This window comes from Equus caballus, chromosome 22 (genome assembly GCF_041296265.1).
Source record: "Equus caballus isolate H_3958 breed thoroughbred chromosome 22, TB-T2T, whole genome shotgun sequence".
Lineage (NCBI taxonomy): Eukaryota > Metazoa > Chordata > Mammalia > Perissodactyla > Equidae > Equus > Equus caballus.
The window spans coordinates 43,113,883-43,258,061 of record NC_091705.1 but is presented as its reverse complement, the minus strand read 5'-3'; the positions used below and the strand labels follow the sequence as shown (position 1 = coordinate 43,258,061).

General features: G+C 37.7%; 1 long non-coding RNA gene across 1 annotated transcript; it reads right to left on the bottom strand.

Moving 5' to 3' along the window:
- Positions 1-43,169: 43,169 nt before the first annotated feature.
- On the bottom strand, positions 43,170-122,675 carry LOC138920111 (uncharacterized). Its single transcript, XR_011430790.1, has 3 exons — positions 122,377-122,675; positions 47,080-47,384; positions 43,170-46,218 (listed from the first exon to the last, which is right to left on the bottom strand). It is a non-coding gene; the product is annotated as an uncharacterized lncRNA (long non-coding RNA).
- Positions 122,676-144,179: the final 21,504 nt, after the last annotated feature.

The following is a 144,179-nucleotide window of genomic DNA, read 5'->3' as shown; positions in this document are numbered from 1 at the left end:
TTGTCACAACACAACATAACAGCATCTAAAAGCAGTATTATAGGAAGGTGAAAAAAGAATAGATTATACCATGTCCCTTCTTTAAGACAATCTGGTCTGCTCTTGGAGGAGAAGGAAAGTATAACCATAAAAAGCACTAGAATTTTATCTTCAGGATGGTGTTTCTAAAGTAAAATTTCTCATGTTATATTAAAATAGTACAGCTTTTAGTTTACGAATCTGTTTTGAACACAAAGAATTCAATTCCTTGATGCAATAATTCATTTTAATACTAATTTTAAATTTGATTATTCATTTTGCTTATAATTAGCCTAATGGGCTAAAATGGTTACCAAATAAGTATTTAGGCCAACACCGCTAGGATTTTTATTCAAACTCAGTATCAAGTAATTAACTTCCCATGTAAATTCTTCCTTTGTTTTTAGCCTGACTATACAGGGACAAAAAGAAATGTAATTCTCTTTGATAGTTGAAATAAATTTGCTTAGCTTGGGTCCTGACAAAGCCTTCATTAAGATCTGCGATTTTAAAGATGCCACAAGCCTCTTGACAAGTGTTAGCTGAATTTATAGCATCCTATCAGATTATACTGAAACTTAAGGTGCATTATTATCATTTTAGAGGAAACACTGAGATACTCAGATACAATTGATAATTTATTTCCTTGGGAGTCATCTATAATTAACATCCTCATAGGTAACACCTGGCACATAGTGCTGTTGCTTTGAGATTTCCAGGATAAAAAAACAATGCATTGAAAAGCCTGGTCTGCAAAGATTCCTTTTTGACATCATAAGCCCTGGAGTCAGTGGTTCAGTTACTCAACATGAGCTAGGAAGAAACAAACTTGGGCTAAATTCAGAAACTGCAATGTGGCATCCTTAAACAATTATGTTCTGAATTTCCCTGATTCCAGGAAATTTTGATCCTTTTTCTTTATAATATGTAGATTCAACAATAAGAGTATAAATATACTCCCTATTGGACACTGTCTGCACAAAAACATAAATGAAGTCAAAAGCATTTAACTGGAAATACATTTTAAATGACAATATATACTAATGAGAAATTTTCCATGTGCTGCACTCAAGAAAACAGTTTTTACTCAATGAATTGACTGAAGGCTTCTATTGTTTGGGTGCTGCTTAATCAACACTATCATCAGGAGCTTCTTCCAACTGTCCAAACTGCAATATTCTCAATGCCATGTAGGCCTGTCTCTCATCATCAGTGTCAATGGAGAAATAAATGCATTCTTAGATATATCACATATTTAAATCAATAACATTTTGGAGAATATAGTTGGACTCTATTTAAAATAGAAAAAAAATACAACAATTTCCTAGGAATAACTATAACAAGTAATTGCCATATTTCTCTGAAGAAATAATAAAACTTTGCTGAAGGTCATAAAAGAAAATTTCAATAAATGGAGGAATACATCATAGTCCTGACTATGAAGACTAAATGTTGCAAAAATAATGCTTCTTTCTAAATCAATGTGTGGGGTTAATGTGATCCAATTAAAAATAGAACAGAATATTCTTTTAACTTGTTAAGGTAACTCATAAGTTTATCAGGATAAATGAACAAGAACATTCAAGGAATTGTGCAAAAGAATGATACTCGGTGATTACTGATATATGAGGCCCATTTTATCTCTTGTTTTCTGAATGTTCTATGTTTTCATTGTTTCACTTCCTTTGTATTTCTGACTGCTATTTCATTGTGGTGGTTTTCTCAGTTTTCTCTCTTTTCTGTGAATTGTGGCTCTGCCCTGATTTTTTGTTTAGTGCTTACCACAAGGTTTGTATAAAAGATCTCACAGATGAAACAGTCCATTTACTCATAGCCTCTTTTCTCCATTAACCTAAGCAGGTTCCATCCCTTTCCTCTTCCCTTTCTAAGTTATTGCTGTTACAAATTATTCTGTTTTTAATGTTGTGAATTTGTGACTCAGTTGACGTGTTTGCAGTTAGTGTTGATGCTTTCTTTCCCTTTGTCTAAGTTATAATTGAGTATTTGCCTCCCTGTTCTGATAGAGAGCCGCAGTTTTCTGATTATTTCTGTCTGTTTATCTCCTTGCTCAAAGCTTTGTAGACCTTTGCCTTATTTTTCTGGTGTGAGAGTATCTTTATTTCTTATAGGAGAGGTCTTGTGGCCATGAACTCCCTCAGCTTTTGTTTATCTGGGAAAGCTTTTATTTCTCCATCGTATCTGAGGGAAAGTTTCTCTGGATAGCCCACTACTGGGTATTTATCCAGAGGACTTGAAATCAATGATCCAAAGAGCTTTATGCACCCCTATGTTCGTTGCATTATTCACAATAGCCAAGAAGTGGAAGCAAGCCAAGCGCCCATCTACAGATGAATGGATAAAGAAGATGTGGTATATATACGCGTTGGCATACTACTCAGCCAGAAAAAGGGAGAAAATATCTAATTTGCAGCAACCTGGATGGACTTTGGGGGTATGATGTTAAGTGAAATAAGCCAGACAGAGAAAGACAAATACTGCATGATATGGGGAAGTTGAATACATGGATAAAGAGAACAGATTAGTGGTTACCAGACGGGGAGGAGGTTTGGGGGTGGGCAAAAGGGGTAAAGGGCACATATGTACAATGATGGACGAAACTTAGACTAGTGGCTGTGAGCATGATGAAGTCTATTCAGAAATTGATAAATAACAATGTGCACCCCAAATTACACAATGTTATAAACCATTATGATATCAACAAAATTAATGGAAAAAAATGGCATGTTAGCCAATATGGTAATTACACATGTTCACAATTTTAAAAAGAAGAATGATACTCAGATCAGGCAAAGTTCTCTAAGTTAGTAACGTGTTATAAAGTATAATAATGACAACAGTGTGGTATGAATAAAATACTAACAGCTCATAGGAACTTACACCCAGAAACAGATGCAAGAGTTTAATAAATAATAAATTTAGCATCACAGATTAGTTAGTAATAAAAGCTTATTCCATATATTGCAGAGAAGTTAAATAAATTTTGGAAAAAATGCTGAAATAGAGTTTCATGTCAATTCTTAACCAAATGAAGACAAAATGGATATTTGAAACAGATATATTAAATATCAAAGTAAGTGGTCTTACTATTTTAGAAACTATAAAGCAAAATTATTCTGATTTTCACAGAAACAACATGAAGAATCACAAGGAAAGATCAGTATAATCTATTGCACCAAAAATAAAATCTCTAATCAAAAAATATCATGTACAATTTGAAAGACAGTGAGCAGCTTTCTGCCTTCTGATAGTCTTGGGCCAGCAGCCTATCAGCCAGGTTCTCCCAATTTCCCCTTACACAACCTTCGAAGCCACAGAAAATAACACCAAAAAGCAAGACAGGTAACATAGTACCAGAATCCTGGAGAAATTTTATTAGTTTATTTAAATTGTGGAGCTGAAATGACAAAAGAGCTGGCAGCTGACCCTGAAACAACCTTTGTTCTTTGAAAAGGAACAGATTTGTCAGTCCAAATGATAGTAAGCAGATGCTTTTCACCTCCCCTGTACCTGCCGTTTACTCGGAAATCCAAAGTTGGCACCAATCAGGACTCCAGGCATTGCCCTCCACCCTGGTCCCCTGGGCCCCCCACCAAGCCCACTCCAATGACACCACCTTCTAGAGAACCACAGGAGATTAAAGAGATACAACTGTCCACGGCCTCTGTATTCCAGGAAATTCTGAAGTAGTGCTACTGAGGACTTATTATATTTCTATGTAAGGAGTTCCTCATTACCCTATGGTAATTGTTATCAGAAAAAGTCACCGTTGAAAATAAGTCTGGGGATAATAATAACCTAATTTTATCGTGTATAATAATAGAACAATTTGATATGGACTTTACATTGTGAAATATGACTAAAATTTATCAAGATATTGCATAAATAATTATTATAATAGAAAAAATAGAATGTTTTGGTAATAGTTTAATTTTCAGACAAAATTATATGGTAATTACAGCTTTAAGTTTACATTTGAAATTCACAGTAGGATCTTACGGTAGGGCTATTTCTTTAATTAAATTTCTAATTTTGAGATAACTATCAATTCACATATAGTTGTGGAAATGATACAGAGAGATCCCATGTAATCTTTACCACCAGTTTCCTCAAAGGTAATGTCTTACAAAACTATATCACCACCAGGATGTTGGCTTAGATGCAATCCACTTATTCAGATGTCCCCAGTTTTACCTACATCCATTTGTGCGTGTGTATTTAGTTCTATACAATCGTATCTCATGTGTAACATGCATGTGCCCACCACCACAGTCAAGATAAAGAGCAGTTCTGTGATCATGGAGTCTCCTTAGATGTCACCCTTTGATAACCTCACCCATCTTTCCCCACCCATTCTCAATCCACTTGATCCCTGGCAACCACTAATATCTTCTCTATTAATTATCTTTTTTTGTTTCGAGAATTTTATATAAATGTAACCATACAGTTATTTGTATTACTGGTTTCTCCTTTTCATTTCTGAGTAGTTTTCCGATATAAACGTACCACAGTTTGTTGAAGGAGATCTGGGTTGTTTCTACTTTTTGGCTATTTCAGATAAACCTGCTATGGACATTTGTATACAGTATTTGTGTGATTGTGAGTTTTCCTTTCTATGGGACAAACGTCCAAATGTACAACTGCTGGTTCGTATGATAATTACATATTTAGTTTTATAAGAAACTACCAAATTGTTTACAGAGTAGCTGTCGCATTTTACATCCCACCCTCAATGTGTGAGTGATCTGGTTTCTGTGCATTCTCACCAACACTTGTGGTCATTATTTACTTATTTTTAGCCATTCTGATAGGCATAGTAATATCGAGGAGACAGATTCTTCCCACTTTATTCTCTTCTTTTCAAAATTGTTTTATTCTAGCACCTGAAACTTTACATGTAAACTCTAGAATAAACTTGTCTCTGTGTACAAAAAAAAACGTACTGGGATTTTGATAGGAAATACATAAACCTACAGGATAATTTGAGGGGAATCGACATCTTTCCTTTGTTTAGTCTTCCAATCCATGAATCATGGGACTCATTTTTGCCAACAGAGTTATTTTATCAGTTTTCCAAAAATCCTCTCTCAATTTTTTGTATTTAAACACTTCTATTTTCTATCTTGTTAACCATGTTTGTGATTTTTCTTCTTTTTAAATTAACTTGGCTAATACGCCAGTTCCTAATTTTCTATAATTTCTTTTATGCAATAGCTGTTCTATAGCATGATTTTTACCCACTTTATAAAATTCTGCATCTTTAACAAGATTTTAAATGTCATTTTCCAAACAGTTTGGTCCCCATGTGTATTACATTTTGGGAATTTCCACATCCAAAAGCCCCAAAAAACCAAAAAAATTATGACATGACCCAACAAAGGAATACCTGCAGCAGGGATACACAATGAGTGGGGATCAACTTTAAGGATCATGTGTGTTGGTTTGTTGAGTAGAGACCTCGGGTCTAGAAGAAGTCAGTTTTAGTGGAGTGCTTCTTAAGCTCTTTCAGGTGAAGGCCTAGTTTTTCTTTCCCGAGTCCATTGAGACTTAACACTTTGGTAGAATATAATAACGTGGTTGCAAATTCAAATAGTTATAAAAGTTTCTAAATGCTGCTTCTTAATTTCTGTGCTTTACTCGTCTCAGGCTGGTGACAAACATTTCATGGACTAATATAGACTTATGGCCCACTTTTGAGAAGCAGTGCATTAGGAAACATTTTCATTCCGTCATGACTTTTCATCTTCCTCTGCAACTGCTATGGTGACTGGAATTATGAATTCTTGTGTGATAGGGACCCAGTTGCACTGCTTTAAAATGTTAAGAGAGTTGATGGAATTTGGTGTAAATTTTACATCAATCCAACAGAATGGCTCTAGATGCACCTTTGGAAGATGTTATCAGTTATTTCCCAAGTGGGCACATCACCATGATTGCAGAGACAAAGAAATCCCATGCCACTTTTTGAATGTTGTTGCTTAGCAGCTTCTCAGACAGCCTAATATTTGAAATTTTTGATAAGAAGAGAAGAGTAAGACCTGAAACAATACTGCTATTACTCACGGTGGATAAGTACTAGTTGCTACTCTGCCCATCTGTTGCTTGGATACTGCAGCAGAAATTATACTGCCGAAAAGTTCTTTGAAACTGTTTTGTAATCTTGTACAGTAGAGAGTGAATGGAGTCAAGGGCAATCCAGCCACCTCATCTGTTGATAAACATTGAGTCTGGACAAAGTTTTCCTCTTCCATAGGTGAGTAGACAAAAGGAAAAGGTAAAATATAGTCAATAAATATCACTCTGACCACTCTGGGAAGAAAACCTTTATATATTAAAAGAAACAAAATCCAAGATTTTCAGAAATATTTAAGCATGGATTCTCCACTGATAAAAGTAGTTTAGGACATGATTAGGTCAATCAACAAAAACCAGAAATGGTTTCTAAAGTTCAAAAGAGGTCGAATCTCATTTGTAATCAAACAAATGAATGTAAGCACAATAACATATTTTGTCTTTCAGACTGTCAATTTATTTTTGGACTTAAATGCAGTGTTTCCAACAGTACACATAAGTGTTTCATTAATGGAGAAAGTTGAAAAGAATCCTAGCTAGTAGGAAATTATCTAACATACACAGAGAGGCTTATAAATGATTGTACCTTTGGCCAGTACTATCATTTTCTTTTTTTGGTGAGGAAGATTGCCACTGAGCTAACATCTGTGGCAATCTTCCTCTATTTTGTATGTGGGACACCGCCACAGCATGGCTTGATGAACAGTGTGTAGGTCTGTGCCCAGAGTCCCAACCTGTGAACCACAGGCCTCCAAAGCAGAGTGCGAACTCAACCACCACACCACCAGGCCAACCACAGTAACATCCATTTTTGAACTCTGTCCTAAGAGAATAATCAAAGAATTATGCAAATGTTCATGTAGAATATTTCCATGTTTGACTTATTCATGTTATTAATAAATTAGAAATAATATAAAAATTTAAATATATGAAGATTCAATGTAACTTTTGCACATACATATGATGAAATATTTTGTGGTCAGTAAATGCCAACTTTTAAATAATATTTTTTGACTTGGTATAATGAATATAATATCATGCATTCAGATAAAAATCAAGACAAAAAACTTTACTATGATCTCAGTTTCAAAATGAATCCACATGTAAAGAAATTTCATGTCCAACTGTAATTATACTGCTATTTGTAATGATAAAAAGTGAAAAAAAAACCTTCTAGATTTCCAAAGAAAGTATTACACTATAACACGGCCACAGTATGTAACATTACGTATTCGCTAAAAATCATTTTAAAAGAAAATTTAATGAATTGACAAACTGATAATAATATACTAAGTGGAAAAAGGCAGGATTATAAATTGTATTAGAGAATAGTTTTCATAAGACAAAATATACATGTGCATACATACATATACATATGTATTTTACTGCAAAAATAAGCACATAGAACAAATATTCAGGAAATATAACAAGTGGCCAACAATATTTTTTGCCCAGTAGTTAGATTAATTTCTTGTGTTACGTGCTTTTTTGTATTATCTTTTGTATTGTATTCCCTTGTACTTTAAAATTTTGACAATGAGCATGTATTAGCTTAACGGCCAGGAAAATAAACTGTTTATGTTGTGTGTGTGTGTGCTTATGGGATAAGTGTGTGTTATCCAGAATATTTATTTGTATATACATATATTTTATTTATGCTCATCATCTATCCATACCTACTATCTCTCTCTCTCTCTCTCTCTCTCTCTCTATCTATCTGTTAGTTGCAGAAGATGAACACACGAACACGTATACACATTTGTTTGTTATTCTAGAAACCATATTCAGGGCCATTTTTCTCCTTGGTTACCAAATTGGTATGTATTTATTTATGATCCTCTCTAAGTAAAATCTCTTGACTTTTTTTTTCATGTTCTTTGAAAGGAAACCAGTTTGTGTTCCAAGAACGTTAAAAAAATTCAATTATTTCTAAAACACAAACAGTTGTGGAAGTGCTACTGGGTAATTAATAATAACATGTACACAGGCAAGCGCTGGACTCTAACTAATTTATTCTGTAACGTGACTTGAAATTGGTAGCTAATTTTAACTACATCAATGTACCTTATGTCAAATTTTCTTTCTGTATTTGCAATTTTAACCAGAAAACTTTGTTGGGAGACATTGAATTTTCATTAATTCAAGAATAAAAGCTTTGCATTTCCTTCCTACCGGTTGAAATGACTAACTAAAGACACTAGAAGACTAATTAATGAAGGGCACATATTAAATGAGTCCAAAGGAAAGGAACAGTGTGAGCTAAACTGAAGAGACTTTCCAGGCTTACACGGCCAATGCAACAGATTTAAATGCAAAGTCTATGTGAAATGCACACTTCTTTTTCTGAGTAACTGGTTAGAATTTGAACCAGTATTTGGCTGTAAAAAATGAATGTAGATAGCATTACTTGCGTATCTATTAAAATAAGACACCATAGTCGTGTTCAATAAATACTGGTGTCCTCAATTCTAATACATTAGACAATGTTGATAGAAAGGATTTCTGCAAATACTGCCACTGTTTCTCCTCTGCTTTGGTTTACTTGAAATAATATGAAGACTTCTATGATGCTGAATATTCCAAAATTTCAAAATCATGGAATCGCACTGAGTTTTTTTTCTTAAAGAATAAATGAAAAGTTAAGAACAAAACAAAGTAAGACAAATTGTATTCTTGAGTTTTGTGTGTTAAAGCTACGTTTCACATTTTTCCTTATGACATAAAAACACATTAGATTTATGATCAAAGTGTGAAGAACATTCATTCATTCAGTTAGCCCAAGGTTTCTCAGCCTTCACACTATTGCTATTTTGTTGGGGGCTGTTCTGTGCATTGTAAGTTATCTAGCATCATCTCTGGCATCTATCCACTAGATGCCGGTAGCCTCCCAGTTCTAACAACCAAAGAGCTCTTTGGATGTTACCAAATGCCCCCTGGGGGGTAAAATCACTACCAGTTAAGAACCCCTGAATTAATCCGTCAGTCAGTTCCTAAATATTTTGAGATCTTGCTTTGTGTCTGGCATTGTGCTGAGTGCAGAAGATAGAACCAAATAGAATGCAGCCTTGCCTTCCAGTTGTTCAACTTCTAGACATGAACAGACCATCAAAGAATGAGCAAAGTGTTAGTATACACTGTGTTTACTTCACCTAAAGAATCAGAGGAAGTTTCCTAGAGGGAAAATGCAAATGAATTGAGTTCTGAAGAATAAGTAATATTTAGCCAGGTTGGGAAATTGTATAAAACCATTTTAGGAGCTAGTGGGTGGGTGGGTGGTGAGAGGTCCAGACATTAGATTGTGCTCATGGAGTGTAATGAAAACATTGTCCAGTTCCCGTCATCCCGATAATCTCAACACTGTCTCTTAGGCAGAAGGGATGTGTGAGAATGTTTTATAATTTGGGGCTTGAATCATATCTTCATCACAATAGAGCTGAGGTTGTCACATAACAGAATATAATACAATAATACAAACAATTAAACTAAACATGTGCCTTAAACATAAAGTCAGAAAAAAAATTGACCTTAGGATATATCAGTTGTAAAGTTGAGTTGACAGAAGCCAATAGGTAAAGCAAAATCCCTTGAATTTTGGTCCTAGCAATAAGGAACAAAAGGATTCTCACGAAATAATCCTTGGGAGTGGGGAGAACCAAGCGTCTAGAGTTGAGGTGTGATCTTTCTCAACACTTTGCTTTCTCATTAATCTCACACCAACAGATAAAACTATTTATTCTCCTTTATAAATTAGAAAAAATTTCACAGGTGGTCCATAAGAAGTGGCATGAAATCTCGGGTGGATTGATGATGAAGCTAGTGAAGCTTAAGCTTCAGGACCTCTTACTTTCATGGGCTCCTTCCAAGAATCTGGGAGGGGTCCTAGAAAAGCATTTGCATGGTCATTTGCTTTTGTAAAATTTGTGGAAGTGAGCTCTTTTAACTAAAATCTATGAAGATTCCCACTGTTTTACATTCTGACTTCTCTCCCTCGCCTTTCTACTTGCATAGGGTAGATTTGAAGTTCCTTATCTTTGGGACCCTTGCTTAAGTGGAAGTGTAGTTGGGGGTGCACTTAGTTTGGTTTTAGGGGGATATATTTATTTGGTTTGTAGCCACTTCCACATGTGGTTAAAGCATTGCTAAGTCATCTAAGTATATGAGTGGCTTTGAGGAACATCCTCCTCTGCAACTGCGCCATCTTATCTGCTACGGAGATGAAAACATTTTTGCAATACAATGATACCCGACAAAAAACATTTGGGTAATGGAAGAGAAATGAAGCTTATGATATAGAGAATCAAGTAGCATATCATGACAACTTTCCCCCTGATCTCTTCAGACCCCATTTGACCATTTTGTGCACTGCTTCCATTTAGTGTTCAGAGCTAGAAGTGCCTGGGCTGGAAATTCACTGGCCTGGTTGTGGAAACCCAGTTCCCTCTGTGCGAGGCCGAGATACCTCTGAGAGCAGAGCAGCTATCCTCTGGGGACTTTGGCTGAAATCCCACACATCCTTGGTTTTCTCCTCTTCCCTAGGGGAATTCCTTATTTAAATCACTTATAGGAAAAACCTCATCTTGAGGGCTATTTCTGGGGAACCCGATCTAATACAACCCAAAGCTATTTGGGATGTTTGTAGTATTTATCAACTTTTTACAACCACAAATAAATGTTTACTCTTGTGCCTGTTTATACTTTTGTACTCTTTTTCTTAAAGAGGGATACCAAAATTCTACAAGGTTCAGGTCCCACAAAGCCCGCCTGCCCTGCGTCAAGTAGAATGGGACTGGGGTGTTATCCATGCAGGTTTTAGCTGAAGGGCACTGAACCAAGAGCCAAGGAGAAGGTGAAAAATCAGTCCTTTCAGAGCCACTGATACAAAGGGACAAGTTTTCTCTCCCCATTAGCAGAGCCAGGCAAACCGTTCTTGGAAGTTGCTGATCAAAATCAATATTATTGATGTCTCTTAATTTACTAAGTGGAGTCGCACGTATTTTTTTTAAGGCATTAAGTTGCCTGAATGATTATTTGGCTAATTACTTAACTAACCATGCTCAAGAAGAAAGCAAGGAACTCTTGGATTATAGAAAGTCAAATCCAGAAATGAGCCGGGGTAACAGCAGTTCGATACCAGAGGAATAGAGGTAACTGGGTATCACCACTCTCTTCAATTTATTCATTTCACACAATATATGTAGCCAGTTTTGCTAAAAGTCACAAAGTTTTGCTAATGATCTTACTATTTCAAATTCCGTAGCATCTTGTAAACCCTACCTTGCAAATTTGTTACTGAAAAATTTTAATGTTTTATTTATTATATTTTATTTGGGACTTTAAATTTGAGTGACTTAACTTGATTAATCCCACAAAAATATTTCTTCTTTTATCTATGTTTTAGAGAATTTTATGTGAATTATGTGATCTTGAAAGATTTTAAAATGCAACTATAAAATCATCTGGTCCTGGAGAATAATTGAAGTTTGATAATTTAAATATCATCCATAAATGTCCATTAAGTTTTTCAATATCTTGAGTTATTTCTTTTAGTTCCAGGAATAAGTCATTTAAGAAAAATAACCTTTTCACGGATATTTTTACATTTCTTTATAGAAAGATTTACAGATATTTAACCATAACTTTATACGGAACTAAATTGCTTTATCACATATTTTAAAAATATCGTATTCATCTTAGTATACCTAACCATTTTTTTCACTTTTATATCTTTTTCTGATGTATTGAATTTTTTTTTTTGAGGAAGATTAAGCCTGAGCTAACATGTGCCAGCAATCTTCCTCTTTTTGCTAAGGAAGACTGGCCCTGAGCTAACATCCGTGTCCATCTTCCTCTACTTCATATGTGGGACGCCTGCCACAGCATGGCTTGATAAGTAGTGCATAGGTTCACACCTGGGATCTGAACCAGTGAACCCTGGGCCTCCAAAGCAGAGTGCATGAACTTAACCGCTGTGCCACCGGGCTGGCATCTTGAATATTTTTGTAACATATGTACCTCATCATTACTTTCTAATTTCAAATTTCATCATTATTTCTTTCTGCTTTTCTTGACATTTTTATTGCTAGTCTATTTATTGTAATTGTTACTTGTATACCAATACAAGTGTATAAGATTATAAATTTTCCTAAGACTACAAGTTTTATTGCACTCAACATTTTAATATATATATTGTTCTCATTATCGTTGTTTTCCTAATAGCTGATTATTACGTTAGTGATTTACTCATGAACCCAAAGATTGCAGAAAAGAATGGGATTTTTTTCTTTATGGTTGGATAGTTTATTTCCATATTCATTCTTTACTTAAGTTACATTGCATTATGATTAGTAAAGGTGGCCTATAGAATGCTTCTTTTTTTACATCTATTGATGTTTCTTTGAATCTATAATATGAATTTTTTTTTAATACCCAAGAATTCTTGAAAAGAATGGGGTAGACATTTGGTATTATTTAACAAAAATATCTTTATTATCTTTTTTTCAAATTACTTACAGACTCATTTGTTGTCTACTAAGTCTTTCAAATGGTTTAAGAAAGCCTTTCTTTCTCCCCTTCTTTTATTCTATAATTCCTCTCCATCAGCTCTGATTTTGATCAGAAATTTCAACGTAGTCTGTAACTCTCACTTTTCCTTTCATTAAGCGTTTATTTTTTATTTTGTCTTTTGGCTTCTTAAGTTTATTTTCCACTTCATTGATTTGATGTTTTATAACACATAACCTAGAATTTCGTGTGTTCATTGCTAGTTTAAGTTTACCAATCTTGAGTTTCATCTTCACCCAGTGCAATGTCCTTGTTAATCCTTACAAATGTAGATTAGAATTTATGAATAATTTTCTCCTGCAATCCCAATAAAAATTCCAGCAAGTCTTTTTTGGAGAAAGTTACAATCTGATTGTACCATTTATAGAGAATTTCAAAGGGTCAAAACTATTCAATGTAATCTTGGAAAGGTACAGCAAAGATAGAGAGAATTTATGCTACCACATGAATGGACTTACCTTAAAGCCACAGTTATTAAGAAAGTGTGGTATCAGCTTAAGAATGGACAAATAGAACAATGGAGTAGAGAGTAGAAAGAGACACATGCATATATGGATAAAAGTAGCAATTCAGAGTAATATGAAGAAGACTGGGGTTTTTTTTCCCCAATAACTCAATATGGGAAAGTTGGGTATTTACATGGAAATAAAAGTGTATCTTGCATCCTTTTCTCATTCCAGCATATATTATTCCAAGAGGATTATAGATACAAATATGAAAGATAAAATCAAGAAGTTTGCTAGAAAATAGCCAGGGGCAAATGTCTTCATGAAGTTAAATAGAACATAAAAAGTAGTAGCCATGAAGGAAAAGTTCAATAAACTGGATTACATTAAAATTAGCAACATCTGTTTATCAAAGACATAAAGAAAAGAATGAAAAGTTAAACCACAGTTTCAGCTCTGTCATGTTAAGAGCTTGGAAATCATCACTCCTATCCTCATTACAAGAAAAAGAGCTGAAAAAAGTGGAATCAACAACTTTTCTTAGATCCATCATATAATTGAGGTCACAGGACAAACTGCCAACCAAAAACTTGATGAGATGGGCAAATACAGAGAACCACAGTTTATGAGGAGCAGAAGCCACAGATGCAGGAATTGCCAGGAACATTTAAAAGGTAATTGAGAAATTACTGGAGGCCAAATGTGGACTGGCTTGAGAATTAATAACTCCTGGGGGCCCAGTCTTAGGAAGGTTCCCACTTTTCACATGTCTTAGCTCCAGGAGTCCCTTTAACAATGGCAAAGTTCACAGAAAATCCCCTCATACTTTATTCAGGCAAGAGGAGGGGAAAAGTAACTTTATTGAACACTCTCAGAGCTCCATAATTTAAGGCCTGCTGTCAAGGGAAACTACTTTACTAGAGCCTTAACAGAGTTAGAAGAAGGACAATTAAGCAAATCCAGGCCCCTCTAGCCTCTCCATCCCATGGAAGGGGAGATTTTTTAAAAAGGTTAAGAAATGCATCAGAAGGTCACAGCTCAAGGATTCAGGCCCAGTAAAAATATCTGAGGTTTAATCATAAGATTACAGAACACCTCCCTTCCCAATACTTTACAACCACGATGACAGGGTTCCAGTACAATAAAAGTGGGTTACAAGTGAGAGAGTTAGAAGACACAGACTCAACTTAAGAAAGAGTTCTTAGAGAAATCCAGCAACAAGAAGATAGGAAAAAAATTAGAAACTGGGAGACATTATCTATGTAGAAAGTCCCAAATAATCCACCCAAATAGTTCATGGAATTAAAGAGCAATTACAGGAAGGCTGCAGTATACAAGGTTAATATACAAAAGTCAATTGCTTTCCTATGTAACACCAATGAATAATTAGAATTTGAAATTAATACACAACACAATACCATTTATATTAGCACCCAAAAAACCCTTATGTATAAATCTAACAAAAATATGCATAGGATATACATGAGGAAAACTACACAATCTGATGAAAGAAATCAAAGATCTAAACAAATGGAGAAATATTCCATGATTTTGGACAGGAAAATTCAATATTGCTAAGATGTCAATTCTTCCAAAGTTGATAAATAATTCAAAGCACACCCAAGCAAAATAACAGCTAGTTACTTTGTGGATATTGACAATCTGATTCTAATGTTTACATGAAAAGGCAAAAAACTCAGAATAGCCAATATAACTCTGAAGAAGAATGCTACCCAGTTTCAAGACTTACCATAAAGCTACAGTAATAAGGCAATATGACACTGGCAAAAGAATAGAAAAATAGATCAAAGGAACAGAACAGAAACCCCAAAAATATACTCACACAAATATAGTCAACTGATTTTTGACAAAGGAGCAAAAGCAATTCAATGGAGAATATAGTCTTATCAATAAAGGTGCTAGAACAATTGGACATCCACATGCAAAAATAATAATAAATAATAATCTAGTCTCAGATCTTTCACAAAAAATAACTCAAAGTGGATCATAGATCTAAATGCAAGACACAGAACTATAAAATTTCTACCAGATAGCATAGGAGAAAATCCAAGTTATTTTGGGTTTAGTGATAAGTTTTTAGAAACAACACTAAAAGTATGATCCCTGAAAGAAAAAACTAAATTGAACTCCATTAAAATTAAGAAGGTTTTCTTTACAAAAGACACTGTTAAGAAAATGAAAAGACAAGAAACAGCATGGGAGAAAATATTTTCAAAACATATGTCTGATAAAGGACTTGTATCTAAAATATATAAAGAACTCTTAAAACTCAACAATAAGAAAATAGATACCACAATTAAAAAATGGGGAAAATATCTGGACTCCATAAAGATATTCAAAGGGCAAACAAATACATAAAAAGATGCTCAACATAATAGGTCATTATGGAATTGCAAATTAAGACAACAATGAGATATCATGACCCACCTCTTAGAATGTCTAAAATCCAAAAACAAAAACAACCTGACAATCCCAAATGCTGATGAAGATCCAGCCCAACAAGAACTCCCATTCATTATTGGTTGGAGCGCCAGTGGTCCAGTCATTTTGGAAGCCAGTTTTGGAGTCACTTACAAAGCTAAACACAGCCTCATCATATCATCCAGCAATCATGCCCCTAGGTATTTATTCAATCAAGTTAAAAACTTATGTCCACACAAATATCTCCATGCAAATTTTTACGGGAACTTTATTCATTATTATCAAAAACTCAAAGCGACCAAGATGTCCATCAATAGGTGAATGAATAAACAAGCTGTCATACATCCATACAATGGACTATTATTCAGCGATTAAGAAGAAATAAGCCATCAGGTCATGAATAGACATGAAGGACACTTAAATGTATATTACTAATTGAAGAAGTCAAGCTAAAAGGCTACATACTGTATGATTTCAACTATATAATGTTCTAGGAAAGACAAAACTATAGAAACATTAGGTGGAGAACAAAGAATATTTAAACCAATGAAACCTTCTGTGTGGTACTGTAATGGTGGATGCCTGACACTGTGTGCACATCAAAACTCACAGCAATGCTTAACACAAAGAGTGAATGCTAATGTACACTATGGACTTTAGTAAATAAAATATATCAATATTTGTTCACTAATTGTAACAATTGCACCATGCTTATACAAGATATTAATAATAGGGGAAATTGTGTGTGAGAAAGGGGGTTATATGGGAACTCTCTGCATTATCTTTTCAATATTTCTGGGGATCTAAAACTGTTCTAAAAAATAAAATCAATTAATTTTTTTAAAAAGAGATTCCACAGAGTGAGAAACAATATTTGTAATGCATTAGCTGACAAAATAGTCGTGTGTAGAACATGTGTGTATACATGTTTATACAAACAATCTAAAAGAACATAAGCAAAAAGCTTGAATAGGAAGTTCACAAAAGAGTGAAGAGATGAGCAAATAGACAATAAACTGTCAACACTTCAAGGAAATGCAAGTTAAAATAACAATGATAATCAAATATTTCCATCAAAATAGTTAAAATCTTCAAAAGATTAAACATAGCCAAGTAATGATGAGGCTATGGATCAATTAGAACACATATATTGGCAGTGAAAAGATAAATTAGGAGAAAATTTGAGAAAACTGCTGGACAGTATCCACCCAGCTGAACACATGCAAACCCGTGATAGACAACCTCTGAGACTGTGCTCAATGATTCTCACATTCTGGAATTCTTGTCCTTGTATAATTGTGTGAAACTACCCCTTGAGTATGAGCTGTAAATTATGACTTGCTTCTAAGTAATAATATAGGACAAAAGGGATCGAATATCACTTCCAATATTAGATGACAAAAAAAGTCTGAGACTTCTCCTTCTGGGAAGATGGAACAGACGTACTTTTTCCATATTTGTCCCACTAAGTGTGATTAAAAATCCAGGAAACTATTTGTAAAATAAACACCAGAAGATTCTGAAAGATGAAGAAAATAAGGCAGACCTGCTAGGGACCTTAGGACCTAAGGAGGAACATGGTCATGAATTCCCTGGGTTTTCTTTTTGCCTCACATATGTCAGACTTGAAGCTGAAGAGCCAGCAACCAAGAAATGCCACAGGCACAGACAAAGACGCCCAATCTTTCCAGCCAGAAGACAAGAATAAGGGCAGCCCAGCAAGACAGGAAACTTTTAGATAACAACTGCTCTGCTGCAGCCAAATACCACAGGAAAATGGTGGCCTTACCCCCACCAGCAAATACTGAGTATGGAGGCTAGACTCCTACCTTTGGCATGCTCTAATAAGTCACCCATCCTCCCCATTAGGGGTGTGGCAGAGAAGGCCAGGACTTTCATTCCCACTGGGTGGCAACAAAGCCCCATCCTGCAGTGTCAGAGGAGACCATGTTGGGGAGTGTGGACTTCCTTTCCCACCAGGAGTAATGAGGCACCTGTCCTCTCCCCAGCAGGGGGGGTGTCAGACTAAGCCTAGAAGAGAGTCAGGGTTTTCACCATGGACCAGAGGTGATGAGGCCACACTGCCCTCTGTGGTGTCAGTGGAGGCCATGTGGGGAGTAATAATGAGCATCTTCTATATCTCCTAGCCAAGGAAGTATCAGTGGAGGCCTCATTGGGAGCCCTCGCTGCCCAGTAGTAATGAAGAGCTCTCCTTTAGATGTCAGTGGAGGCCAAGTTGGGAACCTGGACTTCTGCCCCAATATAGCAGTAAGAAAGCACCCCTTCCCCCGGTGGAGCAGTATCAGAAGTTACCAGATAAAACAGAAGGTTTAAATAAGATCCAGAGTCTCACAACAGAATACACAAAACATCCAGCTTTCCATCCAAAATCACTCCTCAGACCAAAAGCCAGGAAGATCTCAAGGTGAATAATAATAATAATAATAAAGACAATCAATAGACGCCAACATCAAGACGACTGTGACGTTTGAATTATCTAACAAAGACTTCAAAGCAGCCATCATAAAAATGCTTCAAAAGGCAGTAACAAATATGACTTAAACAAATAAAAAATGATAAATTCCAGGAAAGAAATAGAAGATATAAAGAAGAATCTAATGGACATTTTTAAATGGAGAAATACAATAATGAATTTTTTAAAAATCAGCAAATAGAACAATAGAATTTACCTAGCCTGACAAAAGAAAGAACATACATTGAGGGGAAAAAAATTGAACAAAGCAGCATGAGCTGCAACAAAAGTTCTTATATTTGTGTTAGCAGAGTAACAGAAGGAGAAGAGAAAGAGCAGGGCTGAAAAAAGGACTCAAAGAAGTGAGGGTTTTCAGCCTGAAAATTTCCCAAATTGGGCAAAAGATAATAACCTAGAAATCTGAGAAGCTGAGCAAACCCAAAACAGGATAAATATAAAGAAATCCACATGAAGATACATTCTAAGCAAACTTCAGAAAACTTGAGAAAAGGAAAAACATCTTGAAAGCAATAAGAGAGAGAAGATTCTTTACTTGTTTCAATGTGTACATAAAAAGAACTCTCAAAACACAATAGCAAAAAGAAGAAAAAACTCAATTCAAAAAGAAAAGGAGGAAAAGATACAAAAAGACATTTCATTATAGATGCTATGCAGATAACAAACACTTGAAAAAATGTTCAATATCATTATCCATCAGAGAAATGCAGATTAAAACCACAATCAGATATCATGACACACCTATCAGAATAGCTAAAATAAAAAATAGTAAGCACCAAGTACTGGGAAATATGCTGAGAAACTGAACCACTCATATACCACTGGGGGGTGTAAAACAGTACTGCCACTCTGGAAAAGAGTCAAGCGGTTTCTTAAAAAGACTACACATGAAACTACCATACAAACTAGCAATTGCACCTCTGGGCATTCATCCCAGAGAAATAAAAAAATCATGTTCACACAAAAACCTGAATATGAATATAGCAGCTTCATTTGCAATAGCCCCAAACTGGAAGAGAACAGCATCAGTTCCTTATTGCTGCTGTAACTAATTATCTCACATATAGTGGCTTAAAACAACACAAATTTATCATCTTACAGTTCTGGAGGTCAGCAGTCCTAAAATCAAGGTATCAGCAGGTCAGGGTTCTTTCTGGAAACTTTAGGGAAGAATCCTTACTTTTTCCAGTTTTTGTTGCTGCCCCCATTTCTTACTTTTGGCCACATAGCTCCAACCTCTGCTTCCATCATCATACCTCCTTCTTGTTCTCTGCTTTCTTTGTTCCATCTCCTCTTTTGCTGATTCTGACCTTCCTGCTGCTCTCTTACAAAGATCCTTGTGATTTCGTTTGTCCCAATAAAAAAATCCAGGATAATCTCCGCACCTCCCAATCCTTAATTTAGTAACATCTGCAAAGTCCCTTTTGCCATGGAAGGCGAGGTATTTACAGATTCCAGAGATTAGCACACAGATTTCATTGAGTGACCATTCTTCAGCCTACCCAAAGCCAAACACCCTTCAATAGATGAATAGTAGAATAAAGTGTGATACATTCGTACCATGGAATGCTACTCAGCAATAAAAAGCGACAAATGTAATACATGCAACAACAAGAATGAATATCTAGAGAATTAAGCTGAATGAAAAAAGCCAATACCAAAATACTATATACTATACAATTCTATATACTATATACTGTATACTGTATACTGTACAATCCTATTTATATAACTTTCTTGAAATGAAAAAGTCATAGAAATAGAAAAGAGAACAGTAGCTGCCAGGGATTAAGGAGGGGAGGTGGGTGTGAAGAAAGTGAATGTGCCTACATCAAGGGCAACTTGAAGGATCTTTGTGGTGATGCAAATGTTCTGTATCTTGGCTGTATCGGCGTCAATATTCTGGTTTGATATTGTACTATATAGTCTTGCAAGATGTCCAGTGGGAGGAACTGGGTAAAAGTTGCAGGAGATATCTCTTACGACCGCATGTGAATTTACAATTATGTCAAAGTTAAAAGTTTAATCTTTTTTAGAGACTCTGGCTCTCGTCTTTCTTATTCTCTCTTGCCTCTTCTCCCTTGTTCACTTTGGTGGAAGCCAGGGCTGTTCTTCGAGTTGCCTTAAAGGGAGGCCAATATGTCAAGAAACCGGGAGAGATCTCCAACCTGCGTCCAGTGAAGAACTGAGGATCTCAGTCCAACAACCTGCCAATCACCAAGTGAGCAAGCTTGGAAGCAGATGCTTCTCCCATCCAGACTTCAGATGAGACCACACCTCCAGCCAAAACCTTGACTGCAATCTTGGGAGTAACCTGAGCCAGAACTACCCAGCTAAGGTGCACACAGACTCCCGACCCAAAGAAACAGCAACAATCAATTTTTGTTGTTTTAACCCACTAACTTCTGTGGGCATTTTAATGAAGGAATAAAAAACTAATGCAGTGCCCAAGTAATTATACTCATGGGTATATATCTAGTCTACATATGTGGACCAACATTTGGTGCACATATTTGTGAAGGCATTGTTTATAATTTAATGTTCATGTTAGCATATTTGTAATAGCCAAGAGCTAGAAACAACCCATATAGTTATGAAGAGAAGAGTAGAATGGATAACCTCACTCTTTTCTGTGACAAGGCATCACTAAAACACTGACCTTTTCAATGGGTGCCATTTACCTATTCAATGAGTAAGCCCTTATATTGCTAGGCCTAGCTCATTCCCAGGCTTTGTTTGTGTCCCATGTTGGGTGCTCCTTTTGGTTTATACCCCAAAGCCCAGCCATTGCTCCTCAGTACACAACTACTGCTTTATAGTTAGCTTTTTTCAGAACTAGTCACATGCTGTGCTCAAGCCAGTCATTCCCCTCAAAACATGAAGTTCTTATGTTTAGCCCACTCCACTGGCATAGACATTTCCCCTTCCTTAAGGTAAGTTTATCTGAGCAATCTCATTATCTTTCACTACACTTGGGGCTTGGTCAAAGCCACCTGGCACAACCAGATTGGAAGCAGCATCATTTAGGTATAAACCCCTTCCCCTCCAGAAGGTCTGTGGGATCCTTACGGTACAGCTCTGAATATCAATAGGAGAGATAACTTTTGGCAATCCTCATTAGACTAAAAGCCTTATAAAACATTTGCCATAGGAAGAAAGGTTTATCTGTGTAAGGTATGTATAATTAAAAGAGACTGTACCGGATCCATCTCTCCGATGTCACCACTTATATATGACCGTGTAGGAAGGAGTTAGCCCATTTTCTTACCAAAAGCAAGGTAGGTAGGTAGATTGATAAGTAGGCAAGAGTTAACAGTCTCTGATAGGATATGCCATTACATCATCATTCAATGGCAATCAACTGAAAAAAAAAAAGCTGTCTTGATTGTTACTGTATTTTTCAATAACAAAAGTCATTTAATGTCCCTAGTCTCGTAAATTCAAATATACTAATGAGAGCATTAAAAAAACTTCTCCTTTTATAGTTGTAGCCAGGTCCTGGCAAGGAAACGTGCCTAATTTTTATTTTTATAGCATATGTATTGTACGGTGTACACACTATATGTTTATACATGTATATGCATATACACATTTATATACATACATACAGTGTATATGTTTTCAAATACAAACAGAAACAAACTGCTCGTCTTAAAAATGTTCAACTAAATTTATTAAAAAATCTGGAATCCCAGGAGCCTACTGAGTTTAAATTTTCAGGAATCCCACCCTTGAAATCTATTTCCATCTGTGGTTAGTAATTCAAGCAAAACACAGAGGGCCCTTGAAAACATAGCCATAAAATGAAGTTCTGCTGTTGTATAGCAAGTTACTTCTGGAACTCTCTCCCTTAAAGCACTAATCCGTCCTCCTTTGCACCAGTTTTGGTCATACGCTTTTGTCCCTTTCTGAAGTCTCCACTCATGCCTTGGTACCTAACACACCCTTAAGGGTACCACTTGCCAGAGTCTTCCTTTCTCTGGCTGATCCCACTTTCTCTGAAGCTTCTTCCTGGGACGTATCCGCTATCTTTCCTTGTGGCAGTCCTCTACATTTCCCCTGAATTTAAAATGTAAGTAGTGAAATCGCGTTGAATGTTCTTAAACTCAGGAAACAAATGACCGTGTAAGACGTATTTTATAAAGATACCAAGCACAAGAGTCAGCATGCTGGATAGGATAAGAATGCAGACAGTGAACTCAAGTTGCCTAGCTGCTCTTTGAGCAACTTCCTTAACTTCTCCAAGCCTCAGTTTCCCCATTGGAAACATGGGCCCATCAACAAGATCTATCACTGAAGGCTGTTGCGAGTCATAGTGAGAGATTGTCCATGAAAACACTTTAGCACAGTGCCTGGCAGAGAGAAATCATTCAATAAGTGTCGGCTGCCGTATTAACTATTGTATATTATCACTGCTATTGTCATTCTTATTTTGCATGCACATAAAATTGGATATCTAATAGGTAGTAGAAGTGCTGCTTCTTTTGTTCGTTCACTCATTGAATTTTTAAATACATATTTTTTTAGCAGCTTCCTAATTTCTGGCACTATGCTCGGTTCTGAAAATATAGTGGTGAATGAGACAGATACGGTCTCTGCCGGGATGAGAGCTTTGTGCTGTTGTTAGTCTCTTTACAATGAGACAGCACAGTCACATAAAGTGATCAGCATGTTGTTTGTTTCCTTTTCCCAGAGAGAATAAACGAGAGTCGAACATGCTAGAAAAAGGAAATGGATTTTGTATCACAGGCTAACACAGCTCAGTTGCTGCTGCCTGGAGCTTGGTGTTGAGAAGGATGCAGTGTTCATGGTCAGACTCACCGAGAGAAGGCAGCACTCATGATGCCCACCACAGGTGCAGGGGGAGAAAGTGTCCATATCTTTGATACATATTTGCTATCTATTTAGTGACTGAACACGTGAATTCAAAAATAAATTAAAGACTGCTAATTGTATAATTCCAGATTAGCTCTTAGTGGGATTTGTCATTCCATGAAGTTTAAAGAAAACAAAATTAGTAGCGTGAACCCCAGCTGTTGACATTTTCCCGTACTTCTTGGCGTCCTATTATCTCAGCTGGTCGAGGCATATCTCAGCAATTACCATAGTTCTGCAGGCGGCTCTCAGGCCACTTACGCTGACACTTTGAAATATTAGTGGGGAAATGCTGCAGGTGCGGTGGGCTGGCGGAGGCCCAGCAGCAAGTTTGCATGAGCCCAGAATTTTAAAAAGTTTTGTGCACTATCCCTTATGTTATTAAGCTGTTTCAATTAGAGGCAAAAATCCTATTTTCTTTGGCAGCCACTTTATTTCATCTATAAAGCACCATCACTCTCACAATGAAAAAGGAGCCATCATTTTCTAGGATTCTGTGCTGGGTGCGATCATCGCTGCTCCCACTGGCAGGGAGCGCAGCAAGAGCTGTGTGTGACAGGTTGACAGGACAGAGGACACTTCTGTTTCCACCAAGACAGCCCACTCAGATTTCTCACTTCTCTGAATGCTTCAAATGCTTCTAGTCTCTACCACACAGCCTAACATGTAACTGTCTACGGTCATATTATTTTCTTATCTAGTGCTTTCATCCATATTTCTCTTTACCATATTATTTCCTTACTGAATTTTGATCATCTCATATACACCTGGGTGTTAGGTAAGATGATTAGTTAAGATGAGATAAAAGTCATGTATAATCAAAATCACTTTTTAAACCCTCTTAATATTAGATGATACTAAGGATTTATTATAAATGTTAGATGAGATACGGGAATGGTGGCTATGCAGGGAGAAAAAAAAATCCCTTTATCAGTTAGAAATGCATCCTGGAAGGCTTATGCACAAAAGGACATGAGGCCTGGGATTTGATTTAAAGTAATATAGCAAAAATTAAAAGTGTAGTGGGTAAACCAAGATTGTAAAAATATTGATAGTGATTGAAGCTGGGTAATGGATATAAAGGTATTTATTATACTATTCTCTCTACCTTTGTGTATATTTGAAATTTTATATACTCAGAATGTAAAAAGTAAGTGGCCTATTAAGGACAGTATACACACACACACACACACACATAATTTTATTCAGTATTCTTATGCTCACTAACACTTGAGAAGAGTAAACAGCAACAATAAAACTTTATGCAGGTAGCAGATGTTCGGTTGTTCAAACTATTTAGACTTTTAGGAACTCTCAAAGTCCATAGCGGTGAATCCAGTATAGTGGCTGATTTTAATGTGCCTGTCTGCCATTACATTTTACTTCATGTGATGGTTAATTTTATGTGTCAACTTGACGGGGCCACAGGGTGCCCAGATATTTAGTCAAATACTATTCTAGGCGTGTCTGTGAGGGTGTTTCTGGGTGAGATTACCATTTCAATCAGTAGACTAAGTCACGCAGACCACCCAGTCAACTGACATCTGCTGCATCCGCAGGAGAGATCGTTCCTAAGCCCACCCGAGCTCAGTCAACCCTCCGGATTCGAGAGCAAAGTAAATGATTATTAAAGCCATTGTTTCGTGGTGGCTTGTTTTGCAGAAAGAGATATCCAGAACACAAGAGAAGACAAACAACACGTTCAAGGTCACATTAATGAGGCAGAGGCCGAACTGAAAAGAAAAGCTGCACTTATGCACCTGATCCCTCTTGGTTGGGATTACGGTGAAGCACAGCGTCCCGGTTAGCTGGTCTTCCCTAATGCCTGTAAGTCAATTAGGGACAACTCTGATTAAGATGCTACAAGTTCAGTCTCTTGCTCATAATTAAAATATTGAACTCATTAATGCTCTTAGGTAACGCTCATTGTTTATTCTTTTCCTCTATTCTTTATGAGAAAATAGAAAGAGCCCTGGACCAGGCCTCGGACGACCTGTTATCTATTTAAATTAAAAAAAAAAAAAAAAAAAGATAGTCCTGTCTCAGGCTACTGAAAATTCCAGGAAGTCCATCCAGGATCTCAACAATGTGACCAAAAATGAGCGTTTCTTAATTTCTCCACTCTGTTGATTGCTGTGTTGGCTTCATTAGCAGGTGGCTTCTACCTTTTTGTTAGCCAATAGTCTCTGGCAGTTCCAGGACAGTAGCCCCAAGGGGAAAGACAGCTTGCCTTTTCTAATAGCTCTAGGTCAACTCCAGGAACTACAAGTCATCAGCCTGGCTGGGGTCACTGGCACATGTCTGGTTCAATGAGTAATTGGCCAAACCTGGGTTCTATGCCAACCATTGGACCTTGCAGTGTGTTGGCAGGGCCAGGGATGTTCTGGTCAGCCTTACCTGAAAAGTACATACTGAGAATTGGGAAGACTATTTCCTAAAAGGAAAACTGAGATGCTATTATTATATTAGGAAGGAGATGGAAACAGTATATGTCAACAGGGCTCTGTGGCTTTATAAATCCCACCTAGCCTTTCTGGGCTTCTGTTTCTTCACCAGGAAAATGAGAGGATAGACTATTTGATTGCCAAGTCCCTATCCATCTTGAAAGTTTAATGATTTACAATGATGCAGGCAAAACCTGTTATTGTGATAGCACTAGGAAAACCACTTACTTTTGATACCATCATTGTGATGAATTCTGCTACGGCAGACTGTCAAAAACAGGGACGGGGTGGTTTGAATTTGTAAAATAAAATCAAGAAAAGAGAATCTGAAGCTTTTTTTCTCCCTTCTCCCTTTTTCTCTCACTCCTCCAACAATCATACAAAATAAAACACTTGCCAGGATTGTAAATCATGCAAACCGTTCAAGGATCTGTGGTGACTTCAGTCATCATCTGACTGTTAAGGAGTAAAGCTTGGGAAGGATTCTCTTGTTTTCTGTATCGCCTCACCTTCCATTTGCTAATGAAGCCTATTTTAAAGGACAGCCCCAAGCATTTCAGTGTCTCTGTGAATCTACCATGATTCAAAGCATCCGAATTCTGCCGGGCTGATTTAACAAGGCACTGTGTTGGAAATGATTACAGGGCTGATACAAGTGCCACGTGATGCTGGGTGACTCAGAGTGCTGCCCACCACCAGGAGCCTCTGGGGTGCACGTGAAGCAGCTTGATGCTATCAGTGCGGACAAGCAGAAAGAGGGTGGTCGGAACTCGACTCCCCTAGAAATGCAATTAGCCTTCCATTGCTCCTGCCGCCCCTGAATTAATCGGTCCCTTGTTTCATTCGCACTTCTGCTCACCCCTAGGAGCTGGCACCTAGCTGTGGAACAAGTTCACACCCTGTGCTTTCCAGGTGCTGAGCAAACCATTTGCACTTGTCACTCGCACTTTTACCTGTGACTCACCGAAGCACAGAACGGAATGTTACCTCTCACCTTTGTCTAAGAGGCCCAGATACAGCTTTTTCCCTTTCCTCCGACATTTCCCTTTCCTTCCTCCTTGGACACTCATCCAGACCTCTGAATTGTAATTATCCACCACAATGTACTGTTATGCCAAGTTCTAATGGAATGCTCATGTTCCTTCTTATTTTGCTTTTGCTTCGGGTGGCATCCTTGTGACAATGATGACAACAACAATAGCGAAATAATGAATTTTAAGTGCTCAATATGTGCTAGGCACTGTTCTGGAAGCTTTCCATGCCTGATCTAATTTAACTCTCGTAACAACTATTTTCCACGTTTCACAGATGAGGAAACCAAGAATTCGATGGTAAGGAAATGAACCCAATATCATGCAAAGGACTCAAATACAAATCTATTTGATGCCGGAACACATTTTACTCAGCACATTATACTTGTCACACTGCATTAGTGTAGAACAGAGGAGGAAAATGCTCTGGCTGGTAGGAAAAACTTAAAACAGTAGACTCAGCATTGGTACCTCTAAGCTCAACAACCATGAGGCTAGTGAGGTTGGCAAATGTAGGGCTTCTGTAACCTTGGGAAGTTGGGACTGGACCATTTTGCCCTTGACACTGAGAACCCAGAGAACCTGCTGTCTGGGAGATCTGGGAGGTGGTGTGCCCATCTCGTGGCATATATGGAGCTGGTTATAATCAGTGTGGTCCTTGGACCTCCCAATGTTTATGTTGCTGCCTGCCTCTCCCTCTGGGAACATCAGTAACCAGAAAGGAGAGAAAGGGGCCGTGGCTCAGTGAGTGCAATCAATTGCGAGGCTGGAAGTGGTACCAAGGGATTCTCTCAGAATCTCTCCAGTGTTAATTAGACCCTGGGGGATCTCCAGGGATGTGGTTCTTACTGAGCTTCACCTTGCTACTTTCAGGCCACTTCAGGAGTTTAAAAAATCAACACAATTCTGGTGAACACTAGGTCTCAGTTCAGCAGCTTTGCTAAAAGTTGCTGTGCCCCTAACTTATGGCGACACTGCTTTGCATGTCGATCTACCTCCATTCTCAAGTTTCTATATCACTTATTGTCTGCACCATAGTCTAACACTGTTGCATCCTGCCCTGATCTATATTCTCTGGGTGCTTCATTTCTGAGTCATCACCTCCTAATTAAACTTGTGATGCCCTACACGTGTAACTTCAGTGCATTTCTTCAGTGGCCTCAAGCTGAAAGCATGCCAGGCCTTGAGCAGGTGGTGCAGGATGGGCAAATACTGTGGCCACCTGGAGGTGGCTGCTACTCAGCCCCAGGCAGTTATTTCCAGGCCAAAATATGGGACCAGGGGGCCACTTCCTATTCATTTCATTTTTTTCAAAAGAAGTCATAAATTCAGACTGTGTGTGTATGTGCGTTATGAATTCTCCCATTTAAAATGACGTCCTCTAATTTACGTTAAAAAACAAGGTTTTGAAGGCCAAATAAAACGTCCATAGAACAATTCTGGCTGCAGGGCTACCATTTTGTCTAGAAGACTAGATAATAAAGTATAAACTTTAAAGTTAGTCAGTCAATGGGCAAATGTTTATTGAACACCTTGAACGTTCCAGGGACTGGACTATTTGCCTTAACCCCTGGGACGAGATATTCAATTTTGTCTGCCAGAATTTTCTCGTCTACAAGAAGGGATGTTAATATAACCAAAGTCACAGAGTACAAGTGAGAACTAAATGCATATAAAAGCCTGGGTGCAATGGATGTCATATAGAAAATACTAAATAAGTAGTAGCAATAATTAGTAAAATAAATGTAGCAGTACTCGTCATTACTATCATGGTCATAGTAGAAATACAATTGTTACTATTTATTGAACACTCGTTAATCCTTAGGAAAATTTGATGAGAAGGGGAATGTGAGTAATTGTGGTGGTGATAATGGTAGTAGTTATTGAGGAAGCTGCAGCTGTGGTAGTAGTAAGAGCAGAAATAACAGAAAGAGCCAAACAGACATCTATTTAGCGATATTAGAAATAGTACTAATAGTCAGATAAGAGGAGAGCTCGTTCCTTATATTTTTCATGCATTCCTCTGACCACTGTCAAGAGTCCATATAGCATTGCTAGGCACATAGCCTGTCAATGAATACTTGCTCGCTTGGTTGGTCGTTCCTAGAAACCCGGGAAGACTACTTCTCTTCTATTCCATTTGTTTAGATCCAGGAAGGATGTACGGTGTGTGGCTATTTTTATATGCCCTCTGATAAGCCATCCAGTTATACCATTGAAATCTTCACCCAGGAAGCAATTCTCTCAGCTCTCAAGAACAGAGAGGTGAAGTTTCTCTTCACTTTTACAGCTGGGGATTGGTGTCCTATTGGGGAAAACTAAGAATGCCAACAACTGAAATGTTTTTTTAAAACAGCTGAGTATAGCAAACTGTGTCTTTTCATGCCAGGAGCTGTCAGAGAGATGCACCAGTGAAATCTTTCACACATTCTGTCCACGCAGCAAGATCATTTGCTTGGCTGTCTCATTGCCCCAGCTGTGAGATCCCTCATTTCTAACCTGCTGAGGCCCAGCCAGATGGTGGGGGCAACTCACACACCCCCTTGACCTCCCTGGCACAGAAGTCACCAGCTATGTCCTACCCTTCTTGATGCCTCGTGGTGGGGTTCCTGACCTTGTCTTGGTGGTCACAGGGTTCGAGGCAAGGCATGCTTCTTTTAATGTAGGTCTCTTGGGGAAGTCACCTCGAGACTTAAGGATTAAATGGATGCCTACCTTACTGGAACCAGAAACCATGAAAAAGGCAGACATCCAAAAGACTTTCCAAAACCGGGGAGAAAAAGAGTCACATTTCAGTATTGCAAAGACTTTGGTGTCATTGACAAATCAAATTTTATTAGTTAGGCTTGGAGACTAATCTTGGTAAGGAAACTCGAAGAGATGTCTTTGTAAACCTGATTATTTGTGTCAACAGAATATCTTCTCATTTAGACTTCTCTCCATTTCTTCTCAAACTTAACAGTATCTAAGAGAAAATATTCATCTTTCACCTTCACACCTATTTTTATTCTTCATTCACAGCCTTCTTATATCCCAACCGTCAAGGAAGAATTCTGAGAACCATTATCGTCTTCAATTTATGCCCTACATCCGATCAATCACTCAAGTCCAACTGCAATCGACCACCTACATTTCTCTCAATACTTTCCATTTCTCTCCATTCCAAACTATCAGAATTGCCTATGGTTTTTAGTCCATTCCTTACTTAGCAGTCAGAGTGCAAGTCTGAAGCCTTTATAGAAAGCAAATTTAATCCTTATCCTCCAGCTAAAGACTCCTAAATGTTCTCCCATTGCCCTTAGCCTGAGGCGGAACTCCTTGACATAACTCACAAGATTCTCAGGGATGTGGCCCGTGTCTACCTCTCCAGCCTCATCCCTGCTTTCTTCACATTCTGTGCTCTAACCAAACTGAATTGATTATTTTTAGTTCATACAAAAAATATATTATTACAGTAGTCAAGACTTTGCAGGTAGTCAGTCTCCAAGATGACTGCCAAAGATGCTTGCCTCCTGGTATTCGTGTCCTTGTGGAGTCCCCTCTCACATTGTATTAACTTTGGTCTGTCTGACCATGTGATGGAAGTAATGGTGTGATTCTGAGGCAAGGTCATAAATGGCACTGTCACTTCTTTCTTGCATCCTTCATTCTGAAGGAGTCCATCTGCCATTATGTAAGGGCGCTTAAGCAGCCCTGGGGAGAAAGCCATCTAATGGGGCACTGAGGCCTCCTGCCAATAGCCAGCACCACTTGCCATCCCCATTTATGACCCATATTGAAAGTGGATCTTTCAGATCCAGTCGATCCTTCAGATGACGGCAGCCCCAGCTAGCATCTTGACTGCAACCTCTTGAGAGATCCTGAGCTAAAAATCCTGAATTTAAACTCCTGAACTTTAGGTACTGTGAGATCAAAAAACATATATATCATTATTTCAAGACACTGAGTTTTGAGTAATTTGTTAAGAGCAATAGATAATTCAATTTAGTGAACTTTGGGAAAATCACTTATGATATTTCCGTGCCTCCATTTCTTCACCTCACAACAGCTCTCTAAAATAGATACTATTATTGTTATCATTTTACAGATGAAGAAATGGAGGCACGGAAATATCATAAGTGATTTTCCCAAAGTTGTAAAGATATTAAATTTTAGAGCCATAATTTAAAACCAGTGTTATACAGCAACTTATGAAATCTGCCTTTCTCATCTTTGATGATTCAAACTTGGGCCTTTCCAAATGTTATTATGCAGACCTATCTTCATTAGAGGAACTGCCCATCATCTTTATACTCTTGCTGTTCAGGAAGAACCTGTTTTATCTGTTTCCCTTGCCCTGGGTCGCTTGTAAGGGGCTGTAAGCAACTCCAGCATTCCAGCAGACGACTAACGAATTGCCGTCCTGCTTAGCACATTATGAAGTACAGATTGGGCTCTAATGGAGAGCTTATTTGCACCATATCCCACCACCCCACTCATCCTTGTCAATTAAAAACCACTTCTAAAAGTGCAACTCAAGACATTAACAAGCCAACCTGCAGTTAAGGTCAAAACCAAACAGGAAAAAAAAAAAGAAAAAGAAAAAAGAAACACTCTGTGTGTCATCTGACAGATTCAGTAATGGCTTGTACTATTAACAATCCTTCCAGATGATTCCCAATTAACAAAATCACCTGGCATAATGACCCAATCAGCTCCCAGGACTTTGAAAAAGACCTAGAGTCATTAAGAGACCATTATCAACCTTGGAACAAGGTCATCTATAGTGAAGATTCAACCTCCCACAAACTTTCTGGAGCAAAGCTGCTTGCCTGGGTCACCAATTGCAACTAATGAATTGCTTAAATGCTTGAGAAATCTGCACATGTGTATGGAGGTTCATCTTGCTGCTGCTATTACCAATATCTGAGTATTTTTCATTGAAAGTTTTTTTTCTTTCCTTGAAAGTCACAATAGATTTTTAAATTGAAGTTCTGCTTTATTCTTTTTCAAAAAGCCACATTTGACTGATATATAGACATTATTTCAGCTTCCAAGTTATAGAATATAATTTAATAATCTGCTAAAAAATAGAAATAGAAAATTTAAATAGAAAAATATAGAAATTTATGTCTATATAAATATCCTCACATTTAGACACTATAATGTAGTTACTTTCATGTACTAAATATGATCTGTAGTCAGGTCAGAATGTTTTGAAGGGCTTTGAGAGCCTAGGAGGAAGTGAGAACTATGGTAGGTGCCTGACATGATTTGTCTCCCTCCTACCCCAAGTGTCATGGCATACTGAATAAATCTCATTCATTCATTCCATCAAATACTTTATTCACTTAACAAATGGAATTAGATTCCTATTTTCCAACAGGTCCTGTTTTGACTGATTGGGAATAACGTAGTAAAAAAGACAAACAAGCCCTTGCCGTCATGGAACACATTATCTTGTCCTAAGGGAAACAAAAATAAGCAACAACGACAATAGCAAAGGTGAGTGAAAGAAAACAAATCCACATATAAATTTGGATGTGAATAAATCCTATAGGGAAAACTAAGACAGAGTGATTGTCAAAGAGAGGCTGGACAGGAGGGCTATTGTGTAGGGGCTGGCCAGGGAGACGCCTTCAGGTAGGTAGCATCTAAGCAAAGACCTAACTGAAGCACCTAAAAAATGCAGAGTTTAGGGGGAAAGGATGCCAGACAGACACAAAAAACAGCAATTCAATTATGGGAATGACATTTGTAATAAATAACACAAAGAGTAGTGTGATTTGAGAGAAATGAATGGGATGGGAGTGGTTAGGAAGGAGCCAATAGCCCTCAAGATTGACCTTGCCTTGCTGTGTGTGAATAGCAAAGTCACCTGGCTAACATTTGTCCCAGTTTCATTATCTGTTGCATGGAGCATCAGTTAAAATTTACCGACCATCTGCCACGTAGCAGGTATCTTCATGTGCTACCTTGTTGTGTAGGTGTCCTTATCCACGTTTTACAGATGAAAACACTTGGGCTCAAAAAGCTTTTGTAACTTGATCAAGATTATATAGCTAATCAGCAATCAATCCAGGATTCAAATCCATATCTCTCTGATATCAAAGTCCATGACATGTAAGGGGAGAAAATGTACACTATAAGGAACTAAAGAACATCAACAAAATCTGGAAGCTCTGCCTTAAAGTTCCTACTAAGCCTTTATAAGTCCAGGACTCTGGTTCAAAGGAAAACAGATGGTGGTCTTGCCTTGAAAGTTTAACCTAAGCAGATTTCTTTGACAAGATTCCAGTGGATCACTAGACATGGAGGACCAACTGAAATGACTTACGAAAAATATCCTATGAAATGGACAGTCTCTAGTTTCCATTATCTACCTATGTATCTATCTATCTATCTTACATATATATAGAGAGAGAGAGAAAGAGAGACTACAGAGAAAATGCAGCCAGCAGTGCAGCAGAACAGCTTCACAGGCCTTCCCTTGACAAGAGTGCACGCACCAACAGAGAGAGGGAGTTGCAGAAATGTCTAGCCATTCCTAAAAACCTCACATTAAGACCATCACTATCTGTGATGACCAATGAAGGCTTTGAAACAAGACCCAGTTAAGCATACAGGAAATAAAGAACATAATGCACTCAGAAGAGAAGACAAATTTGCACAGCCTGAAATGCTTCCACTAGCCACAGGGCCACGCATCTCAAACTCAGGTTACTCTGAGAGTAACCAGAGGTGGGCCAAGAGGTCTTCAAAGCTAGAGGAATAACATGGCATTTCTTTCTGGAACTTTCATTTTACTTACTAATTTGAAATAGAAAATCTTTCTTTTTCATTTTTAAGATAATCTTAGAATTATTTTTATATTAAAAAAAGATGCAAAATAATTTCTCCACGGAATTTTAAAGCAAACTTTATGCTTCATAAAACTCCTTTGTGGTATGTCCTAGCATTCCTGGTTAATTTCTGTCATTCATATAATCCTTTCATTCATATACACATTACTTAAGTCATCTAACATTTGTTAAATATATGACAGGCCCAATGCTAAGATTATATTATATACTACCATAGTAGCAAAGGTTCTCAAACTTTCCCATGAATCACCTTGAGGTCTTGTTAAGACACTGATTACTGAGCTCCACCCCCCGTGTCTTGATGTGTTAAGTCTGTGACGGGACCTGAGAATTTGCATTTCTAACAAGTTGCTAGGTAACGCTGCTGCTTCTGGTCTAGAAATCACACTTTGAGGACCATTACTCTAAGGAAAAATTTAAAAAGCACTAGATTTCTAGGTAATTAACGAAGTTACATCATTTTACGGATGTAAAAAGTAAATCGCAGAGAGGATAAATAATTTGCCTATCACGCACAGCTAGTCAATGACCAAAAGTTATTATTTTGATCCTATGCACCTTGCTTGCTTTAAGATTCCCAGAACACCAAATTGAGACTAGATTATTTATAGTGAGGGAAATTATAGACCCCAATTTTCTCCTCTCTTTGTGGTAGCAATCTAGTTACTGAACTTCCTTCCTTCCATAAAACTTTTTAAGCAACCTTTGGTTCAAGAAAACCAAAGCGGTGTTACCTCGAGGGGCAAGCATTTCTTGACCCTTTATTCTGGCACCTCTGTGTAATAACTGACAAGACCAGAAACAGATCCCAAAGACATACTTGTCAGAAATGGACAATTCATGGTTCGAATGAACGAAGAAAGTGCAATTATTGAGAAACAAATGTAAAACTTAAAGCCACTGTGTTGAATGAGCAGGATGTAAGATTGAATTTCAGGAGACGGGAATTTCACAAACAAGCAACACATCTCAGTCAACTCTCATCGCCTAAAACCGTTCCAACGACATTTAATAGCGGCCCTCAGTCTGCAAATAATTAACACCATTGCAAAAATAGTTTCAAAAAATGGACAGCTGACAGAAGGTTAAACCAGGCAGTTACACCTAATAATTAGTGTGGGAAATGGGAACTCGCTAGCTCAAAAACACTTTAAAAAACAAAGCATCAATTACAATAAAGAAGAATAAACATGACTGAAATATGGTAAAGATATAAAGTTTATCTAGGTAAGGCGATGACTTCAACAGCATATCTGAATTAGTTTTCCTTTGCTGTGTAAAAAAATCACTATCGATTTTATGTCTTGGAACAACATCCACTTATTATCTCACATCGCTGTAGATCCGAAGTCCAGGTGGCCTTGATGGGTCTCACGAAGCCAAAATCAAGGTACTGGCATAGTTGTATGCTTTTCTGGAGGCTCCGGGGAAGCAGCTTCTTCCAAGGTCGTTCAGGGTGTTGGCAGAATTCAGTTCCTTTGGTTACAGGAATAAGGTTCCCATTTTCTTGCTGGTTGTTGGCTGGGGACCCTTCTCAGCTCTCAGAGGCTACTCTCAGGTCCTTATCCCCTGACCTCCTCCGTCTCAACAGTGGAGAAATCTCCTTCCCATGTTGAATCTATCTCATGTTATGAATCTCTCTGACTTTCTCTTCTGCTGCCAGTTGGAGAAAATACTCTGCTTTTATAGGGTTTATGTGATTAGATGGAGCCTGCCTTGATAATCTCCTTAACTTAAACTCAACTGATTAGTCATGGCATTTGCAAAATCCCTTCCATCATATAACATAAGATAATCACAGGACTAACACCAGGGAGCAAAGGTCACTTGGGCCATCTAGAGTTCTGCCCACCACAGTATCTAATATCTACATGCATAAGCGTGAGCACACATACATTCAGACACACGTATATTGATGCTTCCAGGTTTCCATTATATAGAACAACAAATATAAAAATAGGGAAAAACCTATATCCTCAGTGGGCGCCATTGAAGCGTCAGTTCACATATGAGAAGACTTAATCTACTGGATCTCCAGCCATAGCTGGATTGAGAAATGACCCAGAAAAGCAAATTAAGAGAATGAAGACCCTACTAACGCCCCCTAACTCAAAGGGTAAAACCTGGAGTGAGAGGGGTCATGGTTATGGGTGCTATTATGGTCATCGCCACACCTCTGGAGATGTCGGGTAAATCAGGTGAAGTCACCTAAATTGAGTAAGAAGCTTATGGCAGTGCTGACTCTCAGTGTGTATTGATGAGGAAAATCCAATTAGACATAGCGAGGCAACTGAGCTGTGACTGTGTGCCCGTGAGGTGATCAGCCCCAAGCAAACAGCTGTTCAATCAACAAATGTTTATTGGATGCCAAACACGGTTATAGGCACCAGGAATGATATCAAGAGTGAGATACATGAGGTCCCTTCTTTCCTAGAGATGACAATGTGCAGGTTAAGAATAACAATAAATAAAAAATGGATAAACTAAGTGATTAATGATTGTGATGAGTGCTATGGAGAAATTAAAAAATGGAGATGCAGTTAACAGTGATGGGGACAAACACGGCCAAAGGAAGACACTTGAGTTGAGAAGTGTACACTGAAAAGGGGCAAGAGTATCTGAAAGAAGGGTGTTTTAGGCAGAGGGCGTTTCTAGAATAAGGAGGCAAGAACAAGCCTGGTAAGAAAGAAAGCCACTCTGGCCTAAGTAAAGGAAAAAAAAGAGATTAATAGTAATGAGGCTACTAAAATAACTAAGGGCCACACCATGAAGAGCCTTAAAGCAGTGGCAAGGAATCTGGATTTTATGTCAAATACACTGGGATGCCACTAGGCTATTTCAAGCTAGTGAGTAAAATCATTTGTGTTTTTAAGAGATCTGTCCACCTATTGTGTGAATAAAGACAGGGAGCCAGGCAGGAGACTTTTGCAATGGTCTAGGCAAAAGATGATGTTGGCTTGAACCACTATGACAGATGGAGAGAAGTGGTTAGACTCAGACGTGTTTTGTAAAGAGGGTAGAGAGGATAGCCTACCACATTAAATGTTAAAAGAAACTTTTCTGAATGGCAGTAAAAGCTTCAAAGGCCACAGCTGGCTGCGCCCTCACCTTTTCCCTAACTCTTCCTAGGCTATTTGAAATTCTAAAATAATATAAAATAAAATAAGGCAAAAATAAAAATAAATAAAAACTTTCCCATTTTCCTCTACCAAAACCTAAAAGAAAAATAAGATAAAGCTCACATAATTGCTGAGAGACTTCATCTCAACAGCAAATGCTGGGAATGCATAAACCTCCACCACGGAAAAATGAAGAAACAGAAAAACCATCACACAAAAACTTACATATGAATATTCATTGTGGCATTATTCATAATATTCCTAAAGTGGAAACAATCCAAATGTCTACGAATGGATGAATGGATAAACAAAATGTGGTATATCCATACAGCAGAAAACTATTGCTGATAATAGAATACCATTATATGAAATGACCAAGAAAGGCAAATCTATGGACACAATGTACATCTGTGGCTGAGTGGAGCTGGAGTTTTGGTATGCGTGGCAGGAATGATTGCAAACAAGTCTGAAGGATCTTTTTGGGGTGATGGAAATCTTCTAAATTTCAATTGTGAAGACAGCTGTCCTAGTTTCTAAAAATTTTTGAATTACGTACTTAAAACATTGTTAGGTAAATGAAAACTTACTGGTAGTTCAAAAGAAACTTCAAAGAAAAGGTCATTCACGTAAGAGTTACTTTATAAGCAAGAGAAATTTTAGATAATTATTAATTCATATTTGAAACAAGTTTCAAGAACACACTGTACTGATGAAACTAAAGACAGAACTTATAAGATGGAAACAGGAGTCAGGAAACATTCTATGAAAGAAAAAACAAATTGTCCAAAAAAAAATAAATAAGGCAAAGATCATTCTCTAGGTGAATGGACAAACAGACTGTGGTATATCACACTATATACTACTATTTTGCAATAAAAACCACACAAACATATGCATTAAACTTAAATGCATATTGATAAATGAAAGACGCCAGTCTCAAAAGGCTACATAACTGTATGATTCCATTTATGCGACATTCTGTAAAAGGAATACTATAGTGACAGTAAAAAGGCTAAATGAGATCAGAAATAGGAGATAAAATGTCAAAAGTAATTCAATTCCATAACAGAGGAAGTAAGCTCAAAAAGGTATTCTATGATACAGAGAAGAATAAAGATATTGAAATGAGGAAAGTGATGATAGTAAAGGTTAGAAGCAACACTTTCGAAAAACATATATTAGGAATTCAACATGGAGAGAGTAGAGCACACAAAAAGAAAAACAACAATTAAAGAAGTCTTAGAAGAAAACAATAAAAACAAAAAATCTAGAGTAGAGTGCACAGGTATGGTCTGTTTGAGCTGCACTATTTTAAAGATATAGAAATTTTACATAATATATGTTTTCATTTTGTTCTCAAAATTCTGAAGATTTGGCAAACCTGAGGTTTGTAACCTCTGTTTTCTGTTTATAAGATAGAAAGAAGCTGGAGGAGAGGAGAGGAGTTAGGACAAAATAGAAGAGTTAAAGCAAGAAGGAATCAACGATAAGAAAGTGTTCAGGAGCATTGCCCTTTTTAGGGGGGAAAGAAATGGTTTAAAATTTTTAACACTGTCTCGTGATAAATACAAAAAATATTTCTTATTTCTCTGAGAATCAGCAGTAAAGATTTGCATCACTGCTTAATGTATTTGAAGTCAGGTGCATTTGTATGTATTTGTGTGCGGTTATGTGTCTGTGTTTACGAGCTTGTGCACAGTTGTGTGGCAGATGCAATAACATGTTAAATCTAGTTTAAAGATAAGCAGAAGATGGTTTGTCTGCACTCAGGTAACATAGTAAAGTTAATAAAGCAGGTTTTAGAGTAGTAGTTATATCAGAAGCCTGAAAATAATAATAATAATACTAATAATAGCTGAAAAAGGACAATCGAAGGATAGGTATTTTACAGTTAGCTATATATCAGAGATGGGAATACAGGTGACATTTGCTTTTCTCCATTTCAAATTTGATTCAGAAAATATTTATCACATTTGTAATCAGAAAATGCTTGTAGAATTGTTGAGCTCAGAATATTTCCTCCATGCCAGGACAATAAAGGACTCCCACTGAGATATTTCAAGAGACATATTTGTTAGAAAGAAAATCAACCTCCAGACAAGCTGATGAGAGCTGCGAAGATGCAACTCACTCTCTTAAAACAGTTGTAGACTCTTCAGTCTGGTGTGGTGCTCTGTGCCTCATGGAGAATTGGGGACCTGATAAGCCATTCCTCCCTGAGGAGCGATATTTGGTGGTAATTCTTGCTTCATAGGACTCTGAAGGTTTTCATATCTAATGCTTGTAAAGGAGCTTCGCGATCTCTGTCTGTGCCTCTTGGTGTCATATCACAGTCCCTTTATGACAATCATGCACTTCCCACTCCACTGAGAGTAAGAGTCCGTCTTTTTTTATGGTTTTAGAGGATCCGGAGTCTCACCCACGACCTTCTCCATCACTCTCCAAGGTCCTGCCACGTTTGGTTTTCTCTCTGTTCTCTGTTCTTCAAACACTGCTTCTTTCCTTTTTCAAAAAACTACTTTCTCTGCCTGAATCGCTTAGCCTTGCTGACTGCCTTTCTTCTCTCAACTCTCAACTCAAATGTCACTTTCTCAAAAATTCTTACCCCAAGGAGCTTAAAGCTTGTACCTCAACCTGCTATTCTTTATCTCACCCATTTTTTAGTCTTTCACAAATGAGGGCAATGGCATATATTTCCATTCACTATTGTGTACAAGGTCTGGTAGAGTGCCCAGGAGGAAATATTAGTGCCCAATAGGAAAGCACCCAACAGGAGTGCTCGAGAAGGAAAGAGCACTGTAACATGCGGATGAAAACAAACGGGACCAGAGAGACTGGACCTGGCACAGCAGCCTCACGAGCATAGCGGTGCTTTAACAAATCCAATTTAAAACTGCCTCCTGAAGAAGGCTGGATTTCTCAAGCATGTATTATTATCAGATGCTGACCACGTAGACAAATGAACTCCCAAACTCTAAGAAATTCACATAGGTCATTTTAAGAACAACGTTTCCCAGTCTTTTTCAAATATGTTGAGGAAAAATTGGAAAATACATTGAAAAGATGTCCTGTCAAATCCTGCCAACTAAGGACACTCACTGTCAGTCCTCGGTAAATTTTCTTCAGACGATCAGGCACCCTGGCTATATGGAAAGCTGGGTAGCCATCTTTCTGTTCATCTTTCTATTTACTTGACCATTCACCTATCCAGCCATCCATATTCTCTCTCTATATAATACATACCCACAAATGCACACACACGTATATGTGTATTTATATTAAAGATAGCATACTATTCATACAGTTTTATAAACTTTTTAAACTTAGTATACTTTTTCATCCATTTATTAATGTAACTAACATTTTTGTGAGCATAGTGTATGTCAGGCATTATTCCAGATACTGAAAAGCAATAGATAAATGACTTCCTACCCTCAAGGCGATTATATTCTGACAAGGGAAGAGAAATCATGTGACACAAATAGGGAAGATTAATATGCAATAAAACAGGGTTATGGGATAGACAGTGACTGGGTGCTGAGGTTGTGGCTTAGGTGATAAGGGATAGTGTCTCAAGGAGGTGACATTTGAGTTGAAAGCTGAATAATAAAGAGGAGACAGTCATTGAAAGAGCAGAGAGAAAAGAATGCCAGCTAGCAAGAGAGCAGGATGGCATTAACCTTTCAACAACATGCCAATCAATATTCGTGTATAAACAGTATACTAACTGCATACTATTCCATTACATGGATATCATAATACACATTAGTAAACATTTAGGTTGTTCTAATTTTCTTATTTACAATTATTGATATACAAAGATGTTCATGCTTTATAAGCTAAAGAATATTTATATCTTTATGCAAATATTAAAATGACATAAAAACCATTTATTGGTGGAGAAAGGTGCTTATAACAGAATGGTAAGTGAAAAAAATTATCAAGTAGCATGTAAATCTGACTGCATATTTGTGAAAACAGAAATGGAAAAATGTGCATTTACAAGAAAAATATAACTTATGGATGGAATAAAGAGCAAAATAAACTAAAATTTTAACATTCCTTATCTCTAACTAGTGGCCATACAATGAATTATATCTTCTTCTTTTTTATATTCTCAAATGGACATGTAAAACTTGTAGCAAAGCATAACTATTTTTAAGAAAAAAGGAAGATTACAAAACAATACCTAAGTTGTTATTCCATTTTTTAAAGAAAAATGTATTTGTTTATTCCTTTCTAGGCACTAGGTGTGTATATTTGGGTGCATGTTGAAATTGTTACCTTTAAGTTTGTGAGACTATGAATGACTTCTTTTTTCTTGTTGTAATCTCTGTATTTTCCATAATTTAATACTGTAACAATTTTGTGATAATTTGTCATATTTTTATCACTATAAAAAGACAATATCATATTTGTAGAAATGTCTTTAAATGCTGCAAATATAAAGCAATTAAAATTATCTCTAATCTCTGAGGATAGCCAAAATTAGTATTAAAATATATATAAACACATACAAAGTTATTCACATATATAATTGCAACTAGTTGCAAAATACTTTCCAATTTATTATACAAAGTTGCTTATATGATGCAAACAGCATGAACGTCTGACTTGTAATATATAGCAGGGGTCGAGCTTTTTCTGTAAAGGGTCAGGTGGTAAATATTTTATGATTTATGGGTCATATGATCCCTCTTGCAACTGCTCAACTCTGCTGTCGTAACAAAAAGCAGCCGTCGACTGCTCATGCTATAGTAAACTTTATTTATGGACCCTGAAATTTGAACATCATATGATTTTCACATCATTAATATCATTTTTTTAACTTTCAATCTTTGAACGGAGAAACCTATTCTTAGCTTATGAGCTGTACAAAAACAGGTAGTAAGCTGGGTTTGGGCCCTAGGTCACAGTTCAGGGGTTCATCTATTTTTCCTGCTTCTTTCAAATATGGCGTGATTCACGCACAAACGTTCAGTCCCTGTTAACTTTGGGTGGCCACACCATGCCTCTTCTCCAGCTGATCTGAAAATAAACTGCAGATTCTCTTAGAGACTTGTCCCTTGAATTTTCCACAGGCATTCAACTGAAATGTCCTTTTCAGTATCAAACCAGATTTCGATTTCATCTTGAAGAAATATTGCTCTAGCAGAGAACAGAGTCTCTAAATTTCCCACGCAGTACCTAAGGGGCAGCTTTGAAACTAACACTAATGTCAATGAGAACTGCCCAGAACAATCTGTGTTCTCAGGTGAAAAACTGTTGGCAGCAGGTTGACTGAAACAACTCAGGGTATAAAAAAGAGACAAGCTACATGAAGCGCTTTCACCAAATCTGAAGATCATTATGAAAGAACTGGGGATTTTTCACACTTTCCATTTCGGAAACTGTTTTTGATGAGGTAATTTAAGTAAATGGTATGTGGTAGTAATATCTAGTAAAGCAAAAAGGATCAGCTGACATTTTTTAGACTGCTTTTAAATGCTCAGTTTCACATACATCTGTACTTAATATAGTGTAGGCAGTGTCCAATAATTGAAGTTTAGCAAATGCCATATAAATGTTACCCTGATTTACAAAAATGTGCATTCAAATTTACAAGGTAAAATATAGCAGACAGATAGCCACAGATCTCCAGGAAAAATACCTTTATGGCCAGTGAAGACAGTTATAATTCAGGACATTTAATTAAGTTTCAAGGCCCTAACAGATAGTTATTCATTGCAATGAAAATGCTTTATACACCATGAACATTTTAAGAGCCACTACCGATTTTGTCCCAAAGTTTTCTCCAAAAGAAGTTAGTGATTGCTAAGATTGCACTAGTTTGCCCTTTTCCCATTTAATAAAAAACCATGAACATGTCTTAGTATACAAGAACCCTGGGAACAAAGAATTTCAATATAAATTCCCACTCTTGCTTTCAGAATTTTTCTGAAATAATTTAGTACACAAAACACTGAGTTCTGGAGTGATTAAGGAATTGAGTATTTTTTTCTAATTATATTCAGTACACATTAAGTAGCAGAGACTATAATGTTTTCTATTTCAATCATTCATAAATGATCTGAATGCGCATGCCCAGGTACCATGTAATTTTACAAAGATGCAAAGGTTGTGTGTTGGTGAAGATGGGCGTGGTGGGAAGGATCCTACTACTTAAATAGATGCACACACTCCCTCCCAGTGTCAGTATCACATTGAAGCTTTGTTGGTCTTTTATTCTGCTCAACAAGTTTTTAAAGTGGTAATTACAATAATTGTAAAATTTGTTTCCTTGTGAAAAATGATCTTCTAGTGAGATGTAAAATTATAATAAAAGTTTTAAAAATGATTAACTTGTGAAATGATGACATGTTATGGAAGAATGTGAGGTTTGATGCACAGAAAATTTTGAGACACACATAAGACACTCTACAATCACTTCTGTATTTGTGGACTTGAGAAGAGAGAGATGACCATGGGGAGTGTTACTGGTGAATGTCAATGATCGCCTGCTTGATAGTAATAATGGTGATGGTGATACTGTGACTGCATCAATAGTGCTATAGACCATGAGATTATTCAAAGTTACACTGACCAGAAGATATTCCTAGCAGAGGGTAGGGTAGGAGCAAGGTTTTGAAGGTCTCCACCCCATCCCCCAAATTTTCACTGTTATTTTTTGGTAAATAAGTCAGATGCCCATGTATTTTTAAGAATATATATATATATCCTATATATATATTCTTGAATATATAGGATATATATACTTATAAAGAGTACATAAATATATATAAAATATACAACAAACTATGACGAGAGAGGTTTAAGGATACAGGCCTAGTTTAATATTCAAAAGTTAATCAATGCAAATCATCACATTGACAGGTTGAAGAAGAAAAACTACATGATTATATCAATCAACGCAGAGAAAGAATTTGACAAAATTTAACATCTGTTTCTGATAAAAGTGCTCATAAAAGTAGAAATAGATGGAAACTTCCTCAACTTGATAACAAGCATCTTAAAAACCTACAGATAACATTATACTTAATGGTGAAAAACTTAAAGCATTCCCCCTAAGATCAGGACAAGGCAAGGATGTCCACTGTCACCACTATTATTCAACATAGTTCTGGAAGTTTCAGCTACCATGATGAGACAAGAAAACGAAATAAAATGCATACAGATCAGGAAGAAAGGGGTAAAATTGTCCCTATGTGCAGATGACATGATTGCATAGAAAATCCCATGGAATCTACAAAAAACCTTAGAATTAATCAGTGAGTTCAGCAACGTTGCAAATACAATATACATATTAAAAAAATTATGTCTACATATTAGAAATGAATTCATAGACATTAAAATTAAAAATACGACACCAATTACAAAAATACGACAAAATTACAATCTCTCCATACCTCTCCAAGTTAGGATTCAGTATAGTTATCCCGTTTAACAGATTTGGAAACTGTAACTCAGGAGATTTAAGTGGCCTCCTCAAGGTCAGTGAGGGCACAACTGATGCTCTAACTCATGATTCTAACTTACTGCAGTGCACACTTCCCATTTTCCATCTCCAAAGTTGCCAACAAGATGTAGCGCCTTCCGCACATAAAAAACAAACTTTAAAAATATGCCAACCACTTTAGCTTTGGTGAGTTCCTGACTCTTTTCCTTATGTGACTGAGTGAAAAAGGAGTAAACAAAATTTTGTAAGATGAATTATACCTAAATTGAGGAATTAACATAACTGAGAGAAATAATTGTAACTTTGTTTTCAATTTAATTTTCTTTTGTTGTTTAGCTTTTTCTCTTTTATAAATGGCTTTTCAAATCAACTGTGTATTTTCTTTTAAAAAAAGATCTTAAATTTACATTTAAATTTTTCTTTAAAGATTTAAGGAGAGGGGGCCTGCCCTATGGCCGAGTGGTTGGGTTCGCACGCTCCACTTTGGTGGCCCGGGGTTTTGCTGGTTCGGATCCTGGGTGAGCACATGGCACTGCTTATCAGGCCATGCTGAGGTGGCATCCCACATGCCACAACTAGAAGGACCCACAACTAAAATATACAGCTATGTACTGGGGGGATTTGGGGAGAAAAAGCAGAAAAAAGAGAAGAAGAAGAAGAAGATTGACAACCGTTGTTAGCTCAGGTGCCAATCTTAAAAACAAAAAAGATTTTAAGGAGAGAGAATGTTTTTGGCTCAATTAAGATAGTATCAGGACCAGCCCTAGTGGCCTAGTGGTCAAGTTTGGTGTGCTCCACTTCAGTGGTCCAGGCTCAGTTCATGGGTATGGACCTCCACCACTTGTCTGTTAACAGATATGTTGTGGTGGCAGCTCACATAAGAAGAAAAAAGAGGAAGATTGGCAATGGATGTTAGCTCAGGGAAAATCTTCCTCTGCAAAAAAAACAAAAACAAAAACAGGATAGTATCAATCAAAAAAAATTGCTAGGCATTATGTTTGCTGGAGTGCTTTCATAATAGCGAAACATTAGAAACAATAAACAATTCTAATAAAATAAACATTGATGCATCAATCAACCGGAATACTACCATAATTGACAAGTGGAAATATTATAACATGTTCATGGAAAATATAGCTTCAAACATAGTTCTTAAAAGTGCGGGTACAACATAACCTGTATTATGCAAATTTGAGAAAAACTTTGTATACATATTCATAAAAGCACATGAACACAAGGAGAAAAAGACTACACAAATCTACATCAAATATTACAGCAGTTGACTGAGGAAAATGCTATGGACTGCTTTACAGTTTTCTAATTTTTCCATTTTATTCTCCAAATCAGTAAACATAGATTACTACCATATGGTGGGGAAAAGTTACTTGAAAGTATCACTAAGGTATGGAATACGTAAGAACCCACACAACCAAAAGCAACGAGTTCAATTTTCTATTACTCAAATACTCACTGATATTTCATGATGAATTTCATCGTACATTTTAGGCATGAGAGAAAACTGAAATAAAATTCCTCTTGAACTTTACACAACATGGTTGAACAGATGGGACAGAAAGGGCTTTAAAATGACAGATATTTGGAATGGGGTGCACAACTAGAGCCCCATTGCATCTCCCCACTTAAACTTTCTCATCAAAGGACTCGACTTTCCTGTATCAGAGGAAGATATTCCTGTTTGACAAGCAAATCCGTTTCAACAATATCATTAGCACAACAATGCTTCTGATGAGCAATTTTCAGCTGATGAATGTTCTAGGTTTTTACATCGATATTGCTTTCATTTTCTCCTAAAACTGCTAAACAGGAGAGCGGTAAAGTGTACCAATCAACCCCAACTACTGATAATCAGGATATATTTTGACATGATTGAAGAATCTTGGAACTGTGGACCGGCAATTTGTTTCCTGTGGGAAGTCTCCTGAATGAACTATGTGCCCCTAATCGTTTTAAACCCACTTTCTCTTTTGATTACAGTGCATCAAAGTTTCTTCTGGTCCTTTTATTTTGTCCTTCCCCTGTTCCATTAATAAGTATGAACATCATTCTCCCTCAAACTCAAAATTTCAGAAAAATTGATGGATTCAATTGATATTTCCAACGTGATACCACCATGGTCAGAATACCACCATACAACTGAAATATAAATCAAATGATGACTTCCAAACCGGAAAACAGAAGATAGTCTTGAATTTATTTAACATTTCACCTTAGGGAAATCCCAAGGATGGGGACTTTTCCTGATATACTGAGTCTCCATGCCTGATATACTGAGAGTGCTCATATATTTTCATGATTAATATCTTCATTATTGTCATTGCTTTCATCCTATTCATTTGGATACAATTTTCCATTCTGTTATCCAACTCAAAGAAATGGTGGAATCTAAAGCCAAGTGAGAGAACATGGAAAAGGAAGATATTTGGGGAAAATAGCTAGAGGCAGAGAGGGGACATCTTTTGTCAGGCGTAAACCATACTATGGAGATAGCTTCCAATTTGATCTACTATTTGAATGCTGATGATAATTTTTAAAAAGAAAAAAGAGCTACTCTTAAAATCATGATATTCTTAAGCAAAAACCTGGATGCTTCCAGACCTGAAGCCAATTTGACACTGACATCAGACCCCTCCAGCCTTCAAGTTTCCTACTCATCTTCTAATGTCAACTCCTGTCTTTTGCTCTCAATCTCTATGCCTCCTCAACCCCCCATCCCACCCGCCCCCGCCAACCTCCCCCCCCCTCCCCCGCCTCAGGGAAATTCCACTTACCACATGTTTCTGTGAATAAACTTTTACTGTATCACAGTTACCCCCATTTGTTTACACACTGCCTTTGGCCACTTTTAAGTTACAAGAGCAGAGTTGAGTTGCAGAGACCATCTGACCTACAAGGCCATGATTATTTACAAAATTAACTAACTCCTTCCCTAAGTTCTAACCAAACTTGTTTCTTGAAAATCTCAGGTCTGTCCTTCTGAGAATCTTTTCCCCTGAAATACTCTTCCCCTTAGCTTTTTCTTCTAGTTTCTAGTTTCTTCTCATGGTTAGTTTCTCCCCATCGTTCAGGCTTGGCTTTACTATCTCTATCTTTCCTTAAACTAGATCTGCCTTGTTATTTGTGTCAAAGCACTTGTCACAGTTTACAACTATTTTATTGAATAATTCTCTTTCTTCCCATCTAGGATAGCTATCCGTAATTTTCTTTCCAGTGCCTGGCAGCATCGTTGGAATATAAGCTGCTTACCAAATATATGTTGAATCAAGGCTTAGCACAAAGCAAATTCTCAATCAAGAGTTAAGGGTGGAAGGCTTGGATTATAGCAGGTCTCCAATGAATATGTATTGAAGAAAGGGAGGGCAGAAAGAAAAAGAAAGGAAGATTTGCTCCAAGATAAAATATAGTAGCTCTGTCTTTATCCACAAATGTGCACATTATCTCTAGACAATATGGTAAACATTTGAACTCCCAGATTCCTTTCCTGGCTCCATCATTCACTGTGTAATTCTAGACAAGCTTCTGAAGTCCTTTGTGCTTCGGAATTCACATCTCTGAAAAGAGAAATTTGACAAAGAAGATCCAAAGTCCATATTATTCTTAATACTTGATGATTCAGTACAAACTCAATATGATTTTACAGGCTAATTTTTAAGCACAATGCAACAGTTCTTGTCTTTGGCTGGCCTGTTTGTCTAGGAATACAACCTTGATTTCTCCTCTGGGGTACCATGCGATTCCTGTGGTTTAACCTTACCCGCTAGCTCTGGTTGTGGGTGTGTGGACCACATCTGTTTAATTCAGAGTGTTCCATCTCCTAAGCATATTAGTTGGGTCTTTTGTGGGCATAATACCCAAGACAGGCCAACAAGACTTAATTCTAAGACTTCAGAGAAAACAGTCAGAAAGAGAGCTCACTTTCTACCAGGATTTAAACTGCAAGATAACAGATATCTGTAGCTGCTAGGGACCCCGATGTAAAGAGAGATGACCTATGAAGGGGCCAACAGATAGACAAAGCCAACAGATGGAAAGAGAGACACACTCTCAAAATCCTTAGCTCCCTTGGAACCAGCCACACCTGAAGTTTAGACACATTGGACTTTTAGGTCACATGGGCTGGTAAATCCTTTCTCTGTTTAAGTCATTATGAATTCAGTTTCTTTGACAACAAGATTCTTGGACAACACATTTAGATTATCTCTTTTATGTATGAATTTCTTTTATAAATGATTCTTTTTCTTCTTGGTGTTTAAATCTCTACTCCCTGTTTGTCTATTCTCTCCCACTCTCCTTGACGCTTCTCAGTCTCTGATCATTGGCAAAAGCTTCAATCAGTGGAAGACATAAGACTGGACATGGAAATGAATATTTCTCGTTCTAAGAATCTGGATATCTATCAACAGTAATTATCTTGTGTAAATCATTAAAAAATAATTGAGTTGCTAGGAAAAAACTTATTATCACCATGCCATCAATCTCATACATAAATGAGATGGCCCTGGCCCCATTAGGCTTAAGCCGAGATAAAAAGTAGCTCAGGATGTTTACCTTCCTAACTTTAAAGGGACCCAGTGGGGAGAAATCAAATCATACTGTGATTATTGAACACTTCAGGCACTACAAACCACAGGCTTGCTGTGCTCTGAATGTTCTGAGTTGGAAACTTATCTGCATTTAACTAGTGGAAGTAGAGATCGACATGCAATTAACATTAGACAGCTTGGTCACGATATGGAAAAGCAGAGATCCCATGAGACCTTTCTTTGTATAGTTTAGATTTTACACTTTTTTTCATATATCTCATGTTATCATCTCCCCACGATTGTCTGAGTTATGGAATAATCCCGTTACACAGATATGGAAACTGAGACACACAAAGGTCAAGTACCTGTAGAAGGTCCCACAGTTACTTATCAGCAGAGACTAGAATAGTGGTCTTAATCATTTTGTTTGTTTGTTTTTTGGCTAATATTAAGAAAACATCTAAAGCTTAAAAGTTAGATTAAGATTATTGAAAAATTAACAAACTCAATACATCTTCTTCCTAGACAACGTACATACACATACGTAAAACTTGAATACAAAATCAGAAGAAATGAATTCCTAAAGCCTATTCATTAAACTCCTTGGAGTCTCTACACTGAGGTTAAGAACTACAGACTATAAAGAAATCATAACTATTGGCTCCTCTTCTTTTAGCCTCTCCATCGTATGATGACGGCCATCGTTTATTACCTTGAACACATTTTCTCATTGAGATAAGAAGCTGTATATCAACATTCAACCAAAGGCAAGTTTATCCTCATCTGTGAAAGACCCATGTCCCATTCTTCCTCTTTTTAAAACGAAAATTGCAATTGTTCATTAACCCAGTTATCTAGCCATGAGTTATCTCTGTGCCTCTCAAAGATTGTAACTTTTCAGTGCCTAGATGTTAAAGAAAGGAAGGAGGAAATAAGAGAGGGAGGGAGTAAAAAAGGAGGGAAGGAGGGAGGGAGGGAGTCAGTCAGTCAGTCTTTGGTTGCTATTAATATTACCACTATTTACATTTCTTACAACATCATCAACTGTTTAAATTTTTTCTTTAACTTTTGATAGTTTTCTTAAAATTATTTATGGGATTCCACTGAGGATTTCTCACATATACTTATAAAAACATCCCGTTAGCTGGGTTGTGCACCTTCCTTTTAATGACTTTTGCTTTCTGCTGCCTCTGCTCCCAGAGCCCACAGACGAGCTACAACCTCCTTATGCCACTGCCTGTACATGCTGTCACCTTCTCTCAGTGGCATCACCACCATGGAGGAATAGTCCTGCATCCAGTGCCCTCTGCCATCCTCAATAAGTCAGAGCCTCATGATGCTCTATCTACTGATAGAGAGGTCTATTCTGCCCCCTATTTAGTTGAGTTTGCTCATATAGGTATCCAAATACTACCTCCACATCATATAGATGTCTTAAGAAACCAATTTTTTAGCTTAGTGAACTTCCCCCAAAACAAAAACTGAGACAGTCCATGATGGGGATGAGCAATGGGTCATTCCACCTCCATCTGTCAACAAGATTTTATACCTGAGAAGTTTGACTGGATCTTTGGCGATAAATTTATCATAAAAATGTTCCCAATTCTTCACCCTTCCCTGTGTCCATGCTCTGTACAGTATGACTTTGCAGGTGTTCCCTTCAAGGGTGAAGTGTATTTCCCAGTCTTTGCATCTGAGACGATTCTGTCTTGGATTAGGTCAACGGAATGTGGTGGAACTGATCATATGCTAGTTTTGAACCTGGGCTGCCAGAGGTCTTGAATGCTTCTGCCTTTATTGGGACCCCCAAGACTAGTATATGAACACATCCAGTATAGTCTGCTGAGAATGAGAGACCACGGGGAACAAAGCTGAGTCTGCTGATTCCTCCCAATCTAGTCTCCAGCCATGCTGAGCAAGGCCAGCATCTAGCTAACCAAAGGACAAAGAGTGAAGCTGTCCTAGACCAGCTATCTCCAGTCAGCCCAGGGACTTGTGAACTAAATGCTTGTTGGTTTTGGCCACTGAGTTCTGGAGTGCTTTGTTATGCAGCAATAGATAACTGGTACGTCGTTCTTTCCTCGGAAAGGTTTTCTCTTAGGAGGTCTCCATTTGCTGAGGCAAATACTGTCCTGAGAGCCTAAAGCATTAGTTTGGCGAACAAACCTAGATGTCTCTGAATCTCGTTAAGTTGATTAAAGTTGTGACAATCCCATTACACTTGAATTCTAAGTTCTAAGTTGATGTGTTTTGGTTTTTTTTTTTCAAATCAAGGTATGTCCAAGTTTCTGGTAATTGACTTACCCACATAATGCTTTATGCTTATTTTAAAAATAGCATATGCTGAATGATTTTGCCTCTTATTCACATTTTCTTTTCCCGTATTTTTTGAGGTTTTCACATTACTTAAAAACATTTCCTTTCAGGTTCTGTAAGAACCAACAATCCATCTGAGGTTACTCCACAAATTATTTTATTTTTCAAACGTTAATTTTCTTAAAAAACAAAACATCTATGATACCTTTGGCAATGAATGAATTAACAAATGTAACCATCTTTTAATTAATTAAATTAATTAATTAATTAATTAACAAATGCAACCATCTTTTCCTTACCAGGTGCCAGTGTGTAATAACTAACATGTATTAAGTTCTTATGATGTATTAGACACTGTGCTACATTCTTTAGGTGCATTTTCTCATTTAATCCTCATCACAATTGAAGAAACCAGGTATTAATATTCCCCACGTTAGAGGGTTTAACTAACTTGGTCAAGACTACAAAGTAAATGGCAGATTATGATTCAAACTTATGTCTTACAAAAGATTTATAGAAGACATCTCTCTGACTTCTGCTTTTCTCCCTGCCTTCCAACATTGACTTCTCCATTACCTGATTGGGTTATTTAGTCACCAATGGTTATGGATCCACCCTATGGACAATTTTTGATCATGACAAGACTCTTGGACACCTTTGAGATACGAGTAGGGTAACACAGGTGCTTTCTTCCAAAGCACATGGCTTTTTAGGTTATGGAGATTATTACTGGAAGTTTTTCTTCAGGAAGAGTAAATTAATTTTCTTCTATACTATTGCTACACTATCAAAAAGACCTCAAAATTTCAGTGGTTTGTAAAGACAAGTATTTACTTTTCTTACTTATAGATTTGCAAGTCATGGAAGTTGGTTCATTTCACTGGACTGGGCTGAGCAGGATTCTAGGCTGTGGGTTGGGTTCTGGTCAACTCTGCCTGTCTTCATTACTCAGGTTCTAGCAGCTACCCAGGGCGTAGTATTATTTTGGTGTTGGTTTTTATAAAGACTTTATCAATCATATTTGAGTTCTTAAGAAGTCTCCTTCCTAGATTTTTTTTTAAAGTTTCGGGTTTCATTTCACAGATTTCTTTTAAGACATTTTTTAGAGCAGTTTTGGGTTTACAACAAAATTGTCAGAGAGATACAGAGATTTCCCTACGCCCCTTACTCCCACACACACATAGTTTTCCCATTATCGATATCCCCCACTGGAGTGGTACCTTGATTACAAGTGATGAATCTATACTGACACCTTATAATCATCCCAAGTCCCTAGTTTACATTAGGGTGCACTCTGGGTGTTGTACATTCTGTGGATTTAGACAAATGTGTCCATCATTATAGTATCAAACATAATATTTTCATGGCCCTAAAAATCCTCTGTGCTCCACCTATTTCTCCCTCTCCCCCTCCAACTGCTGCTAGCAACCACTGATCTTTTTATTGCCTCCGTAGTTTTGCCTTTTCCATAATGTCACATAGTGGTGGGCCCAGTAATGGCCCTTCAGAGTTGTCCACCCTCTAAACCCTGGAGCCTGTGAATAAGCTATGACACATGACAAAATGGATGTTGCAGATATAATTAAGGCTGCTGATCGACAACTTTAAGATAGTGAGATTACCCCAGATTACCTGGCAGGGCCTGCTCCTGAGCCCTTAAAAGCAGAGAACTTTCTCCAGCTGGTGGCAGAGAGATGTAGCAGAAGATATTGGGGATATTTCAAGCAGCAGAAGGACTGACACACTGTTACTAACTCAGACATGGAGGTGGGCGCAGGTGCAAGCACTGGAGACGGGCTTCTGGAAGTTTAAGGAAGCCCCAGCTGACAGCCAGGAAGGAGACAGGGACCTCAATTCTACAACCACCAAGAACTGGATTCTGCCAACAACCTCAATGAGCCTGAAATCAGATTTCTTCTCCAGAGCATCCAGGAAGGAATACAGCCCTGCACACACTTTGATTTCAGCCAGGTGAGACCTCTGTGGACTTTAGACCTACAGAACTCTTGTGTAATAAATAAATGGGTATTTTTCAAGCAACTAATACCATGGTAATTTGTTATGCCAGCTATAAAAACTGATACCCCCCCTTACAGTGTTGTGGTGAGAATTCAACGATGTAGAGCCCTGAGCATCAAACCGTGTTAACTGTCTTATTTTTATATGTAACTTCTGGTGATTCCTACCGTTTTAAAGCATCCAAACTGAAGTGCGATTTCTCAAACTCTCCTGGCATAAAAATATCATTAGCAGAAGTTTTTGGGGTTCTAGCTAATTAGACATGGTAGCTAACAAGCAGTGATCTTTCTGTGTTTGTGAGCACAGAGCCTTCTGCTGTCTGGCTACCACGGAAAACAAGTTGTTACAAATCCAACCACTGTAACTTCTCATTAAGTTTCCCTGGTTACTGGCCATCAGTAAAAGCCTTTGTCTATCTTGAAATGCAAATATCACATTTCTCACCAACCAACCATGCAAGATGAAAAGATCCAAAAATATGGTTACAAAATTTAGGAGAGAGTGACACTATTTTCCTTGCTTTACCTTTCCTCCAAAATCTCTTTCTCTTCCCATATGATTCCTTTATTTCCTTTTGCTTTCTTCCCCAAAAATACCTTTCATATTGGAAGCATATGCAAAGAATGATGTATGAAAGGTGAAAAGGTGGACTTCAAAAGTCTAGAGTCAGGGGGCTGGCCCGGTGGCGTAGTGGTAAAGTTCATGTGCTCTGCTTCAGTGTCCTAGGGTTTGCAGGTTCAGATCCCTGGCACAGACCTATGCACAGCTCATCAAGCCAAGCTGTGGCGGTGTCCCACATACAAAAACATAGAGGAAGATTGCTACAGATGTTAGCTGAGGGCCAATCTTCCTCACACACACACATACACACAGACACACACACAAAGTCTAGAGGCAGAGTAAAGTGATTATGAAAAAAGCTCAAAACACTGAGTCAGTAAAGGCAAGGTTGAGAGCCCAGGATACTTGCAAAGTCAGTTATTCTTGCCTTTCTACAAACAGGTGCATTTCCTTTAAATGATGTAGTAAGCGTCACTTCCCTCTCAAACAGATGGGTAATTATGTGAGAGAAATGGCTATGGACAGCCGTGCATACGGAAGAAAACCGAGCTACTGCTGCCTCTTCTGACCCAGCATTTTGTAACCCTGCTAAAAAAAATCCCACCGCCATGCACTTTCAATAAAACAAAGCCGCTTGTTATTGTGGGGAGTAGGGTATGAGAACAATTGTGCCAACCCACATCACTCCATTTGGAAATGTTGGGTGTGTTTAGCAAACAAGGACGATTTGAGAAACTGTCTGCTGCTCTGAGCGGGACTTAGGCAAATCTCTCTGCCCCTTGTTTAGCAAATTATAATTGCGTTGGGGCTTCCACAGGACCAGGAAGGGATACTTAGTCATACAAACCGAGGCTGCAGCAGGAATGAAATCATAGTTGGGCTGGCCTACTAAGGGCTTTTATTTTCAATTACTCTTACCCGAGTTACCACAGTTTGAGTTCTGGACAACAATCGCCATGGCAACCATTATCTCTTGCAATTTGTATTCTTTGCTCATTTTTGTTCCACTTTGGCAAAGCATTAGTGTTTTTGTGTTCAATTTATTTTTACAGTCAGTTATACTCACACATGCAGCGCTATCACATTGATACTATTTCTTTTAATGGTCTGGTGTTGGGCCACGCATAGTGAAGATGGTTTCTTTTGTGAACTGTGAATTAAAATGTACCTGCTCACAGATCTGCTCTTATCACTGAAGTTTCCTTCAAAATGATTGAAAAAGATGGGCTGTCTTAAGGTACCATCTCTCAACTCTTTGTAGTTGGAAACTGGTGAACAGGGCTGGCCTGATCTGTGCAACTTTTAAGGGTGAAATTGAAAGAGAAAGAGATGGATGCTTAACTGGATTCCAGGAGCCCATCCTCTAATCAAAGTACCAGCCTTATAGATCACTGCCCTTCCCAGATCTGTACCTGTCTCCCCATCACTTTCATATAGAAAAGTGCAACATGCTGAGATTTGTCCCTTTAAAGCTCTTTAATATCAACTTTCCTGTACTTTTATGAGAAATAATTACGCATTCTTCTAATCCTTTACCTCACCAAAAAGTTACTTTGGTCTTTGGTGCTATGATTGGAGCACACAAGAATAAATGCGTGGCTCATTTCCTGCTGGAGGAATTAGGGTTCCTCTGCATGGATTTCTCCTCCTGACATACAGCACGAAGAGGTCAGTTCTATTTGCTACAAAGGCTGCAGTGTAGATAACACGGTGTTTTTCTTGCTCAAAAATATCAAGCACTATTACTATGTGCTAATTGCAATGCTATGTGCTTTATCTAATTTAATTTAATCCTTGCAATCTTCATTTTTCATGGGAGGAAAAAGAATATTTAGAAAGATTAGGTAAGCACATCTGCAGTCATTTTCAAACTATAGCATGTTTCAGAATCACCTGGATGGCTTGTGAGAACTCAGATTCGGCATGTCTTGGGTGGAGCCTGAGAATTTGCATTTCTAGTAAGTTCCCAGGAGATGCTGATGCAGCTGGTCAAGTTTCCATATATTTAGAAAAACTGCACCATAGTATCCTTGATTAAAATATTTAATTCAGTTCAAGTGTATTAAGGGTCACAGATTCTTTCTAAAATTCAAATATTTTAGGGAACCTGCAGACCTTCCCAGGAGAAATTCATTCCCACAGAAGTAAAAACACATGCTCAATGGGCCCCAGAATGAATGGATTACAAAGAAGGAGGATATTGCTCAGGTCTGTCTTCTGGCCCAGCCCCCAGTGGACTAATGTCTATGCCCAATGGAAAGTAGGAAGCTCCAAGGAAAATTAGCAAGCTAGTTCCTTGGGCCCCAAGAATCTCTTCTTTGGTGTTCTTCTAAATTGGAGTTGAGAATAACAGTGGAAGGGAGATCTCTCCCAGTTCTCCCCCTTCCGCAGAGACAACTCTGCAGTTTTGAGACTTCAAGGCAGTGCCTACGGGAGCACTGGTACATTAGCAGCGGCTGCCAGCAGAGAGGCAGGAGACGCCCAGCAGGAGACAGAAACTTCCAAGAGTGTCCAGTACAATTACACCCAATGGATGCTCAGCAAATATGGTAGAAATCAGCAAATGCTTAGAAGGAGACAGTGTTGCCCAATAGACACAGAGACATCTGCTGAATATCCAGAATAATTTTGACAACTCTGAGAAGAAACAGAGTTTATAAGCATGAATGAAAAAACTGAGACTAACTCACAGTCATTTTACGTTCATTTATTCACTCAGCAAATAATCACTGAGTGCTTATTATATTTCAGACATTGTGCTAAGGGATATAAAAAGAGATTGGCAATACAGATATGGGCCTGTATTTATGAAACTTAGAAGACATACATTAATACAATAATTATAGTACATACACTACACATAGGATGGTACTGGTTGTTCAGAGTCGAGAACAGGTTGTAAAATCAGGAGGGTAGTAGATGGTGAAAGAAATTCTAGGTTGGAATGCCTTGTGAAGAAAGGAGGACAAAAATTTTGTCACAGGGCGAGGAAAGTTCACATTGGAACGTGTTATGTCCAAACGATATGTCTTTGTGGGATGTTGGGTTCCTTGTTTAAGAGATGAGTTTTTTACAGTGGTGATGTCTGAAAGTGACTAAACAGGGCTGGATAGAGATGGATGGGTTATTTGAATGAAAAACACCAAAAACGAATTTGAATAATCTCTTGACTTCAGGGAAGTGGTTCCCAAGGTCTCATTGAGCACAAGGTAAGAGGTTCAAAGTAGGAAGGGTAAGTACAGTATGTCTTGACTATAGAATGGTTGCTTTCTCCTCATATTGGAGTTTCTTACCTTCTTTCTATACATAATTTCCCTGAATGATCTCATCTCTTCCCACGGATGATGACAACTGTGTTAGTGGAAGCAATACTCACCGCCACTACAGGCTTACTGCGAGGTTATTTGTTGTTCACTCAAAGCCAGATGCCAGTCCACTTGCCTTCCTCCATCTTGTACCTACATCATTAGGAGCACGTGGCCCCCAGGTTTGCTATGGAGGAGAGTGACTGAAGAGTCTGCAGGTACGTTTGTAAGAGTCAGGCCTGGCAATGACTTTCACCATTTCTTCCCCTTTAGCCAGAGCCCAGTTACATGATCCTGGTCTAGCCACAATGGAACCTGAGGAAAAATACATTTAATGATTGCTAACAGTCTCTGCCAGAATGCCCAATCTATGTCTCCACCCTTGACAGCTCACCTTCATTTCAAACCCATGTATCTGCCTGCCAATGGGCATCATTTTCTCAGAAACCAGCCCTTTTGTTTGCATCCCATTTCTGAATATATGATAGTACTTCGGTCTCCAATTAGAAATCCTGATTCTTCCTTCTTCTTCCCCAAGTCCATCCATTTTATGACCTTAGTCTGTCTACTACTTTCCATCTTCATCATTACTATGCCAGGATATGATCATACTCTCATATTCACAGACTTCTTATATAGTTTCCTGCCTCTGATTATGTCCCTCTGCTCCCTTTCCTTTCCATTCCCCAAACTCAAGCTAAGTTGTATATTGAGAATATGAGTTTGATCATTTCTCTTTCATGCATAGTTTTTTCCGTCTTAGGAAGATTCGCCCTGAACTAACATCTGTTGCCAATCTTCCTCTTTTTGCTGAGGAAGATTCGCCCTGAGCTAACATCTGTTGCCAATCTTCCTCTTTTTGCTGAGGAAGATTTGCCCTGAGCTAACATCTGTGCCAGTCTTCCTCTATTTTGTATGTGGGTCACCCCCACAGCATGGCTGCCAACAAGGTGTGTAGGTCCAGGCCCAGGAACCAAAACGGCACGGCCAAAGTGGAACACACCGAACTTGACCACTAGGCTGTGGAGCCAGCCTCTCACGAATTTTTTTTTTTTTTTTATTAGCTTCCTCTTGTCCTTAGGAAAAGTCTAGCTTCTCACATATGGATTATGAGGGCTTGAATGATTAAATTTTTCTTATATGCCCAGGAGAGGATAATTATTAAAGTAGCAATTTAAAAACAATCATTATTATTTAATTATGACTTTAATAAATGTTAGGGAAAATTACTGTTTTCTAAGAGGTTGATAGGGATATTTAACCTAACCTGGGGTTAGGGGCAGGGGTCTGGACAGGCTTCCTCAAAGAATTAATATCTAAGCTAAGAGTTGGAGAGACCAGGGGAAACAGCAGTGATAGGTAGGCAGGTCAAGGCCCCAGGCTCGCAGGACTCCAGGACAATGGAAAGGGTGCCTACTACACAGCATTGTTGTCTATGTGAATGGTGTTCCCTGAGTTCTGCAAAGCTGTTCCCCTTTGAGGAGAAAGGACATTCCAGACAAGAGACCGGCATGTAGGAAGGCCATGAGGAACTTCAGGGAGATGTGCTGATCTTGAATACTTGAATTGTTATTTGTTGTTTTATACACTAAAATGGTGTTTTCTAAACCTGAGCACTTTGGAATCACCTAGGGAACTTTTAGAAAGCTGCATTTCTATTACCCTCACACTGACCACAGAGTAAGACTCGCAGGAATAGAGTTTGTTCAGAATTTTTTTTTTTCCTTATGTCTCCCCAAAGCCCCCCGGTACACAGTTGTATATTCTTAGTTGTGGGTCCCTCTAGTTGTGGCATGTGGGATGCCGCCCCAGCGTGGCTAGACAAGCAGTGCCATGTCCGCGCCCAGGATTCGAACCGAGGAAACACTGGGCGGCCTGCAACGGAGCGCGCGAACCCAACCACTCGGCCACAGGGCCGGGCCCCCCAGAATTTTTTTTTTTAATTCAGAATCTTCAGAAGATTATGGTGTGTCCAATTCATGGACTGAAATTTGAGAAAATGCCGTCTAAAATATCAATAAACGTGGCTCAATCTCTACAGCAGCACAGAATCTCTCTTACCCTGATCATACTGGAAGAGAGAAGCTGTCCAAAAGAGAAAGGGGAAATAGTAACACCATTAATTTAGTTTTCATTTCATGTCCAAAATGATTCCATTTCATTAAAAACATAAAAGCTTTTAAACAACTAAGCCTATTTATAAAGAATACTTTTCTTTTCTTCTTTTTTTGTTTTTCTCCTTACCAAAGTTGCAGTTACTAGGCTAGAATGTGGAAGTGACAGACAAATTGGATAATCCCAAAGGTCTACTCTTTTTAGAACAAAATCGATCATTATGTAAATTAGATAGAACTTTCCATTGTAGCTGTTTGTGTGTTCATCTTATCTCTTTCAATGGACTGAGAGCTCCTGGAGTCCTGGAGCCATATATTTCTTCAGTAAAATCTCTCTTCTTCATTGTAAAGCTTTGCTTATAATAGACTAAATGAATGGATAGTGAAGGAAACACTCTAATCACTGCCATTTCAAATTGAATAAAATCCAAGTTGTATTACAAATAGCTACGAAACCCCACACGGGCCCTGCTAAACTCTTAGATCTCGGTTTCTACTTTCATTCTCCGTAGTAATACGTTAAAGTGATCTTGGCCTTCCTCTGCTCAAACACCCCCCATTCTTCCCCCAGATCCTGGCATGGCTGGATTCATTACATAAGTCAAGGCCTGGCTCAAATGTCGCCTGCTCAGAGAAGTGTACGCAAACCATGATTTCTAATGCAGACCACGTCTACTATTGCTTCTTATTCCATCACAATGTGGATTTTCTTCATGTCACGATATGAAATTGCCTTATTCATTCACGCATGTATTTCCTTCTCTTTCTGCTATAATGTAAAGTCCATGGCAGCAGTGACTTATCTGCCACGTGATACACATACACATACAAGCAGGGACTAAATCATCATACAACTCTCCATGTTCTACAACTTAAGAGTTAGTATAGGTCAGCACATCAGCAGAAAACACATGGCCTTCTCAGATTAAGATAATTTGAGGAGAGTTTAATAAATGACATTTATTAAGTTGTGGGCAGAGTACAAGAAAATCCTGGGGCTAGTTAAAACAGAGGTGTCACCCAAGGTGAACCTAAACGGATGGAGGGAGGGAGTAGGCACACAAGGCATGATAGAGTCATGGAAAGAAGGCTGCCTTCATAGGAGCAGATACAAGATGATGGGACTGTTCAGGGAGAAACTAAGGGAATTAAGAACTCCGATATCCTACTTCTCCCTCTCTGTTACCATCTTTTCAGGCTCTCCATTAGCTGAACTAAAAAAGAAGCCAGAGAGGGCTGGCCCTGTGGCTGACAGGTTAAAGTTCCACACGCTCCACTTTGGGTGCCCGGGATTCATAGGTTCAGATCCTCAGCACGGACCTACTCCACTCATCAGCCAGGCTGTGGCAGTGACTCATATACAAAATAGAGGAAGATTGGCACAGATGTTAGCTAAGGGTGAATCTTCCTCTCACTCACCCCCAAAATAAAATTAAAAAAAAATAAGAGGGGGCTGCCCCAGTGGCACAGCAGTTAACTTCACACATTCCACTTCTTGGTGGTCTGGGGTTCACCGGTTCGGATCCCAGGTGTGGACATGGCACCGCTTGGCACATCATGCTGTGGTAGGCATCCCACATACAAAGTAGAGGATGATGGGCATGGATGTTAGCTCAGGGCCAGTCTTCCTCAGCAAAAAGAGGAGGACTGGCAGTAGTTAGCTCAGGGCTAATCTTCTTCAAAAAAAAGAGAGAGAGAGAGAGAAGCCAGAGGACAAGATAGATGTATTCTTTTAACTTTTAATTTTGAGATAATTGTAGATTCACACACAGTTGTAAGAAATAATACAGAGAAATCCCATGTGCCCTTCATCCAGTTTCTCCAATGTTAAAATCTCATAAATCTTGTACGATATCACAAATGGTATGTTACATTGGTAGCATCAAGATTCAGAACATCACCAGCACCACAAAGGCACCTAATATGACTTTTTTATAGTCATGTCCATTTCTCTCCTACCCACATCAATGCATTAGCCTCTGGAAACCAGTAATCTATTCTCTATTTCTATAATTTTGCTATTTCAGGAATGATATATAAATGGAATCATACAATATGAAGCCATTTGGGATTGGCATTTTTCACTCAGCATAATTCTCGGGAGACTCATCTGGGTGTGTAACAACAGTCTCTTTCTTTTTACTGCTACGTATTCCATGTTATAGAAGTATCACAGTGTGGTTAACCATTCATCCATTGAAGGATGTCTGCACTGTTTCTAGTTTTAGGCCATTGTAAATAAAACCACTATGAACATTTGTGTACAAGTTTTTGTGTGAACATAAATGCTCATTTCCCTGGGATAAATGCCAAGAGTGCAGTTGTTGGGTTATATGATAGTTTCATACTTAGTATTTTTTAAGCAACTGCCAGAATTTTTTCTAAATTGGCTGTACCAATTACATCCCACTAGCAACGAATGAACAACTCGATGTCTCCACATCCTCACCAGCATTTGGTGTTTTATTTTATATATTTGTTTATTTTATTCTGATATTTATCTAGAGATATTTCACTAGGATAATAGTCTGCATTACTCTAATGGCTAATAAAGTTGAGCATGTTTTCATGTGCTTATTTGTCATCTGTATATTCTCTTCAGAGAAGAGTCTATTCATGTCTCTTGTCCATTTTCTAATTGGTTTGTTGTTTTTTACTCTTGAGTTTTGAGAGGTTTTTATGTATTCTAGATACCAGTCTTTCGTCAACACCTAGCTTCTCACAGTCCATAAGTATTTTCTCACAGTAGCTTGCCTTGTATTATCTTAACAAGAGATTTCACAAAATAAATGTTTTTAAGTTTTACAAAGTCCAATTTATCAATTTTTCCTTTTAGGGAGTATACTTTTGGTGTCAACTAAAACTCTTTGCTTATTCCTTCTTATTTTAAACAGGAGAAAGATTTTTTCCTACTTTTTTCTAAAAAAATATTGGCTGTAAGTCTGGGATATATGAGGCAAAAGGAAACCCGTGGAACTTACTACCTCATTGTTTCTCCTGATCCAAGGTTGTTAGCCAGTCTGTCCTCTTTTTTGCATCTTTTAGATTCTTCTTACATTTCTTTTACATATAATATCCGGGGTTTTAGCTGTGCTTAGCAGAATGAATAGGAAAAAGTATGTTGACTCAATCTTTCTAGAAGCAGAAGTCCAAGACAGACTTTTAGGTAACCAAATGTCATTCTCTTTAAAGACAGAGTAAAGTTGAGAGTCAATTTGGAAAGAAAAATGGAAAACATCCAACAGGGGCCTTAAGTAAGAGAGAGCACATACCCATTTAGGCTCCTTGAACTTTCACTTAGTTTTCTAAAGAAAACAAACACACACATTCTGAATATATTTTTCTAATTAAAAACATTTTAGTCACAGTTGCACAAACCATAACTGTATAAGGGTTGGGCTTTGTGTTCTATTTTATGATGCTACTGGTTTAATAATCCTTTTGGTAGTTTCTGCATCATTTGGAGGTATTTATACAGTTTTTCAAAGAAAAGAAACAACATAAATGATGACTAAAAAAACTTAAATGTTATGAAAAGTTGTCAGAAAATAATCTATATCCTTGTAAAAAAAAGATCTTTATTTTTCTTGTCCTCATATCCTTGTATATCAGGAAAGTATCCAACATAATTGCATGCAGACATTTTGATACAAGACAGCTAGAGACCAGATTATTTGAAGCAAATGAATTGCTGTTGGATTCTACTCAAAGATTTATTTTCTCACTGATATTTTTTCTGAAAGCTTCACTTCTTATTACAATGTCTATTTTCACTTTGTCCCTTAAATATATTTTGTGCTCAAGTAATAATATTGGAAGTTACAGACAAGGAAGAATTGGTAGTTGGGTCTCATCACGCAAATTGGAAAGTATCACGCAAGGTGCTTCCTGAAGGAGAGACAGGAGAAGAGGTATCCTTTTCAATGGGCTTCCCCAGTACATAATTGTATATTCTAGTTGTAGGTCCTTCTGAGTCTGCTATGTGGGACGCCACCTCAGCATGGCTTAATGAGTGGTGCCATGTCGGCGCCCAGGATCCAAATCAGCAAAACCCTGTGCTACAAAAGCAGAGCACACGAACTCACCGACTCAGCCACTGGGCCGGCCCTGTTGGATGGGCTTTTTGACAATATCTTGACCATGTAGCAACAGAAGGATAAATCACAAACTATAATTAATTTATTGCAAGTGCTTCCACACACTGTATATATGTCTACACTTTTACAAAAGGTATGCATTTTCCATCACCAATAAATGTGAGGAAAGGCCTTTGTTAAATAGTGGTCTGTATTCTCTATGACGATTCAGGTCGAATACCATCCTCTACTTACCAATTTCCTTGGGCTAACAAAGAAGTAGCGAGAAAGGAAGTTGTAATAAATAAGCTCTTATTATCCTACCTGCTCCTTCTCAGATATTACATTGATGTGGACTGGAAAAAAGTCAATAGTGAGGTAACAAGTAAGCTTCTAACTCACTCTAATCACTAAAAAAATGGCCTTTCAAGAAAATAATGGACTGTTTCTATTAGCTAAAATGTATTTTCAACTATCATTATTGACTGAATTGAACTCATAAAAGCATGAAATAATTCATATAAAATATCAAAATTATGGCATTTAGAACACATCTTTAAATTGATAAATTCTAGGGCAGATAGTGATTTTTCATGATGTAGAACATGATAAAATTGAACTGCATCAATTACCTATTTTCTTTCTTTTTTAAACACAGTTTTATTAAGGTATAATTGACATACAATAAGATACACATATTTTAAGTGTGTAATTTGATAAGTTTTGACATGTGTACACAACTATAAGTGCAGAAAATGAACATTTCCATCACATCTAAAAATTAACTTGGCATCTCCTTGTACTCCCTCTCTCCTATGCCTCTTACCACTCTGTCCACAGACAACCACTGATCTACTTTCTATCACTATAGATGAGTTTATATTTTCTGATATATGATATAAATGGAGTCAGTCTGTATGTATTCTTTTTTGTCTAGTTTCTTTTGCTTGGAATTATTATTTGAGATACAACCCTGTTGTAGCAATGACAGTAGTCCATTCCTTTTTATTTTTGAGCAATATTCCACTGTGCAGATATAGAAAACTTTGTTTAGGTATTTACTTATTGATAGATATTTGCTTTGTTTCCAATTCTTGACAATTAAAAATAAAGCTGCTACAGATATTTATGTATGAGTATTTGTACCATAATATGATTTCATTTCTCTCAGTTAATACATGGGAGTGGAATGGCTGGGCCCTATGATCGATGTTTTTCAAAGCTGTTGTACCATTTTACATTCTCTTCAACAGGGGATGAGAGTTTTAGTTCCTTGTGAATTTAGACGCAAAAATTCTAAGTAAAATGTTAGTGAATCATATCGAAAAATACATAAAAAGGATAATACAACATGTCCAAGTGGAGTTTATCCTGGAAATACAAGTTTAGTTTAGCATTTGAAGCAATCAATGTAATTCACCTATTCCATTCATTTCATCTAGAAATATTTACTGAACATCTAACAGATGCTTGAAACTAGAGTAGACTTTGGAGATATAGCAGTTAAAAAAATTATAAAAATGTATGCGTTGCAGTGGTCAAAACATAATGGAGTCAGAAATAAATTAACAACAGAAATACACACTATGTCAAATGATAAATGCTGTGGATATAAATATGGCAAGAATGGAGGATGAAGGGAGTAGTTGCTCATTTAGACAGAGTAGCCAGGAAAGTCATCATAGGGAAGACAATATATGAGCAAAGACTTGAAAGAGATATGGACGCAGGTCATAAGGATATCTTGGGAAAGTGTGTTCTAGGGAGAAAGAACAGAGAGTGCAAAATCTCTGAGGCGGAAGTGTGCCTCTATCCAGTTTTGCTGCAGTAGAATGAGCCAGGGGAAGAATAAGAGGAAGAGATGATATTAGATAAACAGTGGTGAATGAACTCATGTGCGCCTGTGTGTAGGCCACTTCAGGGATTTTGATTCTTACTCTTTCATTGTAAGCCTTGAAAATGTGTTGAACAGAGGACTGGCCCGATCTGATGTACAGTACAAGACATCATTCTCTTGCTGCATTGAGAAAAGATGGTAGGAGGCTAAGGGTAGAAAATCAAGAAAAATCCCTAACAGGCTACTGTAAGAATCCAAAAAAGAGATGAGTGAGGCTTGCGCTAGTGTTTCTGCAGTAGAAATAATAAGACGTGGTCAGACTTTGGATATATTTTAAAGATAGAGCCAACAAAATATTTGCTTTAAAATTGGATGTAAGTTGTGACAGAAAGATTCAAGGATAATACCAAAGCTTTTGTTCAGTTTAGTTTTATTTTGTTTGAACATCTAGAAGAACTGACTTCTTATTTACTGAAATAGGGAAGGATCGTCCCATATTTTGAGGGAAGATCAAGGGTTCATCTTCGGATTTGTTAAGTTTTAGAGGAATTAGAGAGCCTTAAGTGGAGATGTTAAGTAGGCTATCGGATGCTCAAATACAGAGGAGAAGTTTGATTTGGAACAGAAATTTGGTAGTATTCAGTATATTGATGGTACCTAAAGCCAAGAGATCAAATAAAATCATTTAGGGAATGAGTGTTCATTGAGACAATATATAAGAAACAAGGAGCAATGTGGTCAAAATAAATTAAAATGGGGTGGTGACTTTGGGGTACGAGCTGCTAAATAATCTTTGAGACCTCCCACGTGTGAAATATGGCCAGTGAAAAAGGAAAGAAAAGAGGAGAGTTACTGTCTCTGAACCCAAACTTTTAAAAGTGTGTCAACAGGTTGGGAGTGAGCACTTTCCATTTGACACGTACTATCAAATGTATTGAAAACCTGATTAGCCTTTTCTGCTAGCATAGTACCAACCAGATGGGAATTAGTCCATTCCACCATCTATGGTAGACAGATTAACATGGCTCCCATGATCCCTGTCCCACACTTTCCTTCAATACTGTAATCCTCTCTCCTTGACTGTATATGGAGCCTATGACTTGCTTCTAATAGAATATGGCAAACGTGATGGGATGTCACTCCTGTGATTACATTAAGTTATATAAGACTCTGTCTTGCTGGCTAACTTGCTCCTGCACCCCTTCCGGCCTTGAAGAAGCAAGCTATCATGCTGTGAACTGCCATAGTGAGGGCCACAGGGCAAGGAACTGTGAGTCTCCTCTAGGAGCAAAAGGTGGCATCTGGCCAACAGACAGCAAAAATATGAGGTTTTCAGTCCTATAATGCCAAAGAAATTCATTCTGGGGCAACTTGAGTGGATTTGGAAGTTGATACTTCTCCTTCAAGGCTCCAGATGAGAACACAGCATATTTGACAGTTTGACTGCAGCCTGGTGAAACCTAACGTAGAAAACACACCTAAGTTGTGCCTGGACTCTTGACCCACAGAAATGATGAGATGATTAATGGGTGCTGCTTTAAAGCACTAAATGTGTGGTACTTTGTTATATTGCAAACAAACAAACAACAAAAAAACACTAACACACCATCCATTTGGGTTTAGGCATAAGTTGTGTTCCCAATATCCATAGGCCCATATACAATATAGTTGCCTTGTCAACCATATTGGCTCTGATCCAGGACAGGATCTCTAATCAAAGTCTATCTCTATTTCTAGATGATTCTTCTGCCAAGCACAGCCAGTTTTTTCTTCTTAGAAACATAGCTAAACTGGCTTGGATCCAGCTGTGCTTCACAGCATTAGCCCATCTGCTTCTGCTAGACTGGATTTCATCTTCATGCCCATTCCCATTCAGTGGCTTCACTCCAGATGCATTTGGGCTGATCACGCCAGATTGTGACTAGGACTTGCCTAGTTCTTAAGAATTTCACCCACTGTCTGGAAACCTTGAGTTCTACTACCTGTCTCCTAACTAGTTACTTGAGTGGTTCTAATACCGCTCAAAGTAAAAGACCTTAAACAACAGGAAAAATTGAAAAGAATATTGGCTTTTGAATCAGATACAATTCTTGCCCTATCACTTACTGAGTCATTGAACCAACCTGAGCCTTAATTTCCACATCCATAATATGGGGCTGCTTTCAACGAGTTTATTTTAAGGCCTAAAAAAGAAATGTCAGTGAAAGGATTATGAGATTGAGTCATAGATAATAAATAATCAACAAAATTGTTAGTTTTAATGACACTCTTTTCTTTCTAGAATTAAACAAACTGGAGTTTTTTTGAAGATTCACGGTTTTTAATAGGAAAAAAATGTAGTTTATTGTTCCAAATATATCTACTAAGACAGTGGCTTGTTTTCACAGTGTCCATTAAGTTCTGAAAAAAGAAGTTACCCTGAGTAAAAGTTAAAAATCATTAGAAGCTTGGGAAATAAATCGTTTGCACATACAACCAAGAACCACCATCACATCAGCAAGATTCACTTGATACTCAGTTCACAACGACTTCAATCAGTTTAACAGATGAAGTTCAAGGGCAGATACACACTTAAAATGTTTTCAGACAGGCTTTGATCACGAAGGCAAAAAAAGTGTATTGAAATGGTTTTTGGATAATTGATACAAATTAAACTAAGCTTTCAGTCAATACTGTAATTACCAGGGTAATGAACTGTAAAAAAATGTATAGCAGTTGGTGCACATGAGTCAAGTTAAGTTTCATAGCGCAGCTCAGAGCTACGTCTATTCACCTGTCAGAGAAAATGCAGACAGAACATTTTACCTTCTCGGCCCTTCATATCTTAGTTTTTACGAGCTGCAAGTCCCAATTCTCCTTTATCTAATTTTTATCATTCTTCCACTTTGGGTAAAAAGAATGTGGTTGATGTAAAATGTGCCCTTGTGTTATACTTTAAAATTTTTTAACTAAAAAATTTGCATATGGTTTGCATTATTCTTTATGAATAATGGTCAATTTAATAGAAAACAATTGTACATGATGATTTCCATTTGCACTATTTTTATTAACATTTTCCCTGGGATTTTTGAATCTTTAAATTTTACTTCATCAATTACCGTGTCGTTGCCATTTTCAACTTTCTTTTATAATGTTTATATTTTTCTAACCAATTTGTAATAGCATATATACAATAGTATATATACAATAGTACATATATATATGTATATATACCTCTAATATGTGATACAAATATTCCCCTGGGTTTTGTCTATCTCAAAACCCATGAGAAGAAAAGCTACTTGAAGGAAGGGTGGTTTGTTTGCTTAATCCACATTGTATTTCCAGCACTTGGTAAAATCCCTGGCTAGTAATTCTTTTATAAATATTGAAGACTTTTTTGATGGAGGGACGTGAATGCTTGGATAGATGGAAAGCAGATCTCTTGGTTACTTACAGCTCTGAAGGAAAGAAGGCTGCCAGGCAGGGCCCCCAGCAGGTTGCACCTGGGGACTGGGTAATGGCTAGCTGGAGCTGTAAGGGCAGCTTGTTTATGGCATGCAGGGTGAGAGGTTAACCAGATTTTGTGTTTCCCTGTGGACTGGCTAATTTGAATAAATCTGAGGGCTCTGGGTCATAGAGACTGTCCCTGGTTATTGCCCTGGAGAAACGAGGGCTAGTACTGAGGAGTGTGGGAAGCTGAGAAGACAAGGGGTGCAGTGTGTCCTTAATTAGCTGCTCAAGAAAGGGAATCAAACAGTCTCTAGCCCGGGCCTCCAAACTGGGTCAAGAATGCACCTAAAATTTTTTAATAGAATTTTAATTATATTACAGTATTAGACGTTCAATAGATATTTGTTGAATGAGTTGTTTAATGTTGAATATTATTTATGGTGCATTTTTGAAACTGAAAAGTTTTTCATGTTTTATATGTTTTAGTACATAAATACAGATTTATAAATATGATTGGAAAGAACATCAGCCCAACACTATGCAATATACTTTTAGGTTTATTTGCACATGTGGATATTCTCACATATCTGTTCTTTTAGATGAACTTTAGAACAATTTTCTTGAGTGCCAAACACTCCTTTGAAAGGTTGTTTTGAATTGAAATCAATTTGTAAATTGATTAACGAGAATGATTAGTCGATGACCTTGAGTCTTCTTAACTTCACAAATGGTATGTGTATCAGTAGCTATCGCTGTGTAACAGATCAACCCAAAATTAGAGACTTACAGCAATATTAACAATACGTTATTTCTTATGACTCTATGGGTTGGATGAGTACAGCTATGTGATTATTTTACTCCACATAGTATCTTCTTCAGTTTCTCACAGCCTGTGTTCATCAGGAAGCTTGGCATCCCTCCCATGTATGCCATTTAATGATGACTATCAGCTAAAGACTCTAGTCCTCCTCTTGGAGCTCCTTCCTTCCCCAGTACCACTTACCCACATGTCCTCACTGGCAAGACAGCATAAACTTTGTTATATACCATCTGGCTTACAAGTAGACAAGCCCTAACGCACAAAATATCATATCTGTGTCAAACTTATTGATAGCTCATTGGATAAAGCATGCCAATGACCAAACTCAAAATTAAGGAGGTGGACAAAGAGACAACTTCTGGAAAGAAGAATAGCAAGGTGACACTGCAAAAGAGCATGGATACTCAGATAGGAGGAATTTATGGACATTAAACAGTCTAACACAGTGGTCCCTTTGGCCAAAAATTATTCACATCCCTCCCACATGCAAAGTATGCTAATACCAAGGACTTTCAATAGCCTCATCTCTGTTACAGAATCAGGCTCAGCCTCAGTCTTGAAGTCCAGGATGTCTCTAAATTAAGTCCAGATAGAAGTGAATTTCCATAGGGGCAGAGCCTATTGATCCAGAGATCTGTTAATTTAAAAGTTATCAGTGTCTTGCACATACAAAATACAACGATGACATGGGATAAAACAAAAATATACATCCCCATTCAAAATGGGGAATATTGGGAAATAAATAATAGTAGCTAATCTATAACAATTTTGAAATCATTAAGAACATCCCACTAATTTCCCATACTCCAGGGTCAGGAAATACTCTTTGATTGGGGCCTAATTCTGCTCCCTAGGAGAGCTTCCTGAACTCCTTTTTTTTTAACCACAGCTTTTGGCTCCTTCTTCTAAGCTCCTTGCTACCTGTGAAAAGGTGGAGGCCTCTCTTCATTTTGAAACACCTTTTATTCCTTTTAGTTTAAACTGGTGGTGCTTTGCCAATGAAATTCTCTTAAAAACATTGTGAGACTGTTTTTTAGGAATCTTATCAAGGTCCACTTAATGCCCCAAACCACAGCTATTTTATAAAGTGAGTCTGCTTTGTGTGTATCAGGCTTCTATGGGATAAATGCCTTGAGGTTTTTTAGAGCTATTTTGTCTAATTGGGAGGGTCAACTATGCACCACTTTAAATCTTTCTGAGATCTTAAAAAAAGGGTCTTAAAGCTAAACTCTTGATTTGATTTTACCCTGTGTCTTTTTCATACTTTGAGGATGTTTTGCCAGCCAGAGAGACTTCCCAAGGCCCTCTATATTTTCTCTAACTCTGCTTGAAAATGAAATAATCCCTTCTTTACTTCATTTCTCGCTTTCTACTTTATGACACACAGCTAAAAGAAGCCAATTGGCACTTTTTCAGCATTTTTCTAGGAGTTTCATTAGCAGGATCTACAAGTTGATTAGGTGCATTTTTCAGCTTCTACATTTTTGCCAAATGTCCCACTACACAAGACAGGTCATCTTTTCTCTAGTTTCCAATAGTGATTTCCAGTTCTACTCTGAGTTTTCCTGTTTTGACTGGGAATAGATTTCTTAAAAGAAACACAAAAATCATCAACCATAAAAGGAAAGTTAAGAATGTATATCCATGAAAAGACACAGCATTTAAAAGTCAAGCAATTCATATAATTGGCAAAGGGTTCATATCCGGGCTATGTAAATAGACCTCTTACAAACCAGTACGTAAAATGACCGCCCAGCAGAAACATGGAGGAGAAGAAAAAGCAGTTCAAAAAAAAGGAAATCCAAATGGCCAAAAAAAAGAGGAAAATATGCTAATTAGGAATCAGGAAAAAGACTTTAAAACACAATGAAGTATCAGGATCCACTCTCTATAAAGACTAATATGAAATAGACTGAGAAAGAGTACAAAGTTTCAATTAAGCAAAATGAATAAGCCTTAAAGATCTACTGTACAGCATAGGGCCTATAGTTAGTAATACTGTATTACATACTTAACATTTTTCTAAGAGAGTAGATCTTATGTTAAGTATTCTTATCACAAAATATAAAGAGAGAGGAAGAAAACTTTTGGAGGTGACAGATGTGTTTTTGGCATTGACTGTAGTGATGGTTTCATGGGTGTACACTTATCTCTAAACTTGTCAAGTTGTATACATTAAATATGTACAGCTTTTTGTGTGTCTGTTATATCTTTAAAAAGTGGTTTACTAAAAGCTGACTGATAGAGTTGCTGTAAAAAAAAATGCCATCATACAGCTGGTGTTCAATAGATATAAATTTCCTTCTTCTTGTTCTGTTTCTTGATTTTTAAAAAATGTTACTTTATTGAAAAGCAATATTAAAATAAAAGGAATGCAAAAATTAAAGATATAAATTGTGTACAAATCCATTTGATAATGAAATAAATGTCAGCTTTTCACTCAAAAAAAAAATAGACTGACAATAACAACTGACAACATGGAGCAAAACAAAACGTCATATACAGAGGGAGGGAACATAATTTGGTAAATTGTTTCAGAAAACTTTTGCATAATCCATGAAAGTTGAAGATACACTTATTCTACTACCCAGAAATACCGATTGGAACTGTAGACCCAACGTAATATTCATTATTATTTTTAAACTGGAAACAATCCAAATATCCAAGAGAACTGAGATATAATTGCACACTAGTACTCTACACAGTCATGAAAAAGACCACACTATACTTTCGACAGTGCTGATGAACGGTACATAATATTGAACAAAGGAAACTCAATATCCTTGCAATTATATAAAGCAAAGAGGACTCAACCCAACTTTCGGTTTTTAGGGATGTACACTTAAGTAGTAAAAGCATGAATAATTGAAAGGAGGTGATTACCATAAATGCAGTGGTGTGTTGGAGCTGGCCCAGGTTGCATCCCAAGAGCTAATTGGGCGTCTCAACCCAAGTCCATTTTGGTAGCTTGAAATATCTGATACTGGATAGATCTGTGTAAGGCAGTCACTAACAAAATTTTTATGCAAATTCTTTACACAGCAAATACTGCTTCTAAAAAATCTCTCCTAAGTCATACAGCACAGGTATGCAAAGAGGGATCACCATCATCAGCATCATAGAAATAAAAAGCAACACTTGTGAACACTAACGGTAGCATGTCATTATACATGTTACACTTTAGGTAGGCACTGTGATTTCTTCATTGTTTAGACAAGGAAACTGAGGCATAGAGAGACTAAGTGACTTGTCTCAAGGTTATAGTTATTACTACACACCATTTAAAACAATGAAATGCCGAAAACAGCCTAAATGTCTACTTACAGAGAAGTGGTTAAACAAATTGTAGTATGTCTCTACTCTAGAATTCTACAAAGCTTTTACAGTTCATGAGCTTGACCTATATGTACTGACTTGAACAGATTTCCAAGACAAAATAGGTTGCAGAAAAACGTTTATAATATGATCGCATTTATGACTTGTGTGTGTACGTTGATATCTTAGTCTCCCTACTCCATGTATGTGCATAAAAGCAGAGTGACAGTCACTTCAGAGCCATGGACAGTGGTTACCTGAGGTGGAGGGAGAGCTTCAGAAGCATGGTTGTTTGGATGTTAGATCACATGTTTGTCTATGTCCATATACAGCAATATTTGAATCTTTAATGACAAAATTGCATTCATATATTACTTATTTCTTAAAAAATTAAGATAAAAATTAAGGCAAAACAAATCTAAGTTAAATTTTCGTAGTTTTTCCACGTCTTATCCTCTAAACCTTAATCCACGTTTTGCAAAGATCTGAATAGATTGCACTTTGATCGTGCAATCTGTTCCTCTAAACATGGCATTTAGATCACTTCAGTGTTTATGTCTTCAGTCTTTGAACTAAATAAACTCTGACTTTTTGAGCTACCAAGGGCTGAAGTAAACAAGACAGCGTACAGCTCCTCTTTGCTCACCGCTTTCCTTACATCTATGAATTAGAAAAAAACAGGGCACATAAGCATGGAAATCATGTGACCCAGATTCTCCAATAGGAAAGTTTCCTTCTGCACTATTACATCTCTCTGGACATGAGTTCTCATTCACTCTTCAGAAATAATGGTTCCTGTTCACGCACAACGTGTTTATACTACTCACCTGCAGGTCCTCTGTTCCTACCTATGCATTGTTCAAATTCACAAATTTAGGAGGCAACTTTCCATAAAGAAATATAAAATAGTTACCATTCCTCTAGTTCCCTCTCAGTAGGGAAGGGTAGATCTACAATAAATTTACAACAGATGTGACAAGTCGAACCAGTGGGTTATCTAGGAAATAGTCTTGAGAATATTCTGATGGAGACTGCCTCCCCAGACCAGAACATTTTGAACCAAGCTAAACGAAAGTTTAGAACAGAGGTTAAACTGGTTCCATTACAAAGATATGCATGCAATTGTGAAATGAACAGGAAAATCTTCAAATTGTGGAGAAAAGTGAAGAAATGAAGATAAGGAGTTTCAAGATCCTTCTTTTTGATGTATCTACTATCATTTAAGGAAAGAAGGAAGAATTGGAGTTGAAAGGCAAGGGCTGCCATTTAAGGAACATTATTTTACATGCTTACAAGCTAGTAACCATATTAACAGACACGAGTAGCCATGCTTTCTGGGATTCTCATGTGAGCAGATCGTCTTTGCTTTCATGCAGATGCCCTAGCACTCCGACGAACAGTTAGCAAAACCTGGAGAAGAGCGTGTTTCTAAAATAAAGCCTGAGAAAGAAGGGACACAAGTCCACAGAGAACTTCTCAGAAGCAATCTTGTCATTCTATATTTCACTTGAATGGGATTTAAAATTCTAAGACGCATCTGGAAGATTTGGGGTTTATATCTTTCAGAGGAAGATAAGCTAAAAGGATTGCACTTAGAAACGTTGATGCAGGATGAAATCAGATCTTACAGTCTTAACCTTTCATCTTTGTAATTGGAAATGAATGTTATATATATATATATATACGTATAGAAGTTTCTGTTGTTTGGCTAGCTACATAGATAGATACACAGAGTCTGATACAGGAAAGAAGAACCAGGAAGAAATACACAAAATTATGAACAAATGATTACCCAAGAAAAGGATATTCTTTCATTCTTTTTAAAATATATACCCCTCAAAAGTAAAATTATGGGCATTTTTCACTTTTGTTGTGTTTTTTTGTATTTTCACATTTTAATAATGATGTAGAGTGGTTTTTATAATCATAAAAAGTGCTTTAAATACCTTTAAAATCAGCTTTTCTCTCATTAGCCATTTTTCTAGCTAGGATACTAATTAATCACACTTTGTGTGCATGTTTCTACTCACAAGAACCCAGTACTCCTGAAAAACAGTATGAAAATCAATTTCTCAGAATTTTATTTCTCTCAAGTACTCAAAAGTAGCTTTCATTTTTAAGAAAACACTTGTGAATATTCTTGTAAAATTTTGCAATACTCAACTTGATTAAATAATTGTCTGTTAAACCAGTGATGGCATACCCAGTGTTTGTTAAGGTGTAAATAAATATTATCAGTGTGTGCAAATTGGTAAACTCTTTCTGGATGGCAAGGTGGCAATAATGATGATAATTTCAATGCCTACGTCTTATCTTTAACAATTCTCCTGCTTGAAATTATTGTGAATAAATCTCACAAGGATGTGTGTTATAGCATTGTGTTTAATAGCAAGTTTCTGGAAACTATTTGAAATAAAACACTCGACAGAATACATATATAAGACAGACGTGCATAAACTGGAGTTTATATTCCTGAAAAATAATAAGTTGTTAAAAAGAGCAAGCTGTATTTATGAGTGTTAACGTGGCAAAGTTGTAAGTGAAAAAAGCAAGGCTCAAAATAAAGTATGTAACATGATCTCATTTATGAACATTTAAAAGAAATAGAATATACAGAGATAAAAATATATATAACAGTATATTCTTGTTTGAACATTTCTTTTTTTGGAGATGAATTGCAAGAAATTATTAATAGTGGTTTTCTTTATGGAAAGGAATAGCAAGGAAAGAAATTAGGAAGAGAAATTTCAGTATTTGTTTTATTTTAATTAACACTTTATATTTTACTTATGTCTTTTTTTGTATATGCCTGTCATTTAATATCTAACAACTACAAATATTTAAGCATTTAAAAACAAAAATGTATAAAACTGAGGAAGTATATGTGACTTTGATGAGTCTATATGAATATATATTCACTTATCTACATAATATGTGAATACTACGTGTGCGAGTATAGATATATGAAAATTATATACTGGTAATCACATATATATAAGGGTGTGTGCATGCGCATATATATGAAATACTCATTGAATTAATTATGTCACCAGTTTAGGTTTAATTTTTGAAACTTCCCTCCAAGGAACTGGTTTTCATGCAGTCTCCTTCCAGGAAAAAGCAATGTCTAGCCCTGCATGGAGGCAAGTATGTGGATGAACGTGCCAAGGGTTAAAGTATAATGGACATTAATTATTATCTCCCCTACATTTTATTAATCTGGACATTTTCTCGCTTGAGAACACATGATGTGCTGAGTTTATGGTATACAGTCCTGTTTCAGAGAAATGAAGCATCTTAGATTATGTCCTTTTTAATTCCTTGAAGTATAATGGATAATAAATTATTTAGTTTAATTAAAACCTCTTTATCAGATGGGCATTTACCCATGACATTGTCATGCATAACTGGTGCTCTACAGAAGGCATCATTTCCATTTCTCTTCTCATTTCATTCACGGATTCCTTTAATTGCATTTCAAATTACATCTATTTCCACAAAGTCATACTATAAACCCGGCAGAACTTCATGCCTACTCCTCTACCTTCAACATTAAAAATGTCTCTCTTCTGTTTGCTTTAAAATTCATCCTTTTCCCCTTGTTTTTGAACGAAGAAACGAAGGAGCACTAAAGTATGGTATTTAAGGGGTTTCTAATAGACTGGCCTGGCTTGAATCCCAGCTTTACATTTTGGAAAATCACTTACCTTCTCTGAGTCTCAGTTTCCTTTCTCACCTTATGCAGATAATAATAGTTTTTAAATACAATGAAGTAATACACGTAAAATAGCACATCTCCTGGCATCTGGTAAGAAATGTTGGCTACGATCATAATTATTTTAATCAAATTTTACTCAATGTCTTGAAATCCATTTTCGTTTGGGGCATGGGAGGACAGAGGGATGATATGATGCAAACATAGCCTTTTAACACTAAAACTTCAGACTGAGAGTTGGGAGACTAGACTCTATTAGGATTCTGGCATCAAAGTTTAATTTCCCTTGAGCATGAGGATTCCCTGAATTCGCAAGGGTACTAGTTCCCCTCGCTGTTCCCTCTCTTGCAAGTTCATTATGTTCTCAATTTTAATATTATTTTAAATTGCCTTCATTTTAAAATATTGCCAGATTCTCAGACTCCTTCCTGAAGTATTATAGGAAAGACAAAGAAATTAATGGGTTCAAGGTATATAAGAATCTATAAGGTGCCAGAAATGAGTAGTTTACCAAAGAGTTTGTGGGAAGGCAGGGAAAAGAATTATAATACATTCTACAAGGCAAAAGTTATTGAATTCCTCACAAAAAGGTATCTTTTTCCCCAAAGGTTTTCCTCTCATTAACAGCTTCACCTCTCTCCTTTCCCATCCTAACATGGCATAAAAAAGAAAAAATCCACCACTTAATCTTACCTCTTCAGTTCCCCAATTAGCAAAACAAAGTTTGATAACTGGCTAAAAGCACATTATCTGTTTTTCCTCAAGTATAATGATTTTGGGCTCCAATCACAGTAACAACACTGGGCACTGCTGTCTTTCTAACTATCCTAAGGTGTAGATCTCACAGGCCTTTATCTTTACTCTTTCCTCTTGGGGAAAATCCACCCTAGGTGTCTTTTCCTTTGTTCACAAAAATTTGAATATTAAAAAAAATGATTCCCACTCATAATCGAATACTTGACTACCTACATGCAAAGTGAGAAGAGTAATTAATTCCAGAAAATGTGGTGTTAGTAACAATGGTGATGATGATTGTGGTGGTGGCGGTTGTAAATAAAGAAAAAAGGCAAGAAAACTAAGCTCTACATGACATAGCATCATCTCTCTTAAACTTCACGATAAGTGTAGGAGTAGGTACCGTCGCTTTACCTACTGAGGAGGAAACAAAGGCTTGGATTGATGAAATCACTCGTACTCATTCTTGCAGCCAGTGTTTTAGCTACGGCGTGCCCCAGTCGAAAGCCCAGGCTCTTAACAAAATTGTATGTTATCCTGACAGCTTAGAATGCAGAAAACAATAAAAAATAAATTAAAATAAAATAAAAGATGTTCACTAGAAATGTTTTCCATTTGTTTCATTTATACTCTGCTCAATAAACATGTTTTGTGTGCCCATGACATTTCAGATACCAAGCTAGGTATTGGAAACTTAAAAAGAAAACAAACAACAACCTGTGTCTTATTTATATTTTTTCCTTCTATGCTGCTTACTTGTCTCATTTAAGCAACGTGCTGTCCCACGTTGTTTCTTATGTTGAACTAATTCTTTTGTTTTGTGGTTCTTGTTACTGTTTTGGTGGCAGGAAGAAATGGAGATGGTAAAAATTAGATATCAATAATTATTTCTTCATCATAAATTATCTAAAATTTGTCCACTTATCTTTAAAGCCCCCTCTCCTTTCCCTCCTCCATTTGTAATTTCAAGTGGACCAGATTGCTCTGAAAGGAGGATGAGATTTCTAAGTTACAGTAACTATTACAGTGAAAGCGTATGATATTCTTGCTATGGTTTGCTGGAGAGGTGGGTTGGATCCAGCTACTTACGTGTGAAATTCATATGCAAGTGAACAACTCTGGGGAAAAAGCAGAGGAATATCATCTACCTTTGCATGCCATCACCTAAAACCACATTACTCATCTAATTCTATCCTAGCAGCAACTCTGTAAGATAGGTATTGTTATCTTCATAGTTTAGATACGACAATAGTACCAGAGAGATTAAGGGATGGACTAAAGATCAGAGCTAGAAGAGGTAGATGTGGGATGCAAGCCAGACTTTCTAATTCTATCCTATCACTTCTGACCTCTCTTCAAAATAACATTATAGGACCTTGTCTCTATGCCATAAAATTCTGCACCAGCAGTGCAGATTATTACTTATAGGCACAGTAGGAATTCTTTACATAATGAAATTGAAAATTAAACCTTCTCCATTCCCTGAAGGAACACTCTTTTATCTTACGGCTTGTGATCCATCTTCCTGTACAACAGGCCGCATCTGTTCCCTTTGCCACTGTGTATCCTGCACCAGCTCTAGTGCCTGCTACATGGGGATACTCAGTAAATATTTACAGACAGCGTGGATGAAAGAATGATGGATGAATAGCAAATAGTTAAGTTATAAGCCATATTCACTTTAGCATAAATTAAGTCCAATGTTTTCTTTGAATCCCTTCCATTTTCAGGTTTTGAAATTGAAAGTAGAGAGAGAAAACACAGAGATGAGCTGGAGAAGGACCGGCTGGGAAGATGATGGAAGCTTCTCTCAGGAGCATGGTGGGCTATATATGCTCACAGAACAAAAACATAAGGTGAAACCAAAAAAGTCACCAATAAAGACATGCCAAGAGCATGGTGGCATGCGAAAAATGTGAACCTAAATGCTGTAATTAGGACACTGAGCCTTTGATGAACAGCAGAGCAACAGAACCATACACAAGACGTCAAGATTAAGCTGGGGATCCTGAAATAGTTTTTGTTTTGTTTGTTTGTTTTTAAAGTTCCACCTGGGTAAAGCCTCCTGTTTTCTGTTAAGAATGAATGCAAATTCTCTCTGGAAAATTAAATCCTCGATTTAAGCCCTAAGTTTCCCACAATTTAAGATCAAATATGTATGAGTTTAGAATCAAAGATCACAAAATATGAAAAGAAATAAACCACAAGAGTAAATGCCAGTCAAGCAATAAACAGCGGAATCAGGCTCTAAGAATTTCACATAATAGAATTATGAAATATATCATAAAAACAATTTTGCAAAAAACTTAAAGATATGGAATAATAGAAAGAAAAGGGGCATTTAGTAAGAGAATCAAATATAGTGTAGCAGAATCAGAATAGAAAGGAAGAAAATAGGGCTTTTAAAAAATTTTTTTAGTCATTGCAATTGAGAAAAAAAAAGAGTGGTTGCACAGCACATTAGGCATAACTGAAAAGAAGGATCAGTGAATAGAAAAAATGCAGGCCCGAGGTGAAAATTATGAGATAGAGGTTAAGAGATGTGGAGAGAGTAAGAGTCTACTATACATTTCATTAAAGTCCCAATAGGACAGAACAGAGAGAAGTTATGTAAAAATATTTTGAGAGATAATGACTATATTCTCAAGCCAATGAAAGATATCAAAGCAAATAAATGAAAAGAAACCCCACCTGGACAGTGTAGGGAGTATGGAGAAGACTAAAAATGGGGAGAAGCTCTTATTAGCAGTGAGTAAAAAGACAGATTCAAATCAAGGAAAGAATTATTCTGACAGCTTCTCTACAGCAACAAGAATCTTACAAAGAACTGAAAGAAACTAACTCTCAACTGAGATAGCTCATACCCCATTGAAATTATATTTCAAGAACAGAAGTTGACATAAAGTCATTTTTATGTCAACAAAAACAAGGAATTTTTACAAGCAGGCTTCTATTAAATTTTTGAAAGTATACTTTAAAACACTATACTATGCTTTAAATTATCTCCCAGAAGGAAGATCTGAGGTATAAGAAGAATTAACAGAAAAATTGATAAAGGCATGTATATCTAAACAAATATTGTCAATATAAAATAATAAGGTCTAATTTAGTGGGTTAAATGATGAAAATAATATACTGACCAAAGGCCTATTGTTGTGAGAAAGTAATTAGAGTTTAAATATTGTAAATTTCTTTCATTATTTGGGAGGGACTATGATATTAAATTTAGAATAAAAATAAAATATAAAACTTCCGAAATGGATGACACAAAAAACATTGGAATAATAACATAAAAGAATAATGAAACATTTTGGTAAAGGTAGGAGTAAGGAAAAAGAAGAAGCTTATAAAAATTGGAACCCAATACAAAAAATCGCTATGACAGAAACAAGTCCAAATATATTAAGGCTTATCAGAATGTACAGGAAATAGTTGTAAATGCCAAAAAAACCACAATAAAGCTATTATTAAAATGCAGTTCTGACAAGGGCTCATGGCATCTGAGGAGAAATTCTTTTTAAGTGTGAATTGATGGCACGGAATGAAAATAATGGTTCAAGCTCTAAACAACAGCGGAAACTAACCTCAATTAGACCTCTTTTAAGGAATGGGCCTTCTTCCTTCTGCTTAATTAAAACGTCAATCTCACAGCTCTTTGTCTAGCATGCCCATATTACAGATGAGACAATTTAGACACAGAACAATCCAGAAACTTACCCACGCCTCCACTTCCAGGGAGTGGAGAAGCCAGTTTTAAAGCTCCAGTCTGACTCCAGAGCCTGTGTGTGAACCACCTCCACTCTCCTACCTCCAGTTTTATTTTAAACTGTTGCTGAAAGTTCAAAGCCAGCCCATGCACACAGGGGAGGATGGTGGGATGGAATCAGAAATTACCCTCCTGGATTCAATTCAGAAGCTCCACATGAAAAAAGAAACTCAGAGAAGCCAGCTCACTAAGGTACAGTAATAAATAAATTGCGTGCCTGCTCGCGCCTACCACTGTGCCCAGCGTTGTGTGATGCAGGACAGACGTGCGAGTCATTTACAGACTCTCCTGAGTGTCTACATGAACCCTCATTTCTCTGCATTCAGTGTGATTCCTTAGTGTGATTGACGGAAATCCACTTTGTCTCTCTCTCTTTCTTCCTGAGCCCCATTTTCAATAGCTCAGCCCCTGCTGTGTATAAGGGGATAGTAAACACAGATAATCAAAAGGTGACCCCATCCTGGTCACCGAGCCTGGGCAAAGACAGACACAGGCTAGGAAGCGTCTTCCTTAAAATTCCAGACCATACCCAGTCACCCTGGCTTCCAGGTGATTGTTACAGGACGGGGTGCTGAAACAGTGCAGCTTAACTGAGTTCATTTTCAGAGCACCACTAAGTCTATGCTTGACCTTGAGCAAGCCTGACGGGGTACTGCAAGTGGGAAAACCATTTTCAAAAACACACGTGAATTTATCAATATGTTTTCTAGGACAACATGTTCTCATAGGTAGCAGATGAGGTGGGGTGGGCAAAAGGCTGAGGGTTCAGAAAGTGGAGAGGAAAAGAATAAACAAACCAGGAACATAATCTATAATTTTGTTTTCAGATCATTTCACATTGTTTGCCTCAAATGATATGAATTGAATAGTGTCCTCATTGCAGAGGTGTTCCGCCCCCCCACCCCAGCCTCAGTAGACATAAATTCAAACAGAACTTGGGATTAATTACCAAGGAGTGCTGATGGCTTTTCAATGCACCCTCTCTCCAGCCAGCCCACAGGAGTCTCCACAGCGCTTTTGTGTCTACGTTATTTCCTTCCTCTGTTCTCTTTCTATTTCCCCAGGGAACAATCACTATTTCTCTCTACTTCCCTCTGCCTCTTGGCTTATCAAATACGCTTATGTTTGTGGTCCAACTCTGATTTTCTTCCCAAATTAATCAAATTATCACTTTCTTAAAAAGAGCTGGCCCTCTGCTCTATAGAGAGCACTTTCCAAGCTAGCACTCTGGGGAGGAATAGAGAAGAACAGAAGAAATCCTTGGTGTGAGTGAGTACCTCCAAGTAGGTTTTCAATATTTTTTTACTAAGGCCCACACTTATCATCATAATGCCTGATTCTTTAAATAATTTCCATTGGATAATAATTTTATTAGAAATATAGTTGCCACATATCAATCAAATATCACTGCCAGGCATGTGCTGAACCCATTACACATTTTATTTAATTCTCACAAACAGTCTATGATCCATACTTTCCCCACTTAATGATTGGGGAAACTACATCTTAGAAACATGAATTTGCCCTTGTTCATGAAGCAGGGAGGTGGGAAAGTCTAGATTCAAACTCAGACAGGATTATCATGCTCTTCCTAACGGAAGGCCGAAGACCTGGCAAGGCTGGAAGATTGGTGGATGCTATGTGACTTTCAGGAGAAGGGAGAAGCAGCACAAAAATACTTTTACCAAGCACTTCCTATGTGCCAGGCATTGTGCAAGGGGCTGCTGAGGTGATGTTGTTACTGCACAAAATTACTATTACAAGCTTGGGGGGCAGGAATTATTGTATCCATGTTTAATCCATGAGCAAACTGAGGTTGAGAAATGTTAAGAAACTTGACCAAATCATAGAGCTAATCAGTAATTGATGTGGAAGAAAGACTCTGTCTGTCTGATTCCAACGATCATCTCTCACTAGTGTGCTGGGCATGCAGCCTCTGAAATGAACCCCACTGACCCCCGTATCCAGGTATTCATACCTGCGTGTAATCCTTTCATCTTGAGTGTGGACTGGGCTTGCTGATTCACTTCTAAGGAACGGAATATGGCAAAAGTTAAGGGATGTCAGTGCAGAGACTGGCTTACTAAAAGAAGCTGTCTTCTTTCTCTCTCTCTCTCCCTCTCCCCAGCCCCCATTTTGGAGGGAGCAAGTTTCCACGTTGTGAGTAGTCCCATGGAGAGGCTCGCTTGGCTGGAACTGATGACTCTGGCTAACAAAGAGAACCTGAGACCTGCCAAAAGCCCCCAGGGTCAGCTTGGTGATGAATTTTCTAAGTGAGTGAACTTAGAGGCACATCCTTCCCCAGCCAAGCCGTGAGAATCTGTAAGCCCAACCAACACCTTGATTACTGCCTTGTGAGACACTCTGAAGTAGAGACACCCAGCTAAGCTGTGCCTGGCTTCCTGACCAAGAGAAACTGTGAAATAATAAACCTTTGTGTTAGGCTGCTACACTTCATGTGGTGCATGTGGGCTAAGGATAGAGTTGGGACAGGCAGTGTATTCTAGAAGGTGTCCATCCTTTCTTTTGCAAGCTCCATATCAAATCCTTTCTGGAGCAAGCCCAGCTTTAAATGACCAAAATGCCCAATAATCAAATGAATGAATGAATATTGTGTACTCATTTGGGTTCACTAATTTTCTCTTAGAATTCTTACACCTCTGCAGGGGTCAAGATTTGGGCTCAGTCACTTTAATCAATTCTACATGTTGGTAGAACTTAGCTTCAGAGTCTAGAAGTTCTGCATTTGGAGAGGAGATGTGAAAATGCAGGAAATTTAGAGCTAGTAAATTGATTTGAACTACTGCAAGATAGATTCTATGTTATATAACTAACACTTATTTATTGAGCAAATTTACCATAAATAATTTACTATTTGCTCAGTACCAGGCCAGAAGTAAACTATTCAAAAATTAAAATGATATTTGATTCACTGTACATTTATTATTTTTTAAAATTTATGATTGTGGTCCCATTCTGCTCTGCAATTGCAGTGTCTCTATGAGCTGGATCCCAAATGAGTCAGACTTCACATAATCAGGACAAGTTTGCTGTGAACTTCTGAGAGAAAGTGGCAAACGAGCAGCTAGCCAAGAATGTCTTTCAGGTGATGTCGAGAAGATAATGAAGATCTATTTTTAGAAGAATCAGATATTAATATGCTACTATTTGGAGGGTTATTTTAAAAAAAAAGAAGGCAAACCTTGGTGCCTGTATAAAAGTATTGATCCGGTGGATTGCTCGATCCAGTTCCCCTCAAGACTGTTATCTGAAGCATATAGTCATGTGGGATTCTAGGTAATTGCATCTAAGAGCATTTTATATATTTTTGTAGATATATACAGGATTCCCAGACAGTGAGATCAGCAAGCCTGACCTCTCTGAGATTAAACTGAGGATGGGGGAGGGGGACATTCCTTTCAGACATCCATTACTCTGGGGAAATACAGAGGCCCTTTTAGAGAAACCATGAGTTGAGAAGTAGTGGTGCACGTGGTAGATTAAAAACACTGGGTTAAAGCTTGCCTTAGAAACAACAGAAATTCTAAGATACAGACCATGTGGCATCCCCAAACACTGTCAGTATCACTTTCATTTATCTTTCCTGCCACCCTCCATTTTTCCTTTCAAATCAAAAGCTAAAGAAAGACACACGTTTGGGGGGAAGTTGTCAAAATTCATTTTATGGAAATGTGCTACTCAGAAGTATCCTTTGATCAGCAGCGGCATCTTTTGAAATTGAAATTGAATAGATTATTTGGTGATCTGCCTCTTCTCTCCTTCTGAGTTCAGCCAGAAATAAATTGCAAATCCGTGTGAAAATACAAACTCCTTTTTGGTTTGGGCTTCCCTAATATTGGTTTCACCCCATCTTTGAACAAGAAATGTCAGCAAGCTACTGGCAAATGTGGCTCCAACAGTCTTCTTTAGAAAGAATAAACATGCTTAGCTATGAGAACTTGAATTCATAAATTGTCCATATAAAATTTATAATTAAGCTAAAAACTTTGGGTCTTTGGGACATATGAATTCCAGGACTAATGCATGTCCAACTTCTAAAGAATATGATAGCTATCTTTGGATTTAGTAAGTCCAATTCTAGCTGTTAGCAATTTGGGGGGTTCAAATGACTGAAACATAAGCCCAACCAGATTAAACAAAAATAGAATTAAATAATTGAAAAAATCTAGAAGGGTGCCCACTCTGTGGTGTAGTGGTTAAGATGGCGTACTCTGTTTCGGCAGCCCAGGGTTCACGGGTTCAGATCCCGGGCGTGGACCTACATGCTGCCCATCAAGCCACACTGTGGCAGCATCCCCCATAAAATAGAGGAAGACTGGCACAGATGTTAGCTCAGGGCTAATCTTCCTCACACACACACACACACACAACATCTAGGAGGATGGGCCTCCCCTTCAGCATAACTAGCTCTAGGATTCAAATCTTCTTACCAGAGTTTATCTCACATCCTCTTCTCTCTCCCGCTCTCTCCCTCTGCCTTTCACCTCTCCATTGTGCTCTGTTGCATTCGATTCCAGGCAGTTTCTTTCTATCCTATAGCTACTGATTCCCAAGACTTACACCCTCATACCTCAGTCTAGTAAAATAAGCATGCCTCCTTCCTGGCAGCTTCTGCAAACACCATGAAATTTAGGCTCACTGAACCAGCTTGGGTTACTTGCCCATCCCTGAACCAAATGGTGTTGGCCTGGATTAGAACATGCTCATTGGCCAGGCTTAGTCATGTGCCCACCCACTGAGATTGAGGTGAGAATAGTAGAGTCAGTCACACCTGGATCGCATGCAGTGGGATTGGGGATAGATGGGTCTACAAGGAAAAACTGAAGGGATATTCTAGAACAGGAAATAAAATCTGAGCAGGAAAAAGCAACAGATGTCCACCTCACTGCCCACCGACCAAAACTTCTGTTAAGCAGTATGCATTTTTTTAAATAAGGCCAAAGCGTATTTTAAACTCATTAGGTTTGAAAATTTTGCGATGCCCTTCCTTTTTATCAAAAGTGATGACAAACTCCAAATTAAAAAATAATAATAATTGGTAGACATTATCACAGATGGCAAATTCTATTCTCAGTGTAGCCTGGCATGATTTTTATTGCCAACATACATAATGCCAAAAACTGGCCCAATCACTTCAACTGATTCTTATTACCCATCTGATTGGCAGTGAAAAACAATTTGACGGAAATCTGTGATGTGCATGGGGAACCATTCTGTGAAAAAAAGAGTCAAATGAATTTTCCGAAACTGCAGCTATGCGGCTAGAACACAGCCGTGGTGTCTATAGCGAACACATCAATTCCGGTTCCAGAAATACTCTTTTATAATCTCTAGTGCTTGGCTTCAAGATACCTGGGCCTGATAGCACAGGGGACATCCAGGTTTCCTCAAAACTCAAAGGCCATTCACATTCTGAAACCAAACCTCCATGGCATGACAAAACTGCTTGGAAACTGCCCTTGTAGACAATTTGTTTGATTTATGTGGGGGTTTCTAAGCTGAAGAATTGGTTGGGTCTCTAAAATGAACACTAAAAAGGCCATTGGCAAAGGACGATAACAAGTTCTGCCACGTCTTCTTGGTCATGTCTATAATTTAACACCCATCTGTGGAAACAATTACAACTGCAAATTAACAGATGGCCCTGTCCGTGTTTAGGGAAAAGAGTGATTCAGACTAAAAGTGACAGTTTTATAAAATAATTACATGCAAAAAGTTCACTTCAAAAATGTTAATATACTTGATCTTTTTCAACTTTTAAATCCATACTGACGTGTAGCAATCATTATTTGTAATGTACTATGCACAGAGCACTGAAGTCCTAGCAATTTATAAGACAAAGACTCAGGGTAAACAAATCACCAAATGAATATCCTAATAATTTCAGACAGTGCTAAGTGCTCCGAGAAAAACACACAGGTTACTGTGAAAGAGAGGTAGGCTGCGTGGCTGTGGGTGATGGCAGGGAGAGATGGCTAATGCAGGATCCATGAAGAGGGACAGTCTCGGAAGGGATGACTAGAATGGAGGAAAGGAGCCAAGCAAGAGAAGGTTCGGAAAATCGTTTTAGGGAAAGAGCAAATGCCAAGGCCTGAGGGACATGCGGAAGGAAATAAATGCATTTTATTTCTTTAATTGCCTTTATTTTGAAATAAGACACATTTTAATGGATTTTTTTTTACATAAAGCTTTAAAATAAGTTTTGTCCCTTTCTTCACAGATATGTGGGCCATGTTTGCAGTCTATAAATGGTTTCATTTCTGCGTCAGGATATAAACCGCTTGAGGTCAGGGGGTTTTTTTGCCCTTTGTTAACTGCTATATTCCCTGACCTTCGAAGTGCTCAGCATATATGGGCATTGAAGTGAATAGATTTTAAGTATCAAATATTGAAAGTGATTAAAACATTGAAACCTGTTTTGTGGTGCATGCTCAAGAGCGTTTAATTGACAAAGAAAAGAGAGAGAAAGAGTCAGCGCCGTAAGCTTTGTTTAGTTGTCTGCTGCAGGGTTTTAGATCCCCTTTCAAATGCCCTCCACAGCAGTGAGGTTGATGCGAGTGAGCGGAAGAGGCCACACACGCACTTAACGTAAATTCCTGGTGATAGAACTTTCCAACCCTTGAGCATTCCTTACAAAAAGATGGCTTTTTAACCATCTTTGTTTTTTTTTTTAACCACTTTTCATTATTTGAGATCTCACAACGTATTCATTCAAGAGATATCTGAGTGCCTTTTATGTGCTGGATCTTTCTAAGGCCTAAAAACATAACAGTTAACAAAACAGTGAAACAGAATCCCAAGGAGTTCATATTCGGATGCAAAAATGGAATCATTTGCAGATGGGCAAATGTGACCCCATATGAGAGGAACTGGGACAGATGCAGCCTATCTACGTGTGGCTTATTTGTTGTCGTTATTACTATTATCATTAATACTGTTATTTGCCAGGTAAACTACAGTTACCATCACACAAGTAAAATGTATTAATATTTGCCGCCTGGACATTGAGGAAATGGTGATTCTGAGTCTTTTTGCAGTGATTGCTAAGCTACATGTCTTAGAAGGTATTTTCTCTGCTTTCCTACAATCAACATGGTGTAGAAGAAAAGAGAAAATTTTCTCAGCAGGTCAATTCCTAAGTAATCACTTTCGATAATTCTTTTCAGTAATCCGTGCTTATTTTGTTAGGCTCTGCATCACAAAGCTTTAAAATTTTAGAAAACAAGGTCTCCAAACTCTTCTCAAGAAACCAGAAGATCAGTCATCTGCCCTTGGTGGCGTCGGCAGGTGGCAGTCATTGACAAAAAGCATCATGTTCAATGTCTAACTCAAAATGGGGTTAACACCTTCTCCCTGGCCCACAGTTCCGATTCCTCATGAAGGTGAAAATGGGGATAAACTGTGCATGCTACGTTTGTTAAAAATGGAAGAATTCTTGAGCTTCGTCCAGATGTCAGATCTGGTAATGAAGGAAAAAGAGCTCACTTTGACTTTTTCCTGATGGAGACAGCAGGAAACAGGGACTGGGTCTTTGAGTGGCATCCTTGTATTAGCTTAACTTACACTATGGTCCCTGTGGGTTTCTCTTTTAATGGGTTTGCTATTACCCAGGCTTTGATCTATGCTGGACGTCCCACTGTTTTTCAGAATAAGAAGCCTCCCCGGCTTTATTACAGCCCAGCCTATCCATAATGCTTTTAATATTATTTCACCATCCACACCTCTACCCATATTATAGCTTCGCAGAGAAGTGATTTTCCTTCTCTAAAAATAAGGCATCGTAGTTAGAATTATACTTTTAAGATGACAGTAATCCAGTAATCACTTCTAGGAACCCAGATTTGTAGGACAACATAATATAATAATTATTATGCAGTTAGATATGGGGATGATGAGAGGAAATGCAAATTTCATCATTCCTAATAGTTCAGTTCCAATAAAAGTTGACATAAATTAGAGGTGAGCTTGAAAAGAAAGCAATTTGGGCCTTTTATCTCATATCAAGTTTTTCTCCTGTAGGAAAGAAAAAATTACCTGAAAGCTTCAAAAATTAAGAAAATCGTATTTAATATATATTGCATCAAAGTTCCCTTCTCCTCCTCATTTCATTTAAAAATAACCCAAATGAATCATTTTCCTGTATTATGAAATATAAAAATGACTTCAAAGAAGACAGTTATTTTCTTATTTTTGCTCTCTCTACCTCTATTTTATGTAAGCTAGTATTCATCATAAGGTACTTTTCTTTACCTCCTTGAGGAGGAGAAAAGCAGGATCTTTTCTTTATTATTATATTTGTCTTTACTCTTCTTTTTTCTTCTTCTTCTTTACAACACACGGCGGTTTTCTTTGCCTGGTGGAGGTGAGAATGCCAAATGTCCGTTAGCATTTGGTATCTGTTAAGTTGCATCTGCTCATCAATTAGAGCAAGTTCAGGCATCATGCATCGAGATTAAAAGTTTCACCCCAAGAAATCCCTTCCATTTAAATTGCTGAGAGAGAGAGAGAGAGAAAACTGTCAAAGCATAAAATGTATTTGACTAAAATACAATGCAATGTTTTATGTGACAGTAAAATTATATTCTGGGCCACTTCCCTGAGGCCAGTTCACTTAGAAATAGTGCTGCAAAGTCAGTCAGTAGGAAAAATATTTCCATCTTCATTTGAAAGATTAGCACCTTGTTCCTTTTTGTTACCAAATTGGAAATAAAACCAGTTTCCTTGGTTTGCATAAGGCGTGAAGGAGGAGAAATGCTATTTTCTGTGCTCGTCCTACTGGCACTAGCTGTGTCTCTAATGTAGAGCCAGCTCCCTCCACTGGGCTGAAAATGACCAAAATCATTTGTATAGTAGGTTTTCTCTTCGTGATGTCCCCAATACGTTCCAACCTGGTTAGCTTCAGGCTTACAACGTCTCAAGGATAACAGTGTTATCAGGTTCTGGTGTATATATTTGGATGGCGAAATGCGTTAGCCAGTGCACAAACGCGAGCTTCTCCATGCAGAATGGCCTGCATGACACAACACATGTTGATCCTTCCCACATCTGTGTTGGAATATGTTACTGATAAATAGGAGGGCACACAAAAAAATCGGGAAATGGATTGTAGAATCAAGACATAAGAATGTATCAGTGAAAAGAATAGAAAAACTAGGTTCAGGGAGAAGAATGGCATAGGTAGGCTTTGAAATGTCGAGTCTCTAACGAGGTGTCATCACGCTTACCACATAGGATTGTTGTCAAACCTCAAAACCCAGTATTTGGGTGAGTTATTGATATGAAAGTAACTAGCATAGATCTTGTTACAAAGTAGGTGTTTGGGTTAATTTGTATTCCTTCAGCTACAAACATGATTCAAGTTACTGAAAAGTACATGGGTAACTTCAGGCACAGCTGGATACAGGATTCCAGCTATTGCTCCATCTCCTGACTCTGCTTTTTCTTTATGGGGGCTTCATCCTTAAACAGAGTCTCCGAATGTGGTGTTAAGTGGCTCGCTAGCAGCTGCAGCCTTATATCTTACGGGGTTAGTGAAAGTAGTTGGGAACCTTATCCCTCTCTATAATTCCAGGAAAAAGTCTGGAGAATAATTCTCATGGGATCAGAAGCATCACATGCTAAACCAAATCAAGCATTGTCACTCTAATTGACCAACTATCGTCGCAGGACGACTCCTTGAATCCAGGACAGATTGCTCTCTCAAAACAGACGGACAAAGGATAAGAAAGAGAGGCTGCCTCAAAAGAAAATTGGACTGCTATGATCGGAAGAAAGAGGACAAATTCTGGGCAGGATGCACTACAAAATGGCTGCTGAAATGAAGGCGAAAGCTCTGAGCAGGCCGAGGGCATGACAGTGCTAAGCAGCACATTTAAGATAGAAAGCACAATTATAAACATGGGGTCAGGAATTAGCAGTATATATGCAAGAGGTGACCAGAGCAGAGAAAAATAGTCTGTTTGGGAAAATAATGAGAAATTAGGTTGATTAGCTGTAGAGCAAGAGGGAGAACTAATTAGTGTCAGGACATAAAAGTGAGGTTGCGCAGTCTGGATCTAACACAATCAGCCATAGGGAGCATCTATATGTTTTAGCGATGGTTTCAGATGGAAGAGGGAGGCAGGGTTGAAAACTGAGGGTGTGTTTGAAAAGAGTCCCCAGCAGTGAGGAGATTATTATAGTGAAGCTTGTGTGCGTAGATGATGGCTGAAGAAATTTTAAAAGGCTGGCAGGAGGGCACGTGACAAAGACAGGGGGGTGGTAATTGGCATAAAGGAGACTTGGCCAGATTTGGTGCTGAAACATATCCCGTGTGGGATCTGGAACCCTGGGGCTCCCCAAATGTCCATCTGAACATTACCACCACTCTCCACAACAGTCTCAAAATCCAGACAGTTCCCTCGGGCCCTTTGCATATCAGTGGTCCAAAAACACACAGAAGAGAAGTTTCGCTTTAACCGAGGCCAAGAATGGCATTGCTTTCCTCTCTAATCACCTTCATTCTTTCCATCTGTTTATGGAACTTGCTGAGTATTTAAGGTTTTGTTGTCATCATTTGAGAAGGCAGGAGATGATATGGAACATCTATTCCAAACCCTTATGAGGCTCTTACAAATTATTATTAAAAATTCTGTTGAGACTTTTCCATGACTCTGTGATAATTTTTAAATATCTAAATGTTTTAGATGGCTACTTAGCTATAGAAATGTGCTTGGTCTCTATTTGAGCCAAGGTAGGAATGCCAAGCCTTAAAAACATTGTAAAGGGATTAATTTCAGTGCTTCGCCTAAATTCCACCAATGTTTTCCAAAGGCTGTTCTGCAAAATACTACTTTCAAAGCATGTGAATAAATATTTTATGATCATAGATCTCTGGGGTCAAATACTAGATTAATTCAAACATAAAGAGTTCCCTAGAATTTAGCAAATATGAATATCCAAGTGAGGGACATGGTCTGCAACATTTCCCAAATTTATTTGTCTCTGGAATCCTTGCCTTCCACAGAGAGACTCTCGTAACTGGTGTTCCACAGAATATACTTTGAGAAACACTTTTCCAGAATATTGTCACCTACATGTGTGACAATGAATATGAAAATTATATAGAATTTAAGCATTTAGAAAATATTATTTTATCCTGAGTCTTTGGGCAAGCAAAACCAAGAAAATTTCGGACCACTCCCAAGTCACGATTATTTTAATGTTGTAATGGAGTAGTCGTTCTAAATTTCTGTCTTTAATGAAGTCATCTCTAGGCTCTCTAATGGCTAGTCATCTCTAGTCATCTCTACTAGCTTGCCATTAGATATACGGCAAATGCCAGTGTTTGAACCTGGTGGTGTCAATCTTTGGAAGGTCATGACCATAAGTGGTGATGGAGTCCCAGCCTCCCTGACAGCTGAATATACAGTAATTGAGACTGAACAATGGAGTGTTCAGTTTTCCTAAAACAAAAATAATCTCAAAAGAGAATTATTTTTCTCATGAAAAGAAAACAGAGCAATGCTTTTCCATCCATTTCAAATTATTTTACACTATTTCTTTCCTTATAATACACACACATTTAGGGAGGGTATTGGACAAATTGTGACTTGGGACTGAACATGATTGATCGGTCTATTTCCAATAATATGAGAAGTTCCTCTTGGCTCCTTCTCCCTCCAGACTCAGAAAATCTGTTGCGATTTTTCGCTAAGAGAAAAATGGAGCTCCACCAAGGACCAGTTTGTAAGTCAACACTCACAAAGATTGAAGAGTGGCTCTCTAGCAGGTATCCTCATTATTCCATCATTTTTTTTTAACTTTATTCTCCAAACCATAACTCAAAGACTCAATGGTAGACCCTCAGAGGCCATATTGTAAGACATTTCATGAGGGGAAAGCAGGAAATACTTCCTTCTATTCATAGAAATAAATTACTTCTTCTGCTTGTGGTTTTATATGGGTCGGATTGAAATCTTCTCTGTGATCTTCAGGAATTAAACTATTCTTCCTGAAAAGTAGAGGTGTCTTTTCAGCATAATTGTCTTATTCAGAGGATGATGAATTAAGGCTTGAAAAAGCAGAGAAGAGTCATAACAAACCAACTAGGCATAACCAGACATGAAAATGAGAATCGGGATATAGATAAGGGCAATGGTTAACATAATCTAGGAATCAGAAGTCATATTGACATTATGCAAAACACCTGTTGGACTTAATATGTACATCAGTTTTAGACCTCATCCTTAGTATAAGAAAAGGAATATGCTGGAATAAATAATTGTCTTGTCAGCTATTTTATAAACACTGCAATATTCAGTTGAGACTTTTCAATGTTTTCACTGTATTTGTATTTATTTAAAGTAAAAAATGAGTTTTACGGTACTCTCTGTTAGAACTAAAGAAGGATCCTGTGCTCTTCTTCAAACACGAGGGGTGAAGGATTGTAGTTATCCCAGAATCAAGAGAGCATAACCACCTGCATGTTTTTCTCCTAGCTGATACATCGTATTGTGCAACCATTGCTAGCTGCGAGCCTAATGTTCATTTCTAGCCTTATTTTTAACTAACAGAACCCCCGTTTTGTTTAAGCAGGCATTGTTTTCACCCTCAAAAATATCTAATCTTTCCCTGTGTCCATGCATCACAGTTTTTTCCAATGAAATGTAGCCAGAAGCTCCTATGAATGGCATCCTTTCCTAAACAAAAAGACAGCTCTCATTTTGTCTTGCTCTTGTCTCTATTCATGTATCATGCAAGATTCGTGAGGTTCTGAATTGGGATTAGAAGTGATAGCATGAACGGATGACTTCACATATACATGTGTATGTATATATATATATATATATATATATATGGACAGCTAGTGCCAATATCATGTTTACTGTATATCAGTACACACAAAAGTGGTTGATTCCATGGCCAGGACAGAGAAATATAAGAATATTTTTGAACATATTTCTGTGCCAAGATGTAAGGAAGGGTTAAAAAACTGATGAGAACATGCCAAAAGGACATAAGAAACAGCTTGATGCCAAATCTGGAAAGTTTTGAACGTTGTAATATATAATGACAGCAGCTGATTTTAACATACTAATTAAAAATGAACCCATGCATCTAAACTGATACAAATACATATATATGCACATTCATGCAGCAGAAAAGGTTTTTTAACTTTGGGTTTTTTGTGTATTTACTTGTTTTCCAGTAGAATACTCATCCTATTAACTAATCACTGTTGAAATAATGATAGTTATAAATTCACTATTTTGTAAGGACTATAACAATATTTGATTTTTCAGGCAAAAACCAGCAGTGGAACTTAAAGTCCTTGCTGTGGACAGGATATTCATACAATTTAAAGTAGCTTCCCATCGATTACTCAGTAATTACAAATGGAGGTGGCAGGCAACTTCACAGTGCAGAAATCTTGCAGACACTACCTAGAAGTGAGCAAATGTAATCTAATCAAAATGACTCAAATTGATATCACATACCTCCTGATGTAGTACACTGAGAAGGACATGACATCACTTATGCAGTATCCCTGCTAAAAATGCACTGCCTGGATCCAATCACAAGAAAGAATCAGAAAAACTTAAATTAAGGAAATTATACAAAACAACTGACCTATACTCCTCAACATTGCCAATATCAAGAAAAACAAAGAAAGGTTGAGGAATTTTCAATTAAAGGAAACTGAAGAGACACAACAGCTAAAGGAAATACATGACCCTGGCTTAGATCTTGGAGCTAGAAAAAATATTGCTGGTAGAAAGTTATAGAAAAATATAATACACAACATTGTGCTTTGTGACATTATCTTAAATATTTGAATAGGAAGTGTATGTTAGATAATGTAATTCAAACAATGTTAAATTTTCTGAATTTGATAAATATACCCAGATTTATGCAAGAGAATGTCCTTTTACTTAGAAAATACAAGCTGATGCCACAGGTCTAGAAGGATCATGATGTCTGTAAATTACTCACAAAGAATGAATAGGGAGAGAAAGAGCACAGGAGGCAGCAAGAGAGAAAGACGGAGACAGACTGAGAGGGAGAGATGGAGAGAGGGGTGGCAAAATGTTAATAATTGGTGAATCTAGGTGAAGGGTATGCATCATTCATTGAACTAATTTTTAAAATAAAACAGAAAAAACATTTTGTACATGTTATGAACTGGATATTCAGAGGCATATTATGGCTTTAAATTGTTTTATTATAAATGGAGAAATAATTTTAAAAGAATGAGCTATCTAAAGAAAACAAGAAAAAATAATTAAAATAATGGCTGATTAATGCATTAGATAAAGGAATACATGATGAATAAATTTAAGAAATGATTTCAAAACAACCATTAAAGAAGTTCTCTTTCTGGTCAAAAAAGAGAAATGGAGAAATCGAAGGAAGTTAAATTGGAGGTGAAATCAAATACACAAGAGTTTATAAATGTTATAGAAAAGTATACAACTCCGTGCTAATAAGTTTGAACATAATGGTTTCATTCATTAATAAGATAATACAAATTACCAAAATTCAAACAGATTTATTAAAACTTATTTTTAGAAATTTAAAAAACATTTTCCCTCAGTGACTGCCCATTAAGTTTTTAGACACACACACACACACCATTTGTACTTATATACACACACGGTAATTCTGGACCCACGTGATCTTAATTTTTTTTTCTTTCATTTGTCATTCCCGAGAATATTGATCCCCCTTATATATGATATTTCAGAATTTTTAAAAAAGATTCTCTAGTCATATTAAACATAATATCTATATAAAACCTGACAAAGATAAAATAAGAGAAGTACAGATACAACTCACCCATAAATACAGATGCAAAAACTCTAATAAAAACTTGGCAGATTATATTTGGTGGTATATTAGAAGATAATAAACTATCACCAAACACGGGTACTTCAAGGAATCAAGAATGGTTTAACATTAAAAATAAGTGAATTTTATTGCATGTAAATTACAGCTCAATAAAGCTGATTATTTTTTAAAGTATGATATGATCTAATATTTATAAAATCTATAATAATATCAGATATGTACACATTAAATAAGATTATATACATTAAGTTGACATGGACAAACAGACTACAGGAAACATAATAAGATGTTTGGTGATAGATTTACAGGTAACGTTTATTTTTCTCTGTGCTTTCTTTTTTTTTTGTAGTTTTCAAATTGTCTACCAACAATATAAGACAGCATCATAATACTATGAAGAAAAACGTGTTCTCATCCTTGGTAGGAATTAAACGATCACACATGTGTGGTTTAGAAAACAGCCAACAATTTTCAGTAATTTTGTTTTTGAGGTGTTTCAGTACATAAGCTTCGTTGAGAATGCGTCTTAAGCCCTGGAAATACTATCCTGCCATCAACAGCAGCAAAGCCGTAAAACCAAATAGCAATCTCCAAACTGTCTCCAAATCTTGACTTACAAGTTGCTTTTTGTTTAGTTGCTTTTGATTCTTCACACTCTCTTTTAATAATAATCAGTTAATTGCAAGTTGATTTAAATAGAAAAAATAATGTCAGTGATTTTTTTTCTCCCAAAGACTCCCCAGTTATTTTTTGGAATGGATAAATAACTTAACACTCTGATATTTCAAATGAAACTTTCTTTTGCAAAAAAAAATACATTTTCTTAACAAATTTTAGACTACATGATTCAGCCTGAAATAAGTCCTATAAAATTTGAGAGTTGAACATTATAATTTTGTTTTGTAATAAAATTGGCAACTCTTCCATTTAAATTTACAGATATTTCATAACAGATATCAATTCTGATGACTAATTAACATGAAAAAATGATTTTTTTCTCTTAGAGACCCATATTTTATTGGCTTAGTTGTGTTAATAGATTTCTATTGAAATGTCTTTAGAGGATATGTGTAAACAGCATCACTGTGTTTTTTCTTTCATTATGATTAATAGAAAAAGAGGTAAATTTTAAGATTATGAAATTATTTTTTAAATATTTCTGGTATACGGATATGAAAAACGTGTTTAGAAATTTACTGAATTGGAATTAATTAGTATTCTGTTTCTGTTACTAATATGCTGCTGCTGCTGAATTGTTTGAAAATAAATGGAGTGAAGAGAAACTGAGCTTTTAAGACTGCATGATCTATTGATCGTCTAATTAGCGTGCTGGACCATTTCATTAGCATTCAGATATTTTATGCAGATTGACAAAGCTCTTGTGATTTTGTAATCTGCAGAAAGATTGGGGATTTAGATACCACCCTGTCAAAAGGCCAGGACCGTGTCTGAAAGTGCAAGATTTTGAGGGTCTCAGGGATCTATAACTCCTGGGTGCTGAGCATCTCACACCTCAGACACAGGTCAGTCACCTGAAAATGGTCATGAGGACAGATGGTGGCCTTTTCTTAAGGAAAATAAAAAACATTAACGGTGCTTTGTGGTGAAGAAGTGATAGGAATTTTGGTTAATACTTCTTAAAAGGCTGACCTGGAAAGAAATGACTGAACTCATCTCACATATAATTAGATGTTATCCATAGGAAACACAAACACACACACACATTGAAAAAGTTTGTTGGCAGCCCTTACGCAGTCTAGCTTTCTGTCACTCACTACTTGACACTGGCTGGGCCAAATTTCAGCCCCCACCTTCACTTCATATATACATGGTAACTGCAAAAAATGTGCTTCCGGTTTACCTCCTATATCCTTCTCTCTTCTTTCCTCTACCTCCTCCCTTCCTCTTCTTCTTCACCCCATAAACCTTCCAACTTGAAGAAATAAGATCACCTCTGTTCCTCAGTTTCCTCATCTGCCACGTGGTCTCTGAAGCATCTTCTAGCTCTAAGCATCTCTCATTCCAAACAAGACAATGATCACTGAAGCATTATCTTTTCTACACAATCATTGTGAGAGACAACACACTTGTTACTAAAATGAAGTCACTTGTCAATATGGTATTATTGTGTGTGTGGAAAGAGGATATGGAAAAAACAAATTTTTTAATTACTCAGAGTCACTTCATGAATCAGAGAAGAAAATGTCTAATTATTTAATAGTTAATGTTACTCAAATAAGTCATCAAATAGGATATCTTCTTAAAGTCCAATCTATTGATTTCTTCCTGCTGTGATATCTGGCCAAGCATACTGTGTGCCAAGCACTCGGGTCACAATGATACACAAAACAAGAAGAGACCTCTGTTTCTCAAAAAACTAAAACTAGAAATACCATACAACCTAGCTATCCCACTACTGGGTATTTATCCAAAGAACGTGGAATCAACAATTCAAAGAGACTTATGCACCCCTGTGTTCATTGCAGTATTATTCACAACCACGAGCCAAGACATGGAAGCAACCCAAGTGCCCCTTGACTGATGATTGGATAAAGAAGATGTGGTATATGTATACAAAGGAATACTACTCAACCATAAAAAGACAAAATTATCCCATTTTCAACAACACTGATGGACCTTGAAGGTATTATGTTAAGTGAAATAAGTCAGACAGAGAAAGATAAACACTTACGATTTCACTCATATGTGGAAGATAAACAAGCACATGGACAAAGAGAACTGTTCAGTGGTTACCAGGGGAAGGGAGCTGGGGGATGGGCATAAAGGGTGAAGGGGAGCACTTACATGGTGACAAACAAATAATAATGTAAAACTGAAATTTCGCAACGTTATAAACTATTAGGACCTCAATTTAAAAAAAAGGACAAGGAAATTCAGATGTTTAAAAAAAAAACAACAAAACAAGAGATCTCTGCCTTCCTAGCACCTCCAATATAGTTAGGAATAGAGTCAGCAAATTAGTTAAGTAGCACCAAAGGGACAGCAAATTGTGCTAAGTACAAAGAAGAAAACAGATAGGGAAGTACGCCAGAGGATAAAAGGTAGAACCTCTACATAGGATCTCTTTTGTGAAGAGATGGCGTTTTAACCTCAGGCTTAGGATGAGACAAAGCTCACCAGACAAAGAGCCAGCGGAGGGCTTTCTTTAAGAGGGAACAGTAAGTAAAGAAGCCATGAGATCGCTGAGAGCTTGGTGTGTTCAAGGAACCAGCAGAAAGCAGGTGAGATTCCACGTGGTTAACAAGCAGCAAAGGGCTGTGAGAGGAGGTTGCAAAGGCGTCCCACCAGCTCCGGCAGTCTTGTCAGACACGAGAAGGCGTTCGGCTGTCACTCTAAATACAGTGGTTTCGTTCAGGGAAGATATTGATATAGCTAATATTTATATATTTTATTGTAAAATATAATGCATATACAGAAAAACACAGGAACATAAATGTATAGATTAATTAATTATAAGGTATGCAGTTGCAAAAACAAATGCAAGGCAAGAAATAGAACCTTGCCAACCCCCAGACCCCCCTCCCTGTCCCTTGTCACTCAAAACTACCTTCCCTTCCATCCATGGGTAACTGCTTTTTGACTTTTATGATACTAATTTTCTTGCTTTTCTTTATACTTTTCCCACCTCAGTATGAATTGATAAACACTATGACTTAGCTTTCCAGCTTTCTAAACTTTAAATAAATGAAATTCTTCTTTGTATCAATTTGTGTCTGCTTCTTTTGCCAAGTATTATTGACCCAATGTCAACATAATTTTGGAAGTCCATCCGTGTTGTTTCATCTCCATTGTTACATGTAGCTGTAATCTGTTCATTTTTATTGCTCTGTAGTGTTCTATCCCATGTCTATCCCTCAATTTAAAGTTTGTGTCCATTTTACTGTGGATGCACACTGGGGTTTTTTTTGGGTCGATTGTGAACATTGCTCATAGGTATATTCTTGAACAAATTTCCTGGTGTATACATACACTCATTCTTGTTGTTATGCCTTTATAAATAGAACTGTGGCATATTTTCCACTTTAATAGGCAATGCTGCTTCTTTTCAAAGTCATTTTGCCAACCAAAACTTGTGCTAACAACGCATGAGATCTCATTATTCCTCAGCCTCACCACCAATTGGGATTGTCATTCTTTTCAACTTTAGCTCTCATAATCAGTACTTTTATTTTTAAGAGGTTATTATAGATGTTGTGTGATACAGTTAAGCACGTTTACGAAATTGGTTCTGAAACTAGAACTAACAGGACTTGCTGGTGCATTGGATGTAGAGAATCAAGAAGAGGGAAGTATCAAGTATGACTTCCTCATTTCCAGCTTTAAAAACTGGATGATGATGATGATGATGCCACTTTCTGAGACAGAGAAGGTTAGAACCAAAGAGAGTTGGAGGAGGGATAATGAGTTTATGTAGACATGTTATATGTGAGATCTCTATTAGATATCCACTTGAGGTTAAATGAGTATTTCAACATACAGGTCTGGATTTCAGTGGAGAGGGCAACAGGAGATATACATTTTTACCATTTGGGCAATGATATTTGTGGAAAAATATAGATAAATAAGAATGTCGGTCCAAGACTTAGCGTTGAGGAATCCTAACATTGTAGAGATCTTGTGTAAAGTGGAAAGACAGAAAGAAACAACTAGGAAGGAAGGAAGAAAAACTGAAAATATAGTGTTAAAAAATGAGAAAGAATTTCAGGGAGAGATTTGCAAGCTGTACCAAATACTGCCAATAGGTTAAAAATATATATACCGTCCAATAGATTTGTCTATACAGAGATTGGTGTTTTGAAGAAGATTGGTTTTAGCATGCTGGTAGGAAGCTAAGCAGGATTGTAATGGGCTGAAAATGGACTTTAGAAAACAGAGACAACATGCGAAAACGTTTTCAAGTTGTTTGACTGGAAAAGGGAGCAGAGAAATGGATGAGAAGCTAAAGGAAGGAGAAATGTCAAGGGAGGTTTCTATAAAGATGAAAAGTAATAGAATTTTTTTGTCTTCTGATGCAAAGATCCAGTAGTGAGGGATAAATTGAAACGCAGAAGAAAGAGGAGAAAAGAAAGGAGAAATGCCTTGGTGAAGAGCAAAGATGATGCAAGTCCAGAGCAAAAGTGGACGGATTGCCTTTGAGAGAAGCAGGGGCGCATCTTTTCCTATGGCCTGGTGAGGTGATGAGTAGCGATGCAGGAAGAGAACGGAGATGGTGGAGGATAGGGGAGAATGTTCCCGGGGTCTTCCATTTTCTGAATGAAATTTGAGTGAGTCTTTCAGGTGGTGAAGAGGAGACAGTGACTATAGAGTCTCAGAAAAAGGAAATAAAAGAAAAACTTACCCTTACCAGAAAAGCATAATAGGATTGAAATCTGCAACTCTATGTATTACAAAGTGTGCGTTAAAATAGAGACAATCACAAAGGTTGATTTTCTCTAGCAATGTTCGGTTATCAGTGTGCTTATAGGAATATAATTAGCTAAGTTAGCTGTAAGGAACAGAATAACTGACACATGGTGGGTTAAACAAACAGGGATTTCTTTTTCTCTTACACAATAAGTCTAGAAATAGTGTAGTTGCTGGTATTGATTCAGCAACTACTAAATAATGTCATCAGGGATGCAGGGTTTTCCATCTTTCTTCAGTTCCATGCCCAGCATGTTGCTTTCACCCACATTACATCAGCATTCATAGCAAGAAAAAGAAGGAAGCAGCTTCATCAGCCTCTGTAATTTTCTTTTAGGAAAGAAAGGCTTTCTGAGGGGCCATCCCTGTTGCATAGTGGTTAAGCCCATGTACTCCACTTTGGTGGCCCAGGGTTCACAGGTTCCTATCCTGGATGTGGACCTAGCACTGCTCGTCAAGCCACGCTATGGCGGCATCCCACATAGAGGAAGATTGGCATAGATGTTAGCTCAGGGCCAATCTTCCTCACAAAAAATAATATAGCATTTCCGGGAAATAGCCATCAGACTTCTACTCACATGTCGGTGGCTAGACCTGTGGCACATGGCCACCCCTAGCTGCAAGGGAACCAGGAAAAGTGAGTATCTGGATGCATGCTGTTGCCCTGAATGAAACTATGGTTCCGTTAGCAAAGAAGATGGGAAAATGAATATGTGTTAAACAAAGAGTCAAGCCTGCCACACAAGAAGATGGTGGATGTTTGAGTTCAACCACGTACTTAGGTCTATACTAGGATAATTTAATAGAGGAAGAAAGGGAGAAAGGATTAATGATCCCTGCAAGAGAGTGATTCTCTTCACTAAAAGGATAAAATTGGCCACCACTGAGGGTATTAAAAATAAAAAGAAAATGTGTTTTGGGGGCTGAGAGCAATTTGCAAAGAAGAATCTAAAGTTTTTAGTTAATGCCTCTACTTTGGAAAAAAATATACTTCCTTGCATACGCAATTTCTAATATTTGCTTGTTTTTAAGCAACAATAAACCCCCCAGAACATATCTTCATCTAAAAGAAAACGATGCTCAATCCAGCCAATTACAGAGGTAGGCTATTTTTTAAATCCATTCATTCTGAAACATTAAAACATATGGCACCATGCTATGATTTCTTGTAATTAATCAAAATAGAATATGGTAGTGATCTCTCTCCAAATTGCCACTTTCCTTTTGGTGACCTGGCCTGCTTCTGTGACTAGGCTGGATTTTTGTACACCAAAGAACAAGGAAATTCTGAACTCCATCTAGACTAAACCAGTACTACCAGGAGACAAGTAAAGTGTTTAATTTAAAAAAGAGAATGGTACTTGAATGTCTTCACTGAATGAATCATTTGAAAGCATCCACAAACAGGCAGATCCTTACCTGTGCCATGCACAACAATGGCGTCATCTAAGCAGCTCTGAGCTGCTCTTTAATAGCCTGTGAGTCTGTTTCTGTTCGAGCTATTATTATGATGAATATTTCATGTATAATTTGCTGCCAAAATGGTTTTCCACAATAGGAACTCACTAACATGCAAATTGTTCCCCCTCACAGCTTGATTGTAGAGTAATGCTAACCCAGTCAGATACACACAAGTGGTGAAGAAAGTCTAAGTTTTAGATGAATGATAGTTTGTTATCTTTAGTATCCACATTCTAAAGAGTACATCCACTGCCCTGGAAGATAAACTCTCTTGCCACAGCCTGGTCCTACAGATGGTGTAATGATAAAGTGGTAATGATGAAAGCTAACCTATATGGAGTACTTGCTATGGACCAGGTACTCTGTCAGGGGCATTATGTGCCTTGTCTCACCCAATCCTCACAACAATCTTCTGAAGTTCATATAAGGATCATCCCTATTCTACAGAGGAAGCTGAGACTGGAATAAACTTAGTAACATCCCTAAGATGACATACCTAAAATGAGATGAAGCCAGGATTAGAACTCAAGCAGTTGGATTTCAGAACCCAGGATTTCAGTCATCATTTTGTCCCGGACTATCCCTCAATGGACAGGAAAAATCACACTCCAGGATTATTTTCCTAATTGACATGTGATAATAAAAAAAAATACAGTAAGTGAGATTTACTCAACTCCACGCCCCAATTCCCAAACTCCCAATTGCCCCACCAGGATAGGATTAAGCACCTCCTGCTGCTTCACCTGTCTGTGCTGATAAAGTCAGCAGGAATCGTCAGATTCCTGTTTCTCTACAATCTTAGAAATAAATTCTCAGGAGAAATTCGTTCAAGGGAGAGCGAAAACGACAACAACAAAAGTCTTGCTGAAACTTAAACTTACACAGATTTGCAAATTTGCTGCATGGCAGCACAGAACTAATTTGATTCCAAGAGGAAAATGCTACATTCCAAGTTATTTGCCTCTGCTTGATGATCCTATCCTCCTTTTAATTTTGGTAACTTCTCTTTATTTGTATTTCTGTGAGTTTTGTGCATTTTCTCTAAGGAAAAAGGACACAAAAGTAATATCATAGAACTCCTATATTAGTCATAAAATGATAAGTGCCACTAGTAAATCCTAGCGCTGACTTCATGATATCGGATTGAACGGCCAAACGCAAGGCAGGCATATATTTCGATAGCTCTTCAATCCTTTGGCCATTTATTTCCAAATTGGATATGCCGTTTACATTTAGACTAGGTGCCCGTTTTCATTTTTCTTCAGGTGCTGCTAACGGAACTGCCCATATAATATAGTAACTTTGATTTTTCCTGACGATCAATCTTTACTTATTAGGGAGAAACTTGCCAAAACCTACTGCATTCTAAATTATTATCTAAGATCCCACGATAAATCCACACAAGTTGGAATTGTTTTATTTCCTGTTATTTATCTTAACAATGTTGTGATATAAGTATGGCAGTGTGAAATATGCAGAAAATCCCACTCTAAATAGAGCAGATATTAAGAAAAACAGCAATCCATTCCTGACCTAGTTCACCAATTCATATTGGAACAGCCAAATCATATCAGTGAACTTTTTTTAAAACCAGAGAACACAGTACTTTCCATTATGAAAAGCACCCTCAGCTTGCTAATTGCCAGACATCAGTGAACTTGTCATTTAGTAGAATCTATTATGTAGATTTGTAAATGGCAAATTAAGAACCACACAATGAAACACAAACAAGGTAATTTAAACTATAAGTTATATGTGTAAAAACAAAGAAAATCTTTGTTTATTCAAAGTTTCTAAAATTTTTTGGAAAAGTGCTTGATTCGGTGCCCTAAAGCACCCACACATATGACTTATTAAAAAGTACAGCCTTGTTCTTCTGCAACACCTGCTTCTGTGATGTAAATTAGCTCACATGTGAATAGTAAATAAAGGGATAATGTCATCATAATATTTACGGCGTGGGTGTGACTTATACTAACGCAACTGTACAGAGCAAGCTGCAGAGGGGTGCCAGATGACACCCATTCATTCTAAGTTCACTATACTTGATGGACCTTGGGGTCTGTCTTGGAAACGATTGCTGCATAATTCTTCCTGCTCCATGTGTTTCTTTATCTACTAATCTAACTTTGCAGCTTTAATCCTTCCTTACAGCCTCTTCTAACAAATTCTCTTCACTTTTTACCAAAGATAGAAAGTCCCATACTTACCGTGGTATTTCTTTATTAAGACGTAACATCTTTGTGCTCGTATTTTTTAGGATTCCTATTGTTTTTATTATTGCTCTGATTACATACTTGCTTGGTTTGAGTGGTTTGCATAACCGTATTTTCCCCATAAGCCCCATTATTTTTACTAAGTAATGCGGTGAGGTCTTTCAGGAACACCTGTATCACAATGGAACCGCATCTATGAACAATATGTATCGCATTTAGATCACGGGAAGACTCTTGTGAGACTTTTGCCTTTTCTTCAATTCAAGAACGCTAGTACTTTTCACAAGAATTGATTTGTCTTTATCTTAGCAATGTAAACTCTGTAATTTCCCTTTTTACATTCGATGGCTATAGAGAAATTTGGGCTTCACCCTATCTATGCATTTTTGTATTAAACTCATTACTGGCTCCATTTCTTTTGTGTTGATGATTGTGACTGCTGCTGTTTCATCTTTCTTCTCCTATTCCTTTTATCCCCCTGTTGGTTTATATATATCCTTCTAAACTGCCATTAATATTATGTAAAGAAAGGAGGGAGATTTTATACATACACATGCATATTTATGTATACACAGACTCACATGTACATATATACGTATAAATAGCACACATATGTATATCTATCTGCAGATGTGTGTATTTAAAATTACTTGGGTATTTAAAAGGAATTTGAATGTAACTAGCAGGTGGAAGGAACCCAAAATAAGTTATTTGGAATAAAACAAAAAAGAGCAATTGATTACCTGCCTTTTTGCAATTTTTCCACTGTTGTTTTGGAATTGTGGAAAGAATGTCTCTATTACCCCACCAGGATACCATTTGTCACATTGGAATAGAACCAACATTTCCTACAAGACATTCTGGAATCATTAAGAAGTTAGTGCATTCTCTCAAAAGTCCCTAACTTACCCCCAGCGTGTGTTAACAGACTGAGGGAATCTGAGTCAGCAAGTCATAAACTTTGTATATACACAAGTAAGAGAAAAGGATTGGAGGCACAGTGAGTTCTGGTTATAAGAAGTAAGATATTACCAAGATGTATGATAAAAGAGCTTAAGGAATTATGTCATCTAAGTTACACAGAAGTCCAAAATGCAAAACAGGCGAAGGTTGGGCCACTTTGATTAACATGGGATGGGATTGTGAATTTTATATTTATTTACTTGTTCAACAAATATTTATTTCTTGCTATAATATGCATGCATTACTCTGTTGTGCCTCACCTAAATTCTCTTTTCCAGGAGATGCACCAGTCCTGCATGTGCTATGGGTATTGGCTGCTAATAGCTCACAGCTCACCCTCCCCTGAGAAATGGCCTCAGCTGATGGGACCCACCTCTCCCATCAATGACTGACTCATGCTAGGGAAGTAGGATGAGAACCTAGTCCACTGGCTTCAAAGTGGGATAACTGCTTGCTGCAATTCATGCTGCAGAGCTCCCCATAGGATTAGACTGGGGCTAAATGACCAACAGTTCTGCTTTCCCTGGGACCTTGGTTTTAGTACTGAAAGTCCTGGCAAACGCCTCAGTAGCAAGCAAATTGGGATGGTTGATCACTCTAGAACTGAAGCCGTATCTTACTTATTAGCTTCTTCCTCTGCTCTGTCCTGTCTCTCACTTCTCTGAAGAGCACCATCTTAAGGAAACACTTACACAAGGAAAATCACCCCGGGCTCTGCATCTACAAAACCCACCCTAAGACACCTGCTGACTACACGTCAGGGTCAGTCTGAGGTGCTCACAGACAAGAAAGGTCACTGAGTTACAGAACTCACCTTCTATTGATAACAATTTTAGATGCACGTTCATGTATGGGAACAAACAGGGTATGCCTGGGAACAGGTGAGCAGTTTTAGGTAGAGTGGTCAGAGGAAGGCCTCCGTTGAGGAGCCACGTCTGAGCTTTGACTAAAATGCTGAGAAGCCTCCAGCAATGTGAAGACATAGAGGAAGATTATTTCAGGCAGAGGGGACAACAGATGAAAATGTCCTGAGGTAGACTATGCTTTGTCTGTGTTAGCGGGGAATTCTTCCTCTCCATTTCTGAGGTTCCTTCCTTTAAAGGCAGCTCAGCTGGTGTAATTTCTGGCATCTCTTCATCCTCAATTCTCCTTGCCCCAGAGTAAGTGCAGCGACATCTGAGTGGTAAATTTAGGCAGAATATTTGCTCATGTTCAACTCATTCCACCCTTCCTCTTAGTCGCAGGCTGCTTGCCCTCGGGGAGCAGTCTTCTGCCCTGCTTCTGCAGAGTGAGCTTTGTCCTGTTGAGGGTGGGAGCAGAGGGAATCCTGCCCTGATAGAGTGTTACCTGTGGCTGGCTGGGTTTAGTCCACCCAACTCTGGAATTCAGAATCAATAAAACTTCTTGACTAATGGACTCAAGCCAAGTCCTGCAACCTGAACTCTGCCAAACCCAAGGGGATATTTTGACCTCTATCTACCACTGCATCATTTCGCCATTTTGTTCACAATTTCTTCAGAACCTGGATGGGCAAGCATATGCTCTCTCTTGCCCCCTCAGAGGCCGTATTAACCTTTAATTCACTTCACTAAAAATTATTTAAGATAGCTACTTGGAAAAGAGAAATAATCTAACATGGCAATTCTCTCAATTGAAAATGAGATAAATAAAGGAGTAGATTTTGAGAATAGTATCAATGATTTCACTGCCATTAAAGTCAATATAATAAATTCTGTTGTTAGCATAAGTAATGCATCTAAAATTATGTTAATGTTATGAGTTTTAATACACATAATTTTAAGTTATTCAATATATTTTCAACCACTTTAATGTTTGGAAAAAATAAGTATCACACAATGCATAAAATTGTGCGTATGGCTGCTTATTTTTCCTTTTGCCTCAGGCTCCAGTATGGCTTGGCAGAGCATTGGTCTTCATTTAAAATTTTGATGTTGTGTGTATCATTGATATTTTTGCATTAATTTTTATTTTTTTAAATATTGCATTATAATATTATTTCTCTTCATTATTGAGTTGTTGTGGCCCCTTTAAATTTTGTGCTTGAGGAAATTGCCTTACTGGAGCACAAAATTTAAGACGGGGTTGGAGGATGGGTGGGAGGGGAGGGAAAAAAATGTAAGGTAGTGCTTCATTTGCTCCATTTTGATCCTAGCCCCACACATTAATATGTTCTAGAAACAGAAGAAAAATGTCTAAGTTGTGTTTAGTGAGCCATGTCAGGAAATATAGAAGAGTCAGAGGGGGGCAATAGTTAGACCATGTAGGTGTTTTTAGGTAAGAGTGGAAATAGAGATTTTATCCTAAGATTGGAAAGTAGGGGCTGGTCCTTTTTGTCCTGGCCCACCACCCACAATGGCACCCAATATGACTCTGACTTTAAAGTAATCTCTGTTCTTAGCAAAAGCCATTCAAAAATTAGTGTTTCAGTTTCTCCAGTGCCTAGTGAAGAAGTTGACCCAAAAGTTCTCTCGTTTATTTTCCACCTTAAACCTCTATAGTTGCACACAACATCTATCAGCAAAGTCATCCTTCCCACGGTGTTTGATGTTTTAAAGAGCTGTCTTATATCTACAAAACTCATATATGATTTTGAACGCTTCTAACAATGCAGAAAAGTGTAAAAAGATATTAAAAATCAAAAGAAGATGCCAGGCAAAAAGAAGCCAAATATTGGTGAGAGAAGAAAAAAGCAGAACAATTCTTGGATTATTTAAAAAAAATAATAATAATTTTCTTTCCAAATTGCAAAAACAAGAATGTTTACCTGCCCCAAAATCAGCTCTATGTGATGGCATTTTCATTTCCTTGCCTTTTTAGACTGTAAAAAGTACTTTCTCATAAATAATTATTCAGGGAATAGAGCAACATTTTATTTCCTCTATATTATTAAGGATTAAGAGATTGAAGCTTAATTCCTACCACATTAATATTTTAGTAAAATTAATGGAAATATTTATAATATTTTCATTCATCTTCTTATCTGTTTGAACATCCATGGAACAGAATTTGAACTTCTGTTGATGTCTCTGGGGAATCTCAAAATTAAATGCCCATGGGATTAAGAAGGTAACATAAATATATGCTGGGTGAAGAAGGCGAGAGGGAGTGGTGGGGACTGTTCCAAAAATGCAGAGTGTTCATTTCCTTTTTAAAGGGTGTTGCTCAAAATTCTTTTACAGAAAGGCTAAGAATTTTCACAATAAAATCCGGTCTTCCAATTTGTTGATGTTGACAACGAACTCACTTTTTAATGCAGCACAAGCCAAATAAAGCCTATCTTTCAGAGTATTTACAGCTGCTGCTGAGGCTTATCATTCTGAACATGCGTCTTTGCACTGAGTTGAATTACAGGATTGTTTTCAAAGGGATGCAAAGGTACGAAGGACTAATTGCTTCTAACAGCCCAAGTTCTTTCTACTTCACTCCTATTTCTTATATGCTTCTCAATATCTGTTGTAAACAGAAAAGTAAGTAAGGGAGCTTGTGAAACAGTGGCCTTATTTTTACCAAAATCTTTTTTTTAAAGATTTTATTTTTTTTCCTTTTTCTCCCCAAAGCCCCCCGGTACATAGTTGTATACTCTTAGTTGTGGGTCCTTCTAGTTGTGGCATGTTGTACGCCACCTCAGCGTGGTTTGATGAGCAGTGCCATGTCTGCGCCCAGGATTCGAACTAACGAAACGCTGCGCCACCTGTAGCAGAGCTTGCAAACTTAAGCACTCTGCCATGGGGCCAGCCCACCAAAATCTTAATTGAATATGCTTTGGGTTGCAGGCAAAGACTGGCTTTGGAATTCTCATGTCAAGGAAAGTGTGTGGCCTTGGTAACGGTTGTTTCCTTCTCCATTCAAAAAGATGTCTTTACCTACTCCTGGGTATTCATCTCTGCACTGGATTTTCTGTTACTGTCACCCTAGTTACCCAAATCAAAGCCACCTTCTCCCATGTCCTAGCCTTCCCTACCTCCAGCAACCAGAGAGATCTTCTTCAAACATGCATCAGCCACAGTTCTTAGTTGCAAGCAACATACTAACTTAAGCAAAAGAAAAATGATTAGAAGGATGTTGAGGAGCTCACCAGATTGATAGAAAGGTTGGGGAGCCAGACTGGAGAAACGGAGAGGAAACAAGGAAAGTTGAGCCACAAGACTCATTGCACTGATCACCAAGATCCACACAATGGAGAATTCCCCCAAATACAGGAAGGTAGATGAGATGCCAGACAGCCAAAATATGACAAATATCTATTAAATCTCTTTGCTACATACAATCTTTCCATGACTTTCCATGTCTTTAAGAATAAAATCCAAACTCCTAACCAAAGGCCTGCAAGAAACGGCCTTGTCAGGTCCTCGAAGGTGCACCAGCTCCATCCCAGCTCAGGGCCTGTGTGAATGCCTTTCTCACTGCCTGAAATTATCTTACCACTCCTGCCCACCATTCTGATGCCTGGATCCACATTACTAAGGACTCAGTTTCAGTATCACCACTTTATGGAGGTCTTTCCAGACCACGCCATTATAAAATGCCCACCTTTTGCCGCAGTGCTCTGTAGCAGGCTCATGTGTTTCCTTCGTATTTCTTACAATAGTCTGGAAATATGTTAGTGCCTGTGTGTTTGTTGGCTTGTACACTGTCTCTATTCCCTAGTAGCCCACAAGCTTGGTGAGATGACAGTGGCCTTTCTAGTTTTGTCTTTTCTCTAGCACCTAATGTAGTACTAGGCACAGAAAAGATGCTCAGTAGCTATGAGTTGAACACATAAAAGAATGAAGTATTTCAGAAGACTCACTGAGGGAAAAGTATGGCACTTATGTAGACCAGGGTTTCAGATCGTGTTCTGAGAGGTGCTCGTGGGTCGCATCTAAAGGGGAAGAGAACAGGCAAAGCTTCCTAGACCTCACTGGTACCTCAAACAGAGAAACTCCTCTCATATGCCTTTTACAACTTAGGCTTGTAGGCAAGATTTTACTTGAAGGATTTGCATCTAAATTAAGTTTGACAATGAAGATTTAATTGACAGAAAGGAAAATTATTAAAACACGTTAGTGCTTCAATAATTGTGATAAATATTCTAGGTGATGATGAATAACACTTAGACATCATGATTATTCAAATTGACCTGTATCTTTTCTACATCTTTTCCAAAAATGCTTTACGCTTGGAAAATCCCTACTCACATTGACTTCAGTTTGAATCTGTTTGTAATGTTTCTACGCATGTTTGTCTTGAGCTTTACTACGGTTTATGACTGTCTGATGAAGTTTTGTGCCCACGAGAAAAAAATTAAAAACTAAAAAATTTATATATTACAAATCTATAGTAATTAAAACTGCATAGTATTAGGACAAAAACAGAAACATAGATCAATGGAACAGAGTAAGACAAATACCACATGATAAATACCTTTTATATGTGAACTCTAAAAAAAAAAGTTCATACATACAGAGAAAAGATTGAGGGGTGGGAGAAATGGGTGAAGGGGGTGAAAAGGTTAAAAAATTTAAGTAATTTAAAAAATTTATTGGTGCTTTCCAACTAGAAGGTAGGAACCAGATTCATTTTGTTCACTCCTGTCCTTGGAACAGTGAGGGCCTCATAGAATGTGGTTCACAAATGTCTGATGAACAAGAGTTTGAAATGGATGAAGAGGGTGACCAGGAGTGAGGGTGGCACTGGTGGCCTGGCACAAAGCCTCAGAGACCAAGTGAGGTAAAGATGGACATCCAAACAGGGCGGGCAGTGTTGGAAGATCAGTTACATAGAGAGGCTATTAAGCCAATGAATAAAGATATTAAGGATAACACCAAGCAGTTATTTTACTGTTGGAGAAAGGGGTCACACACATGAAAAGGAAGAAAAGTAGATCGAATCACACATAAATATAGTGTATATTCCCTAGCTCTGTCGTCTGAAAGACCGGGAAGTATCGGCACTCAAAAGCAATCAGCACAACTAGTGCCCAAGTATTAATTTCTAAATATCCATCTCTACTAAAAGGAAGCTAAGTTTCCTGAAGTACAGCCTGATTCAAGAGTTGGGGCAGCAGGTGAGCTAGATGAGCCTAGATCACCTTGTGCCAGAAAGCAGAAAGTGCTCAGACATGAAAAAAGAAACTGGAGTCAGCTTGAAAGGATTCCCACTGGTCACGTCTGGTACAATTTAATTATCAAATTGGGTAATCATAATGACAGAGTATACCCATTGAATAAAATAGGAACCTATGAGATTACATTGATATAAACAAACGGGAAAACAGAAATCTTCTTCTTGCAAAGATGTCAACTAGTAAATGTAGAGAGAATGATGAAATTAGACAGTCACCATTTGGCAACCGTCACTAATAATTTAGCCAAGGGCTATCAATGGATATAGAAATCATCTGTAAAGGTTTGATGAGAATGGATATTCATATAGTCTCAAAGTACCTCCCTACAAAATACACATTAATTACAAAGGGAAAAGGGTAACTTTCTATTGGAAAAACCTGGAAGTGATTAAAGTGACCACCAAGAGCAATGGGACAAATTTCAATCAGGTGACACTTGACAGGATATAGTGAGAAGTACAGCCGTCACATCTGTGTCACCATATTGTGACATTCTTGCCCAATAGTCACAACCTCAATCAAATTATGAGGAAATACCAGACAAACCTAAATCAAAAGACATTCTAAAAAATGATTCCTCTGTAAAGTTCCAAATTGTCAAATCAATGTCAAGAAAGTCAAGGGAAGACAAAGGAGATATTTCAAATTGAAGGAGACTAAAGAGACATGACAACTCAATGCGATATATGATCCTGGAGTGGATTCTTTTGCTATAAATAACATTATTGGAACAACTGAAGAAATCTGAATGGGATGCCTGGATTAGATAGCAGTAATATGTCAACATTAATGACCTGAATTTGATGGCTGTATTGTGGTTATGCAGAATAATGTCCTCATTTGTAGGAACACACACTAAAATATTAGGTGGTGATGGGGCATCATGACAGCAACTTACTTTCAAATGATTTAGAGGAAAAAAAGTTCTTTGAATAAGGCTTTTCCGTAAGTTCAAAATTATTTCTAAATAAAAAGTCAGTTTATTGCTACTGCCCTACATTCTGTGAACAATACAGCCAGTATATTGATTAATAAAAATCAAGACAAATTCAAGTAACGTAGGATTGTTTCAACATGGGGAACAGGAAGCTTCTTAATTGACCAGCTATTTCTCCTTTTATCTTAAAAATCAGCGTCTCATATAGCAGATGTTAATGGACCGTGTCCTATGCGCCTCTCCCTGTCCCAAAGACGCGCAAAATGCACCAGGCTCCTGACTGCACAGAGACTGCCTTTTCACCGGAAATTTGGACATTGAAAGCATTTTCACCAGGGAGTGTGGAGAGAGAGAGGGAGAAAGAGAGAGAAAGAGTCTGTGGGTGTTTTTCTGAGTATTATGAGAGTCTGTGGAAGAGGTCATACATGATTTTAAACAAAAAATGAATAAGAAAATGTGTATTTTCCCTGCTTCTCTAACCACTTCTATTTTCTTATTGTGTCACCCACTTTCACATTCTGTTAATAGCATTCCAGTAATTCAGTAACTAAATACAAAAGATAAAGGAAAAAAATGCCCTGACATCTTCTTGATTTTTTTTAATATAGATAAATCTTTGATCATTTTAGGTAGGTTTGGAGAAAGTCCTTATGTGGAGAAGTTGCTATCCCAGTAAACTATCTCTGTGATTGCTTTCTACGACGCCTAAGAAAAATGTCAGCCAAAGGAAAGCATATGTAATTAGTTTTTCATTCAGGTAAGGAGAGAATACAAAGCAAAGGAGATTGACCATATGTGCTTTTACTATTTTTGGTGGAGATAAAGCATCATGGGAAAGGTAACATTACAGAAGTGGGAATTCCTTTGAGAAAAGCGATGACAGGTTCATAAGAATGACAAGTTACAAATGAAGCTGCACAATCTTGAGGTCTTTTCTGAGCTCCATGTACAAACTAATGCAGCTCATGATACTGATTGTACATGTCATGATATATATTTATTCAGTTTGTTCCAGCATTCTGTTTTGTTTTGTTTTTAAGGAATAAAATGGACACTGCCTTTATTCCTTGCATTGTAAGAAGGAAATTATATGACCACAATATCCCAAAAGGACACTAGGCTTCTTTTTGTTAAGTTTTAACTAATCTGATTTTCACTGTTTATCTGATTATAAAAATAATACATGTTCATTGCAGAAAACCTGGAAAATACTAAACGCCACTATAAGGAAGGGAAATATGAATCCACACTATCACTCTATCACCCTTAAATTTTAGTGTATACTTGTCTATCATATACAAACACATACACCACATGATGCACATATTTATTGCATATACGTGTATCTATGTGTGTATGTGTGTCTATTATAAAATTCAATTCATAAAATTATGATCACACTCATATGCAGTTTGTCAATGTGCTTTTAAAAATACAGATAGTTCATTGAATAGATGTGCCATAATTATTTTAACTAAGCCTTTATGTTTTAAACATTAAAATTGTTTCAAAGTTTCTTATTGCAAATAATGTAATAAATGCATTGGTATATAATAATTGAGAACATCATTCTTTACTATTTTATGATAAACTCATTGAAATGGAATTACTGTGTCATAGGGTAGATTTCTTTTCATTTGTATATTTCTCCATTTTATTTCCCATTTCAACGTTATGTATTGAGAAGGGGGTAAGCAGAATGGGAGCATTTTGGAATTGTGGGTAATTTCAAACTGTCTGCTCATCTTCTATTTCTCATTGACCTAATGCAAAGTCCTGGAAAGACCATAAGTCCCACAACTACTATGCAGACTTAAAGAAATGTCTACTTAGAGGAGAAAACCCAAAGAAAAATGAGAGATGAATTTTAACTTCTCTATGGTGAATTCTCTATAGGGCAAGGGTTTATTGGAGTTTTAGGCAATGGAATGAGCAAAGACAGAAACCACCAGCTAACTGCTGACCATCATATGACATAGATTAAAAAAAGAAAAAGAAAGATGGCAGTAACATGTTAAGACTTACAAGGTAAGAATTGATATATTTAGGTGGAGAACAATTTGATTTTATTGACCAGATCCATTTTCAAAATGAAATAAATAACAAATATCAATCATATTTAAGTTCTTAAGAAGTCTCCTTTCTAGACTTTTTAAAAGGGTTTGGGTGTCATTTCACAGTTTTTAAGACTATTTTTTAGAGAAATTTTAGGTTTACAACAAATTGAGAGGGAAGTACAGAGATTTCCCTTATACACCCTGCCCCACACAACATCACTCACCAGAGTAGTACATTTTTACCAGGGATACACCTACATTGACACAACATAATCCCCCAAAGTCCGTAGTTTACCTTAGGGTTCACTCTTGGTATTGGACATTCCATGAGTATGGACCAATTTATGACAGGTATCCCTCATTATAATACCATACAGAGAATTTTCACTGCCCCAAAAATCCTCTATCCTCTTCCTATTCATCTTTCCCCCTGCCTCCACCCCAGCAACCATTGTCATCCCTCTTCCCGCCAATTCACAACATTATTGGGGTAGATGGCCAGCCACCACATTTGCTATAGAGTTCTGTTCCCTTGGTGTAGGTCATTGACCTCCAGTGGACACTTGGGCCAAGCTAGATGTATCTGTGCCACTTCTCCAAGAATTTGGATTTAGGACCAAGATTCCGTACTCAGACTAAAATGTGCTTTCTTGAACAGAGAAGGTATAACGTTCATGACATCTGAGGCAGCCCTCCCTGTTCTGCCCTATAGACAGGCAGCAGCTGCAGAGCAGAGCCTTGGCCAGAGAGCAGAGGGAAGCAGACGTGAGTGGCAGACAGAGCCAGGGTCACGTGGCCTGGATCTAGTGCCTGCTTCAGTTATTATACCTGTGGTCACCAAGAGAAAATCCTGAATCCTGAAGCCCATGCCTGTGATTTGCACTGTTTCTGTGTGTACATCCTGTCACCCCTGCTGTACTACCCTCTATAATTAGTGATGAGATTTTTTTTAATTAATAAAAGCAATTTTCAAAGTGGTATACACACATTCCTATGTATACATACATACGATGTATATATCATAGATAGATAGATAAAAGAGAGAGAAAGAATATTGCTTTATCATCCCAGTGTTTGATTTTACATCATAATAATGAGGGGGAAAGCAGCTGAAACAAATGGTCATCTCAGATGTAACCTCGCATGGGAAGGTAAGGGCAGTCTGGGAGGGTGCTGGAGCACTGGCATCTATCTACATGACCCAAGTCCTGGGGTCCTTCTGATCTGCCCTTACATTACCATGAGTGAGGCACACGACAGAGGAGAACTGCACCATGTGGAACATGGAGCATGGAGCAAGCCAGATGGCACACTGACCGGTCTGACCTCCGACTGCCCAGGCTGCATGCTGGCTATGCATACCAGGTGCGGTGGAATCAGGACATTCCTGTGGAATATCACGTGTTCCTTCTCTCTCATCCTCCTCAGAGAAAACTCTAAGACCCAGATTGCCATCTTTAGGCACAAGGCATGCGACGCAAAATCAGTGAAGTAGACTGGATACCATGGAGAAATCAGGCTGTTTCCCATTAATCTGAGAACATACGATTTTCCTTTAGTTGTATCTTTCAATTTCTTATGTTTGCCAGAGACATTGGTACCAAAAAAATTAAAATTTCCTCTTCCCTTTAATGTGCAGAAAACAACATTGCAGGAACAGTGACAAATAGCAGCTGGAACTTGGCCTCAGTGTTGGGAGTGACTGAGGAAGTGGTGGAAACTGTGGTGGTCAGGCAAGGATATAATCCATTTAACCAGGAAAAGTCCTAATGACGTACCGGCAATTTTTGCCTTTGGGAAATGTAGCATCAGAATTATCTGATTTCCAATTCTTTTTCTTTTCTTTTTTAACAGCATTACTAAGACTTAACTCACATAGCATAAAATTCACTGTGTAAAGTATACAAATCAATGGTTTTTAGAATACATAGGGAGTTAGGCAACTATCACCATCATCTACATTTAGAACATTCTCACCATCCCTAAAAAGAAACCCCATTCCCATTAGCAGTCACTTTCACGTCCCCTCACCACTGATCGATTTTCTGTCTCTATAGATTTGCCTATCTGGACCTTTTATGTAAATGGAATTATATATTATGTATTTTTATGAGACTGACCTCTTTCACTTAGCATAAGATGCTTGAAGTTCATCTATACTGTAGTAGCTATCAGTATTTTAAGAGCATCCAGTAACACAGATTTTTATGTGAACTCTGCATTGGCAAATGATGGTCACTAACTTAAAAACACAGTGTAGTCAAAATAAAACATATGTGAGAGTTGATCTGGTTTTTAGGCCACTATTTTGTAAACTTTGTTCAGAGTATAGACACTGCAGATAAACACTGAAGAACCATTGAAGGCAGAAGCCATTTGCCTCTGTGTCCCGGTGAGTGGACAACCACGGGCAGGATGGTGGGAGAGGTCTGTCCCGGGTGCAGGTAACAAGGACACACATTGTAAACAGAGAATTTTTAAATGATAATAAATGATTAAAAGTTGGCCAGCTTCCTATCACCATGCCAATAATTCTAAACAATTATAGTAATAAAAATAACCTTTCCCCAAAAACATATTTTGTTTATCTTAGTTCTCATCAATTGCTCTGATTACCATTGAGTTTTAATAATGTATAGTAGCTTCAGATTAGCACACCACCTTCACTTTTCTTTTAGTAAACACTGTTTTGTATATGGCAGTTTATTTGGAGAACTTCCCGTTATAAGTTGGCCTTAGACACAGGCGGACTCAGCCATATGCATCTATTTCAAGAATAAACTCTTAAAAGTTTGGAACCCTTCAAGACTGCCTCAGGCAAGGCTTGTATCCTCACCTGCTGTGGAACTACCCAGTTTTGTATTTGAACAGTAGAAGTGAAATAAACACAGATCGCCCAGGGATTATAATAAAGAAAAACAAACTATAGACTACTTCACGTTGATCCTTTTATGTGACTGCTTGGAGTTTTTGTGCCTAAAATTTTTAAGCTTGCTTAATAAACAGAAGCCATAATGTTATTATTTGTTACTGCGAAAGACAAATATGTAGGCACAGATTTCCCCCTTTTAAAAAATGTATTGACATAATTAAAAGCAATTACTATGTGACTGTTTTCCCTTTTTATAGTTATTTTGTTATTATATACACTTATTTACTTATTTTTTTCTGGCATGTTTATATATAGAAAATATAATAAAACAAAATTTTTATAAAGTAAAAAATAGCATACCAATGGTAAATATATTTCTTCATTCATTCGACAAATAAGTTTAAGAACTGATTCTATATTAGTTTCCGGTTATCTATTGCTGTGTAACAAACTGCCCCAAAAGTCAGTAGTTTCGTGTTTCTGTTTTATAAGCTGGAAGGAATGCCAGCGTGTGTGTATGCTGACAACTGTCCAAAGAAGGGAGAAGAAACACTGACGTAGGAGGAAGTAGGGACACTTGCTGGACAGAGATCACCAAAGTAAGAGCAAGGATAAAGTGGTCTGTATACTTGGTGGGGTGTGTTCTGAGACAGCAGACCAGGCAACCACATTGCTCATCTGGGCACCAGGTGTCCCTAGCCTGGGCCTCATGCTTTGAGACAGTTTCCTGCTGTCCCTCGTCAGGTCCTGCTCCTCCACAGATGCCTCCCCACCAGGAACCAGTGCCCCACTTCCATAATGCATTACATGTAAGCCCGATCCTGGACTTCTCTGCTCTAAGGGGCTGCATCCACTTCCAGAACCTAAAAGATCCTCTTTCTAAGCCAGCTTTCCTGAAGTGGACCAGTCTTCTGCAGGCTGCTCTTTGCTTGGGAGAGGAGAATGAAACTTGAAAAAGAGGGGGTCTGGATCTGAGCTAGGACCTCCAAGTTATTTTTCTGCAAGACTTGCAAATGTTAGCTGCAGGATTGCCAGAATATTCATCTGCAGTGTGTGGATGAAAGGTAGAGTATAGGATTGCACAGTCTGTCTGTTGGTAGCTGACTGATAGTGGCGTGTGAAAATTCTCTTATGATTGCTATTTTATCAATAAAATAAAAAAAACAACATCACGGGGGCTGGTCCTGTGGCTGAGTGGTTAAGTTCACGTGCTCCGCTGCAGGCAGCCCAGTGTTTCATTGGTTCAAATCCTGGATGCAGACATGGCACTGCTCATCAAACCACGCTGAGGCAGCGTCCCACATACCACAACTAGAGGGACCCACAACGAAGAATATACAACTATGTACCAGGGGGGCTTTAGGGAAAAAAAGGAAAAAAATAAAGTCTTTAAAAAAAAAAGCAACATCATCAGCTAAGTTGGTGGGGGGGTGGGGGGCGGTGGTTACAGGTTTGAGAAAAATGGAGAAGGTCCAAGGAGAACAAGGAGTAACTGAGCTAAGGAAAAGTTGTTGGTCAGCAACTCGGCAGGCCCACTTGAGGTTACTAATTATGTATTTTAGGTCAGACCAGTTAGTGGACTGTGTTTAGGTATAAAATAGGCAACATTGGATTTAACCTGTGATGGGCTTTTCTCTGATAAGGATGATGAAGGCCAAGAAAGTTGAGGACACATGTGAAGGAAGATTATAACAGTGGACTTCGGGATCTCAGCCAGCTAAGAAAGGAAGTAAAGATTGGAGAAGTTAAAGGACTGTCGGTAGTAATGAGCTCAATTGTGTGTAGGTCCTGGTGGGGTGGAAGAGTTGTTGAAAACAGGGAATAAAGGGGAGTGACACGGAAATGTAGAGGTGGCGATTGGAGAGTGGCAACTGAGAGTAGAGTGGTACTCTGTTTACTGGTAATGACAAAGTCTAGAGTAAAATATGATCAGGAAACAGGAGGCTGAAGACCTTCCAAGGAGAGTCCGTGGCATTGAGAGTTCAGGGTGGTGGATGGTTTATTTACATGAATATTGAAATTACCCAGAATAATGAAGTAACAACTAAACTAACGGAGTGAAGAAAGAAAGTGCACAACAGGAGAACAGAACACCCTCATTTGAGGAAAACATGACAGTTGTGCTATACATCTGTCTAAACGTAGTCTTCATACATCTGAATACATAGTCTATACACATGCTTGTATGGACATTATAGATTAATTCTGGAAGGAGATACGAGAAATCGTACCCATCATCGACCCTGATGATGGAGTCTGGGGAACTAGAGGTTCAAAGGTAGGAGTAGACTTATTTTCCAGAATATAATCTTTTGTATTTTCAGAATGTTTTATAAAATATATGCATTATTTCTTAGTTGAAAAATGAAAGAAAACAGCTAGTTAATAAAAACCAAAAATAAGTGTTGATCTTAGCTGGCCTTACTCAGCTGGACTGCTTTCCTTCCTACTCTCAAAGTCCTTACCACTCTCAAGAAGTACTCAGCCATTTAAGTGGAGCCAAGATTTGAGAATAAAACCCTCAGAGCAGTCAGGACAATTAAGATGTATTTAAATATCTCTGGGTTGGGGAAAAATGAATTTTCCTTCCTGCTGGCGGTGTGAACAACGAAAGTCCTGTTCACTAACCATCTTACTTGGGAAAGCCTGTGTCTTGATCAAAGACCAAATGATTGCAATTTAGCCACTCAGTATCTTCGTGCTGATTTAATTAACATAATGTTCCGTTAACAAAATGAAACAACATTATTAAGCTGCATTGATGAAATGCAGGCCAAACCCTCACAGAAAGGCTGCCAAAGGACTCAGGCTTGGAAAATATTTTCCCATTTCATGCTGTCTCTTGCACAACAACAGCCCAAATGGGAGCTCTAGGATTCTCACTATTTTACTAATTGGGGAAACTCCTGCGGGAAGATGAAAGGGTGTAGGCCAGCCTGTAGTAGGAGATTCATGCTGAAGTAGACAATGAAATCCCACTCAAAGATTCCCTCACCTCTGGGGACCATCCACTGCATAAGCTACACTTGACTTGGAGCAACCCCTTTAAGAATTTACATGGCAATTATCATCCCTAGGTATTAGATCAAGTCCATAAATTAAAATGGTCAAGGTAATTTTCTCTATCTCATCTTTAGTGCATCTCTCCCTGAATGGTAGAGAATGACACTTCCTCCTGTTTTGAACTTTGTCAGTTTAGAAAAAGGAGTTTAGAGAAAGTGTCAGCAGGGGTTATTCAAATGAGGATAGTGACCGGGTGATGTCAGGTAATTTTTGTGAGTGAATGGGGAAAGTGTAAAGTTACTAGTCCACTTCTCTCTATTTCCACCGTCACCATCCTAGCCCCAAGGGAGTGGTGGTTACTCTGGCAAGCTGGAGAGCTCATGCCTTGTCAAAAGGGGCAGCCACTGTATGTCTGTTGCTATCCGTTACAGAGTAGTCACACACACACAGCTTCTGGCACGAGACTGTCCATCCGGCTCTGCCCCTTGGGTTTTGAGAAAGTTCCCCCAGAGAAGATAACCTATTCTTCTCCCAGCAGCCAGGGTGACTTTTTAGAATGTCAATCAAAGTCTCCACAACCCACCTCACTTCCAGAATTGTATTGGTTCCCCATTGTTCCTAAAGGAAATTTCATACTCTGTAGTATGACATTCAAATTCAGCAGAGCTTGGCCTTGCCTAGCTCTCTAACTCCATCCTCAGGTACTCTCCCCTCCCTCACTATACTTCAGCCAAGCCAGTCTTTCATCCTGCGTCAAACTCTTTCCTACCACCAAAGGAGAGTCTCTTCAATAAATGGTGTTGGGAAAACTGGACAGCCACATGTAGAAGAATGAAAGTAGACTATTATCTTACACCATGCACAAAAATCAACTCAAAATAGATTAAAGACTTGAAGGTAAGACCTGAAACCATGAAACTTCTAGAAGAAAACATAGGTAGTAAGCTCTTTGACATTGGTCTTAGAAGCATATTTTCAAGTACAATGTCTGACCAAGCAAGAGAAACAAAAGAAAAAATAAAATAGACAAATGGGACAACATCAAACTAAAAAGCTCTGCACAGCAAAGGAAACTATCAACAAAACAAAAAGACAACTTAACAATTGGTAGAAGATATTTGCAAACCATATATCGGATAAGGGGTTAATTTCCAAAATATACAAAGAACTCATACATCTCAACAACAAAAAAACCAACAACCCAATTAAAAAATGGGCAAAAGATGTGAACAGAGATTTCTCCAAAGAAGATATACAGACGACCAACAGGTACATGAAAACATGGTCAACATCATTAACTATCACGGAAAGGTAAATCAAAACTACAATGAGATATCACCTCACTCCGGTCAGAATGGCTATAACTAACAAGACAGGAAACAACAAATATTGGAGAGGATGTGGGGAGAAGGGAACGCTCATACACTGCTGGTGGGAGTGTAAACTGGTGCAGTCACCAAGGAAAACAGTATGGAGTATCCTCAGAAAATTAAGAGTAGATTTACCCTACGATCCAGCTATTCCACTTCTGGGTATTTATCCAAAGAACTTGAAAACACAAAGGCATAAGGGTACATGCACCCCTATGTTCATCGCAGCATTATTCACATTCACCAAGGCTTGGAAGCAACTTAGGTGCCCATTAAGGGACGAATGGATAAACAAGATGTGGTATATATACACAATAGAATACTACTCAGCAATAAGAAATGATGAAATCCGGCCATTTGTGACAACATGGATAGACCTTGAAGGTATTATGCTAAGTAAAATAAGTCAGAGGGATAAAATCAAATACCATATGATCTCACTCATAAGTAGAAGATAAAAACAATGACAAACAAACACATAACAACAGAAACTGGATTGGTGGTTACCACAGGGGAAGGGGGGAGGAAGGAGTGCGAAAGGAGTAATTAGGCACACGTGTGGTGATGGATTATAATTAGTCTTTGGGTGTTGAACATGATGTAATCTATACAGAATTAGAAATATATTGTGATGTACATCTGAAAGTTATATAATGTTATAATCCAATGCCACTGCTATAAAAATTAAAATAAAAATAAATAAATAAAAAAGATGAAACTCTTTCCTACCTCTAGATTTTGTACATGCTGTTCCTCTTGTTTGGAATGCTCTTCTGAACAAAACCACAATCTTAAGCTGGAAAATTCTTACCCATCCTTCGGTTTCAACTTAAAATTTCTTCCTCAAACCCTCATCCTCAGGCAGGTGCCACAATTATTCTCTCTCTCAGAGCCCAGTGTCTTGACCTAGCAGTGCTTTCCAAAATTTTGGTATTAATTTGTTTGATGTCCATCCCTCTCACTAAAGTATAAGCCCCATTAAGCCACCTGACATCTCTGTTTTGCTCACTCTCAAGTCTAAAGATAGTGCCTGAGACGTAGTAGGTACTCCAGAAATAGTTGATGAAGATCATATTACTATTTGTTTTAGGCTGTCTGGTTTAAAAAGCTACTGAGAAGCCTGGCATTTCACTTTTGTGAACCAATACACAAGGCAGAGAAAATTAATCTAAGCCTGTGAGTATGATTTCAGAGCTGAACATAGAATTTTTTCTTTCCCACATGTGCCTCTAGCCTGAGATGGCCAATACCCTGCAGGGCAGGAGTGTGCCAATTCTCCTCCCTGCTCCCAATGCCAGACCTAATTAATTGATTACAGCATTCTTCAAGCTGGGAATTAACTTCTGATTCCTTTTCAACACAGTCCAGGCAGCCACCACCAACTGATCACAGTTGGCATGAAAAATGGACCGTGTTTTTCCATCTCTATTTCTAGTCCTTAACATCCATGGAAAATAGCCATGGTGAGAACTGACAGTTGCTTCAAGTGAAATGTCATCCTCCTCCTGCCTCTGAGGTTCGGGTTGGCACATCCCCTTAGAACGAACCGTTTATGGCAGCACACTGCAGCCAAGTCACTCAGACCCCACTCTGCCCCATTCCTAAGCATGCCCAAATACCCGCTTCACTGGATTGTCAGTATATTCACTGGATTCCCTCAGTCTATTGGTTGATTCTTTTGAGTGTTTCTTGAGAATTTTAAGAAAGATAGACAACATTTTCCTCAAAGAATTATTTTAGAAAGTAATTCTCATATTTTTGTTGAACACGGGAAAGCCAGGTCTTAAAGGGATGGTTCATCGCTTAATTTTCAATTCCAGGAGGGCAACCACAATCTCAGCTTGTTTCTGATGTGCATCAGTTCATGTCTTCATTATGCTGAATTACTTATTCATGAACCTAATTATCCCCTAACACAAATGTGTATAACTCAGCTCGGCACGCATCCTTCATTAAAGGATTTCAAGGCCATTAACTGGAAATCCATAGAAAAATTAAGTCAGGACTCTGACTTCATGCGTTTCTTTTGTGTTAGTACTTTAACTGTAAAGAAAGCACATCTAATCATAGTCCAGATGTGTATGTGTGTGTGTGTGTGTGCGTGTGTGTGTGCGCGAGCGCGCGCGTGCGCACTCTTTGTTTAGCAGTAAACTCTAAGCTATAACTTCTAGAGATCTGCAGTTCTTCATAATGTATTCAAATAAATAAACAGCTAAGTTAATATTTAATGGATTATTAAAAAGCTTTTTTCCAGAGAAATCATCTCTTCCCATTAAATATGAAAGAAAATATTAAAATAAATTAAAGTGTTGGCTACAAATAAGGATTCTTCAAAGACTAGGTCATGGCTCTTAAATTGCCAGGAGATACTATGATGCATCTACAAAAAGGTAAATTATATAACTACAGTAGTAATAATAATAGCATATTTATCATACCTACTATGTACTTATTAGCATTGTGTTAAGCACTTCACCTATAATAAATCGTTTTATCTTTAGAAGAATTACATTATTACCCCCATTTTATCCATGACTAAACTGAGGCACACAGAAGTTAAGCAACTTGCCCAAAGCCTGCCGGCTAGCAGGATGCACAGCCAGCAGACCCCTGTCCAAGATCAGGCAGTTGGTAGATTCTGGCTCCAGAGTTCATGCTTTCAATCCCTATAGTGTACTGGCTCTAGGACTTAGCACAACTCTTTTTTTTTTTAAGTAGCCACTCCCTAAGCATCGTTACCCTCTCTAGTCCTTTCTTATCCCTTGTATCAACAAAGACCAACAGAGTTCTTGCATGCAAAAACTGATTGAGCACTTCCATATTTCATTTTTCATTTTGGAACCCTAAATTCTAGAACTTTTGATATCTACAGATTCTAAAACTGTGCTGTCTGTTGGTTCCTCTAGGCACCTTTTCACCCACTGGGGACACTCTCTGATATCACAGGATATTTGATACATGGCCTGAGTGAACTCCCGGGGACCAAGGGCCCCTTACTTTGTCTCTTGTGTGTTCTACCATTTTTCTGGGTCAAGTCAGCTGAGCTGAACAGAGAATCCCATCCAAAGGAAATTAATGTGAGTTATTAACAAGCAACATTGTTCCAGCAAGTCAAAGTTGCCAACCAGACAGTCTGTCATGTGGTCCACAGGAGAGAAGAATCTGATCTTGCAACAGCTCCCTGACCATGATTTTGCAATGAATTGCCCAGTTGGAGTATGAATCCTTTTTGAGGAGGTAAGAAGTGAGTGCTAAGGAAACTTAGGGCAAGAAAATCTCAACTGGTTTGCAATTGCAATGTGAGCTCTTCTGTTCACAAATTTCTAGACACTTGCTGCCAAGGATAAAGCTGAAATTCATTAAAAGGTAAGAACATGGGAAAAATTTGGGATAAGATGAAAAATACAGATATAATAGGTGCTTAAGAAGATGACAGCAGCATCCTGAAAATTAGAAATTAAAATAAATATGAGATAAAACCTGAAATATTTAAACCAAGAGATGTAAAAGGGTAAGAACAACAGAAGAAAGTAATATTAATCCTGGCCATAGAAATCCTCAAGTCTGTGATTGTGATTACGATTTAGAGAGCAAGATAGAACAAATTAATTATTTAGAAGAGTATTTTAAGAGACTCCGAGCTAACAAGATAAAAAATGAAACCATGGAATGAAGAGATGTAAAATTGAGATATTCTAAGAAAAAAGATTTAACAAGTAAGGTAAACTGAGTCAAGGATGAACAAGCGAACTCCTAGTATATACGTAGAACCGTGGTTCTTATACTTGTGAGAACATCAGAATCAACTAAAAACCCAGATTCCTGGGATTCACCCCAAAGTTTCTAAATCAATAGGCTTGTTTTGGAGCTTGAGAATCTGCATTTCTACTAAATTTTCAGGTGATGCTAATGCTGTCGCTGCTGGTCCAGAGACCTCACTTTGAGACCCACTGCCCTAGAGAATCTCTGAAACTTACCTGCCTAAGCATATTTGCAACAGCAGTTCCCATAAAACAAAAGGGCATAAACGACTCTACTATCTATTGAAAAGACACTGGACAAAAATAATATAGTGCTTTAATCACCCAATGGACTTTCATACACCAGGAAAATGAATGAACTGCGGCTCCACACAGCAGAATAGAAGAATCTTAGAAACAGCAAGTCACAGAGGACGACATATTGAACAAAACTGTTTTTAAAGCTCAAAAACAAACAAAAGTTATTTGAGGACACATGCATATGTGGTAGAAATGGTTTTTTAAATATAAGAGAGCAATCAATTTACAACTCAGAGACGGGAGAACAGGACCGGGATGGAGAGCTGGTGCGTTGACCCACATCCACTGTGTCGCAGTGCCTAGTCTGGGCAGTGAAGTCACAGGTTTTGTTTCACTATTATTCTTTTAAACTTATAAATGATGGCATACATATATATGTATATACTCTTCCAGGTATCAAATACCAAATTTTAAAATATATTCACTGTGATGGTTAATTTTATGTGTCAACTTCACTAGGCCGCAGTACCCAAATATCTGGTCAAACACTATTCTAGCTGCTTGTGGGAGGGTATTTTTAGATGAGATTAACGTTTAAATCAGTAGACTTTGAACAAAGCAGATTATCCTGCATAATGTGAGTGGGCCTCATTCAATCAGTTGAAGGTCTAAAAAAAAGACTAAGCTCCCACAAGGAAGAGGGAATTCTGCCAACACATTGTTTCTGGACTCAAGCTGTATCAACTCTTTGCTGGGTCTCCAGCCTGCCAGCCAACCCTGCAGCTTTGGGACCTGGCCAGCCTCTACAATCATATGAACCAATTCCTTAAAACAAACAAACAACAGATATATACATATATATATCCTCTATTGGTTCTGTGTCTCTGGAGAACTGTAATACATTCACATTTTCCAAAAATGTTTCACTCTTAAGTCCGGACTTTGAAAAAGAATGAACGCTTGGCCTGAAGTAGAGTCAGCAGGAAGTTTTCCCAGTTTCCTTACAGAAGGAGATTCCTGCTCAGAAACTGGAGGTGTGAGAGGCGGAGGGTCACACATCGTCCTCACGTCTCTTCGGTGACTGGATCATTTTCAACCATCCAGGTGTACTGGTCTCAATTCTTAGAGTTTTGAGTTACAGAAACAGCTCAGACGAGGATAAACAAGAAAAGGGAATGCATTGATCCTTATAACTAAACCTTTCAAGAGGAGGTCTGACTTCAGACATAGGTTGATGGAAGAGTACAGATGATTTTACCAGCTCTCAACTCTGCCCTCCTAACAACTCCAAACATATGTAACCCCTTAATACCATCAGTGGAAAAAGTGTTTATCTTTCCCCAGATTTGCAACAAACATTCTCGATTCAAGTTTCGTTGTCTGGGGGGTGGGTCCCGGCTGTAAATGGCATGCAATGATAAACCAAGGCTTGTATTCCAAAGCTCATTCCTGTGCCCACCTCCACCCATCAAATCACACAGATTAAGTTGGAGAGAGGTTGTTTCTCAGTGGAAAATCAATTGGGATGCTGTTATTAAAGGGGAAATGGATGCTGGGCAGATAAAAAATAAATAAAATAATAATAATAAAAACACAGATATCCACTCCACAGCGAACATGATTTCTCCTTAGAGACAGAACAAGTGACTATGGTTAACTTTGTGATAACTACAGCATAGGTGGCTGCAAGAAAATCTCTCCTGGTCCAAAAATATCCAGAATCGTAGGGGTGTAGCACTGAATGAGCCTTTAGACTTTAGAGTTCAGTACCATCATCTGAGAGATTAAGAAATTAAAGAACAAAGATGTTAAAAACTGGCTTAAAGTCAATCAAATAAGTCAGTGGCAAAATTGGGTCACTAAATGAAAAAGCCTAACATTTTCTTAATTTGTAAATGGCAGAGTAAAAGGGAAAACAGACTGGAGAGAGGTGTTACAAAGATGGTGGGATCTGGAGAGTTATTTGTTGAACACATTTGAGAAATGCTGTTTTAAAACCCTGAATGTTAAGTACTCTTCAGAAGCTTGAATTTGTAATTCTTCTAAAACATTCACTTTAATGGGTTTTCAGTTTCCATTTAGTTAAGGCTTATTCACAACAGAATTGTTTGTTTTGTCAGCTAAGGTCATAACAAATCCAGTTTAATATCACATACACATAAATTTATATAGCGGATAATTCATGTTCATACAGTATTTATCTTACATTAAAAAGAAAAATGCTATCAGAAACAAAACTCTTCTTCATGCCAAAAGTCAAATTTTCATGTTTTGTATGCTAAATATCAGCTTCACTTTTATTTCAAAACTACTTTTATGTTAGCTATTCAGAGGGAGGATACAGCATCTAAAGATCTGATTTTTGTCATGATTTTCCTGGAAAATCTTCTGGGTTTATTTTATTTCTCTTTTATTAAGATATTAAGCATGAGAAGGGTTATTACCTATCTATGCCAAGATGTGGAATATGGAGCCAACATGAAGGAGTAGATTTGCAAAAGGTGTCATCTCATTAACAACTAGAGTGGAACTTATAGAAATGTGTACTCAGCAATCCATCTCTGGGGTATTCGCGAAATGTAGAGACCCTGGGCATCTCAAAGGATATGCTTCTAAGGCTTCTCGAGTCTCTTTTATTCCATGTTGCATTTGACTTCCTCTCTAAGCACAATAATTGCAAACTATGACACCTTATTAATGACGAATGCGTGTGAGCTGATAACAGGAAGCAATGCTGTCCTATTGAGCTGATAAAGCCAGGAAGCTGGCCATGCTCAGGTCCTGCCTTGCTGGTGGACAAGTCCACATCTGCCTCACAGCACAGGAAATTTGATTCTGTTTCTCAACATTTTTTTATGGAAGATTTCCAACAGTAGATCATGGAAGAAAATAGCATATCAAGCACCCATTTATCCTCCACTCAGATTAATGTCTCAACCGTTTACAATGTTTGCTTCCATTTTTAAAAATAATATACTAAAGATAGAGCTCAAGTCCCTTCATGCTGTATATGGGAGATGTGCAAATTATAAGGGAATACAGCTTAAGGGTAAAGGGTCTTATTCTGGTGCCAACATCCTGGATTTGAATCCCAAATCTGCAACTCACTGGCTGTATGAACTTAGGCAAGTTACTTAACCCCTCTGTGCCTCAGTTTGCTCATTCATTAAAATGGGGATAATCATAATAATAGTACTTTCCACGTAGGATTATTGTGAGGATTAAATGAATTCATACATGTAAAACACTTTGAGTATGTGTGGTACTCAATGAGCACACTTCTTATTCCTCCCGTGAAGCCCATAGTACATACATTTTCCTTAATCTTAAGACAAAATAGATGCGCTTTCCAAAATGGTAACCTTACTTCATATATCTGACCTTTAAGTGCCTGACCTCCACATGTGAATTAAAACTATGACTTAGACAAAAGGTGTTATTTAACAAAATATATCACATTATATCTAATCATAAGTGGTGGAAGATTTTGAATAAATCTATGGCAGCAAAACATTTAAATTTAAAACGTCACATTTTAAATTGAAATGGCTACAAAATACTGTCACTCCATAATCCTGGATCTCTAGCAAAAGATATTATAGAGATATTTATCTTATTTCATATAAAGTTTTAAATCTGACACTTGGTAACAAATAGAGGAAGTAAATAAAAGTTAAAAAAAAAAAAGTTTAAATACCTTACTGATAAATTAGAAAAATGTGCCTGTGATTATCATCCATTCCACCAGCATAGTTTATTATATTCAGAGAGACAAATGCATTTAACATGCTGACAAGTTCAATTTCCCTACAGCTTTATTACCCAAATTACTTTTAACCTGGGAAAATGTCAAGTGTCAACTCTCTTAAAGGGTAGCCATAGCTTTTAAGCAAATTTGTGAAGTCTTCGGAGGAAGGCCTGTGGCTTCTTCTGGCATTCTCTGATTGGCTCTCTAGGAAGACAATTTTTTCAGGCTTTCCGTTTTCATGAAGTTCACTCTTTTGCTCAATTTCTATCTTTCCAACTGCTAATTTGCTTAATTGTTCAGGCTCTTGAATTTGAAATTCACTGATAAGCATTTCATTTAAACAATAGGAAAAAATATTATATATAATTTAACTTAGTGTATATTTTGAGATTATCCAAGGTTTATTAAGAAAATATGTAGATTAAAATATATATTAGAAAATGCACGCAAACAATAAAATATTGTGAGATTAAAACCTGAAATTTAGCATTTGTTCAATAAACTATTCTTCGATATATAATGGTTGTATACCTATGCTAAAACGTGTCTTACATTAATAGCCATAGCTATCTTAAGAAGAAGGAATAATTATCCTGATGCTAATGACTGGCATACTAAGGCACAGACAAATAAATTGTCCAAGATCACAGGCATCAAGTATATGGCAAAGATATAATTGACGTCGGAAGTCAACATCTGTTTTCTTAACTGACCTGAGGTATGTTCATGTCAAGAAAGAACACTGTTGCAAATCATGTACACTACATGGGTGACATTTGATTATAACATCATTATGCTTACCCATGACAGGATCGTAGACATTTATACCTAATCTGCTCACTTCTGTCAAAAATGGTCACTGATCATTTAGAAACAGCTTAATATGGGATGTAACGAATATTGTGGTCCAGCACTTCTAGTGTGAAGGATTATCTCTTACTGCAGTTTTAGCAGTTCCAGTCCCGTCTAGGAACCACACACATATTTCTCTGGTGAATTGAAAAAGTCACAAATACTGCAATTTAACTATAATTTATCTAGTTAAGTAATTCTCCTCAAACAATAGAAATTATTAAAAATACAAGCTCCCTTTCCTCAATAATCTGAACTTGTGATTAACTTTTACAGTTTCCAAAACAAAAATGACAAATGAAAATAAGTGCCCTTAACAGTGATGGAAATATAATAAGCCGAACAGAGAAAAGACAGAGAATGAGATTGAGAGGAAGGGACACTGTGGAAGAATCATCCTTAGGCACATCTAACGTGGAGGGATTGAAAGGCCTAATAAAATGACTTTCTTATCCTTATACTTTATGTCACTGGAGAAAAAAGTTCCAAAGAAGAGATGTTAGCAGTTGATATTGTTTTTCTCTAATTCTTTGTGTAAATCCTCTTGAGTTTTTACTGAATGATAATTCACTAAACAATCAAGGGTGATCTGATAAGGAGCTAATATCCAAAATATATAAAGAACTCATAATCTCAACAAAAAAACTAACAACCCAATTTAAAAATGGGCAAAAGATCTGCACAGAGATTTCTCCAACAGGCACATGAAAAGATGTTCAACATCACTAACTATTAGGGAAATGCAAATCAAAACTACAGTGAGATACCACCTCAATCCTGCCACAATGGCTATAATAAACAAGAAAAGAAATAAGAAGTGTTGGAGAGGAAGGAAAAAAGGGAACCCTCATACACTGCTGGCGGGAGTGCTGGTTGTTGCTGTCACTATGGAAAACAGTATGGAGCTTCCTCAAAAAATTAAGAATAGAACTACCGTATGATCCAGCTATTGCACTGCTGGCTATTTATCCAAAGAACATGAAAACACAAATGTGTGAAGATACATGCACCTCTATGTTCACTGCAGCGTTATTCACAATAGCCAAGACTTGGAAGCAAGCTTGGTGCCCATCAAGGGACTAATGGATAAAGAAGATGTGGTACAGGTACACAATGGAATACTACTCAGCCATAAAAAAGGACGAAATCCTATTGTGACAACAATGGAACTTGAGGGTGTTATGCTAAGTGAAATAAGTCAGAGGGAGAAAGTCAAATACTGTATGATCTCACTCATAAATAGAAGATAAAAACAAAAACAAGCAGACACATAGAGACAGAGATTAGATTGGTGGTTACCAGAGGGGAAGTGGGGACGAAGGAGGGCAAAAGGAGTGACTAGGAACATGTGTGTGGTGAGGGATTGTAATTAGTCTTTGGATGGTGAACATGATTTAATCTACACAGAAATAAAAATATAGTGATGTACACCTGAAATTTATATAATGTTATAAACCAATGTTACTGCAATAAAGAAGAATCATAGGGCCAGCCTGGTGGCATAGGGGTTAAGTTCACACGTTCCACTTTGGTGGCCCAGAGTTCATAGGTTCAGATCCCAGGTGCGGACCTAGCACTGCTCAGCAAGCCGCACTGTGGCAGCTTCCCGTGTGAAATAGAAGAAGACTGGCACAGATGTTAGCTCAGTGACAATCTTCCTCAAGCGAAAAGAGGAAGATTGGCAACAGATGCTAGTTTTTGGCCTATCTTCCTTCCAAAAATAAAAACAAAAAAATCACAGACAACTAAGAAAAGTGGATGGTGTCACTCGTTTGGTAGAGAAAGAGACTGTGGGAGGGTATAGATCCTGAGTTGGCAGATGGTAAAGATTAAGGGAAAGTTTCATAAGGGTTACAATATTACAATATTATTATAATACAATAATATTATAATATTACAATATTATCTTAGGAATTCTTTAAAATTCTGTCTTATAAAAATAATTTTCCAAATTATGCAAAAAAAAAAATCAAGGATGATGATACATTGTATCCAAAGTCACCACCTGTCCCACTATTCTACTGTATATGATTACATATGGAATATGACACAGTTTGACATGCATACACAACAGCCAGGGCATCTTGATAAGGTGTGACTATATATGCATGTGGAAGTAAGAGGCTCAAAATTGTTGAAATGGATTATTTATGGATCCCCAGTTTCTCAGAGAAGTGCAAATCTCCATCTCTTTATCTTATGTAGAAGTATATAAATATCATAACATTTTCCCCCAGATTTAATAACCACAGAGAGTCTCAAAATATCAAAATCCCAATTTATTTATAGATTATTTTTCCAGAGGAAAATATATTGTAAGGGCTTCTGAGGTGAATGGAGTAAAACCAAGAGCCAAAAAGCTATTACATAGTTGGCATTGCATTCATTATGTTAACCGAAATAAAAATGTCTCCTCACCACGCTGGGAGAGAAATTAAATGAAACATTTTACATTGCACGGACTCCTCAAAGGTTGGCCTTGAGCAATCCTTTCAATACGGAGAGTTTCTGAAAAAATCTTCCCATAACTCATGTATGTACTTAATTATCTCTATGTTATTATTATCTCTGGGGAGGTCAAAAGATTCATGAACTTCATCATCCACTAAAATGTGTGTGTGTGTGATCAAGAAAACAAACTAAATGCTAGTCCTTTCCTCTTATGCAATCAACCTGCAAACTCATCAATTTTATACACCTAAGTTTAAAAATCCACATGTAAATTATCTAAATATCTGAACTTTTTTGGTAGTATTACATAGTGGGCAGCAGTGTAACCTCTGGACTCTCAAACTTCCTGTAACTGTAGCCCTGTTCTATCCTAGAAATCATTGTGTGGACGTGGGAAAGTTACTTAGCCTCTGTAATTCCAACTCTGTAATATGCGATAACATCCTTACATGTATCAACTTCAGTGCATGTATGCAAAGAGCTTAGAAAAGTACCTGCCACATGGTAGAAATTCAATAATTGTTTATTGTTAATTTCTCCACAGAGATACTGAGTTTTTAGTGATGCAAAAAACATTGTTTACTAAATAAAATGATTTATCTTAAGAATGACTATTTTGGGAATTCTGATGACCTATTCAAATTATTTATATTTAAAATTACATATTTGCTGTACAACTGTATTAGTCAGCCTTGCTGTGGTAATGTTGCAATACAAGCAATACCAAAACCTTGGTAGTTACAGCAAATCTGTATTTCTTCCTCACAGATGGGACAAGGGTGCTGTGATTGCTTTGTTCCAGGTTTGAGTTGGAGATTTGGGTTGTTCCACATGTCTTCTCATTCTGGAACTCCAGCTGAAAAATCAGTGGTTACCTGGGTCTTGATCCTCTCATCACAGAAGCCAGGTGCTCAAGAGGAGTGGAAACTCATGGTGGCTCTTCAAGCCTCTGCTTGAAATTTTCACTGTGACTCATGCCCATATTCCACTGCACAAAGCAAGTCACCTGTGCAAGCCCAAAGTTAACAGAGTAGGGAAGAATAATGGAAGAACAAAGAAATTTAAAAAAATAACGCAATTGACCACAACAACTTGTTTATTCCACTACAAAAAATGTGATTCGTTCATACTCAAGACATCTTCCTTCCCGCATCTGAACAGCCAGCTTCCAGGCTCCACATTACCATGAAGAACATGTACAACCAGAAGCTCCCCTTATTCCAATCCTGGCTCTTCTACCTACAAGATGTGAGAACTTGGACAAAGTATTTAATCTATCAAAACCCCCAGCCCCTCATCTGTAAAATGGAGACAGTAGTAACCATAACTTTGTATGGTTATTAGGAAAATTAATGCACATGAAATGTGTATAAGACAACTAGCACATAGCCTGGGATGTAGAACTCAAAAGTCATTTCACTTATGATTATGGTTTACTATGACCAAAGGATAAAAAGCAGGATCAATTAGGAAAAACGCACATCTGACAAAGTCTGCAGGATACCAGGTGTGAGCTTCTAAGAGTCTTCTCCCAATGGAGCTGCACAAGACACACTGAATCTCCCAGCAATGAACCGTAGCAACACATGTAAAATATTTTCTGCCAGGGAAGCTTTTTGGGGCCTACAAGTCCAAGGTTTTTATTGGAGACCGTCATGTAGGAAGACTGTGCCTTCATGATTGACCAGTTATCAAAATTCCAAACCCCTAGAAGGAAAGTACACATGCACCATAAACCACACTGTTTGCACAAACTATCTTGACAAGCTGGTACAGTGTGGTTCAAGGCTTCGAGCATACAGGACTTTCTTACCAGTAGCATAGGGAAAATTCTAAGAGCTCAGTTTCCATTGCCCACCCCTAGTAGCTATGGTCCCATTCATCCTTTATCATAAAAGTCTAGATTTGCAGTTAGGCATATAATCTACTAAAATATAGACTTAAGTCCATGTGACTAAGTCCTGACCAAGAGGATATAAGTGAAAATGTTGTGTTTTACTTTTCAAAAATGTTTTTAAAGATGGGGAATTTGAGGGTGTAGGTTTCTGGTAGCGGGTGTGCAAATATGATTACTAGAACTCAATCTGCCATCTTGGATTGTGAGTTAGAAAACCAGTGCGGGGGATAGCAGAAGCAACGAGGTAGAAATAGCCTCAGTGCCTAATGTGGTTGCGATGGTTAGTTTTATGTGTCAACTTGACTGGCCTAAGGGATACCCAGATAGCTGATAAAACATTATTCCTGTATGTGTCTGTGGAAGAGAATAACATTTGAATCAGTAGACTGAGTAAAGAAGATCATCTTCAGCAATGTGGCTGGACATCATCCAGTCCACTGAGGGCTTGAATAGGACAAAAAGGCAGTGGAAGGGCAAATTCACTTTCTCTGTTCGAGCTGAGGCATCCATCTTCTCCTGCCCTTGCGTCAGTGCTCCTGGTTTCCCAGCTTTACCAGGATTTTCGGTATCAGCCCCCTGATTCTCAGGTCTTTGGATTCATACTGACTTAGACCAATGGCTTTACTAGTTATCCACTATAAATATATATGTATTTTATAAACATATTTGTATATGTAATATACATATTTCCTGTTGGTTCTATTTCTCTGGTGAACCCTGACTAACACAATCACCATACCAGCCTTGTCTTAATGTCTAGGTGTCTTTTAGAGGAAAGAAACAAATATCTATCCTGTTTAATCCACTCTGGTTTGTATTTTTCACTTTTGGTACAACTTGGAGAATGTGAACTAATTCCTACTTATACAAAATTCAACTAATATTTTTAAATTGATGAATTCCATGCCTATTTCCCCTAGGAGCTCTGGGAACTCCACCTTAATGCAGTGTGCTCAATACAAAGGCTGGAGCAGAGACCTGAAGCCTCCATATACCATCATGATTTCCAGGAGAGAAAACAAGGAGAGAATGCTGTGAGTTTGCAGTACAAGCTAATCATTCATTCTCAAAACAGAATTGCAGACAAGCATATTCTTTCCATAATCTTGTTTTATGGTGCCTTTTGATGAGTATCATTATTTCCTTCCAGTGTCCATATTTTTCTCAAATGTTGAAATCACAAAGTCCTCTCAGCTACTGTTGTTCCCTCTTCTGCAGGCCTGTCATCTTATTGCACCCCACCTCACCCACAATGAAGTAGATGTAAATCGAAAGGTAGAAATTCATCAAGGAGGCTATCCATTTCTGTGACAAGAAGGGGGCTTTCTCTCTTAACCAAGGGAAGCAAAATGTTAGTGTTTGCTTTGTTGCTATTAGCCTTATCATTCTGCTTCTTCTCTGGGGCAATTTCCTTGAGAATCTACATGAGCGATGTGAAAGTTGAATATATTTGTGATGAGAGCAGATGTGTATATACCTTTTCTTGTTAGTTCTGCAAGAATGAGAAATCAATTTGAGTACACATGTCAATGCGTTGTAAATGGGCGTTTATTTCTGTTCCCCACAAGAAACGCTCTAACACCTTCTGATAGGATTCCACTATCATTTCCAAAACATTCCTAAGCAAAGCCTCCCGCAATCTGACTCATGTATAAAAGCCTCATGGCCTTTATGGCTGAGGACTGAGTGGCTACAGGATCTCGGATAGAGGGAGAGAGGGAGGAGTGGTTCCGCCAGGAATGCTTTTCCCCCAGATGTAAACATGGCTCATCCCTCACCTGTCCCAGGCCTGTGTTCAAATGTTCGCCTTCTCAGTGAGGTCCCTCCTGCCCAGTTTACTTAAAAGTGCAGCCGTTCCTCTCCCCTGCTCTTTTTGTTTGCCACAATACGTATCACAATACGTATTGTCATAATACATATCATCACAATACATATCATGTTATTTTCAATGACTCCCCTACTAAAATATACACTCCATGAGAGAAGGACTCTTTTCCAGATAATATAGTCCCTAGAACAGATTCTGACAGATGGTAGAAGCTCAATATATATTTGTTGAGTGAAGAGAATAGAAACGTATTACCTAATTGTGTCTCTGTAGGACTAATTGCAGGAAAATATTTGTAAGATCCAAAGGATACATTTTAATTCTCATTATATTTAGAGCTTGACGTGTAAAAAAAATTGTTTTAATTCTAAAATTTTAAAAATTAGAGAAAGAACCCTAGAGCTTTTGTACTTAGAATCTCTGTAGAACAATGACAGTTGCCTAACGAGCTTCTACGTCCCCCTTCTCCCCTCCAGAGGTGCTATAATGTTTTATCCATATGTTGATACTTGTAGCAGGAAAAATTCTAAAGTTGTTCCTCCCAAGATTCCCATCTTATGGTTATTCAATCAAACACTTATCTAGGTCCTGCTCTGAAGGAGTTTGCAGATGGAATTAACGTTACTGCTCATGAATTTAGGTAGGGAAATTATCCTGGATTACCCAGCATCATCACAAAAACCCTATAAAGCAAAAAGGAAAGACAGAAGTGGGGGATTGAAGAGCAGAAGGAGATGAGACAGAGGGAGGTTAAAGAGATTGGAGCAGTGAGAAGGACTCGACCTATCATTGCTGGCTCTGGCTTTGAAGATGAAAAAAAGGAAACCATGAGCCAAGGAATGCAGGCAGCCTCTAGAAGCTGAGAGTAACCCCAGGCTGACAGCCCGCAAGGAAACAGAGACCTCAGTCCTGTAACTGCTTAGAACTGAATTCTGCCAACACTTAAATGAGATTGGAAGTAGATTCGTCCCAGAGCCTCCAGATAAGATCGCAGATGTGCCTACACCTTGGTTTTGGCCTGTGAGACTATATCAGAGAATCAGCTGAGCCATGCTGCTCCAGGCATCTGACTTGCAGGCTTGTGAGATTATAAATGTTATTTTAAGGTGCTAAATCTGTGGCAACTGTTATGGCAGCAGTAGAAAATTTTTACAACACTTCCCTCATAGGAGCCACGTGCTTCAGAGAGATCCAGTCCTTTGAAAGCTTACGGGATTGGTTTGATTGGAATTGCGGGAATTCCAATTCCTCCTTCCACGCTGATTATTTCCAGAACCCAGGCCCAAGCCAGTCACCACATGGCCTTCCCCTGACCACAGGGACTGGTTCAAGAAGGAGCATTTGCCCTAATATGGGCCAACAAAATGTGGAAGAGATTTGACGAATGGGTTCTAAGAACAAAACTTGATCACTCCGCAAAGCTGCTAGAAAAGTCGTTCTCTCTTTGATGAAGTTGAGAATATGTGGATACGAACCCAGAAATACTCTGGCCATTTTGCTCCCCTTAGAGAATACAGGCTGAGGATGAAGAAAAGTAGAGGAGAGCACAGCTGAGTGAACACCAGAGAAACAGAGCAGAAACACAGCAATAAGTCAACTCTGTAGGCTGTTCTACTAAATCCAGTGTGGCTCAGAGGAGGTTGAAAAGAGAATCACTCTAAGGGCCGGAATAGCCAATTTAAATCACATCTGATTGGGGCATTTCCTAGTACCCTCACATTTATTGTAAAATTTAATAAAAAGAATAACTATGTTTATCAGAAGCAAATCTCTCCTTATCTGTAATTATGTTGAATGTAAATAGATTAAGCCCTCCAATTAAAGACAGAGATTGGTGGAATGGATAAAAACATGATCCAAATATATGCTGTCTACAAGAGACTCACTTTGGATCCAAAGACACAAATAGTTGTAAGTGAATATATGGAAAAAGATAATCTGGGTAAACAATAATCCAAAGAGACCAGGGGTGGTTATATTAATATCAGTCACAATAGATTTTAAATCAAAAAATTTATGAGACAAAGAAGGATATTACATATTAATAAATGTTCAATACATCAAGAAGATATAATAATTATAAACATTTATGCATCTAATAACAGACCATCCAAATATATGATGAAAAAATTGACAGAATTGAAGAGAGAAATAGCCATTTCCACAGTAATAGCTGCAGACTTCACTACCCTATGCTCAATAACGAATAGAACAACCATACACAAGATCAGTAAGGAAAGCAATGACCTAAATAACCTAATCAACCGACTGGATCTAAGGACATGTAGGACACTATACCCCACAATAACAGCACACACATTCTTCTCAAGGGGATATGGGCATTCTTCAGCATACACTATATGTTAGGTCAGGAAATAAGTCTCAATAGATTTAGAAAGATAGATGTCATACAAAGTATCTTCTCTGACCACAAGGGGATGAAGTTAGAAATCAGTGACAGAAGGAAAACTGGAAAATTTGTGGAAATTAAACAACACACTCAAACAATCAAGGAATCGCAGAAGAAATCACAAGGGAAATTTAAAAATACTCAGAGAAAAATGAATATCAAAACACAACACACCAAAACATGAGTCGCAGCAAAAGCAGCTGCTAAGGGGAAAATTTATAGCTGTTGATGCTTACACTAAAAAAACAAGAAAGATTTCAAATCAACAACTTATCTTTACAATGTAAGGAACTAGTAAAAGAAGAACAAACTAAACCCAAAGCTTTTCTCAGATAAACTTTTGAGATTAATTTTGGGCAGATAATTCTTTTACTTTAATAGTCTTTACCATTACCATCACCACATTCCATCCTACCTCTGGCAAACTCCAAACAGTAATTTCATCAAAGGCATATTGGAAAATAAAGTTTTGAATTATTGAAAATGCAGTGTATTGACTAATGCAATTATCCACACTCCCTGAGCATTTGACTCACCTAGTTTGGGGGAGGGAGTAGAATTGTTACTTTAGTATTTCCCACATGATTCAAATGAAACAGGCAGCTTCATATACCGTTGATGGGCGCACACAATGGAAAAATCTCCCGGTAGGCTCATTCCAACAATAGGTATTACAACGTGATTTACATGTGCCCTCTGATCTAACAATTTCACTTTTAGGAAATCTTTCCTAAGGAAATAAAATGGCAGCGCCTAAAGATGCACCTATAAGCATTTTCACTGTACTATGAGTAAAGGAGAAAAAAAATCCATCAATAATTCATTGGTTTAAATAATTATTTTACATGAATGTAATGCCTGGTATGTAGTCATTAATATGGGCCCAAATTCACGGAAATGGAAACATGAAGTGAATGTATTACTAAAAAAAATTAACCTAATGTAGCATATACAATACACATTTCTGTTGTTAAATTTTACAGGTGTATAATTTTACTTATTTACGTACTATATATGTGTATGTGTACATATGTGAGTTCATATAAACTCAGGTAGATTGAGAAGAACAGTACTTGTCTCAGGTGATAGCATATCCAGTACCTGTTTTTTCTCCCTATTTGTCAGATTTGATTAAATCTTTTATATTAAGCACATAGCACACACACACATATGTATATTTTAATCAGAAAGGTAATGTGACTTTTTGTTTTAAAGGAAAAACCACAGTGGACAAACTGAAATTTGAAGTTGAAGAAAGATAATATCGTCTTATAATGCTTATCTGCTACAGTCACAGAGTTTTAGAAATAAATGTTTTTTAAATCGAAAGTTGTTATTCACTTAGCAAACAGGTTCCAGGTTGCGTTTGCTCTGTGTGGAGATCTTGCAGGGCGATAATCATATGACAACAATAGGACAGCCTTCAGACCTACCATTACCGAGCCCATTGTTCCTTCCCTCTTGGTGGACATTTCCACGGAGCTGCTTTAAAGGGAAATTGTACAGTAACATTTTAAATGTCAATTTCAGGGAAACATTGGAAAGAAAACCATTAATGTTGAGTATCACAACACTAGAGAGCCTCTACCTTTATCTCAGCTCAGCCAATGCTTTGTTTTAAGAAATGAAGGTGAAAATCCAGTCTGGGAACATGGTTTTGAATCGAGTGTAAACCCACCACAGTCAACAGGGGGTGAGCTATGTCCTGTAAGAAAATGACTTATGACAGGTGACTTATCTGAAACCTGCAGAGGTGCCTTCATGAGTCACTGAAGTTTCATTTAATTTTCTTCGTCAGATCTCTCTCCTCCCTCCTCCTGTCTCTCATGTCAATGATCTCCACATCTGCATTTCCTTTACCCTCCCTCCCTCTTTAACCAATCTGGGGAGTGCTTGCGATTGAAACACGGATTTGAGAAGGAAATTTCTTCTAGCTGTCATGTACTAAAGATGGCTTGGCAGTTGCTTTTGGATCAACAGATGAATTTTCCCCACAGCTGATGTGAATTCCTCTGTAACGTGCTTAGCTGGGACCCAGAGAAACTGACAGCTCTCAGACCAGCCTCTCCTGCAGACTCCTCTAACATGCTTTGATTTAATGCCAGCCTCAGTATGTATATTGCATCCCATGTGTGTTTTCCTTCACTCTAAAACCATCCACATTGAGCTGCAGATGACATTTCCTTTGACACAGTGTGACAGACCTCATTGCTACACAAATCTGTGCATCACTCGTGGGGCCCCCTGGAAAACTGGAGGGAGCTGGTGTCAGTCACAGACCTCCCTTGGGTCTCCAATTTCCTTTGTCTCTTTATTACCATTAACACTGAGCATTTAAGAAGCCAGACCTCCTCCTACCCAGGCCTGCCATCACTGCTTTAATGCAGAAATGGTTTGCAGACCTGGGGAATTGCCTATGCTCTCAAGCCAATAAAGTGCTAGCTAAATAGTAAGAGAGTCAATTTGTTGCCTAACTAGTGTATGTAGTGAGGTATAGATTTATCCATGCTACAACTCAGTTGTACAAGGGTAATGCTCATTCTCTGGTGAGCATTTCTTAATCCCTCCTAATCCCAAGCCCTCCTGTGTGCAGCTCCTTTCTAAGACGGTATGGTAGACAACATTGCATGAGACATCTGACATGAGTCAGGAAGTGAGTTTCAGGTTTAAATCATTCCAATGTGGAAACTGCAGTCGAAAGAGAACATCTCATTCTGAGTATCTCCAGGGGAAAGCCATGACTGGTCTTGCCTGGCTGACACTGACTGTACTGTGTTGAGTCAAACACCCATCCCTGAGCTAGTCAGTGTGAGCCAAGATAGTCAAGGCTGGGTACGGATATGATGGATGCTGTTCAGGCACTAGCTCGTAGGCTTATTGAGTGAATAAAAAATAAATAAATGATTGTCTGGTGAACAGTTCTCCAAAATTCACATTAGTGGTTTGGGAAACAAACAAACAAACAAACAAAAAACAATCCTTGAATTGATTGGAGAGAGAAGGTCTCTATTAGAAACAGGAAGAGACCGTTTGTCTGGCAGCAAAGGGAAACAGCTGTGTGAATGGATTCAGGCTCCAGGAGGGCCAAGGTGCAGCATCAAACTGCTGAACTGGACTTTGGCTCCGGTGCGCCTGCACGATGACAGCCATTCTAGGACTCAGTTTCCACATGTGTAGAATGTGTGTAGTAAGGATCAGACAATGGTGTCTAGAGTGCCAGATGACATAACGCAATTAAAAGACTCAAAAAGTCCCCAGCACATAGCAACCTCTCAACAAGTGGCAGCAGTAATTACTATTATTTATGAGAAATAAAGAAAATAGATAGCTATCGAGGGTAAAAGGAATTGCATAACCCTCCAATGGAAACTCCAAGTGTGTTCAGTTGCATGGATTACATATTGGTTTATTTATTCCAAGACTGTCCCCCTAACTAAACTATTAGCCCCATGGGGGTGGACCCAGACGACTACAGTTAAGCACTTACACCCAATCCCTAGCTCCGTGTCTGGCACATAATATGTGATCAGTAATTATTTGATGAATGAATAAATGTTTGTGTCTAAGAGTGAAGGAACCAGGCAGAGCAGTTGTGCTGACCAGCCATTACCAGGTAAACCTGAGAAAAATTGAAAAGAAAGCTGTAATCTCTCAGGAAGCCTCAAAAACGAGGCTTCCCCTTTACTCAGCCATTACAAGTTTATTGGACATACCCTGTAAGTTTAAAAATTAAACAGGAAAGGGGATATTTTCCATTTTTAATAAAAATCTTTTATGTTTCTTAAATATATAGTTAGGCATACAGTAGAAATATAAATTTAAGTGTGCTAGGAGGAGAGAATAGGCCAACTCAGTAACAGTCCACACAAGTATTACTTGCAGAAATTCCAGAAAGAAGGCACTGACGAAACTATTACAATTATAACTTTCAATCCTGATGTTGCTTTTTCAATTTATCAGGAAAGAGAAAACAATCACTTTTTAAAAGTCATCAATTTGGGGGGTGGGGGAGGCAAAGTGTAGAAAGATTACCAGTGAGTAAAAAAGCAGAAAAGAAAAATTAAATTGCAATAAGCAAGGAAGAAAGGAAATTCACTGTGAGACACACATGTGCAAATTCACTTTCTTGAAGGCTTAAGGAGAGAATTATTCATTTGGGGGACAAAGGATAAGAAAAATTCACTTTGGGATAATGACAAAAGAGAAGACAAATTCACTATTGTGGGAGAGAAAAGAAAAGACAAATCTCCTACGTAGAGGAAGAAAAGAAAGACAAATAATAAGAAAGAAACCAGTATTTCATTTTAGGGAAGAACACAGAAAGGGCATTTTCAGAAGAACCTATGATTTGGGGAAATAATTGGTTTATGATTATACCTTATTAAACAATGGATACTGACTGGAATGCCCAAAACTGGCATTTCTCAGCAAATCCCTGTATGATAACTAAGAAATTCCTTCACATCTTTCAGACTAATCAAAATGTGAAAGAAAAATGTAAAACTTCAGACATGCAAAGTGGTTACCCGACTCCCACAAAGTGCATTTCAGATATGCTTGTATTTCAGAATCCACCAGGCATTTGAGAACCCAGTGTCTGCCCTTTACAATTTGTCGCATCAGTATTAATGAAACCCAAACGCAGAAATCCTTATTTTTTATACACAAATGAATTTGGATAATAATCTTTAACTACAATGACATTGGGTTAGAAATTAAGAGCCAAAGAGGAAAGGCAATACAAGATTTGATTACATTAAAATCTCCATTAAATTTAGCATCCTCAGAGTTTCATAGCAGGAAAACCTACATTTGCCCAATAATTGTGCCCAACCATGCCTGCCCCAACACGTGGTATCTGCTATGTTCTAATTTGCTACTGTTAAAACCTGTTGCTATTTAATCTTCACAATCCCCACCTTCAGCCCTCTCATCCTCCCTAATTTTGCCTTTAATGTGTCAACTTTCTGATTATGTTGAAAGCTCTTTGAGGACTCACACAACCCGTATACACCACAGCACCTGGCGTAGGACCTTGAATAGTAACGTTAAGGGTAACACAGTAACGTGAAAACTTGATTTGATTTTTGGATCCTTAAAATCTCCTTAGGGATGCTCAGAACTTTAAAATATCTTATGAGGGAAATACATGACACATTATTGATGAGAGGTAACTGGGAAAAATAAAACTTTGTAAAGTAAGAAAAACTAAGTTAGGTCACCTCCAACTTCTCAGAAAACATCATTTAAAGTTGCCTGTGCAAACTGTTAAGGACTTTAGCATAAGTTATTTAAAGGAGTGACTTTTTTGTAAATAATCAGAAATTAGTCATAAGCTCTCACAA